Raw genomic sequence first — 133,589 nt, 5'->3', positions numbered from 1 at the left:
TGTGCGACATAATCAATTGAGGGTAATTGGCAGTTATAAAGTTACATTACACATTTGTTCTATATTTTTTTCTTCTATTTTTGAGCTCTGCATTTATTGTGCTATTTTGACAGAAGCACCTATTGGACCAACTTTATAGTGAAAAAAAATTAATTTTAGGTTAAATAAATAGGGCAAATTGGCATCACTTCCCCAAAGCCACATAAAATAAAAATAAAATTCTAGAGTACATCATTTGATTTTCATTAGTTTTGATTTTTGAGTTGTTCATCAGCGATCCAAACATTGAATTTGGAACTCTACCCAAAAAATATGATTACTTATTTCCAAGGTGCTACTACTTTAAACAATCTAGGGATAACTTTAGTGGTGAATTTCACTCATTAAGGACCTTGAATTTGGAAAAAAAAAAAAATTGCACTTTCAGGGTGGCCATGTTGCTCACACTTTATGAAAATTAGGTCCCATGCTTAGGCCAATAGTAATACACAATTATTTTTATTTTGGTGATGACTTCACAAATGTAATCTAATCTTTTCACGTGATAAATTAAATATTTTTACCTAAATTTTTGAGGCATGTCTTATTCAATGGTCACATTCACCAATCTATGGTAAAAATTTAAGTCAGGTTATCTATAAAGTACATAGACTAACAAGTGTCTCTATTCTGGAGACTTTCCAAGGAACTTTTTATCCTTCTAATCTCGGGCCTAAAATAGATTTTACTATGGACAAGTGTCATTATTCCATTAACTTTATCTAAATCTTGTTGTTCTTTAACATTTTAGCCTAAAATAGGATTTATACAAATGATTTAGGATATGTTATGGTCTTACAACACATGCCCCATTTTGAGTCAAAAAATGGGGACCCCCTAATTTGAAAATTCCCTCAGAGCAGCCATCAAGTGCCTCAGTCAATTAGGACCTTCCTCTAGGTCTAGGTCAATCCCTAGTCCCCAATTAGGCAAGATTGAGCAGTATCAATAGGGTCAAAATTAATTTTTTGGGTTCATAAGTGTAGGAAGTGTGCACATGTGCATGTGCGCTGAGTGTGCACATGCATACCCACCTCCACCCGAGGATATGGACATGCACACTTACACATGTGTGCACCCTCAAAGCTATGCGCCTTTAGAGTTGTGCACTAAGACCCCCTAGTCCTATAAGTACCCCCTCCCCCTCTTCATTCCTCACTTGTTTTCTCTCGAGCTCCCCTACACTACACCTTTGTACTCTTTGGTCCTCCCTAGCTATGAATGTTTGAAGGTCTATATCAAACATCTACATATTAGAGGTATACAACTCAACCATTTGAGATGTGAATATGTGTATGGTGGCACATGCACTCCTCCAATAGGTTGACATGGTGTGTAAACAAAATAAGCCCCCCCCTAAAAAGGACCCCTTTACATTATCACGTGCATAGTTGATCACATGCATAGGTGTGCTAAGTGCACAACTGCACACTTTTACACTCTTGAATGCCTTTAAAAAGAAAGGAGTGTACATGTACACAATGTGCACCTACACTAGGTGGATATGTGTGCATTTCAGGCATATGGGGGGATTTTACTCTATCTCTTCTATTTTTGGTTAATTGTTTGTCAGTTTGAGTCATACCTTATGATCATCATAGGTTTATGACATCAATGGTACACACATTTCTCTCTTTTTGTATAGATATAGTGGCATCATGCTCATCCTCAATTGCTGCAAACATAGCACCAAAGACAACTACTTTCAAGTATCAAGGAGTAGTGAAGAAATCTCAATTTCAAGACAAACATTCTGAGATCCGAGACACCAAATTAGTGCATATTGACTAGAACATTTTTTTGATCCTATGTAACAAACCTAAAGAGAAGTTAGCTATGGTGTCAATGTCAATCCAAAGTGGATTGGTGAACATTTCTTCTCACCCAACGTCACTTCAATCATCTGAATTGATCATGACCTTAACTCATCACTATGTATCGAAGGTGAAGGTGGTCAAGAGTGTGACCAGAGAGATAGTTTTGGATTTCAGACCTCAAAAAATTGAGAAGGTCTTCCACCTCCCATGAGTATACCAATACCTAAAAATCACTTATGATGACACAAACAGATGGTACATGGAGAACAAAATAGAGGCCAAGGAGTTGGTACAAAGAAGGTACCTGATCAACAGAACACCCTTGGGAAGAAGAAGTGGAAAGGTTGACATGACCAGAGGTTACATGATCGATGATATCGGCTTTTCAATTATTCTTTTGAGTAGAGCTATGGGCCTTCATGTAGTAAGCCTTCTAAAGACTTGGATGCTACATTTCATAGAAACCATAAAAATAGGCAAGATGTTTGTTGATTGGACTACAATACTAAGTGATAATTTCGATGAGTAGTTGATTTCAATGAAGAATGACCACCACTTCTACATGACCTCCTATATGGTATATCTTTTTGTGGCAAGAACCATAGATTATCTAGGATTGTAAATAAAAGGAAGCATGCAAGATGCAAATGCTTGGCCTTATGTAGTTTACCCACAACTGGTAAAGAAGAAACTCCCACTAAAAAGTGTTGAGTATAGTGTAGTCAATGATGGGTTCATTTTTTTCATCATTAGGCTCATTGAGGGAGACTATGTCAAGAGAATATTAGTGGAATCTGAAACACATATATCACAAGTTGGTGCATAGCTCATCTAGTTCAAGATATTCACCTATATCTAGGTAGTTGGTACCCTCTTGTGCCTAAAGAAGCTCCCACAATATCCATTGGATAGACTAATATTGTTGTAAATAGCAAAGCATCCAGCCTCTGCATATGATAGGGTGAGGAAGAAGCATAAGAAAACTTGGGTGTCGCGAATCACCATTGGGGCCTTTGAGGTAAAGATGAAGCAATATATTACCACATTTGATTAAGAATGGGATCAATATCCCCTTGAGGAAGCACCTCACCCTTATTTTGACAACATTAGGATGGTACAACAATTGGTGGGAAATAAAATCATGCCCAAAGAGGCACTCAAGGATCATTAGATGAGTGTGATAGATGACTACGATGTCCACATTAGGGACTACTGTAAAATGAGTCTACACCTAGCTAAAAAGGAGCTCAACATGGAGATACCTCTCAAAGTATGGGACAAGGATGTTCCCAAGGTATTAGATCCCTTATGAAACATGGATAAGATCTATGAAAGGCCCATAATAAATGTAGAGATTGGGTAGGAAGAGAATGATGATATCAATCACTGGGGCAGACATGTAGTTGAGATAACAAGAGAATGGATCAAGAAGCCTTTCTATATGGATCCAGTACCCCAAGCTCCAACTCTTCAAGCTACAACTCAACCTAAGAGAGGTAAAGGAGCACAAGTCACTATACTGACCCACCCTACTAAATCACTAGTAAGACCAAAAATGGTGCACCAACATGAGTGAGAGATCATGTACTTTGTGATACAAAGGGGTAAGGGAAAGAAGAGGAAGAGAGCCCCTCGAGTAAGGGAGAAAGAGGAAGAGGCTCAAGTAGAGCCAACTACCCAAGAAGAAGATGCCCAACCTGAGCTAGAAAAAGCTAAACCTAAGAAATAATATGCTTAGCCAACATAGGAAGGAGCTCCATCACCTCAAGACCCATTAATAGAAGCCTCCCCATCAGTACCCAAAAGATTTAGAATAGAGACAATGACTATAGGTGTAAAAAGGAGGAGATTGAAGAAAAAGAGAACTCCATCACCCTAAGTATTCCCAAGGTGGAAGATGAGGAGGAAGGGGAGAAAATAGAATTTGTCCCTTTAAATAAGAGGACTCGCTCAGCTATTGCCATAAAAGAAGAGATGAGAATATGTTTAACTCAAATGCCACCTTCTGTACCTTGGGAGCCTATACATGTTGAGACCTTAGAAGAGGAATGACAAAAGTGGATTGAAGAAGTGGAAGATGAGGGAGCATATGTTTTTGACATCTCATATTTTGATTTCATGTTTATGGGAACTAGGATGGTAGGAGAGAGGATACATAATACTCCTTGAAATGATCTATTAGGAGAATATTGGAATCAACTATCTCCCTTACCATAAGGGCCTTTTGATGTTCCTCCTCCACCAAGACAAGATATGCCATCAATAATGGATCAAAGATCAATGGCCCTACTTCCTCCGATGGTTGAAACTGAGACTCAAACTTTAGAGGAAGGAGAATAAGTGTGATTTCATGCTAATGAGGTATTAGAGGAAGGATAGATCATGAAATAAATGAAACAAGATCCTCTCGATATAGAGACTAGGTCCCCAACCCAACATAACATGGAAGATCACTCTAAAGTTATTCCACAACATGAGAAGACTCTAAGAGGAGTGATAAGGGAAAGGAACTTACATCAAAACCCACCTCTTCAACTCACTATATGTCACCAATGGGGACAACACCATCATGGCTCAAGAAGGAATCCCCATTTAGGAAGAAGAGATAGATGGAGTTGATAGAAGAGGAGAGCATGGAAGAATTGGTAAAAGCAATCAAGAAGCCTAAGCTATCTAAGGGTGATGCAAAAATATTGGCCTTCATAATGAAGAATCAAGATTAGGAACTTTTGGCACATATTGTCATTCCACCCCCTCATACACATACAAAGGAATTGACTCCTGAGGACTACCACATGAAGAAGGTAGTATTAGGGAAGCCCACGGTGGACACATCAAAGCTTCTAATCACTACAGGTCACAAACAATTGTTTACACATCTTAACAAAGACAAATAAGAGCTTTTGATGCTAAGGAAACATAATGAGTCATTGAGAGGGTATTTGAATGAGGTAGTGGGTCCTATAGACCCACATAATCTTGAGATCACTTTAGGAGATGTATTGGAAAGAAAGGAAATGGGACAATGATGGATTCATTTTGGATGCTTTCTAGAGATGGTGTCACAATTTTGATGAAAGAGGGGCACAAACAATACAAGGTAATTTGAATCTTCTACACAACATCCAAAGTAATGTCGACAAATTGGTTACCATTATAAATCAAGGTTTTGGGTCGATGGATGAAGTGTGTACCTGGGCCAATGATTTTCAAGCGCTAAAATCTATAAAGTGGAAGAGGTATCAAATGTTAATGGAAATGTTTTTGGCAAAGGAGTTAGACAAGTTAGATGATTGGATAGAGAATATATCTTCAAGAAATAAAGTCATGGAAGGACTATACAAGGAAATATAACAAATAAAGAATAAAGCTCAAGGGCAATTTTTGGAAGCGGAAAAATACTACAATGTCACAAGACTTGAGATTTTTGAAGATGAATCAAGAACCAAAATCTCCTTGATCTAGACAATAGTTCAACAATTTAGGGCTCCATTTGAATCAGCTTTGTCTGAAGATGACATCAAACAAGTATTCAAAACAAAGGAAACATTGTTGGAACTAGATTCTAAGCTAAAGGATTTTGTTGATACAAGGATATAAGTGAGTAACCACCAACAAATAGTTCAAAAGAAGTATGAGTCATTAGATTTGTTGAAGGCTAAGGAAGTAGCGAAAATGATTGAGAAACTCAAAAGCAAGCATCCATACATTATTTTGTTATAAAGGAGAACAAAACCAAGATGTTGGAAATAAAGTTTTGACACTTGGAAGAATTTTTGGATTTTTCGATCCTATCACCAAGGTGTTCCTTTTAAAGGTACACTTTTTGAAGGTTCACTTTTCCAAGGTGTGCCAAATCAAGAGGTGTGCTAACAATTTTGAAGAAGAAGTAGTGCGCCGACAATTAACTACCAATTGCTATTTTAGAGTATTCCATGCATCAAAAACACATTTTGACAATAGTTCAACTCCCAAAGACACCTAGAGAAAGTCAAGCTTCCATTTTTAGAGCTCGTAATGACTCCTAGATCATCCCATGGATTCTATCTTCTTATCTTCTTCTTCTTTTATTGTTTTAAGTCATGTAAAGGCTCATGCATCCATTAATTGATATAAACAAGGGTGGAGACCTACTTAGCACCATTTAGAAAGTCGGTTTGTATGTAAATAGTTTTATTTAATTAGATTTTTAGCATGAGTTTGCATTAGAAGAGCTCTCACTCCTAACAAAAAGGAAGGAGATGATTTCTTTTAAATACATGGGTGTAATATGTATTCAAGGCCAATATTTTGATGCAATAATATATGTTATTAGTGCTCTCATTTTGAGTGTAGTAAATCTTGCCAAGGTGTGTTATTTTTGTGAATGCATGTTCATGAATAATAATGGAGCTAATGGTTTTATTGCGCTTTTATAATTGTGTGATCATTAAATTTTCATGTTTTCCTTATGTTAACATATTCCATTGTTGTGACGAACTGGAGAAAGGATCACTATTGTTCTTACATAACATTTTTTCTCGTGTGAGTGCACTTTTTGTGGCCTCGTGATTTGATGAAATGTGAAACATCTTCAATTTTTATTGAAATTCCCATCGACGATTGCATCAGTGGAGTTGAGGAAGCATTTCTCCTAATTTTTTTGGTTCCCTACCATATCCTTTTGATAATTTAATTTACAGACATGTTATTACTTTGGCTTATGTCTGTTAGGAATTTCCCTTTCAGTAATTTACTTTAAATATCTTGTTACTCTATCTTTGTTATTTCTTTTTCAAACATTTGGTTAAAATAGGAATTCATATAGCTACATTGATAAACTTCATTCTTCATAAAACAAAAAATACAAAAATATATCTTTTTTTGTTGTTACATTTCAACAAAGTTGTGCAGATTGGTTGGTACCAACAAAGGACTCCTTGTGAACATTCACATTTATCTTCAATTGAGTTACCCAATAGGTTGAAAAACAACCATCTAGAACCTTAGAGTTGGTCATTGATCAACTTTTCAAGAGAGAGATTCGAAAGGATTTCTGGCATTAAGCATCATGCAAAATGACTGCTCAACATGACCATCTAACAGTTATTAAGAAAGGTTATTATATTTTGGATGATATAAAATTATGGTTTCTAGGTATTTGTACTTTTGGTCATGATTTTATGAAATAATTAAAGATTCACTAGGCTTCTACAAAATTTTAATACAACGGAAAAAAATCACCAACAAAATTTAAAAATTTCTTATATACAAATTAATTTTTTGCCCCTAAAATGTTGGATTCACTACGATTTATACATTTTTGCGTAGGGGGTTTTCTTAAAGTTATTCTTGAATCAATCTTTTTATTGTACTTGTCATATAGGCTAGTACCATTGCATTCACTTACCACAATTTGTGAATTAGTTTAAAATCAATAAACCAATCACAACAAACTATTTTTTAATTAATCAAATATTTCTAAAGTTATTATATTAATTTATTATTCTAATATTATATCTAAACCATTTATCTCAATGATAATTGGTTCATTTCATTTGGTGTTATAGGACCCCTTTTATCGGTGGTTTCCTCCATATAAAAAAAAAATCGGCTAGATCTTTGATAGTTATTAAGTTTTATTTATTTTTCAACATGATTAATACCATTTTTGAAATGATCTATAATAATTTATTTTTATAATAAAAAATGCCAACATAAACAAATAAACTCAACATGTATTATCAAATTGTTAAAAATATTAATGTCATCAATATTAATATAAGTATAGTATTCTTCATATTAATTGTTAACTACTCTTATATGCTGACAAAATAAACTATTACTATTTATTTTTTCAAAATTTGAAGAATCTGAACTTGTTGTTTTGCAACTTTTTTAAATATTATTTTGTTTTAGGCATGTGAAAATGTTGAAGTTGATGAAAGATCAACCCCACAGCTCCCAAGAATCACCTGCATGCAAACACTTGTCATAGAAATAGAGAAGCAAAAGCTATGGAGGCTACAATTTCCACATGCACAGATGAGACATTCTTGATGAATCAAAAATGAGATTTCTATAATCAAAAGTGAATTAAAATTACAAAAAGATCAATCCTTATAAAAGGAGATCAAAACCCTAATAGGTAAAACCTAGGTTGTGTGATAATAATTAATAAAATAATTAACTATAATATGCCCAAACTTTAGCTTAAGTAAACTAGAGATAATAAGTGACTTAATAATTAAATCAATATAATTTATTAATAAGAAAATAATTTATTACTCTAACACCCCCCTAAAGATAAACTTAGGGAGTAGCAAAAAACCTAGAAACTACTACTGAAAGTAAATTTGGGTCCTAACAACAAGGCCTAATGAGGTACCCAAGCACAACAAAATCTTTGAAAAGAGGAGAAATAGAGAAAATGACATGGGAAAAACACTACTCCAAAAGGAGATAGAAATAATGTTGAAAAGATCTAGTGAAGGACTGAAGAAGCCTCCAAACTAAGGAATGTCTTAGAAGATAGGAACAAAAGGTAATCATGAAGAACACTACTGAAGCATAAAGCTGCAAAAATTACCAAACTACTGATCTGAAGAACCTCCACTATATAGAACATGACCAGGTAGAGAAGGCTAAGTCTGAAGAGTAGATCAATTGAAGATGGAAGGTATATTCATGGCCTATAAAAATAGGAATGAAAGAATGTCTATATGGTAAATGATCCATCACATCGAAATGCATAGGTATCTAGCCACTATAATCGCATAGTACATAGGACCAAATACAAAATACATAGCTCAATCCATCAAACCAAGAAAGAAATAGAACAAATATAAACCCCCTATAATGCTAAGAAGTAAGACATGAACACTGAAACTAAATGCAATATCTCCTATAGAAAGAAGAACCAGGAACATTGAGAGTGCAAAAGAAGTACAAACACCTATAATGGCACGTGTCATCAATACATCATGAGGCTAATATCGTGGAAGGAACACTCACTTGACAAAGGAAAATAGTGAATATGAACAACATGAAACCCCCCAAGGCACTTTATAATGTAGTGTGAGTACAACAAAACACAAAGATGTGCAAGATCCCAAAATATAATAGAGTGACACTTTATCTCAATACATTTGCAAAAATACTACAACATGGTGTCAACAAAGATCAAAAGAGACATAAGACTAATAAAATAGATAGTGCAAGTCATGACGAATCATTTAAAGCAACGAAAATGATCCTTGAACATGAAACAACCAAGATATCCACTTGAATGCAAAAATGCAAAAGACTAAATAGAGTGTGCCTAGAGCAAAATCTAGAAAAACAACCAACATCACTAGAAAGAGCTCATAAAGACCTTGCAAACAATATGAAGAATTTCCAAATCGAAGATTAGATGCTCAAGATATGTCTCCCAGAGTGCAAAACTATACTCCTGAATTTGATAGCAGAAAATACCATTAAAAAATATCAAAATTGAAAACTAATTGTACCACTATGATAGAATTGAAACTAGTTTTCTAGTGATATCTTGTTTGCAAAAAAAAGAGTCTATATGCCTAAGATATGAGCAAAAACATGAAGGTAGGTCCAAACATAGCCTAAAAGGTGACATGAGTGTTGATGCAGTGCTAACATGACACTAGTATCAGCAAGTGACAAGCCCAAATTTAATAGTCAAACAACCATCAAGGCAAAGAAATGCTTGAAAAATGACCCCTACCAAAAAAAAATCTAGCTGCCAAAAACATGTGCCAGGCAAAGGGCATTCTGGTGGCCAATAATAAATCTCACATGTGTAACTAAAACACTATGTAGAGGAGACAAATCCACCCAACAATAAAAAAAGGCCATTTATTTGGAAGATACCTAAAGAATATGTGTAGCCTCCAAAATATCATAGACACCCAAAAAAGATAGGCACCCAATTCTCAATGAAACCCAAAAATCTTGGACCAGTCAAAAAATTCACATACTGTGTCCAAAGGTTGAGAGTGCATGACATGGAAAGAACAAAATAGTGGGATTGTCACTGGGAAATGGAGCTGTGATTGTCACCAGGAAATTGGCACAAAATGGAGAGGGGCAATGGTAGGGCATGTGATGGACTTGGAGTAGAACTCCACAAAATACAATGCAAACAACTGTAGAAAACCTCCACCACTACCAAAGAATCCAACTTAAACAAAGAAACCACTAAGTGAAAATTGAAATCCACCAAAGCAATGTCACCATTCAAAAAATGTATGCCAATAAAGGTCCATCACGTTCTCCAATAACCACACCACCCAATAATCATGGGGCTAAGTTGGGAAGACGAGCTTGTGGAATGAGCACCACTCAAGACTTGAGAAAATCCAAGTGTCCCAACAATTCTTAGGAGCATTTATTGGTTGTTGGTGAACAATCATGCCCAAATAAAGCATAAAATAATAGCACTAATCTCCAAAAAAGGCCATTGCATGCCTTAAAAAAAAATTGTAGTCTCCAAGGCACAAAAGGTTTGTTGAAGAAGGAGTGTTAAAGTGGCAAGAATGCGGAGGGACCAAAGCTTTGCATTGGTGATGAAAAATCCCTAAAATCCGCTTCTAAAACTCATTGCACAGACTTCATTAACATTCCATGTTATTAGCTCATCTCCAAAAAATACCATGCGGGTGGAAAAGTGCAAAGAAAGTCAATCACAAAGTTCCCAAAAAACATAGACCCAAATCACAATGAGACTATCCCCAAGGAGCAACATCATGGAATGCTTCCCAAGCATGAGGCTCATCCAAACAAAAAGGATGTAGATTCCCAAAAAAAATAGACCTTGCACATAAAAGGACAATGTGGCCTGTGCCAAAGGAGTTCCAAATTTTTTTATCAAACAAAGACAAACACCTCTATGTTTTATAAAAAAACATACACCATTTTCTAAACAATAGCAATTTGCTATTACTTTTAAAAAAATCTATATGCACTTATTTTTTAATTTAAAAAATTGGCCCTTCTTGATTTATGTGCCTAGGTCAAAACAACTTGGGTGCAAATTTTTTTTGCCTCATATTTCAACAACGTCTAAACTGGATGTATTTTAAAAGGAAATGGGGGTTTTTTGTTGAGCTAATAGGTGTTGCACACATTACATAATATTGTTATATTGTATTATTTTATTTTATTATGTAATGTTGCACCTATATGGATGTGCAACATGTAAAGATTCCCATAGGATATACTTGATGAGTTGTATTGTAACATTGTAATAATATTTCATGTAATTATTTAATATTGGGGAAAAGAATCAAATTTCCAATATTAGATGTGGGGTCAATGGGTTAGGTAGCACATGGTTTTAGCACATAGTTTATGTAATACCACATGGTGGTTTTGTGGGACTTGCTACTATATAAGCAACCACAAGGGTAGTTGTTGGTGTGAGAAGAAGAAGGAAAAAAGGGAAAGAGTCAAGTGGGACAAGGCTTGACAGGTTAGCCAAGGGAGCATTTATGAAGGTTGGAAGCATGGCATGGGATGTGTGGATTCATGCTTGTTCACATAGATTGCTTGGTTGTGGCTATGGCTTTAAAGGCTTCCATGGTTGTATTGCAATTGTGTATTTGTTGAATAATACATGGTGATGGATGCTTTTCGAGGCTAGGTTTTTCCCTCAATGAGGGTTTCCCTAGGTATATATTGTGTCACATTTTTATGGGTATGTTGTCTATTCTCTTGCATGTAGATTTCAATTGCATATTTATTTCAAATCTATCAAAGGTTATGTGGAAACGGTTCTATTACTTCTTGCAACTTTCCTTACATTTTTGAGCAGTTTGAGCTTAATGATGTCTATTTGTGCTCAAAGTGATCTAAAAAATAGGTCCTCCCCAAATCCAAAAAAAATCCTCTGAAAGCCACATATCTAAAAACTGATGCCAAATCTCTTAAGAATAGAATAAGGGCATGAACATCTGGAGCTTTGATACCATGTTGAAGTTGATGAAAGATCAACCCCACAGCTCCAAGAACCACTTGCATGCAAACACCTATCACAAAAAGAGAGAAACAATAGCTATGAGGTTGGAATTCCCAGATCCATAGATGAGACATTCTTGATGAGAAAAAAAATGTGATTGCTATAATCAAAAGTGAATTAAAATTACAAAGAGATCAATCCTTATAAAAGGAGATCAAATCTCTAATAGGTAAAACCTAGGTTGCATGATAATAATTAATAAAATAATTAATTATTATATGCCCAAAGTTTAGCTTAAGTAAACTAGAGATAATAAGTGACTTAATAATTAAATCAATATGATTTAATTAATAAGAAAATACTTTATTACTCTAATAGAAAATGTGATGAAAATATGTATATAATAAAATATCATGTTACTATTAATAATAGACAATAAAAAACTAATCTATCATTTGTAAAGATTTAAATTTGTCATTTTAATTTCTATAAATAAAGATATTTACTACAATATGTTAAATTGTTTGTCATATATTACTTATTTAACATTGATTTAGGCCTTTTATAAGTTTTCTACTTGAATCTTATTTATAATTATATAGTTTGCAATATACTATTTATGATTAGTGAATAAATTTTATCAATTAATTTTAACTATTTTAAGAAATTTGTTATTAATTTTTATATTTTATAAATTTTAGAATTTTTTCTTATATTTAATTGATTTATTTGATTTGGTCTTATATGAACTCTAACTAATAACTATTTAATGTATTATTTTTTTTATATATCTTTTATAAATTTATATTTTTTTTTAAATTACTATAAAAATAAGATACATTATATTGTCATAAAAGTATTAAATTTATTATTTAAATTCTAATTTCTAATTAGTGTAAAACTATGACAAAAAGTACAAGCCACTACGTGGCACTTATTTTATTTTTGGTCATATATCATCATCCATAAATACATAATTTTCTTTTACAAATGATAGGCTAGATTGTGTAAGTGGAAATGACCTATTGGCAAAGCATTATATCCAACATTTGAATTGAAATAATACTAGAGTTTGGTTAGTCTTGCCAAAGATTACCGAAGTTGAATCCCTTCACAATGCCTCAGGACTGATAGTTAACCTTCGACCTCAGCCAATTTTCACCATTGATAGTTTGGATAATCAATTTAGAGTTTTTAACGTTACAAAGTATGCTCACCCCAACATCTGTAAGCCTCCCCCATATCTAGTAGGGTTTGATATGATAGCATCCTCTACTTCGATCCACTCCAATAGGTTAAGATCTGATGCATACCCTACTAATTCATATCTGTGCCCTTATATTCCTCTGCATCATTGATCTACGGCTGAGGTTCCTGTGGATTCACCAAACCCTAGGGGACATCTAGGTTCTCAAGCAACCCCAAATACTGAAGATAATTCCATCTTTATCTCCAATGAGGAAATTGAAGACATATGGTGTGACATCAAATTTTTGGAATCTTTGCGGTATGGAGTGGCCCTAAGAAAGATTTATTCCATCTTTTAAATTGGTTAGAAGAAAATTGCAAAGAACAGGTAAGTATTTCTCACTTTTCATATAGAATCATACATTTGCATTGTATGGATGAATCTATTAAAAAATAGTTTATTTGTGTGTCTAAATGCTTTTTTAATGGCCATGCTGTTAATTTTGTAGAATGGTGTCTGAATTTTAGAGTAGAAGGGTTAGATATTATGTGTCCAACTTGGTTTAGTATTCAATCTTTACTGCCAGAGTTGATCCAAATAGAGATTCTCAAGTCGTTAGGGTTTGCTTTGGGAGAACTCATAGATATAGATTCATCCTTTCAGTACTGCAATAATGTGAAATTGCTCATTAAAACCAAGTTTAGTCAACCATTTCAAATGCATAGGAAAGTGATAAAAAATAGAGCATCATATGATTTAAATCTACAAACATTTGAGGGAAAAATATCAAAAATTATAATGTTAGATGACAACAGGAAAATTAGATTCAAAACCTTGCCTCTCACTTCAAACTTTCACAGCCCCTGTATAAGAATTCAAAAAAAGAGATTGAGACAAAGGTCCTTAGATCTAAACACTTCTACACCGTTTTATGAAAAGAATGAGATTCAAATAGATCTTCAATGTACTGAAAGGACTGTCATTGAAAGTGGTAAGAATATTTTAGAAGCTAAAGTAAGACTCAAATCAATCATAGTGGTTGATCATAAGAAGAGTCCAAAATTGACACAAGGTAAAAATTCAATAGTAAAAAAAAGATCTAAAGGAAAGCAAGAAGTTTCAAAGAGCATTTTACAACAAAGTAAATCATCACAAGAAGACAAAGATATGGAAACTAGTGTGATTAATCTACAACGTGCTCAAGAACAAGTGGCATCTAGTGAAACGGGAGTGAATTTATCTAGTTACATTGACACTAAACAATAGGAATTGAATATTCCTCTTAGTAGAGATTCTACAGATAAAAATATAAATCTCTCAAGCAAGGAAGTCCTAGACAAAATGATACCAACATCTCAACAAACCAAGGCATCATGGGATATTGGAAAAGACAATATAGAGGATATAGAGAATTCCTTATTATTTGAATCAAATTCAGATAGAGGAGAAATTCACAAAACCCTAGAGGAAGTGGTTAAAATGGAACAATGTTAGTTGCAGGTTTCAAAGGACAGAAATATAGCTCCTAATAAAGAGGTTTCTAATAGATTATGCAAGTTTTAACAGACTCCAACAGCTTCTAGTAGTTCACCATTTACTCCAGTCAACAATAAAAAAGATGTGGACTATAATGCAAAGAGAGCAGAAAGCTCCCTATTAAAAGAGTTACAGAATTTCTTAAATAAGGATATTGTTATGGATCCGGAATTGGAAATTTTGAAATCAGAAGATGAGTGTCTTGATCAATTAACTGATGAATTAGTTCAGATATTCTGCTTTGAGAATATTGATAATAGTATAAAAACTCAAAAGAAAGATTTAATTTAGAGAATTCTTAAATTAGGAGGTAACAACTACACATGTGAAGACTTAAGACGAGATCTACTAAACATTGAGGCTGAGGATAATAACAAGGGTCATATTTAGACAAGTGGATATGCAATGGTTATAGAGCAAAAAGATAAAAGGGTTGGTAAAGATAACATGGAAGGTTTAGATTTAGAAGTTGGATATCAACCGAGTATACTAAATTAGATCATAAGAGAACTCAAAACTGATGATACAAAAGGAAAGGTTGGTAATAAGATTACTGTTGCTCAGAATGCAGAAAAAGACTTAGAGCATCTAGGGATCCAGATGAATCAGGAAGGTTTGAGCTCACCCAAATATGGAAAAGTGAAAGGTAAAAGAGGTAGAATATCTTTGAAAGAACTCAGGGAAGCAGATGGTCTAAGTAGAGAATAGAAAAAGATAGATCATTTACTTAACAATGGGAAGGGGAAGTACCTTTCCAAGGAGTCATCAAGATTACTACATGGTTACTAAAACAAAATATTAAATTATTTGAGTTAGAAATCATTTTAGTATAGGAAACAAAGTTAAATAAGGCAGAAGAAATGAAATTAGATAAGATGCTAGGTCTATGGGGTTCCATATTTCAAGAGTCAGTAGGTGCTTCAAGGGGTCTAGGAATCTTTTGGGACCCTAGAAAGGTTTCCATAGATTGTCTAAAGCGTAGTAGTAATTGGATCAATGTTAGTGTCCAGAGTCTGAAATCAAATCTTCAGTTCATATTAATTAATGTATATGGTCTGATTAGTTATTTGGGGAAAAAAGTTGTTTGGGAAGCAATCAACACTTTTATGAATAACTTTAAGGATAGACCTTTCTTAGTAGGTGGAGATTTTAATACTATTTTAAATCTATCTGAAAAAGTAGGTGGTATTCAACATCTCTCACAATCATCTTTGGATTTTAAAGTATGGTGTGATAATCATAACATGATTGAAATTCCAATCAATAGTGGGAATTTCACATGAAATAATAGGAGGAAAGATTTTGCATACATTGCTGAAAAATTAGATAGGTTTTTCATTAAAGGTGATTTGCATGCTAATAATTTTAATTTTCAATCTTCCATTTTGCCAATTGTTGTGTCTGATCATTACCCAGTTTGATTTGAATTTATAGAGCCAATGCAACCTATTAGGAATCTATTTAAATGTGAAAAAATATGGTTCCTAGATGCTAATTTCATCAAGAATATAAAATAATGGTGGGTGCAAGATAATTTTGAAGGCTCCAAGATGTTTATTTTTGTTTCTAAAATGAAGATGTTGAAAGAACAGATTCTCAGATGGAATAAAGAACACTTCAACAATATCTTTAAAGAAAAAATAGATATAGAAGATAAACTAAGGGACTTAAATCTAGAAGTAATTAAGAAAGGTATGAACAATGATAACTATCTATTAGAAAAATAATTACTTGCTAAATAGGAGGATATATTATCCAAAGAGGAAATTTTTTGGAGACAAAAATCAAGAGAGAAGTGGTTAGATGAGGGGGATTAGAATACGAAATTCTTCCACAATTCTAGTTTATATAATAGATCAAAGAGTAAAATAACCAGTATTAAAAACCACTTGGGTATACGGACTGAGAAACCAAGTGAAATTGTGAATACCTTTGTAGCACACTTCCAGGAAATATTAAATAATTATGAAGGGTCCAATTGAGAGGCGCAAGCTAAATTACTCAAATTTATCCCTAAATTAATTACACCCAAGGATAATAAGGTTTTAAATAAACTTATAACTATGGAAGAGGTTATATCAGTAGTTTTTAATATGAATCTGGATAAATCTCTAGACCTGATGGTTTTGAGGCCTTCTTTTTCTAGAAATGTTGCAATATTATTGGTGAGGACCTTTGGAAATCCATTGAAGCTTCAAGGAATGGTGGAGTTTTGTTATTGTAAATCAATCGCTCCTTTCTTACTCTAATTCCCAAAAAGACTAAGCCTAAGACCGCTGGGGATTTCTAGCCTATCACTCTTTGCAACACGGTTTATAACATTTTTTCCAAGATACTAGCAAATAGGCTTAAGGGTTTCCTCCCGAAGTTAATTTCTAAGGAACAAACAGGTTTTTTCCTAGGTAGATCCATTCTTGATGGCATTCTTACTATTCAAGAAACTATTCACTCTGCTTGCAAGAGCAAAGAGGCATGCATGTTCATGAAACTAGATATTCAAAAAGCTTATGACATGGTTGATTAGCAATTCCTTTGTAAGGTTCTTGAAGCTTTCAGGTTCTCTCATCAATGGATTAATCTCATTTTTAAATTCATTTCTACTCCTAAAATTTTAGTACTTATCAATGGGATACCAGAAAGTTTTTTTGAAATATCAAGGGGTATCAGACAAGGAGATCCGTTATCTCCTTCCCACTATATCATTATGGCAGAGGCCTTTGGGAGAGTTGTGTCAGATTCCTACAACAATAAGAAAATCTCTGGTATTACTATTACTAGAAACATGCCCAATATCACGCGTCAACAATATGCAGACGATACTATTATGCCTAGAAAAAGTATAGTTACAGAGGTATTGGGTCTAAAAGCCATCATTAAATCATATATGGTTGCATTTGGTCAAAAAGTAAATTAGCTCAAATCTGAGATCTATTTCTTAAATACTAAACGAAAAGTGGAAGATCAGATTTGTAAATCATGGGCTATAAAAAAGATTAGTTTCCTTGTAAATATTTGGGCATTTCTCTAGAGAAGGGCTTGAAATCTAGCAAGGTTTGGCATAACACCTTTGAAAAATTGGACGCTAGGATCGGGAGTTAGAAAGGCAAATGGCTCTCAAAGGCTAGAAAGAGTACAAAAATAAGATCTGTTTTATCTGCCATTCCTACTTTTCCTCTTTCCCGTCTCCATCTCTCTAAGAGTTCTCTCCTAAAATTTAAAGTCAAACTTAGGAATTTTCTTTGGAAGGATTGTGAAGAAGATAAAAAATTGGCACTTATCAAATGCGAGAATATCTATAAACCTAAGGAAATGGGTGGACTTGGGATTAAGAATTTGCAATGGCAAAATGAAGCCTTAGGTGCAAAATTAATTTTGTGCCTTTTAAAGAAAGAGACCACAAGTGGGCCAAGATATTATACAATAAATATCTCATTCCAGATGATCCTCTATTGATTTTTAGAATGAAGAATCTTCCTAGAGGGTCTGAAAGTTGGAATTTCATGATAAAGTGTTGTTATTTAGTCTGCAAGTTTCTAACCTGGGATGTTGGTCTGGGTGATGAGGCCTTATTTTGGGAGGACTCCTAGGATGGACATCCTCCAATAGCCTCTAGGCCCTTCCCTAAGGATCTCAAAGAAAAATTGGTCTCTCTCTAGGGAGTTAAAGTTAGTAACTATAAGATAAGACAAAAATTACTTCGGAAGGTACTTCTAGATGGGTTTGGAAATCTTTGGAAGGGGTGGGAGTAGACTCTTTGGCTATTAAGGCATATGAAAAGATTTTGTTAGTTAGGAAAATTAAGCTATTTGAGAGGAATGATGAACTTATTTGGGCAGCATCGAATGATAGAAAGTACAACATGAGAAATGGATACAAAACTTTGTTACACTCACAAAGATGGGATAAAGTAGAAATTCCACTCAATATCTATTGGGATGCTACTTGTCTACCCAAGGTAGGATTCTTTTTATGGCTGGCATTCCAGAACAAAATCTTGATGATAGACAGGTTATGCAAACTTGGCTTTCAAGGTCCTTCTAGGTGTGTGTTATGTGAACACAACAATGAGGATTTAGATCACCTATTATATAGCTATCCATTTTCCCAAGCATGTTGGGAATGGCTTAGACTTAGGTTAGGGTGGTCATCACCTTTGTCAAAATCTTTCCTTGATCTCCTCAAAGGATGGCCCACAAATATGGTTAAGGGTATTTATAACAAACTTTGGAACATATGTCCTTCAATTGTGTCATGGGAAATCTAGAAGGAGATGAATAGACACATTTTTCAAGACTCCAAAATGAAACTAGAAGAGTTATTATTAAAAATTGAGGCTAGCATAGTGGAGGTAACTAATTCCCACCTCATAAACTCTAGGAAAGAAGAAGGATCTTTCTCTATCTGGGATTCTCTCATGAAGAAGAATTGGATCAACTTGATTAATCCTCCTCTAGTGTACTTCAAGAAAAGCAAGGAGGTCAGGGAAAGGTGCAAATGGGATCCTCCTCTGAAAGGATGGTATAAACTCAATTTTGATGGTGTAGCTAGAGGTAATCTAGTTACGACAGGAATTGGTTGTATCATTCATGGTGATACAAGCAAATGGATAGCTAAAAAAGCCATGTCTATTCTGCCTACCTCCAATAATATAGTAGAATTAGAAGCCTTGGACAAAGGTTTGCATTTATGTCATGAGTTAGGGTTGACCAGAGTCATCATAAAGGTGACTCTGAGATCATCTTAAACATGTTCAGGAAACGTGCTACCCCTAAATTGGGTCCTCAATTCTAAGCTAGGAAAAGTTCTTGATCTCCTAGACCAGTTCATTGATAGTCAGATTTGTCACATATTCTGAGAAGGTAATTAGAAGGCAAATTATTTAGAAAACAAAGGAGTTGATGGTGTTAATTTCTAGGTCTATAACGATGTATAGTTTATACATTTATCTCTGTTATTATCATTTTCCTAGGTCTCATCATTAATTCTCCTGCTTTTAAGTTTATTAAGTTTTCTACTTTGTAGGGTTTTATTTCTATCCTTTTAGCATATAGCTAATTTGATTGTCCATCTCTCGTGGAGGTGTCTTTATTTATGTTAATGCCTTTATTGATTTCCCTTCTCTTCTGCTTATCATTATGATAGGTGGTGTCATTTTCATTTTTATATATCTTTGGCCTTGTTTTTGTGGTTTTTTGGTTTTTGGCTTTTTCATTATGCCATTTATGTCCTGCCCATGTTTTGATCTGCTAGTGTCATCATTATATGAGGTCATGCCAATTTGGGCTTCTAGACTCTTTGTTTGGTTTTGTTTTATTCTTTGATGTCGTTTTCCTTGCCCATTATTTGGTCTGCTATTCTCTGCAAATGGACTCCAATATCTGTCTTCCATACAAAGGAATCTCGCACCATGGCATTTCATGACAATGTCAAACTAGAGCGTTGGAGCAGAATTATGAAATCGGTGGACGATATGACAAGGATTGCCATGAGCAGAGCTATTGGTGAAGGAGTCTTCAATTACAAATTTACATGGAGGATGAATAGCGATATAATAGGCTCCTTTATTAGATGTATGGCAAGAGCTAGGGTGGAGCTTTGGGCCATCATTCGGCTTTGTTGCAACATTTTTGACCCAACCTGGAGGAAGGGTCTCGAACAAGTTGTCTATAGCATTGACGATAAGTTGTGCATTCCTCTTCTAGAGAAATATATGGATCTTCCACTGGGGTCTCTAGATTTGGAAGTTGCCTATCGCCATCCTTCTTTGATCATTCGTGAGAACCTAGCCTTCTACAAGGAATGGCCCAAGATGAAGGCCAACATCCAATTCCTTCTCTGATGGAGGGGTATTATGGAGGAGGAGAAAAAAATATGGTTATCCAATTATCTTAATGTTTTTAATGCATATATATAGCCCAGAGTAGTTTTTGACAATCTTGAAGCCCTAAATTTCTGTACTCCAAACTCGGAGAAGACTAGTAGGGTTAAGTGTGATTTTGAATTTCCTCCTAACTTTCATGTAGAGAATCCAAATGACGTCTCTGAAGTCATTATGGTATACTAGAAATAAGTTTTTCTCAGAGGCGCAACTGGATAATATATTCTGTTTTGGTAATCGGTTAGGCTGATATGTAATTAGGTTATGCTTTTCGGATTGGTAACCATGTAACCCTGTAATGGGTTTTTGTACCGGACTTTATACTATATAGTTGTTGTTGACTATAGCAGTAATACCGTGCTCTAGTTTTTTTTGTAATACTTTTACATAGTCGTATGGAGAATTTAATAACTCCTTTATTTTGTATATAGTAATGGGCTAATTATGATGATAATAAGATCTGTTATTACATTTCCATTTGGTGGCTCTAGTTCTAGAGTTCTTCATGGCCTATGTCTTTTGCCTATTTTAATCTATTTTGCAAGTTTGATTTAACTGTAGTTGAGGTATACTAATTATGGTTGGCATTATGGAAGCCGGTTTTATGGTTTGAATTCATGTTTACACCATTTCGAGGTCCTTTGTTTTCTGTTGATATCTTGATGTTTCTTTGATAAGATTATCAGGTTTGGTTTTAGTATTTCTTGCATAATATCTCAACAAGGTTTCATAGTGAGAAAATTATAGATATCTAGATCCAATTCATGAATAGCATCTGGTTTGAGTTTTTTATGCTCTCATATGGATTGGGCACCCAGTTTCTCTATTGTTAATGGGGCCTTGTACACAATCTCATATTTTATTTATGTTTGGAGGTTGTTTCTTCATTTTTGGTTTGCTTTGAAGGTAGCACTCTATGTTGTTTGATATTATTTCCAGTTGGTCTGAGTTATGGAGTTAATAGGTATGGTAGCCGCGAATCTTTCCCTCTCTGTTTTGTGACATTCCTCTCGTTTGGTAGTTGGTTTTAATTTGTAGGATAGTTCCCTCTATTAAATGGTATTCTGTAGATATGTTTTAGTCTTCATTTATAATATTGAGCTTTGGTTTATTCTAATTTATATGAGGCTCAATCAGACAATTATATACTCTTCTATCTTTATTGATAAATCCTTTATATACACTTAGCTTACAAAGAAGTTTTTATTGTATTTTGTAGGGCCTCTCTTTGTGCTCGATAGCTTAGGATAGGCATTCAATTTTGTTGAGATGGTTTGAGTATGGATAGTTGAACATGGGTGGTGGCTATGTACCCTCCTTTTTCGAAGTTTGGTACTTCTTTTGTTTGGGAAGACTATTAAGTTATTTAGATTGATCGACTTCTGTTTGGAGTTTCAGTTGAATTTGATGGAATTTAGTAATTGAGTTTTAATTCTGTATTTAGCTCTTGTTTCTCTTTTGAATTCTATGTGAGGCAAATCAGGTATGTTTTCATATTCTTCTTTAATTTGTTGCTTAATATAGGCCTAATTTTATTAATACTAATTTTATTAATACTTCGATAAGCTTAGGAGAGTGGAAATACATCTCTTGTATTCTCTTATAGTTATATTAATTATAATGGTTCTAACAATATTAATTCGGTGTTAGAGAGTCTTTGTCTTAAGATTACCGTAATATTAATTATTAACTAGTTTGTTTGTAAGATAGCTAGATAGGGATGATCGCATTTGGCTTCCATGCATGAATGAAAAGAGAAGTATTGGAATCCTCACCAAGAGGTCTTTGGTAGCATCAAAGAGCTATGCACTTAAATATTTTCATTCAAATCAGATTTTTTCATTGTAATGTTTGAAATAAGAATATTCTGACAAAGGTATGCCCCTTTTATTTTGTAATAATAAAGGACCATGGTCCCAAGCTAGATTGGAGGTTTTCTTTCCCTGTTCTTTCCTACTAGTGCCCGTTTGAATGGAGGAACACTATTGTATTTAATTTTATTATTATTAATCAATTATCATGGCCTTGACTATTTACCAATAATAATAAAAATACTAGAGTTCACAAAAATAGTACTAACCACATTTTTTTGAGATAAAATGACTAGACAAATAAAATCCTTAATTTGAATCCATGCCTTAACTTACATATTTATTTTAAAATATTTTTAAATTTTTTTTATTAGATGAATCATGAGAATATAATATTCAAATGACTTAATGTAAATTGTAGATTGCAAACTTGGACTAGATAAGTCAAAAGATTGAGTTTTGAAAATTCCATAATTTAAAATGTGTCCATAATTCATCTATTGTTTCATTTTTTTAATTCATTTTTTCTTTACTTCGAAAAAGTCAATTTTTTATTTCTAATATTTCAATCTATTTTATTTAGAAATAAGATATTTATGTTTTTTTAAAAATATTTTTGAATAAAATAGCAGCAAGATGGTGTTGGCCTATGGAACAATCAGAGAGCTCACTAGACATAGTTAATCAACACATTAATAGCACAATAATGACTCATTAACAACACATTAACAACAACTAGTGCCACAAGATTAGATCAAACAATACTCGGATCTACCTCTGTCAAAAATAAATGTCTGGAACCGACTAAGCCACCAAACATGGTCAACATTCTCAAAGATCATCTTGGGACAAGCCCCAACAAGAGCTATAAGATTTAACCAAAAACAAAAATAACGGACCAAAGTGATCTCTTTAAAACTTCTAGCAATCACTTGGTCACAGGGAGGAAAGAAACTAAAATATATTATGATTATAGTCAAAAGAGAGGAAATTGACAACACACTGGCATCTACCCACAAAAGAAAGCTCAAAAAATCCTTTCAAGAAGGCAAGCCTGACAAAGATATTCTTGTACACAATAATAACCTGGCTGTCATTCGTAGCGCCAACTGTAGTCTCCCTTTTTACCTCAACAACAAAGGGGTCCATCTTAATAGGAACATCAAGCCAAACAAACAACCCCATGAAGAAGCCATGCAACCACCAACCACCAACCTTCTCATAGTAGAGAACCCATAAATCTCCAACAATCGAAGCCCAAGAGGGCCTGCACCTAAAAACTCAACCTCAATATGAGATATGACTGCCTCTAGCTTCACACTAGTAGTCACCACCTCAATAGGGAACTCATTGACCTCCATAGGAACTGTAAAAGAAGAAGTCATCCAAATGTACAAAACCCACTATGATTATTCCTTATTCTTCCCTATTCGAGTCTAGAGGAACCAAACAGGGGAATCAAGATGCAACAACCTTGACACCATTCGAAATATCACCATGCTCACTGCCTGTGAGGAGTGGGAACAAACCAAGGAAGAGTCAACATCAATGAACAATTGCAACCCACCCTTGCTCCAAGTTGGGCCAAGGCCAAACCAAGCCAAAAAAGGCAAGGTCATCTCGAAAAGCCTTACCATGCCACTATAACAACAAACAACAACTATGAGATACTAAGATAAGACGGGGGTTACATCCACCCATCTAGTCATTTGACTCAGTTTCCTACCCCACACACAAGTCATGAACTAAAGAACTGTCAAGACCAAAAAGAAGCGAAAAACCCCTCCAAGTATTTATGCACCATTACTTCTCTAAAAACCAACAGAGAAAAGCAATCAAACAAGCTAGATTTGGAAAAGCCCCATAGGAATAAAAAATAGTACACAACAAAAACCCAACAAAAACACAAAGCAGAGAAAAGGTCCCTCCTCTACCCAAACAAGAAGTGGGTAGCTGACATCTTCCTCAAAATCTCCTTCATTACCAATGCTCACGGGAACCCTAGTTTCACTTCTTCTCTCATTCACTCTTTCCATGCAAGCAAAGAGGAAACCATGCCTCTAACCCATAACAATGATGTCTGAAAACAAGGCCATAACCTGGTCCTCCACAAGTTGATCTAAGAGAAAGATCAACCTAATATCCACAAGGATCTGAGAGAAAACTCCCTCACCCAACATAACCTCCAAAGAAACCCTCTTCCAACCATAGAGCCCTGTAGTGCTACCAAAAGAAAACTGAGAACCACTAGCACAACTCTTTTAACCATCAACATAATCCTCAGATTCACCATCCACAGATTCTAGTGATGGAGGGTCATTGCTGAAAACCTTGGAATTCAAAATTCTTCCACCTTTGCTCTTCCCGATCGTCATTCCTTTCTAAAAATTTGTAGATAATTTTTTTTTTCATGTTTTAAATGTAAAGTCTATTTATTATTTGATATATTATAATTAAAAAAATATTACTTAATAATTAAATAAAATAATTTTACTTTCCCTCCTCCACCAAGTTCAATATATACTTTTTTATTTCAATATTATTACCTCTAAAAATCTAAAATTCTCCAATAAACAATTCTTGAATAGTAAAAAAACAAAAATATATTCATTATTTTATTCCTTTTTCCATTTTCTTTCTTCTTTTCTCTTAAAAATCCAAAATAGTCTCTTTCTATATTTTATGCTTTCTTTTTTTTCTTCTTTTTTACTGAAAAATCTAAATAGTCCACTTCAAAAATTTATGATTTGTTTATTTCTGAAAGATACTTTTAAATATTTATTTGATTTTGCATTTAGCTAATATTTTTCATCGTCTAGTTTCGAAAATTGAGAGACGGCAATGACTTTGGCTCAAAGACCTCTTGTTAAATGAATGACTTGTTTTATAAGTGATCCACATTTTGTGGATATCATCTGGCATTATAAATTACTCACTTGTAGGAGATAACTTCTCAGTCTATATTGAAATGGCTTACTTGATAGCATCATATTTTATAAATGACTTACTTGTAGTAGATAATAACTTTTTAATAAAATAATCACTTATAGTAGATAACAACTTTTTAATAAAATAATCATTTATAGTAGATAGCATCTTATCTAATAAATGATCCACTATAAGTAGATGGATATCACATTGCATTTGAATTTTTTTTGAAAATACAATCCATATTGTAATGAATATATGTAGAATTTTTAATATAACATTAGATTCTCATATATTTGACCAATTTAGATTATTATTTTTATTTCCATGTGAGCTATTTATTTAGAATTTCCAAACCTAAGATACATGAATATATAAATATTATAGAAAAATAACATGAATCTATAAATATTATATAAAATAAAAACTTGAGGGAATAAAATAAGTGTCAAGTAAAGGAGCATAGAAGAAGTCTTATAACTAACTTGATACACCCATTTTTTGTTCTTGTCTTTGTATGCAACTTTACTACTTATTACTATTCTTTGATTTTGGGGAGTAATGACATATGTTGTGGTATGTTTTATGTGCACAAGGATTAAGAAGTGGTCATTTCAACGTGTCCTTTGATAAGCGTGTGGTGCAATCAATAAGAAACTGTCAATAGTTATACACAATTGTCCCTTCTCCAAGTACCTACAAAGTTGCACAAATCTCTCTTTAATAATAGTTAAAAAATTCTCAACAACTTAAATTTATTAATAGACTTTTTGGTATAATTTTTTAATTTCTTTGAAGGTAGTAATTAGGAAGTTGACTATGACTATGTAAGAAATGAAGGATAACTGAAACATGAAGCTTTTCTTAGGGTTGGGGTTCCATGGAAAGGAGCTTCCTTAAAAATAGATTGTTGGTTTTATAAATTTTGTAGTCTAGTTAGATAAATAGAAATAATATAATTAGATTTTTTACAAATAAACTAATTTACTTAAATATTTAATTGATAATTAACAAATAAATTTCCTCCAATTTTGAAACAAAATTCATATGTTTGAAAGATAATATTTTTAAACTGCTGAGACAATCTTCGACTCCACTCCACTTCATTTTTATTCAATTTTTTTCCTTTTTTTTTTTTTTTTTTTTTCTAATTAACCTGCAAACCTCCCTTTCCTACTTGAGCGAACTCTCATGTTTTCAATCCCTGGCAGTCATTTTAACATTTCAAATAAGTTAAATGCAGAGAAAATGATCTGTGACTGGAATTCGGGAGAAAGCAATGCAATCATTAATAATAGTGAACGACTGATCATTTTTTCAAATTTTCGCTCTTTGATCTGGTCACGGGGGTTGATACGCCTACTTCTTCAACAGAATCATCCAACTGCTACATATATTCTGTGGGGGCACCCTGCAACTGCTACAATTGCACACTTTCATAAATTCAAGCTGAAGAAAGACAGATGGAAAATATTTCGGGTTACAAGGGAAACTCGAGGAGAAATGGCAAATGTGGCGCCATTAAACGGCGATTCAGAGCCGCAAGATGATTACGATAGAAACATCTCTTCCGTGGATCTGGAGGCGTCGGAGGGCACGGCTCATCTCATAAGTCGGGGTATGCTTGGCTAACTACAGCAAAGGCATTTCAATTTAATTTAAATTCGTTGGATTCTTTGAAGAAATTTGAGTTTGAATGCTTTGCAGATCTATTTTAATTTAACTTAAATTTAAATTCGTTTGATTCTTTACAGATTTGAGTCTCTGTTATGCTTAGCTACCTACAGCAAATGCATTTCAAATAAATTTTGAAATCTTTCGATTCTTTGCTGAAATTTAAGTTTTTGGAATGCTTTGCAGATCCGTGGTATCAAGTAGGGTTTGTTCTGACGACGGGAGTGAACAGCGCGTATGTGTTGGGATACTCGGGGATAATAATGGTGCCGCTCGGCTGGATTGCAGGCGCTATCGGCTTGATTGTCGCCGCTGCCCTTTCTCTGTACGCAAATGTCATCCTCGCGCGGCTCCATGAGACGGGAGGGAAGCGGCATATCCGATACCGCGATCTTGCTGGTCATATCTACGGTACTCATTTCAACCTTGTCTGCATTTCTGGAATTTCAAGATTCAATTTTTAGGGTTTGGTTTTTAATGAGATGAACTAGTATTAAATGCAGCCAAATTTTTAGTTCCGCGAATCGTTGATAAATCAGACGTATTGTCGATAAAGTACGAGTGTAGGAATAAAAATATAATAAAAGGAGAAGTTGATAGTGTTCGTTTCCAATAGCCGCTGTTCTGTACTGGCTGTCCGCGGTCCAACTCCCAGTTTTTGTCTGAAAAGAATTAGACCTTTCATGGTTTATAATGGTTTAACAGGGGAAGTCAAATTAAAGGAACAAATTGGATTTAAGGATTGTTTTGGTTCGGTGGCATGTCCCTATCTCGTTGTTTGTTGTTCATTTAGCTTATGTTCTACTAACGTCTGGAATTTGACGGTCCTTACCTGTCACATGAATTTTTTTGGTCGGTTGGAACATTTTAATGTCTTTTGTTATACGTTTTATGAAAAAAATTGATTATCAAATTATATTTTTAATTTACAAATAATTTAAATACATTTAAAAAAATTAACAATAGATTAAACTACTATGAATTTAAAATAATAATTTTTAAAAAATATTTGTAAAATTTTCAAATTTAAAATAAATTTCTAAAAATTACATATTTTATTACACTAAGTATCAAAATAATTAAGCAAATTTCTAAGTTCATAACATCCTTTATTCTATGTTAAAAATATTCTAAATTGCTATAAATAATAGAAAATGTATAAAAATAAAATAAATACACACACATATATATATATATCTATAAATCTATATATATAATGTATTGTACTTGCTTATAATAAAATATATATTTGATGGTTTCTTAGAAAATTTGAGTGTCATATTTAGTCTTACAAAAAAATTAGTCTATCATTCTATACTGTCTATCAAATTTTCACTCTGTCATATGAGTTCAAAAGTGCAAAAAATGACCATCAAATTTATTTTTAAGCTTAAATTAAATATTAAAGTGCTCTCCTGGAAATATGAAACTTTGAGAAAAGGAGAATTTAGAAGAAATTATTTAGGAATTGAAAAGTGTCATAGAAAAAAGTGGGGTTGGAAATAAATAGTGACTTCATATTGTCAAACACACTATGTTATTCTATGTATATACTTCTCTTATTTTACCATCAAATTTATTTTTAAGCTTAAATTAAATATTAAAGTGCTCTCATGGATTAAATTAAATATTAAAGTGCTCTCATGGAAATTTGAAACTTTGAGAAAAGGAGAATTTAGAAGTCATTATTTAGGAATTGAAAAGTGCCATAGAAAAAAGTGGGATTGGAAATAAATAGTGACTTCATATTGTCAAACACACTATCTCTTATTTTTAATATTTTATTTATATTTTTCTTAGATTCTTAGATGCACAAATTATTATCAGTATTTATAAGTATAGTTTTAAAAATTTCTATTAAAAAAAATCAAAAGACTACCTTCTCTACAAATATCTCTTAAAAAAATTGAGCAACTTTTCCACACCCTTAAAGTTTGCTTCTTTAGAAGTAGTTGTTTGACTTTTTTAAGGAGCAATTAATAGAGTAATAACTAGGCATGTTGTAGGATCTATTACCAATGCATGTAATGTGTGGTTATTAGATGTGGGAATGTGTGGCTATTGGATGTGGCAACTAATTGGTCTTATTTCAAAGTCATGTTTGAGTAGCCTTTTGAAATGGCCATTTCACGACTCTTGTGTCTTATTACTACTCATAGACGAGAATAAACATTCAAACAAACAAATAAATTTGTCACATGTTATATATGGAGTTATTTAAGAATATGCTTAATGATTGTATAAGAAAACTTTAGATGAACTACTAAAATTTTGGAAATTGTTAAGAAATGTCAAATTTATGCATCTTTGGCAATATGGATTAATGATTGAAAATTAGAAGACAATACAATTTTAATTTTCAATTAATTAATAAATATGGCCATCTAAATGCTTCATGTTTCCTTGATTAACTCCTTAACTAGAATTAAAGGAAATGAAAATGTATTTGTTATTGACAAAACCTATAGCTAAAGTTTGTTGTATTATTTCTATTTTAAAAAGAATAAAAAACTCATCTTGTAAAGACAAATCTTATACACAAAACTCATTGCATTTTTTAGCAAACTATGAAAACAAAGCATCTTTAAGGACAAAGCTTACACACAAAGTTCATTGTGTGTTTTCTTTATAAAACGAATAAAAGTGCATATGTTAAAGACAAAACATACAAGATAAATTTCATTGTTTTTAATTTTTTTAATATATCGTTAAAGAAAACTTACATAAGTAGTTCATGATATATTTTTAAGTGATTTTAATTTACTAATTTCAATTATGATGTGTGTGTGTGTGTGTGTGTGTGTGTGTGTGTGTGTGTGTGAGAGAGAGAGAGAGAGAGAGAGAGAGAGAGAGAGAGAGAGAGAGAGAGAGAGAGAGAGAGAGAGAGTATATTTAAGGCATCAAGCTTGAATGATTATATATATTAAAGATTATTTTGTTGTAAATTGGACATAGATAGCTGACCCATAAATAATTGAAAAAATAAAACATTGATAAAATCCATGTAGGAATGTATAAGAAAACTATGGTTTTTAACATTGCACCCTATGTGATAACATCAACAACTTCTAAATGTGATTCCTTCAAAATCAATTCCATGTTTCCATATCATATTGTTTTTTATTAAAAAGAGGCAAGATAAGGGTCTTGAACCTAGGAAACAACATTATCACTTCAATCTTAATTGCTCTGGGCCAAAAGAACAACTCCAGCCCTACTATTTAGATATTAAAATAAATAAATAACTGCCACAAGTTCATAGAGCATATAACAATATCATCCCAAACAACATTACTAGAACTATAATAACTACTAAAGCAAGATAGAGTCTTCCGACCCCAACAAGAGTAGGCATCAACATAATACAGATAAGTCTTAAGGTTGTATCTCAAAATTATGAGCTAGATCACAACAACCATGTGAAAGTAGGATAAACACATAAAACACTAACATATTAAGGAAAACACATAAAACACTAACAATTGACGTCCTTAAGCATACCTTCCTTCTTGAGTTTTCCTTTTCCTATGATAGTGCCATAGATGACCTTCCTCATCATCTCCTTATAAACCTTGCAAATGGTACATATCGCTACACCGAGCTCAAAATCAATGATAGCACTCACAAACATTTTGTTAAGGATGTCAACTTTATCATGTAGCTCTTTAATCTAGGCTTTGAAGTCTTTCTCCACATTATCAATCTTATTTTGCACAAAGGACAGAGGGTTCATTGTTTCTTTAATTTCCTCCTCTACCAAAGATATAGACAACGAGACATCCTCATGAAGCCCCAGGTCTACCTCGATATGGACCTCATGAGTGTCATGCTCGTCTTCTTCAATCTCTTCAGAATCTTTTGCTTAAAAATCCTCATATTTGGTAGCACTATTCTCCATATTTTCTAGGGTTTCCTCTAATCTAGTATCATAGACCATCTCCTCATTCTAAATGTCCTTGGTTTCCTCTTTTCTTTCCACTTTATAGCTCTTACCTTTTTGTTTCTAAGTCTTCCAAGCCTTCTCTCCCCAAAACTTGAATCAATTTTGTATCCCTGAGCCAAAGGTTTCTTTTCGCCCTCTTCACCATCTGAATTACCTTCTAAGTCCTACCTATCCACTTTAATGATCTCTTTTATAATCTTGCTCTTTTTAAAGGTTCCTGTGGGATTGGTTTTAGTAGAAGTGTTCTTATGCTTATGACCTTGGAAACCTTGGAATTTTTTCTTATTTTTACTCACATCTCCAGAGATCGGAGGGGCTTTTTGAGGTGCCTTTTTAGGCTCAATTTCTTCAATAACAATTGAGGTTCTATGATTAAGAGGGGGACTTTCATTCCCAAACAAACATCAACCCAGACTAGGTTAATGAGAGTAAACATGATACTTGAAAAAAAAAAGTCCTTGGTGGATAGGTGAATTATCCCCATTAGCTATGCTATTAATCGACGAAGAATATAGAAAAAGGGAACAATAATTTTCTCACCATGCCTTAACATGTTAAGAAAAAGAAATTGATACCCATGGCAGATGGTGAAATTCCCTTCCAAGGTATAATACTTTATAACCCACATGCAAACAATGGCAAAAGGATTGGGGAGAGAGAGGCATTCATACGCATTGTTCAACTTGACACTTAGCAACTCTTCAGTGTTCTCATAAATTGTGCTTGAATTCATTGTAGTTGCCAAAGCCCTTCCTTTCCACCTTCACCCCTTCGCAAGCAAGACTAGTGACTTCACAAATTAGTTCTAGTGTCACCACAAACTTAACACTCCCAATAGCCACCTAGCCTTTGTGCCAAGAGTTGGTAAATTTAGAGGAAAGCAGAGTATTGTGGTCTCTCATCACTTGAATGTAATTTTCCAGCCCTGACCTTTTGAAGTAATTCCAAAGTTCTTTATTTTGTATAAATTCTCTGCAACTTCTAGGTTCCATTTTTATTGATAAGGGCTTGAAGAGAAACATATTTGCCCATTTTTCAAAGAAATATATTGAATAGTAAATGTGGATTTCAAAGTTTAAGTAAGCCCAAATTCAAATATTTCCCATAGAACTGTTGATTGTTTTTTTTTCGATTGGTAAGAGGCTGAAGCCAAGATTCGTTATTATTATTATATGTTGTGATTAATTATTATTATTATTAAGTATTAATCTTGAGTAGATTCAAACCCAAGACCTCCCACATAAGAGGCTCACAATCTACCATTGTGTTGTAGGCTCTTGCCTTATATAATTGTTGATTGTTGATAGAAAAGAAGATCCCCAAAAATGTAATAAGCCAAGGAATAATGCTTAATAAAGCCTTGTCCTAGTTCCTAGGAATATTTTGTTACTACAATTCTTTATCTTCTAGGTATGTGCAAATCACATAAAAGAATATGTTGGTACAAGAGCCAATGCAAATCTTACCTTCAAGAATCTTAATCAATTTCTTTAGCTCTATTAAATTGAACCAAAAATTAAGAGATTGACAAAAAAAATGTATGCTTAATGCAAGCAATTTCACCATCCAAAAAATTATGAGATTGACAAAATAATGTATGGTTAATGTAAGCAATTTTACCATCCAACACACCGTTATCTAGTTTCAACTGATGGAAAATAAAGCTTGACCTATTACTAAATAGAAGAAGTTATTTCATCATTTAAAGATTTTATACCTTAAATAGATGCTTTTTGGGAAGGTGAATCCTATCCAAATTTATTAGTCCTTATCCCAAAGGAGTCGACATTGGAGGCTAGAAGGTCTTTTATGTTGGAAGAAGCAAAAACTGAAAACATTAATGCTCATTGGAACATCTTTTCGTGACTTTGCTATGCCATATCAATAATATGGTTGTATGTATTCAATATAGTAGTTAATAGTTGTAACTCTTTATTGTTGTATTTTTGGTGGATATTCTTGAATTCTATAATTTCACCTCCCTTTTTAATTAATAAATTGAAAATAAGTGTCAGTTACAACCAATAATTCACTTAATTAATTAATTTTTAACTTATCAAATATAAGCCTTATTAAGAATTGATCATATGATCTTTTATTGTTGAAGTCAAATTTCATAAATTTAAATGTATCAGAACTTAAAGTAGAAAAGATAGCCACCAATGTGAATCGAACTGATGCATTCACACAGATTGTGCCATGAGAGAAGTTTGAGTTTTGCAGAAATTCTCTTGACATTGTCAAGAAATAACAATAGAGGCATAATACAAAATAATCTTTGATATTGCAATTATTGGACTTCAAGTAGGATTTCTTTGGGTGTATGAAGCCCAATAGTCATCATTATTTTTTCCCCTACAACTTTTGTGTCTCTTCTATTTCAAAATATTTATTTAAGTTGATTAGTTATTGTTCATATCATTCAGTTTTCTAAGAGAAAAAACTATTTTAGTGTGTAAAAGACCACTTGATATTAATAAGAGATTTCCCATGCTAAAAGTGGATGTAGCCAAATTGGTGAACCCATTATAAATCTCAGTGTTGAACTCTTTTTGCCTCTATTTTCTTAACTAAACTCTATGTGTACAATCATCCAAGAGGAAAAAGTAGTATAGGAACCCCATGCCCACTTGTAGACCAACTTCACAACCACCACGTTCGAGAGAGATAGGCTATACAAATGCTTCTAGATCATGTAAAAATGAACTCCATAACTTCTATGCATTTAGGGTAAAAACACCACCAAATCATTATGGGTTATTTCACTGCCAGTCAAGAGCTCTAGATCAATGCCTTTTCAACATGCCCAAATGTTAGGAATAAAAACACACCACACACAACTCGAGGGTAAATCAGTTATGAGAAAATCAAAACATTAAACCATCCACAACTTGTAAATCTAAAACCTTTAAAGCAACACAAAGTAAATAAACCACAACACATGATATCAATATTTTGTTCTTGAGAAAAACTCACTTAAGGGAAAAACCCTGATGGGGATTAAACCCACAAGATGGTGTATAAAACTAAGTTAAAGGTACAATGAGGAATGCACATGTATTTAAGAACACACCTAAAGCTCATTTTTCAAAAACCCTACTTGGACAACAATCTAGTTATAATAAGGGCAACGACCAAAAGAGTGAACAACAATTCATCGTGGACAACAAGCAATTAAAATGAACTAATCAAAAGCATAAACTATGTCAATATAGTTCCCTTGAAGCACAACATTAGAGCCCATCGATACCTCTTCTCAAACAACTTTGATCATTGCTTAGATCCAAAAATCACATCAACGGATTTTCATCATGTACTCAACCTCTCATCAATACACACACTGAAATTCCAAATGAATTCGCTTAATTATACAAGTCTAAAACACATATTTGGTAATCTCAATATGAGACCTAATACTAAAATAAATCATAACAACCAATGTGATTCCATAAGTGTCGACTATTCACAGATAGAATACCTTACAAAAATAATGAACATGCTATCATCAAATATATAACTCCTCACAAGGGAACCTAAGAGGACAACATGACTATTAAGGGAAAAATGATTTTTTTGTGTTTTTATATGTTTAAGATTAATGCAAAACGCATAAATTCATATATTTTTGCTTTCAATCATTAGATTATGAAGGTTATCCTTTTAGATGTAGAAAATGTTTTAAAATATGCCACATAGCAGCTAAATGTGATTTTGAAATAATTAAGTCTAAGAAGCTCTCTTCATGGTGGAAGAGAGCCTCTCTGCAACACTATACAATGGTAAAATGCTCATCTCAAGGGGATGAAAATCCTGTAAAAGTACACAAGTCTCTTTAGGTTTGGGTAAGGTGGACGAGAATCCTAAATATGTTAGACATGACTCTTCTAGTTTGGATAAGGTGCATTCTATTTTGGATGGGGGTGAGGCTCTTGTTGATTCAGTTCTTCGTTTGGTAGAGGTTTTAGACCTTGCTAGGTTGGAACATATGATCACAATGGTGGAAGAATATGTTGGTCAAAATGTAGTGTTTGTTGGTTCTTTTCAACGAAGGTTTATTGGTTACGTGGATATTGTCACTGCTATTGTTGGCTTTGTCTAACATGATGTTGTTGTGACTACTATTGTTGGACTTGTCTAGCGAAAAATTGATGGGGCTCCTTTGATGGGGAATTATAATGTTGCTCCTTTAGTGAGTGTTTCATTTGGTTCAATTAATGATGGCTCTTGTCTTAGTTCTTCCCCGAGGTCTTTGGATTCTCAGGCTTGGCTAGATAAGGAAACTATGGTGGAGGAGGGCTCGATCTCGATTATTGGGAAACATCACAAGAAGTCTCCTCTTATTTTTGATATGATTCTACATTCCAAGAACAAGGGAGGTACATGAAAATATTAGTTTTTCTTTTTGTTTTGCAAGTTGTGGGTTCCTAAGATCAAACCCCATTGGGGCAATTTGGGCTTGTTCTCTATGTTTCTAAGATGCTATTGTATTGGGTGTCTACACTAGATTGTGATGGTGTTTTGTTTTGGGGGTTTCTTTGAATATCTTTTGGTTTTGATGTTAAAAAATGTTTCAGGTCCTTTCAAAACCTATTTTGGACTTCAATCCTAAACATTAACTCATTATAATGCATTTCATTAAAAGCAAACACAAATGTTTATCATTAACTAAACAACCAATTCCTCATAGGTTCCTCAATGTTGCTAGTAGCAATGTATAACATACATGGAAATACATCAAATCCAACATGAAACTATGCATATACTTGCATTAAGAATATATATAAATTCAATGTAACAATTGGATAGCCTAAAGATTTTATGATTGAAAATGTAAGATACACCTACTTTTCCATTTCTTCCTTTACATCATAACAAAGAATGGATACATGTCTCTATTATAATTTACAAGTAATCACTTCATCATGTTACATATGCATTTTACATCTGTCTCCTCAAGGAGTTTCTCATATAGTATGAATACATGAATGTAATAACATAGTTATGATACATCATCAAGAAGTTTCATAATAAGATACAATGAATCATAAAATCATATTGCCACATGACTATGAAATTGCAAAGTAGAGAATACAAACCCATTCATCTCTTGACCATGATCAAGGAAATAAACTCAACAGATAAAAGATTTTCTACCCAGCCATGTAGAACCTTGCAACTAACTCCGCCGAGCTAGGAGATAACTCAAAGCCCCACACCAAGTTCAATCAAAAGTAAGGCAACAATATAGAACATCTCACCCAAGAAGTGACAAAGGAATACACAAGGTAACCAACACAATGCCAAAGAGAATCACAACAACATCATATAACAAAGGCAAATCTAAAAATAAACATAAGATAACTCCTTGGATACAAACAAAAGGGTGTCATCACATGATTCCTTGCTAGGAAAATCTTGTAGCCCCTCTAGACTTGGTGCCTAGGGGGACACCAAGTGGAAATGATCACCTCATAGATCTATGGTGTCCCACTACTAGATCAATGCCCCATGAGTGACTAGGCCTTCTCAATCCATCCTCATTAAAAGAGTGCATGCATACTTTAGGCATGACTAAGGCACCATTATCTTTTACTAATGTGAAATCTCAAACCTAATTAGTTTTTGATGCAGTGAGATTTTGGATGTAACCCAAAATGAGATGATCCAGAAACCAACAAACCAACACACAATGGAAAATGAACAAGAGGAGAGAGATTCAAATCTAGAAAGAGAATATTTCTTATCTTCAAATCAATAAGCTTACATCCAACATGCCCAGCTCTAAGGCCTTCTGGGTTGCATCCATTACAAAGAAAGAACAGATCTTAGATTCAGATACAAACTTCTATCTCCAAGCTACTCTAGGCTAAGACTCCACACTGTGAAATTCTCCATCTCCTTCCTTCGCTTCTCCTCATAAGACTCTACCCAATAGCTCTTTAAATACTTTCCAAAATGGTTTACAGAAGATTCTAGAACAAGAAAGGCCACAAGTAAGCTCACAACTAATATTAAATACCCATCACAAATTAAATGCAAAGGTCGGCTCCAACTAAGAACCAAAACCCAGACAACTAAGGCTCCACGAAATACTGGCACTCGGCATCCAAATGAATGCTCGACAACAACATGAACTTGGTAATCAAAGGATCACTCGGCATCAAGAAGGAACTCAGGAACCAAAGGAATACTCAACAATAATTGGAACTCGGTAGTAATTTGAACTTGGTAGCAACTGGCACTCAGTAGCAACTGGAACTTGGTAGCAACTGGAACTCGGTAGCAACTAGCACTTGATAGCAATTGGAACTCGGTAAAAACTAGAAACTGGAACTCGGTAACAACTAGAAACTGGAACTTGGTAGCAACTAGCAGAATGAACAAAAAGTGCAGGATTGCAAGGAAACCCAGGATGCTCCTGCATCAACCTACTAGGGTAAATAGAAAAGACCTCGAATGCCCCTGCATTAGTCTTCCCAGGTAAATAGAAATATGTGTCCCACATTTTGCTTCCAAAAGAAAATTCTACACTTAGCTTCATTTTCACAAAAGTTTTCCATTCCATCACAGATAAGAGCTCAAATCTGAAAATCAACCACCTATGCTTCATGCATTCAAGAATCAGAATCTCATCCAACCAATTAACATACGAACTCAATTGAAAATCACAATGCTCCATCTACAACTTATCATCAACATTATCCATAACATAGGAATCTTTCACCAAATCAACAACAAATGAATCCATATGAGGAACATGCAACAATAACCTTATGTCACCCATAATCCTAATAGTATACATATTCATTCCTCTAGCAACATATAGATCAACAAATACATTAGTAACAACATCTATATACTTCAGCATCTCAGTAGCAACATATAAGTTTAGATCCATATCACCAACAGAAGCATCACGTAAATTTAGATCAATAACACCTTTGAAATCCTCAAGCACATTACCAACAACTAATTCCATCTTCTTTGTAACATTGAGATCAACATTATTCATAATGGGATGAACAGATAACTCCAAATCAGCAGCGACAACAACAAATAAGTCTTCAATCACATCCATTTCAACATTAATATCATCTTGAACAATAACATCCAAATCCTTACCAACATAAGTGAAACTTTCCTCTTCAACAACCTCATCATGTGCACAACAAGATGCTCTGCAATTTCCAGTTGCTACTAAGTGCCAGTTGCTACCGTGTTCTAGTTACTACTGAGTTCCAATTATTGCCGAGTATTCCTTTGGTTGTCAAGTTCCTTGTTGATGCCAAGTGATCCTTTGATTACCAAGTTCATGTTGTTGCCAAGCATTCATTTGGATGCCGAGTGCCAATATTTCATGGAGCCTTCATTTGTTGAGTTGTCTAGGTTTTGGTTCTTAGTTGGAGCTGACCTTTGCATTTAATTTGTGATGGGTATTTAATATTAGTTGTGAGCCGAGTTGTGCCCTTTCTTGTTCTAGAATCTTCTATAAGCTATTTTGGCAAGTATTTAAAGGGGTCTTGGATAGAGTCTTAGGAGGAGAAGCTGAGGAAAGAAATGGAGAATTTCAAAGTGTGGAGTCTTAGCCTGGAGTAGCTTGGAGATAGAAGTTTGTATATGAGTCTGAGATCTGTTCTTCTTTGGAAGATGTATTCTTCTTTGTAATGGCCGCGACCCGTAAGGCCTTACAACTGGGCATGTTGGATGTAAACTTATTGATTTGAAGATAAGAAATATTCTCTTTCTGGATCTAAATCTCTCTCCTCTTGTTCATTTTCCGTTGTGTGTTGGTTTATTGGTTTCTCGATCACCTCTTTTGGGGTACATCCAGAATCTCACTGCATCAGTTTGATTAAGTTACCACTTGAGTAAGAACTCTAGAATAGGACTAGCCACTTTGGACTTTGACCCCATTGCAAATCGCCCTTCACACTATGCTCCTAGCAAGACCTTCCTATGCTCCAAACTAAGATCAAAGAATAAATAAAACAAAAATCTCAAATGGAGTCATATAAAACACTCATAATCAAAGAAGCCATCTAGACTAACTTTGGAGCATAGACACAAAATTGTCAAAAGAACCCACAATGCCAACATCACAAACAGGACACCAAAATCACATAATCATTATAAGAAGAGTAGGAGCTCTCTAGATTCTAAGCATATCCATAATTCCAAATTAACCATAACATTTAAAAAAAAGTCTTGTTTTGGGTCCATTCTTGCATACTGGATACCATAAAGCATCTTAATCCATCAAAATCATAATGGATACCATAAAGCATCTTAATCCATCAAAATCATAATCAGGCTCTAGGAATGCCAATAAATTGAAATGTATTCTCAACGTATTCATGACAGTAATGTAACAAAAAGGACGACAAGAACCTCATGAGGACCTTCGTGTAATCTCAATTATACATTTAAATCTAAAACATACATATAATAAATCTCCTAAAAAAAGTAATTCAAAAAACACACAAGAATAATAAACAAAAATCCCAACTCCAAGCCTCTTGCATAAGAGGCCGGCACTAACTCGAAAAGTCCAATAATCAAAATGAAAAGATGCAAACCATAAAAGACACTAAACAACTACAATTCATATGATCACGCAACAGTAATGCAACTATTTCTCAAGACCCCCTCATCCACGCGTAAGCACATCTCCTGCTTTCCATCGTTTTTCCCTTCTTCCAGAATGGTTCATGCGATCTGTATCAAAAGAATAGTGTTTTTCTCTTAAAGCAAAACCACTACTCCTCCCTGAACATTCCCATTAAAGTCTTTTTGCAGCTTCATAAAAATGTTGCGCACCTGTCATTACATGTACGCATGCATTACCATTACAACACATTCCTTTCATCAGGCAACTTAGGCCAGCCCAATCTAGAGCAATGGAGACCCATGTCAGAAAAAGGCTGGATTCATTTGTTGGACAGGTGAAAAGTGACTTCATATTCTCCCACGTTCATCTTCTATCAATCACCCAGCCAAGCACATGGTAGTGTGCCTCTATTGGCTTCATACGCTGGATTTTCCTCCATTATCATGTTGCTTCCTCTCTACATACCCATCGCCTCCCTCATGGGTCCGTTTGGCAGCAGGAATACAACTGGAATAGGCATACGTAAATTCTTAAAATTTTGAATTCTTTGTTTGGATGTATCAAATCAGAATTGGAATAGGAAATAAAATAGGAATACGTATTTCAATTTTAACCCAAAAATGAGCTTTTGCAATTCCGTCTAAATAGGTGGAATTGGAATATGTGTTCCTATTCCTATTTTATTTATTTTAGAAAACATAAATTTTTGGGTCTATGAATTCCCCATCAAATTCTCGCTGAACCAAACAAAGAATAAGAATATGTACCCCCATTTTCTATTTCAAAATAGCTATTCCAGAATAACTATTCCTATTCCCATATTTCTATTCCCATAGCCAAATGAGCCTTAGGTATTTTTCACTAAACCACAAATCGCTTTTCAAAGAAGAAACGCCCATCATGCCCAATCATTTTCCCCTTCCAAATTTGATATTGTTTCTCCATTGAAAATCTTACCCACACTACCTTTATGAGCTGACATGGAGCATAATTTTATGTTTCCTATTTAGTCCAATGATGGATTCATAGTTCTAATTTGCCAAAAACATTAAAATAGAATACAGTCATTATAAACCCTGTATTCTATTTTTATTTAATTATGAATTTGGCACCTAATAGTTTGTATAGTTAATCAAATACTGATGTCACCAATGAAATAATAATGATTAAAAGTTTAATCTTCACTAATTCATTTGATTACTATCTTGATATAATATTAGTCGAATAGTTGTGATATTGCTATCATAATTTAACTATGTAATTTTTGAGTCAAACTCATTGACCTATGTTTCATAATAGTGGTTCACACAAATCCATCTCTCATGATAATAAATGGAACTCTTAACACTCATTGGGTCTAGGTGATGCTCACATAGATGAAGCTCCAGGACTTCTCGTGATATTGCATGTTGACTACTTGACTAGTTTTGATGTTTCTATATCTTAATGTTCTTCCACCATAACCATCAAGTCAAAATTTATTACTGTCAATTAAATAATGACTCATAATATTTGACCATATCACTCTAATAATTATTATTATGAACTAAGCATTTTACTATAGACATTATATTATCATTATCGTCAACAAAAGTATTTGGCGCACTATTAAATATCTTGTTCCATTTACTTAGTAACATCATAGTATTAATTATTATTTAACAAAGACCATCTTTCTAAAATATTAATCCTATCATAATTAGTTGAACTCAATTTTAATGAATATGATTGCATATCAAATTAATGATACTAATGATGGCCAAAATCATTATAAGATAACAATAAGTTGATATAATAGCTACTCATATTTTCTTTTTTATCATTAATGATCGATAACTTTCAATAACTCATTTATATCTATATGAAGCTTTCTTAAGTTGTTTCGTTACATTAATGATATAAAAGTGGATATAATGATTGATTGCACACATGCACACACATTCATGTTATTAATAATAAAAGTCTATATTGAATTATTTCCAATATAAATAGGGATCCTAAAACAACATGATAAGTTAAGCAATATTATTTGTTATAGTGATGTACACGCCTTTGATGTGTGCAATCAATTGCCATAGTATTAATGCCAACTCCCCAAAGGTTTCTCTGAAAATACTGAGCAACAAGAGCTCTGTGCACAGAACTTGAGTCCCTGCCTGTGCAGTTTATGAAGTTTTTTGCTTTATAATTTTTCTAATAAAGTGTTCGTATATATTATAAAATATGAATTGATGATTTGCTGATGAAGGTTCTAAATCTAGAGAGTGGAGTGCATGTGCTCAACGAATTTGTCTGGATGTGTTGATTTTCTGTTTCATTTGGGTACAATTGTTCTTTTAAAGATGAAAGTTGGGAAAGAGGACTTCAATATTTTGATGTTGTATTGGAGGATTCTGGGTCTGGGTCTAGGTCTGTGTAGCCCTCTTTCCCACCTCAACAAATTCACCTCTCTGCCTCGCTACTCATGAGGCTCCCAAGCTCAGTGGGCAAAGGAGAATACATTGGATCGTTGTCCATTATGAAGAGCACTAAGTTTCCCCAGATCTTGTGGAATGGCGCCCTAAAGATTGTTCTGAGAGAGAGTGAGCACTTGTAGCGCTTTTAAGTTTCCCAACTCACTTGGGATTTCACCACTCAGTGCTTTGTTTTCTCTAAGGCTTAGCTGTTGAAGGCTTGAAGCAAGCCTCTCAAAACCCATTGGAATTGTGGTGTTTGTATGCATGAAACACTGGAATATGAGGAGCCCTTCAAGATACTGGAGTCTGAAGATTGAAGAGGGGAAAATGGCATTCTTTTTGCAGGAAGGGTTTGGTTTGTAGCCAGAGTCAAGCCTTAAAACATGCATGTGATTGTCTGCACCAAGCTTACACTCCAATCCAGGCCATGCTCCATGAATACAAGGTTTTGGGTGGGCTAGTGGTGGAGAACTTGTACTCTTGAAAGAGAGGTCACAAGTTCAAATCCCACTGGGGGGTAGGGTATGTACGCCTTGTTTGTAGTGCCAAGTGCCTCTCAAAAAAGAGTACGAGGTAGTCCCATATCATTGTTATAATATGTAAACCCAAAAACTATGGCATAGTGTCATGGACTATAAAACCACCTTACCTTACCTTTTTTTTTCTGAAGAAATGGATTCCCTGGCTTCAAATAAGGCTTTCGTTTCTTTTGGGTCCATGTTCGGATTATAGGACATGTTTCTTGCCCCATTTCTAGGCTACTTCTGATGGGTTGGTTTCCCAAGCAATAGGAAAAATAAGAGAAAAATGTATGCTAGGGGTAATCCAGATGAATACATCAGATTTGATATCTAAGATGGGCTTGTGCAATGGTTGAATGGATTTTGATTTGCATTGGAGGAGACCTAAACTTGTTGGGGTTTCTCTTATGGCTCTAAGTGACAATGTGGGCATCTAACAGAAATATGATGGTTCAGTGCTATAATACTACTCTTAGCCTCCGTCAGTCCAGCTTGGTCAGTATTTCATGGCAATGCAAAGATTGGAACCTTCTCTGGAAAGTTTGTTAACTGTAGCAAATAAGTTTGTCCTCCAAACAGTTTAGCCTAGGATCCTAAATGGCTCTCATGACGCTTTCAAGTTGTTCCAGGCGATGTGCTACATGAGCCAAATTAGAGGTCCTGACAGCATACCCAACATTTGTAAGAAGGGTTGGCTGAAATTGTACAAGAATATGGAAGGTTGTAGAAGAAGATGGAAGGTTGTAGAAGCCAGTAACATTTATCTTCTAATATTTCTCTCATAAATATAATTTTACCCCTGGCAAATTTGGTATTAGCCAATCAAAATTTACAAATTGTTAATGAAAAATGAATTTTAAAAAAAAAGTGATTTTGAACTTTAGAAAGTAGTGAGTTTTGATTGTAAAAATTAATTGTCACCCTTAGTGAAAACATTAGTTCCATGCCTATAGATAGGTAGGGACTAATAATTCTACATAGATAATTAAAGTAATAATTGTGGTTCCTAATATATAAGAAGATATATCCACCAAACTCGTAATGACATACCTAAACCATCAACAAATAAATAATTCCCAATGATGCCACATATGAATAAATTTGAAGGGCACCAAAAATAAATCCAATATTTAATTCTCCTAGCATGAGAAAACCAAAGGTTAATACAAGAAATTATGCCTTACAGGAAGGGACATTACAAAATAGATAACACAATAATTCAAGCAACATGTTTCTTGGTTAAGTCGCTTGGAAATGAATTCCGTTTCTTTTTCCAATTAGAAAATTGACTTCCAAACCAATAATTCTCAAGAAAATCTATAAAAACATAAGAACACATGTCTCCATGAAGTATCCTGACTCACAGACTGCAATCCTACTCCACTAGAACTTTTCAACCTAACCATTGTCTAAGACAATTTACAATAAATACTAACAAAATCCATACTGTATATAAACTTTTGCAACTTCATTGAATCAACTCAAACATATGTGATGGAAAACATAGCATATAGACTCACTAAACATCATTCCATAACATTTGCAAGCATAATTAAATCAAACTCTATCTCCATTGAACATATCTCTTAACTAAAAAATAACATGTATACTCTTTGAAAAATGAATATGTTGACATCAATGACAAAACATTAGTATTAAACACAACCAACAATAATTGGTAATGTGCTGGTTACCAATTTTTTGGTTGTAAGGGTCGACCCCCTTGTTTTTGGTCATTTTTTAATTCAAAAACAATAGTTCCACTATCCAATAGCCCAATAATCATAATCTCAATTGGTAATCCAATAATTTCCCCCTTTTACATTGATGACAACATATGATGTGAAAAACCTTCAATGCACAAAGTAGCAACTCTCTCTCTCTTTAAATTATTTTTCACATGATTTCTCTATCCCCCTTTGACATCAATGATAAGATAAGATAAGATAAATTTATTAATGTCCAACAAGAGACCATCGAGGGTCTAAGAGACTGGAAACAGTACAAAGGGAAAATGCCAGTAGAGGGAGCACCAAACGATGTCCACAAAAAGAATGTGAAAGTAAAACAAACAAAAGAACCAAGAAAAAGGAATAACAATAGCTAAGAAATCCTCATAGGTGAGAAGTAGCCCAGAATGGAAAGATGGACATTAGGAAAATCAGGTACTGTGGAAGGTCGCCTCTAAGGTCTACTAGAAGGACATTGCCAAGTGTGATATCTACAAGGTCTCACAGATTTGGTGTGAATCGAGATAGTGCAGAGAGGCTGCTTCAATCCTCGAGAAGGAATTGTAGGACTAAAGATAGAGATGATGAGCTGCGTAGGGGTTGATGTCGAGCAAGGGTGGAGCTATATAGTGTGCTCGCGAAGCTGCATGGTCTCTTGAAGATAGAGTGCAAGATAGTGTTGGTCAATATATCTAAAGAATGAGGAAAGAGATCGACACTCTCTGAATAAACAATAGAATCTCCCTCAGATCTCATAGTAAATGGGACAATACAAAATAAAGTGAGATTTGGTCTCGACCTCCCTAAGGTAACAAAGTCGACAGATCTTGTCCTCCCTCCCAATCTAATGATTAGTCTAAATACATAGTCGATGAGAACCCACCCTAAAAGATCCCAAGGAGATGCGAAGAGCATGAGTCCAATGATGCGTGAGGTACTAGGGACGTAAGATGATCCCATCCTAAATATCGAAAAAGTGCTCAACATAGAAGGCCATGCATAGACGGAGCCCACTCGGGGGATTCCTCTAGGTTGTGGTAACATAGTATCTATAGATGTCAAGTCTAACATGCTCATTCAACTCCTGCTAAGGTGGAAGAAGATGGGCTGGAGCATCCAGAGAAAACTGGAAGGGGGGAAGACAATCCAAACTAATACCAGTCGAGCCCAAGAGAGCAGAGACCTAGGTGTACTTGCAGTGAGACCTATGACCAGAGTCTGAACTCACAACCTCCATAGAGGAACAATAAGCCAAGTAGGAATATCTTTAATGATCGTTAAAGGAATCAACAAGCTCTAAAGCCAATGAAGGAGCCAAACTAAATCAAAGATGGTCCCTAATCTGAAAGGGTGAGCAACAAACTCAACCAGAAAAATGCTATGTGGTGTGAACTGGTGACATCTGATAATGTGTTGAAGGAAAAGAGTTTGGACTCTCTCAACAGAGGCCCAATCAGACTCCAAGAGGGAGGGGCCCCAAACAGTAGAGCCATAGAGGATAGTCGACTTGACTAGGGAGTCAAGAAGAGACATCTTAGTCCTGGTATCCTGGAAGTGGTGTCGAAAGCACTCTCGCTAAAGAATAGCAAGGGATCCAAGCCCCTTGTTGGCTCTGGGCTGCATGGCTGGTTTCAAGCTGAATCAAGGTCTAGAAAACTTAACACCCAAGTAAGTATATGAAGATGCAATCTTGATCTTTGTACCCTAGAAGTAAAAATGGAGATGGGATCTCCTCAAACAATTGAAGACCATAACCAAAGTCTTGCCCAGATTTACAACTAGCTCACATGAGTCACAAAAAGAGGCCAAGCCATCAATGAGTCATTGAAGACCATTAGGAGAAGATGCTAGGAGAATCACATCATCAACAAATAGGAGAATAGAGATCAATACCTGATGGAAAAACAACCATCAACAAGAAGCAAGTAATCACAGAGAAAAGCCTCAAGCTCGTCAATGTAGATGCCAAAGAGAGAGGGGGAGAGAGGACAACCCTATTTCACCCTGATAGTGGTCTGGATAGGATTAGAGAAGCCTTTGGAGTCCTGAATCTACCCTCAACGTGCTTGTATAACCTCATAATAACTATAATAAGAATCTTTGTGATCCTGATGTCCCTAAGACATTGAAAGAGAGCCACTCGAGGAAAAAAGTTGAAAGCTTTGTGGAAGTCAACAAAACAACAATAAACTTTCATTGAGCGGTGGCGAGCTTTCTCAATAATGGCCCATAAGTCAAAATGTGATCAGTGGTCTAAAAATCTAAACAAAACCCAACCTAACCTCTAGCCTGACAATGTTGCTGATTAAGCTCACTGCATAGGATACGATTCAACACAGTTGCATAGAGTTTGGCGAAGGTATGCCCAACCATGATGGTCCTATAATTTTTGGGGTCAGAGGTTGGTCCAAATTTATGTATTAGATAGATAATATGTTGTAACCAAGAGTCGGGGAAGCCAACACAAACCACTTGATTAAAGAGCACTATAAGAAAGGGACCCAGAACATATATACCCAACTTGAAGAATTCATCTTGAAATTCTTCCTCATCTAGAGTTCTACTACCATTCATAACTCTAATTGCCTCACGAATGTGGGAGAAGGAGAAAAAGTGACAATGGGTGGGTGGAGGATGACATAGAGAAGTGGTTGGCTAGGAATATCATATAGTGTGGAGGTGTGGGAGGCAAGGGAGTGAAGGTCTAGAGTAGAGGGAGGGGGGGCAGGGTGGGGGGGGGGTTGGCGAGGAAATATGGTGCGCCAAAAAAGCTTTTTGGGGATTGGAAGAACATGGCACAAAGAGATTTACACTGTAGTAAAGTGAACTTCCATTTCTTATGTTGAAGAAAGCGGCGATAGTCAAGCCTCAATTGAGAGGAAGAGGAGGAAGAAGTAGTGGGTGGAGCAGAGCGAAGCATGTGATGAAAGGATTTGCAATCCTCATTGAACCATTGGTTCATAGGGCAAGATCTACAAGCAGGGTGAGGGGCAAGCGAGGTGTAGTTGGGAATGGAGAGAAAGGCGAACTCCCACAAGGCAGACACAAGTGAGTGGAACATGGAGGTGACATCCCTAGAGTCGGGGAAGGGGTCCTGGGGGAGAAGTTGTTTGAGGTGATGGATAAAGAGCTCTGTGTCACCAGCAGAGAAGCAAAAAGTAGTACAAGCATGGGGGGAGGGAAGAGGGGGGCAAGAAGAAGTGGATCGACAAGGAGGAGAAGGTGTGAGTGGTCCCCGAAGGGTGATGCTAAGGAGGGCATGATCAACCAGAGGAAAGCGAGAGATGGTAAAGCAACAAATGACAGGGATGAAGGAGGCTTTAGAGAGAACATAGTCAACAACTAACATTATCAGATTTCTACAATCCATTAAGAATGAGAGCAATGTTTCTAGATTAGATTGTGTGAGTTTTTTTAGCATCAACGTTTTGGATCACACTACATGTTCCATCATTAGGATGAGAGAATGCCAGAATAGGAATAATGTAGACCAAGAAACCTCAAGTAGTCCTAAAAGAAGGGGAAAGGAGGGGCACAGAAACCAAGAAGACCATAAATAAAGACAAAACTAAAAAGAGAATAAGAAAAGAATAAAAAACTAAGAAAGTGAATTGATATAGTGAAGGTAAAAGAAGTAATATGTTAGTTATATAACAACCATATAGTATAATGCATAAATATATAACTAATTGTCTATATATATGTGTGTACTTATGTATGTGTGTGTGTGTGTGTGTGTGTATAACAATGGTTATATATTAACGAAAACAAAAACAAATATGGAAGAGCTAGCAGGAGAAACAACGATTAGATTGTTGTTTCTTTCTCTTGCTAGCTCTTCCATATTCATTTTTGTTTTCGTTTATATATATATATATATATAGACAGTTAGTTATATATTTATGCATTATACTATATGTTTGTTTTATAACTAACATATTACTTCTTTTACCTTCACTATATCAATTCACTTTCTTAGTTTTTAATTCTTTTCTTATTCTCTTTTTAGTTTTGTCTTTATTTATGGTCTTCTTGGTTTCTATGCCCCTCCTTTCCCCTCCTTTTAGGAATGCTTGAGGTTTCTTGGTCTACATTATTCCTATTCTGGCATTCTCTCATCTTGATGATGGATCATGTAGTGTGATCCGAAATGTTGATGCAAAAAAAATCACACAATCTAATCCAAAAAAATTGCTCTCATAGTCAACAACGCTAGCAGCACCACCATGTGGCCAACAAGTGAAGAGTTCAGATCCAGGAAAGCAAGAGAATCCATTCAAGATCACTAAATCAGAAGACTCACAAAGCTGTAACAAATTATGACCATACTTGGTGAAGGACCCCTAACAATCCTTGGAGAGCTGAAGCAGACCCACAGAACTAGGATCAAAATTAGTCATATACATGGGATCAAACCTACAATCATGGAGAGGAGGTTGTAGGTCTCTGGGTCGCACGTTAAAGTCTTCCAATGAAAAAGGGCCAACCCATCCTTTTCATAGCTCAACAATACTCGATCTCTCAACTATACAATTACTCCCCCTTAGGAGAAGCTCTAAAACATATCAAGTCTAGATGTAGGATAAGTCAATTAAGACCAGCAAATTGATTTCATCTTGCATCAATTACTTCTTAAAAGGAGGGACCATCAACCCAAGCATACCTCTAAGATATTCAAAGGCATCCTTCACTAAGGGCTTTGTAAAGATGTCAACTATTTGTTCTTTAGTAGCCACATAATTCAACTTTACTTCTTTCTCGTTCACCTTATCTCTCAAAAAATTAAACTTAATTAAAATACGTACAGTCCTCAAGAATCTAATACTAGATTCTTTCAAATATTTAAATCACTTGAATTGTCACAATGATTAGTATCGAGTTCATCATAGATAATTATAATATCCTTCAACATTTGTTGAACATCCAAATAAATCGTGTACATTTAATAGAAGAGCCAACATATTCAGATCTGACAGTAGATTGTGACATACAATCTTTTCTTTCATTTGACCACAAAAATTTTCTTCCCAAGAAGAATGTTCCTCCATTAGTGCTCTTCTCATCATCAATATTACTTGCCCAATTTGCATTAGTGTATACATGAAGTGTCAAATCATCAGCTTTGTTATATCATTATCCATTGTTCTTTTTAAATATCTAAATATTCTTTTCATAGCAGTTACATTTGATTCCTTAAAATCAACTTGATATCTAGAAGTAATTTCAACTACATTATATATGTAAGGTCTTGTATGAGTTAAATATTGCAAACTTCTGATCATTGATTTATACCTAATCTGGTTAGTACTCTTAGACTCATCATCCTTTGTCAATTTACAACCTATAATCATCAGTGTTTCAACTGGCTTTGAGTCTTCCATTCCACATTTCTTTAATAGTTCCTACACAAAGTTGTTTTGTAATATGAAAATTTCAGTCTCATTTGGGTAATTTACAAACCAAGAAAGAACTTTGTCTCACCTCTGATGGACATCTCAATTTTTTTCTACATATCATTAGAAAAATATTCACTCATCTCATGATTTACACAAAAGTGATATCATCTACAAAGACTTCAACAATCAAAATGCTTTTAGAATTAACATTGAAGTATAAATTACTATTTATAGCTTTTTCATTGAATCCAAGCTTCAATAAATATTTTTTGAATCTTTCATACCAAGATCTAGGAGCTTGTTTTAATCCATATATACCTTACTTCAATCAATAAACCATATCCTTCTGATAATCAACAATAAAACCATCTAATTTGGAACATAAACTTCTTTCTCAAGATATCCATTTAGAAATGTCGATTTAACACGTGTTTGATATACCTTGAAATTCTTGCGAGTAGCATGAGCAAGAAATAATCTAGAAACTTCTATTTTAGCAACTGGTGCAAATATTTCATCAAAACGTATACTTCTCATTCATGGAAATCCTTTGCAAACTAGTTCAACTTTGTTTCTGACCACTTTACTATTTTCATTCATTTCATTCTGGAAAAATCCACTTATTCCAATAACATTTTATCTTTAGGCCTAGGAACTAAAATCCATGTGTCTTTCTTCCCAATCTTATCTATTTCTTCTTTCATAATTTTAATACAATTATCATCTTTACAAGCTTCTTTAAAAAATTAAGGCTCAAGTTGTGAAATCAAGCGAATTCTATCTCTAGCAACCTTTCCTCTAGTCATAACTCTTTGTTACTTATCGCCAATAATTTGATCTTCAGTATGATTAAGTTTTGCATACCTTGGAGTCTTTATAGCATAAAATTCTTCAACCTTAATTTCATTGTCAATCTCTTTAATCGAACCTTCCTAATCTATATTTTGATTCTATTTTTTTCTCTTTTGTGACTTGTAACTAATTATCTTCATCACCATATAAATAATTATTGTATAATCTCTCATGTATTTAAAATCTTTCATCAACTTTCACATTAGCACTCTCAACAAGTTTCTTTAATCTTTGATTATAACATCAATAGGCTTTTCTCTTAGTAGAATTACCAAGAAGTATCATCTCTTTTATGTCATCATCTCTCTTAATGTAACACTTGTATCCAAAAAACCTAAAATGCTTAACTATAGGCACATGTCTAGACCATAGTTCCTAAGGTTTCTTATCAATACCATGTCTAATTTGAACTATGTTCAATGTGTAGACTATAGTAGGAACAACTTCTCTCCAATACATCTAGGACGTTGTCCCTTTTAACACCATAGTTCTTATAGTGTCAAGGATACTCCTATTCCTTCGCTCTGCTATCCCATTTCATTAAGGGGTTCTAGTGGTCGACATTTGTCTCCTTATTCCATGTTCTTCACAATACACATTGAATTCTCTTGAAGTGAACTCTCCATCAAGATCTAATCTCAAGTATTTCAATTTTATCCAAGTCTCAGACTCAACATTGGCTTTGAATATCTTATATTATCAAAGATTCTGATATTTCCTTCAAAAAGGAAACCCACATTATTCTAGAATAGTAATCACTGAATAAAATGGAATATCTCTCAACATACTAAGTCCTCTGAACCACATAGATGTGTATGAGCTAAATTTAAATTCCTAGTAGAAGAATGACTTATTTTTTATGTAGCTATAGTGTGTTTTCCCATAGTACATTCTTTGCATAATGTGTTATTAAGTCTTTTTAACTTTAGTAAATTTCTCATGACATTAGTAGAACCGATCTCCACAATGTTATCAAAATTCACATGAGAAAATCTCTTATGCCATAACCAATTGTCATCAATCAATCTATTCTTTGATGCATTTAGATGAAATACATTAATTTTGGTATTTGTTCTAGATGCAGTCTCAATCCCTGAATCATTTGTTATAGTGCACTTTTGATCATTTAATTGTAAATTATAACTTTTGTCATCTTGTTGTCCAACACTCAAAAGCTTATGGTTTAGTCCATCAACAAATACAATATCATCAATATTATTCATGTCCTCAATAGTAATTGAACTTCTTCCTTTAATCAATGAAGGACTAGTGTCACTAAATCTAACAATACCACCATTATACTTGTCAAGCCTCACTAATTTATCCACATCACCTATGATATGATGTAGACAACTATTGTATATTATCCATTTTTCCTTCTTCTCTATTTGGGTAACAGGGGACTTCTCTTCAATCATAGGGGTTTCATCTTTTATATCAATAAAAACAATTTCTTCCTCACATTTTAAATTCATGATTAGTAGCTTCTTCACTAGCAAATAATAGCATTTCTTTTGATATCTAGGCTTAAACTTCCTTGGTTTATGTTTAGGAACTCTCTCCAGACATGTAGATGCAGAATGATCAATCTTATATTACATGAAGACAATTTAATTCATACTCACCTTTATCTCTGAGTAACATCTTAGTAATAATGACTTCTAATTTTTCTTTGTTCCTTTCTTGTCCCTCAATTTCTTCCCATGTCTTAGCATATCTACAAAATTTAGCACAACTAGAAATTGTAGAAACATCATGATCAATCTTATTCTTTCCTTTAGAAATGATAGCTTTAATTGTTGATTCTATCTTAGTCAAAGCATCTCCTAGTCTATTCAATTAAAAAAGCAAATAACTTACCAACCAATAAATGTCTCGTCACATTTTGAATAGTTCTTTTTTATCTCCTCAATAACAACAACCTTGGTGTCATAGAAAGATATGAAGAATCTAAGTATCTTTGACATAGTCTCATCTTTGATAATAGTTTCACCAACAACTCTAATTCCACATGCAACTTTTTTCATCTTCTATACATAAGTCTTACTATTCTCAACTTTGCCCATCCTCATAGATCCTAACTTTCCTTTCAAACTTTATAACCTTGTTTGTTGCATAAACTTGTCTCCTTCATAATGTGATTGCAATTTAATCCAAATCTCATAATCAATCTCACGCTCCATCACATTTCTATATTCAATATCAACTAGGGCACTGAGTAAGGCTTCCTTAGCAACCATGTTACAATAGGATTTATTTATCTAAGTTGCATTTACATTTTCAATATTTGAAATTTGATGAGCATCCTTTGTAATATTTCAATGTTCTATATCCATGCAAATCAAGTGTGTAATCATTTTTCCTTTCCAAAGTGCATAGTTAGTTCCATCAAACTTCAAACTATTATTCTTAAAGGACATTAGAGATCTTGTCAAGCAATTAAGCTTTGAAAAGAGGACCAAAGAGCTCTAATACCAATTGTCAGGAACAACAATGCACCACACAACTAAGACGAGGGTGTGAATTAGTTGTGAGCAAATCAAAACATTAAACCAACCATAACTTATTAGATCTCAAATCTTGAAAGCAATGCAAAAGAAATATTAACACAACACATAACACCAATATTTTGTTCTTGAGGAAAAATCAATTATTGGAAAACCACTAGTGGGGATTGAATCCACGTGATCATGTACTAGCATATATAAAACCTTGTTATAGGGGAATACATATGCATATAGACACTATCCTAGATCTCACCACTCCATTACAACAAGGAGAACAACCCTTTTGGTACAACAATCTACTTACAATAAGGGAAACAACCCAAAGAGTGAACGATAGCTCACTATGGAAAATAATCCATTAAAATAAACTGACCAAAAGTATCAGTTATGCCAATATAGTTCGTTTGAAGCACAATATTAGATTCCACTCGTACCTCTTCTCAAATAGTTTTGACCTAAAACTCATAGCAATAAATTTTTGTCATGTCAACCTCTCATTAGTACATATACCAAATTCACAAATGAATTCACTCACTTATACAAGTTTTTAACACATATTAGGTTGATTCAATCTGAGACCTAATACCAAAATAAATTATATTAATTAATGTAATTTCATAAGTGTCAACTAGAACACATGTAGAAGGCCTTACAATAATAATTAACACACTATCATCAACGATTAATCACAATAGTCCAAGTAACACATTTCATGATTGAGTTGGCCAGGAAATAAATTTCCTAAGTTTCCTATTCAATAAGAAAATTAACTTATGGACCTATAATCCCCAAGAAAATATGCAAAAACATAAGAATGTATGTCTTCATGGAGTATCTTGAATCATAGACTAAGATCTTTCTCCACTAATACTTTCCAAATTAAAATACCAGATCATTATCTGAGACAATTCACAGTAAATACTGACAATAACCAATATGCATTAAAACCTCTATACTTCTTTACTCTCTTAAGACACTTAGAAGCATAATGACAACATTCATTACAAGCCCAACATTTAAATATTTTTGTACCTTCAAGTTCTCTTCTCACAAGTAGGGAAATTTGTTCTTCAATCTTTTTGTCTTCCTTTGATCTTCCTTTGTTGTTGCTAGCATAATCTCCACTAGTACTCACACTCCTTGACAATGTAGGCCAAACACTCACTGCGCTGAATGTAATTTCAACTCTAGGTAAGTCTCCACTTTGTCTCAAACTTAGCTTAGCTGATTCCAATCTTCCAAAAAGAGTCTCTCTTGTGAACTTTTACGTGCAAGGTATAACTTGTTCAATCATCTGTGCTATATCCTTATATATAGGTGTCAAAGTTTTCAAGATCTTCCATACAATTTCATCCTCATTCTTCTTCCCATCACAAGCCTTAATTCCTTCAACAATCTCTTATATTATACCAAAATAACTTCTTACAAATTCATCTTCCATCATTTTAGCGTCTTGAAATAAGCATATCCAATTATGTAATCTAACCTTCTTAGCATTCTTATCACCTTCACAAGTATGTTCCAAAGCTTTCCAAATTTCATTTGCCAAAACTAAAGATTTTACCTGACTGTACTCATTTTCAAGAAGAGCTATCAAAAGTGATCTGTTCGCAAGCATATTAGACAGGAATACGTCTCTTTGTGCTTCAAAACATCCTTCAAGTTTATCTTCTTCAATTACTATTTTCACATTCTTAGTAATCAACCAATATCTTGGACCCATGCATATCAAATGTGTCTTCATCTTCTCTTTCCAACTATCATAGTTGGTTCCATCAAACTTTGGACTATCCTTTCTGAAATGACTCACCATAGATCTCCTAAAGATGTTGAGCTTTTCCTTGAAGGACCTAATGCTTTGATACCAATTGTTAGAAAGTAAAGTCCACCCCTAGATAACTGGGGGGGGGGGTGCATCAGTTATCCAATTAAAACAACTCTTATTAACCTTATTAAATCTAAAACATGTAAATAGCAAGAGCAACAACCACAAGAAGATAACCATATATAATAACACTAGATTTATTAACTAGGGAAACTCTTGATCAAAGGGAAGACCTTGGCGGAGATGGTACCCACAAAATGATGTACCAATATTTAAGTTCCTTGCAAGACGATGGGCCCTATTAGGAGTCAATGAAATCATTCAGGTAATATCAGTCCCTATTAGGAGACTTGAAATCCCCATGAGGAGATTCCAACTTTGTCCAATTGGCCTTAGTGGTATTCCTTTCAAAATAATACCAAATGGTCATTTTTCCACCAACACTCTTTGCCAAATATAATCACTTTTCTCTTTCACTATGCCTTAGTTGCATGAAAACACTTCTCTGATTTCAATACCAAATTCGCATACTTGCATCACATAAAATCCCTTAGATCACTTACTCACTTATAATTTGCAATTACTTGCCACATATTCTTTCATAATCATAAGGAAAATAACTTTCCTTTATAGAAAGTCCTCAAACTAATTATTGATTCAACCTTAAGGCTTTCCCAATTTACAATTACAATAGGTCCTCATTAAGATAATACAATACATGTTGTACATTACATCTTTTCATAATTACATAGTAGTGTTGGCTCAGATTCTTAACAAATCTTCACACATGCAACCTCAGACTTAGCACGCTCAACCACTCCATCATCGTCATGTCTTCTACCACTGTCTAACTGTGCTTAACTAGATTCTATCTCTGTTAGGAGATATAATCCAATTACTAGAAACCACTTCTTAGGAACTTTGCTAGAACTCTGTCTTCAATAAATCTTGAATAACTATCAGTTGTCTTCATATTTCTTCATGCGCTCTTAAGCCATGCTATCTTGACACTTTGTAGAATATGTCTAGAACTGCGCTCATCCTCATCTTCAATCCTCAAACCTCACAATCTCAATCTCCGTATGTTGCTTTGTTTTGATTAAGTAAAAACAAGTTTTTAAAGGACTCGAAACCTTTTACAAAGGAAAAGAAAGATATTATAATGAGGATCTTAAAACAACTATGGAAAACCACCCAACAAACTAGAGGGACACACCAGAGTTCTCAACAAGAGGGTAGACAACCCAAGAAGCCAGAATAACCAATATGTTGACATCAATGACAAACACTACCATGAATGCAACACATAATCATACTAACAATCTTCCAAATGATCCAAAAATGCTAGGATACTCCCCCATAGGAATATCATCAGCATTTACACTAACACATTTTGATAAGAAGAGAGTTGTGTTACACACAAATTCTTGGGCAACTAAGAAACCAACATAGTGGAGCCGCTATAAGAGGTGGATGGAGCACTAAACAAAAGCCTAGATATGTCCTACATTATAATGTTGGCTCCCTGACGAAGCCAAGCCAAAGCATACCTACAACCATCTAGATCTCCATCATCCTCCAAATTGCTTTCAATAAAGGAAACCCTGACACCACCACCTCTACAAATATTCTCCATCTTTTAATAATTTTATTGAAATTAATAAATTATTATTGTATCTTCTATTAAAAAAATTATTACTATTAATTTTTTCTATTATTTTAAAATAACTTTTATATATAAAAATTAGAATTTAGTTTATTATTATTTTAATAGCAGATCGTTATACTTTCCCCAACGGTCCTTAAAATGAAAACACAATTACCCATGGTCTAAACTAGAAAACAAGAGGCTTATTTCTACAAGATATAAAATACCAAAGACAATTCAAATGGATTTGATTGTTTAATATTGGTCACACCCACTGCATGCTAAAATGTAACAAGTGCTACATAGTGGCTTGTATTTGCCAAAAGTGTTGTAAGTTATAATAATTTAATCAGATAGAATAGAAAAATAATTTTTTTAAAACAATTTTTAATATAATTTAATTAATATTTTGATATTTGATTATTATTTAACCTTTTTAGATGAAACTTTGCAAAGTACACACCTATTTATATATGTGAAAAATACTATCTTTAATATAAAATATTAATAATTAAAAAACTATGATATCAATGTAATGCTACTATTATAACTAAGTTGTATCATTGATAAACTATTCTGGGTTGCGTATTTTAGTTGTTATTATTAACATCTCATTAAATAGTCTCTTAAGAAAAAGTATATGAGTTTTAAAGTTTTAATTAAGATGATTAAATTAAATTTGATTTATTAAAGGACACGTAGGGGTAGTGAGTCCTCCAAATCCTATAAGACCCCATATAAGTACCAATTAAATTGAAGTAAAATAATTTAATTGAATTTAGAAATTTAAAAAATTAACATATATACATTAAAAAATCAAAGATCAAAATTGTAAAAAATACATAGATCTAATTGATTGGTTGAAATCAAAAAGATTAGTAAGTAGTTAAGTTGAAGCGATTGACAAATACAATAACTAGTATATTAATTATCATGAAATTGCTTATTAGTTCCTACCTTTGGCAGGAAACTAATGAAATCATTAGATTCCATATTAGTTACCTAAGCCCATTATTAAAAAGGCAATTAAAAAATTTAATTTTCTCCAATAAAAATACAAATATTTTCTAACAACTCTATTAATGAATGCATTAATTACAACTTTATCTTTTCACATTTGTGACATGTGGAATAACTTTTTTTTAAAACAATCATTTTTATCTTATGTCTAATTAATATTAATTATCCCTATCTATTTAAAAGTTCAAATATAGAGTTAAATGTTTTTTATTTTTTATTTTAAATATTTTTATTATTAGTTTTACATTGATATTTATTTTTTAAATTTGTAAAATGTTATTTCTTTAAGTTTACACTATATTTTACTAGCTATCTTACCAGGTTCAAATATAGAGTTAAATGTTTTTAATTTCTTATTTTTATATATATTTCTTATTTGTTTTACATTGATGTTTATTTTTGACAATTGTAAAATATTATTTTTCAAAAGTTTACACTATGTTTTACTAGCCACTGTTTTACAATTTTGCTCAAATTTTTTAATTAAAAATTATAACTAATTTAATTTCCCTTGTTGAATTTCTTGTTGCACTTTCTCTGTGTTTCTAATGTACTGCTTCCAAATTGTCTCCTCTCGTATTGACAGGCAGAAGAATGTATTATGTTACATGGGCTCTACAGTATATCAATCTCTTTATGATCAACACGGGGTATATCATTTTGGCAGGCCAAGCTTTGAAGGTAGGTAGCCAATGTCCCTGTCACCTTAAGTTCTAGGGCCTCCGGATTTTATAGCCACTACTTAAGTGACCATCTTGACTTTTGTTTCTCCAAGATGAAAGGTCATTTCCATGCCCAATTTGCAAATATAAAGGCATTTAAAATGGATGGACCACAAGTTGAAAACACATTTGAGATACACATACATATACACCAAATGGATCAAACTGAACGACACATGCACTGTATAGCGCAGAGATACAACGTTGATTACAAAGAATCACATGTGAAATTTCAATATAGAAAAACTAAGAGGAATGGTTATCAACATATAAGCCGGTAATCATAAGATCATATTTAATGTATTCATTACATTTTGATGATCAAATATCAAGTCGCAAGTGAGTAAGCTTCAAATTGATTCTATGCAGGCAATATATACTTCATACAGTGGTGAAGGCATGTTAAAATTGCCATATTGCATCATATTTGCAGGGATTGTTTGTGGTATGTTTGCATTTGGCATTCCATACCTATCAGCTTTAAGACTCTGGCTAGGTGTTTCAACTTTCCTCAGTCTCATCTACATTTTTATCGCGTTTGGGCTATCCGTAAAAGATGGTAACTCTTGCCCTGACTTTTTTGAATTAAGTTTTGTTGAGGCATGGCCAGATGATAAACTCGCCATCCAATTGTTAGAGGATGCAAATTAATGTTTTAAATTACTGGTTACTCATATCTTTACCAAACAGCGTATCATTCCAAAGACTAGTTTTGAAAGAAAGAGTTTCACTTTATGCTGATTTTCTGATACGTTTGATATTTAGGTATCACTAGCCCAGCAAGGGATTACGGGATTCATGGCACAAAGATAACCAAAATTTTTAGTTCAATTGGAGCAGCAGCAAATCTTGTTTTTGCATATAATACAGGGATGCTTCCAGAAATACAGGTATAATAAGATAAATAGTTTTCTTATGTTAGCTATTAAAACTATCAGCATTACCTCTATATCGAACTGATAATGTTTTCAAACAATTTGGTTGTTTTTCTTATAGCTCTCGAATTCCCAATTCTTCCATCTTCCTCATAGTATTCAGACTTAAAGGATGGTTTATTCAATATTTCAGTTTTGTTCTTTACCCTCATTAAATGAGGAAAATGGTATTCTTCTGAAATTTCTGAGCCAATTTTCAAAAGTATAAATCGAAAAGTAAATTTAAAATTTAATTTATAAACTGACTTATTAAAGTGTTTGGTAAAACTAGTTGTGTTCCTGGTAGGTTAATACTCATCAGAAAACAACCGCCCAACGCATCGCAACGGCAAGAGCACTTATGATGCATACCACATTTCAGGGCTGAAAACAAGACGCCGTTTATCAAGGCCACGGTTGGATCAGCAGACCGAAATGTTAATATCCCCTCATTAGTTTCAATAGCAGAGTCGAGGTTTCAACAAATATGATAACAATGCTGAAGATGCAAATTTTATTCATATGCCTTCCCAAACCTGCTCTGTGCAATCCATCCCTCAGATTCTTGTTCCTCTGTTTCAAAGAAAATGTGACTTTTATAGCTTGTTAATTCAAGAAAATGCATTCAACTAGAACTTGTATTTGTGAGAATTCTGGTTTTTAAAAAAAATGGGAAATTAGGTTACTAGTTGTCCTTTTATGAAACATAACGATAATATTCTTCTGTTATTATGTCACTTCACCGTCCATGCATGAAGAAATTAGTCTCCGTCATCTGGTAGTTTATCTCCGGCATCATTACTGAAAGTTGAAACCTATATGCCCAAATGTCCCATGACTAAATCTCAATTGCACCACTGGTATTGTGGTAAAAGACAGCAGAGCTTTATTCAATGTGGAATATGAATGATCTCAGTATCCGAAATGTACAGGAAACACTTAACAGAATTTATCAGCTATAATCCATAAAAGAAGGCTACTATAATTAGGCCTAGTGCAGGAAAACATCTCTCACACTTATGCCCATTGTCTTCATCTCTGTAAGAAATAAAACAAAGAGGAAAGTAAATTTTAATAAGTTAGGCTGCTAATAACCTTTCAAACCATATGAGGGAATAGATTCCTTGTTTAATCTTGTGCAAACAGCGCCTAGTTTCTTTGGTTGTACCTTGTGATATATTGCCCTTAGTGACAGTGACTAGAAAGTAGGCTTGGTCAAGAAGGCTCGCATTACCATTTCCCTGCAAGTCTATATCATCGCCTATTTGAGTATAACTTCTGCAGGTGAAAATGACCACATTCTTTGACCGCATATAATTCCACTCATACCTTTTTCAACTAAAATATAACAACTTCAAAAGTTAGGGTCATCTTCATGCTCAGACTTCAATCAGAACAGAACATTAATCAAACATAAAATCTTGACAAATTGAAGTTATTGTTGATAAGTAGGAGATCATTTCCACAGTAAGTCAAATTGTGATATTACTACCTAGATTTAACTGTGTGATTTTTTAGTCAACCTCATTGACACATGTTTCATGAGTAGTGATTCAACACGAATCCATCTCTCGTGAGAATAAATGGAACACTTAGCACTCATTGGATCTAAGTGATGCTCACAAGGGTGAACCACCGGGACTTCCCGGGAGGTCACCCATCCCAGTACTACTCCAACCTAAAGCTTAAACCCAAAGCTTGCAAACCCATTTGCAAAACCTTCACCAAGTGTTGTGCCTTATGAAGTTATTGTTGTTTAATGACCCCTTGGTATGACCTTATTGACAACTGTAAGATTACAGATATGCACTAGAAAGAGGTGCTGGTTATGCAAGTCCCTAGTCCTACACGATTGTATTTCAACAGACAGGTTATTCCATATACAGAGTACTATATTTTTTACTTTTGCAAAACCTATCTTTTGACCAATAGAAAAGGTGAAGAAACTTCTGGGCAGACATTGCAACATGTGCTGAATGTATAGATGCCTCATTGGTGAATATGAAGCGGCAAATTTTGAAATATGACTCAAGTTTATTGAGATACATTTGTATTGAATTCAAATTGAAACACATGGCAATGGAACTGGGAGCCAAAAAAATTGAAGGGGTGTTCTGAACAGTGCATTGCACGGTTTCTGACATCCATTATCTTCACTTAAAAAATATTTACAGTTTACCTATGTGTTTTGATCACATCTCCCCTAATTAAGGGATGCACAAATCATCTTACCAGATTGACCGATAAGCTAATCTAAGTTGGCAGGTCCTATTTTATAATCCTAAAATTGAGGGCATTCGTTTCAATGGTGATTTCGGTCACAGATTACTTCTTGTACCAGGCCACCTTAGTACTTCGAAACAGAAGCTTAGCATTTGTTTGCTTGGAGAGTGAATATGTTGTGAGCGATCGATTGAGGGTTTCCGAGGGCTCAGTTGTTGGAGTTCAAAATTGTACTTTGCAAAGACAAATGCCTATTTTATTATTGATTCTAAACTAGGTATTTTGTAGAATTATTTATGATGACTTCAAATGGAAGATATCACTGCAAGAAGTTTTGATTTCCATAATATAGAAAACCTTCAGAAAATCAATAAATATTCATATATATGCATATTCTATTACAATGTGTCCTAATTAATTTTTTGGGTCTAATTGTTTCGTGGCAGGCTACAGTAAAACGTCCCTATATAAAAAACATGCAAAAAGCCCTAGTGTTCCAATTTACTGGAGGAATTGTCTTGTTATACGCAGTTACCTTTGCAGGGTATTGGGCCTATGGTTCGTCAACTTCATCATATCTACTGAATAGTGTACAAGGACCCAAGTGGGTTAAAACTCTAGCAAATGCCGCTGCTTTTCTGCAGACTGTGATAGCCCTGCATGTAATCAACTAAACCTTTTAGTTTACATTTTGGCAAGATGTTTTCAGAATCTAGGCATTCGGCATATACTTTTCAATAGTCATTTTCTGCTATTGAGCTGCGTCTTTACCATTTTGCCTCAAAACGCCGGAAAAGATTTAATTTCATTTATCATTCCCAAGCTTAAATTTAAGTTCAAAATAAATTTCCAAGCTTTGTGTTTTAGGTTTTGATTAAACTGGTTAACCATATTAACATTTTTTTTCATGGCAATGGTGGTTGCAGATATTTGCAAGCCCAATGTATGAATATTTGGACACAAGGCTAGGAAGAAGCAACGAAAGCATATACTCTGTATACAATTGGTCTGTAAGGTTGGGGGGAAGAGGGACATACCTGACAATCAACACACTTGTTGCAGCAATGCTTCCATTTTTAGGAGATTTTATGAATCTGACAGGTGCAATCAGTACCTTTCCCTTAACATTTGTGTTGGCAAATCACATGTACATCAGAGTGAAGGGGAAGAAGCTCAACACAATACAAAAGTCATGGCATTGGGCGAACGTTTGCATGTTCTCTGTGTTATCGGTAGCAGCAGCAGTGGCAGCAATTCGATTCATTGTCCTCGACTCAAAAACATACAATCTCTTCGCTGATCTCTAACCATAATAATTCATTTTGGATTGTTCTTTCTCTGTATTTGTCTTCTGTTGCCATAAATTAATCTGCAGGGGTCTGCAGGGAGCGAGGGAAATGGAAGCACCTCCGGATTGCTTGCAATAAGTTGTAATTGCTCTCATGCACAGTTTTTAAATTTCTAGTTTTGTATAATAAGTTTCTAGAAGTTTTTGGATGTGTCTAAACTCTTTATTTGATTCATTCCTCGTCACATAATCTGATCTTTGATTAATGAAACAAAAAGTTTAATATTACTAATACTATGGTAATATGTGTTTTCTATATATCAGATCAATTAATCGCGGAAACTAAGAGAGAGAATCTCAACTTCCCGCTTCCCATGACGAGAATTGCATTCGTTATCTTTTTCAGAAAAAGCCCACCTTTCCCTGAATGAACTCAAACTTGAACCGCATTAAATATGATAATACGATTGCTCCCTCGCATTGAATCAAGTTTTGATGTTAAACATTTCCTACATTGTAATTTTTCACAAAGAACTTAAACACTGGATGCAAGAGGGGAAAGACCATATTAACTCACACTTGTAGAAGTTATGGAATCTGCTAAGAGCGTTAAAAGAGTAGTCACAAAACTAACATTGCTACAAGCTGAAAAAACCATAAGAGGGCTCATTTTGTAAGGTACCTGGAAATCTCTTCAATCAAACGAGCTAAAACCCGTGTGATCCTCCGATTTCTCTTTTTGATCCTTCGGCTTCAGCTTTAAGGGGTGCTGCTTGACGAAACTGCTGCAATCTTATCTGTTCGGCCAAGTCCCTTCCTTATAGTTGTCCCAGTGGATGAGGAATCAGATTCAATACCCACCCAGCTATAAGGATACGTTTGATTGTTCCAATATAATCTAAATAGGAATTGAAAATTAAAATTTGTTTTTGTACAATGTGCCTTGAATTTGAATCTTTTGCAAACGATCACTGTCCTAAATTTGGTATTGTCTAAAATCAAGTTTGCATAATTACCAGTTTGTGCTTGATTGACTTTGGAATATTCTTACTAAGATTTCCACAAATATGCTCCAATGTTTTCCTTATATTCTTTCAAATATCAAGTATAATGTTTCAAAAAAAAATTATTATTGAAGATTGAATTTTAGAGTAGGTGATCATATTTTATCATTTTATTTCTTAATTTAAAGATCACAAATTTTAAATAGTCTTTCTTTTCTATGATTACTACAAGAGACTCTTTTTCAAATTTAAAATGGAGTAGATGGTGCAGACCAATAGTACTGACTCCTTATTATTGTCTTCATGTCAATGTAGTCATGGTGCAATTGTTTCAAGCCATCATGACTATAGCGTTAAACAAGGATGATTTAAACCAGTATCCACCTTCACTAGGAGCAAAATTTAGCCAAAAATAGTCAAGGAGAGAGTAACTTAGCCCACTTGCATCTCTTTTGTGAAAATGAAGATGTCTTCAATTAACTTGCTATCTTAGATTCACTTAATGTAATGTAATTTTTTTAAAGAAATTCACCCCAACAATTATCCATAATAAAAATAACTTTTTCAACCATCATCCCTAGTATCTATAGCTTGTGTAAATTCAACATATAGGAGAGATCAATGCTAAGTTCAAAAAACAAAATGGCATCTTCAAGGTCCCCCCAATTTTCCTCTCAAACTAAAATCCTTTTTATTATGCTTGTAGAAATCTTATACACTTAAGATTTAAGGACAAAAATAATTTCATTTTTTTATATCAGTTATTTGTGGAGATGGAAAATCGCCAAAACAAGGGTTTGACTATGGTGAACTCTATATAGTCATATGCACACCATTTTTTAATATCGTAAATTTTGATACAATTTCTAGTAAATTTGGTTCTAACGGAGGCAATCTTGTACATTATTATAGACCCAATTATGAAGTTTTGATCTTGGACCCAGAGAGTAGCTTGCCTAGGGTACCTAGTCCTGTGAACAATTTGGATTTTTTAGGAATCCAAAACAGATAGGTCTAGGAGCCCAAATCCAAAGTATTGTTAAACAAATCAATCTTGGGAGCTAGCCACTCTTCCCAACTGTGTCCACCTTGGAACAAATCAGTTTTCCAACATAGTTACATAGTATTATTTTCACTTTATTTCTATATCTCCTTTATGACTCTAATTTTTGTAATGATAATTTTAGATTTAATTTTAAATTCCTAGCCTTTTGATTTGTCTTATATCTCATACATAAGAAGCAACAAAATGGAAGTGCTAAGAATATTGATGTTGAATTAGTTCTTTTGGACAACGAGTTAGTTGATCATACTTATCTCTTGGTGGCTTTATCTTCTAATTTGATAAGAAAAGGGGATTCTCAATCTAGACCATCTACTCCCTTTTAATTCATCATGCTTGTTTTTTTATTATAAAAAAACAACAAGAGGGTGTTGACTCGTGCTACAAATAATAGACACTAGACACTATTAAACAACATATTAACAACACATAGTGCCAAACATCTAGTAAACACATCAACCAAAGTCCACCTCTATAAAAGACAAAGGTCCGAATAAGGAAAACCCACCAACCATGGTCCACATTGCTAAAGATCGGCATGGGACAAGTCCCCTTACTAGCTACATTCTTAAACCAAAAACAAGAACAAAGTAACTAGGTGAGCCCTTTAAAACTAACAACAAACACCCAGTCACAGGAAGAAAAGAAACAAAGAAGGGGAGACAAACTCATCCTCAGAAGGCCCAAAAGCCAACCTTAGGCAATAGGTAGCTTGTTCTTCTTTCACCCTTATAGCTATAAATCCACAACCAACAAAACCACATGTTCAGCTCAACATTCCCAAAAATCATACACCCTTTTGCACACACCCTTCTCACCTCAATAGCGAAGGGATCCACCTCAATAGAAGCAGGAGGAAAGATCACGAATCCAATGCTAGAGGAGATAAACCTCCAAACATCAATACTATCACCAATGGAAGCTTGACTACCTTCCCCTTCAATAAAGATTAACTCCACCACCAAAAACACAAGGATAAACTCCACCTCTATAGGTGCCAATCTCACTGTCAAAATCATGGAGGAAGCAACCAACAAAGTCCAAGTCTACCACTTAGAAGGAACGCCCCAAACCCACAAAATAAGAATAACAGAAACCGTCCTCCCAACATAGCTTCCTTCCACCTCAGTAAAAATGAGTCCCACCTCAATAGGGATAATGGAGAGGAAGAGAATCCCACCTTCCAAGCATTGACCATATGAGAAGGTATGTCTAGCCCACTATCAACAACACCCACACAATATATCACCACCTCAATAGATGATATATCCACCTCAATAAGAGTTGCGTGCATAATAGATAGCAGTATGAACCAATCCTCAAACCAAAAAGCTTGTTGAAAGTTCCTTTGAAACCAAAGGTGCGACTTCATATTTATAGAAATTTCTAGGAGGAAATGTAGGAGAAAACACATAGCCCACTAGATAATTAGAAAAAGAAAGCACTAGACTCTATTATGGGAAAGCACCCCAAAAAAAGATCTACACTTAACCAAACACAAAGAGCCAAAGAGGGCCCTTGAGAACTTAAGCACCAGTCCCCATTAGGGGAAGAAACTCCACCACTGAAACAAAAACAAGACTAAGTCATAGAGGGCCCTATAAAAATTTCAGCATCCTCCTGGTAGCAACCCAAAAGAACCCACGTATGAATCTAGGAACATAATAACCATAGATTCCAAATATTGAGAAAATCACAAAGAACCCCATAACAATGACAAGGTGAGACATGCCATATTTTTGTCTTCAAATAATTCAAGGTAGTCAGTCACATTAATCTCTTTAATCACTTCTTAAAAATTTACGATTATATTCATTTATTTAGTTATCACTTATTAAGAACTCTATCAAGGGATACGTCAAGACCCATTTGTGTCCCAACCCACCTTGGAGAGCCACTCCACTCTAGTACTCATACACTAAACATGATTCTCTAGTTGCAACAACAAGGCATCGAGAAAAGACATATTATAAGAATAAATCAATATGGAAAAATCTATAAAAGAATCTCAAAGTCATAAACCCTAAAACATGGTAAACTTGACTAGTTTCCAACATTAGGAGTTCAGGTCACTTGGACCTCGACATAGGAGCATAATTCAAATGCATTCCTAGATGTCATCTCATACACCATACATCCACATATCACATGCAAGATCGATCTTAAGCATTGGTAGGTGCCAACACATAGGAAAAAACAACAAGAAAGATATCTCAACTCCAAAACACTCAAGGCAAAAAACCAAGTCAAAACTAAAGAAAGTTACAACAACACATGGCTCAAACAATCACTATTCCAAGAGAATGGATTCACATGTAAGCCATAAATCATCTTGTTATAACACAAGGAAGGCACTAAATGCTCAAAAGCCACCAAAATACCCAAATTATAGCAAAATTTGACAAAATGTAAAATCAACATTTTAACATTGAAAGAGCTCTTTCGAATTGAGATGTAAAATACTCATAATTCTCTCTATTCAACCCAACCTCATGATCCTCCTCCTTGTAGCAGACGCTACTAAATTCATAATTCATTCAATCCATACATGGCAACTAATAGGTTTTGGGTGACATGCTGAATGATGCAACAAATTAAAAGCCCAAAAGTCAAACATCAAATAAATCAACAAAGTTAAAATCCATTGGTCTAAATCCACCTAACATGACATTTTTATATCTAAAATATTAGATCTAGGAACTTCATGAGAACTTGACAATATAACATTATAAAAAGCTTCAAACCCCACATGGACAAACAACAAAAAATCATGCCTATTCAACTGGGTGGAGAATAACAATAAAAATGTGAGGGAATAATAGCCCACATCCAACAAACTATTACCAATTTACTTCTATCAAAAAGACAAAGTGAATCAAAATATGTAAAGATCCCTACCTCACACAAATGATAAAAACCAAGAAAATGATTAAATAAATAAAGACTCCACTTAATTGGACAAGGCCTTCAGTGAAGTAGAGAAATTCTTACACAAATCCAATGAGTCACTCCACATACAAATCTAACACCCAAATTTTACCCAACAAGAAAATATTGATTTTCTCCAAGAATATTTGCATGATCAATATAGCATTCTAAAGAGCTTCAATATCCACATGGGAAAACCACAAAAACTCACACTCGTCCAACAGGAGGAAGAAAGAAACAAAGATGTGAGGGAACACTAAGTCTCATTCCACAAACTAATGTCAATTTACTTCAATTGAAAAGATGAAGTTAATCAAAAGATATGAAGAGCCCTACCTCATAGGGATGGTAAAAACTAAGAAAAAGATTAATTAAATAAACACTCTATTGAATTGGATGAAGCCTTTGGTGAAGTGGAGTAACTCTTACATGATTCCAATGAGTCATTTCACATACAAATCTAATACTCAAATTTCACCTAACAAGAAAAAGACCAATTTTCTCAAATAAGGTTTCGAGAAAAATCACTGAATTCTCATAACATAAAAATGATAAGTGAGAGTAACACTCACTTTTGGTATTATAATAACTTTTCCCAAAAGTGGCCTTCGAATTAGATTATTTAAGTAATTAAAACAATCTTCTTATGCTTTTCCCAAATAAAAAAAATCAATTCTAATTAGATGAAATCCAACTATGGCAAATCAGCTTGTAATTAGAATAAAACAGTTAAAATCCCCAAAAATACTTTAAATCAACATTTAAATAAAATCCTTCCATGATATCTACATGAACTCTAATGCACAAACATTAACTGGTTTGTGAAAAATGCAATATGAATCTATATTTACCAATCATGTACCAGAGGGATAATATATAATAATCAAATACATCACTCATACATGAATAACATTGGCTCCATATGCAAAGCCAATGTTACTATCTCCTAGTGCCATTGTTGGGGATATAAGTAATCACTCAATTCATGTAATTTATGATGACTACACATGGTACTTCTTTAATAAACATGCAAACATCATGTGTAGATGCTTAATATATAAATAATTAAAGCATAAAGAGACAAAAGTCACATGAAGGAGAACATGACACCGAGTAGATCTCACAAAAAAATTGAACATGGCTAGGTTCCCTCTCTATACTATCACCCACATGAAATTGATGCATGACAGTGGTACAATAAGACATGACAACATATAATCATATGATACAGAATTTAAATTAAATCATTCTATAATTATTTTATGTATATATCAATAGAAGTAAACAACTAATATACCCAACGAAATATATGGTAAAATATATAATGAAATCCTATAAAATCATCTTGATATAACATCTTTCACATTGAATGCAAAATACGCAAGATAACATAATAAAGCATCATTATATAGATATGATCAAAATACCTTTAATAACATAATATAACATATAAATCAACATTGTTATAGGAAATAGAAGAAGGTAGAATAATCAAATGAATTATATTGAGAAACCATTATCGCATCATAAGGGTACTCACATAATAACATCATGATACCATGAAAAACTAGGTAACCATTGCAACATACCTTAGTGAAACCATTAGAATAGATAATAAATTTCATAATCCAAATACAAGTCAAAGGTACAACACTCATCTCAGAAAGGACACAAGAATCAACTATATCAAGTAGATCTCACAAGGTTGTATAAAATTATAGCATAAGGATAATCATCATATCTCAAGATCAACTCAATTGATCATGTAATAAGTCTGGATCATGAAAATCACATCCATCAAGTTGGCATGTAGAATGAAAATGGGATAGTTACTACGTCATCCCCCAAAAGTCTAGGCTTACTCTTAGAAGCCTATAAGTCAGACAAAATAAATTACACCAAGTGGGGGACCAAATCTTAAATGAAAGAGAGAATAGCCAACTAGGTTCTCCATAATCTGACCAAATCATTCCATATCCATAACAACCAATACTAAAACCACTAAAAGGATAAGTCAAATATGAAGGAGTACTAAAACTCTCACTAATTACTTTATTAAGGAAATTAATGCATGCTAGGAAATACATCTACCCACAATATCTACAACAAGAAGCATAATATAAGCCACTTTACCTTAGTTTGATGCATTCAAAAGTAGAATAGTACCTACCACTTTCTCTCCAAGATCGAAGCACCACAAATTGTTAAGTAAAACTTGGGAACATGGGGAAAAATCATCCCAAATTAGTGAAATACACTATGATGCCCATCCAGAGAATTCTTAAATCCAACCAAAATATCACTAACTCACCCATAATATCTTAAAAGGATAAAGATTCTCTGCAAAAATTGTACTCTTTAGAGGGATGCTATATCCAATTCAAATGATTAAGAAGTATGAATTTACCAAGTTTTATAACCACAACCAAGATCACTCATGACACAAAGGCTCATTAGTTCACTTCTTCATTTTGAAGGGATATTTACAATACAACTTATGACTAGGGATAGGAGCAACATGATCTCTAACATAGAGCTCAATTATTATTGGGCACTAGGATCACTTAACCTGACAAGACATGGCATCACCTTTCAACAAGGTTGTAATAAATTCCATCAATGGACACAACCTTATTCAAATTTATACCAATGCAAATTATGGTAATATATTCCAAACATACCATCTCCCTATAGCCACATGCTAGGGATACTACTCTCAACCTTCCACTAAAATCCAATCTCCAACATGGAGGCTCTCCAAGAAGGGACAAGTTGATTAATACAGTATCATAACATATATAACTATAAGGATGTACAACTTTGAGAGTGTAAAGACTAGAAAGGGAGTGTCTCTACCTCCACACTATGCTAGTCCAAGAAGAGTTGGGGACACCCACAACCTCAACAACAATAAGGAACATTCACTAACAAAAATATGCAAATAGTGATGCATTCAAAACCATCAAAAATACTCTAAGAGACCCAAGCAAAAAATCAGTGGATAGTCAATAAGACTCGCAACATAGACGCAAAATCATAGGTGGACTAAGTCATACTTAATTATCTAGAATTAAAAAATGTGAATAAATGAAACCCTCAAGGTATCCAAATCACATCATGGGAGAAAAAAAAATCTCTATTTGAATGCACACAAAAAGAAAGGCATGAATTTAAGCTCAACCAATACGACACAGGATATACAAGAACATCAATTAGAAATAGCATTCAGACAAATATTCCAAATAATACACAAAAGAGGTTGTGGGATATAACTATTCATTCTTCAACAAATCCAAACACTTCATGCATTATAATCTCATTTAACATGGTTTACATTAACTCATCTATTACATAATTTAGTCATACACATCCATACCAAGGAGACTTACAATCCAATGAATTTTAAACCAATTATCACTCACAAGCACATTATTCTTTACCAACTTGATTTTCTCTTTATGTACCACACAAGATTTTCTCCTAATTGAACAAATACAAATTCTTGTTTACATCTTTAAAACTAATCAAAACCTTTCTATATAATATTCTCTCTTTCACATACTATCAAAGGTTTGTATGGAATGTGATAGAGTCACAAAACACAATTTTTGGGCAGCAATAGTGAAAATTCAGGATAGTTACCATAAAAAAGGGGGAAAAATAATATGGAGGAATCATTGATTGCAACACTAAAGCCAAAAATGCACACATTTCAAAAATGACTCCATGTGATAGTTTTCACAATGAGATAGATAAAGAATTTTTGACAACTAGTTCAAGAAAGGAAAATACCACTAATGCTAGCCCACACATCACATGGAAAGATTGGCCAAGAAAATAAATAAGACACCCATCATGAATTACATTCACAAAATATTTTAAGTGATATCAATCAACCAAAAGAGAGTAATCTCCACATAATATTGAGAAATATATCACTCTAGCCAAGTTAGAGAACACATCCATACACATCAAATAGTCAACCATCAATAATCTCAATCATATGCATAACTCTAATATTTATAAATGTAGATATATTATTTCCTAATACAATTTTCTTTATTACTTTCAATGTAGTGCTATAATTTTTATTGTGCAGGTTCTTTAGCAAATGAGGGTTGAAGGACTAACTTTAAAAATATGTTGGAAGCACCACACGAGTTCTCTGGATAAGAAACACAACAATGATGAGGGTGGCGTTCAACAAGTATAAGTACACAGGGGTAGGGGCATAAGTCTCAATCTCTTAGAGGTGTTCTCAAATCTCTTAGAGGTGTTCTCAACATGTTCATAGAAGAGGGTTTACATAATAATGGCTTAAGGAATTAATTAGTCAACAACCACAAAGGTTCTTCCCAAAATAGGGTATGCACAACTCACATCACAAGTCATTAAGTGATTATAACAATATTTAAACACCCAACCCAAAAGGCATCATATCAATCCTAATAAATTATTCACAACCATATAAATTTCCAAAAAGATTAAGAACCAAGAGATTTGAGGACATAAGTCATTGATCCAAATGACCTATTGCAAGAATTAATCACACTCATTGTTATTATACAAACACCTCTTTTCAACAATCACCATGATATATGAATATCTCTATGAGTGGAATGCATAACGATGGAAGAAATAAGATGCCACATATAGCCAAAATTAATTATTTCATTTACTTTCCCATTAAGATATAAACATAATAATACATTGTGCCAAACTCCAAAATGGAGAAAAAAAATGAGCATTCAAGGCCAAAAATGGGCGCCAATAGACAAGTCCAAATAAGGGGTTCACATACGCAATCAAGCCATACAATGTGTATCAACTCTTGAAACAATCTTAGGCCAACATATATGCATCAAATGTCAGGCTATATAAAAAGAAAACATAACCCTAATTTCCAAGGTATCCATACACATAGACCACACATGGGTCACAAAAAATCAAATCCAAGAGAAACACACCAACTATATGGCCTCAAATGCTCTAAAGAGGTTCTCATATAGGAGTATCATCCATCCTTAGAGGGTGCAAAGATCAAGGAACTATACTTCCTTCAACATATGTTACTAAGATCAATTAATCAACAATGCTTAGGAATTCCATACAATGACACCCAAGCAACATAAATACACCATCTCACAAATTTACACACACACACACCTATGTCCACAACATTTACTATGCAGATAACCAATACATAGAGATCCCAAAATTCAAATATGGCCTTTGATACCACATGTAATTCCCTCCCTAGTTTATCCTTGGAAAACAAGGATAAAGCATGCACTAAATGTATTTTTTCTTAATATAAGTTACTTAACAACAACATAGACCAAGTGCAATAATTAAACATCTAAACAAGATAAGCAATCAAGGAATGCAACTTAACTCACATGTTCACTCATTCAAGAAGATATCTTTCTAACACCTCTAATGATTCCCAAGCACTAAACCATATCCTCTAAAAAAGGAACACATGTTCAAAAGGATACTATGAGAAGATCTAGATAACATCTATGAACCCAAAGAGGAAGATATTGATCTATCTATCTTAAGCAAGATGTTCTTTTTAATCCCAAAATAAAAGTTCCTAGCATGGTTAAACATACATGTTTAATTCCCAATAACCATAACATAATGAAAATAGTAAGGATAAACCCTCAAATAGTCTTGCACAAGGCAAAGGATCAAGTTTACAATCATTCATCTTCTAGATACTGTGTTGAAGGCCAAATGTTGACTTCTAAAATTTGTTAAAGTTTGAAATTTCCTTAAAAACTTTAAAATGTAGAATATTTATCTTAAATCCTAGAGAGATAAAACTACTCTCAAACATCCTAAAAGTATATATATTAAATATCTCTTAAGGATAATAAAGAAAGAGTATGCTACTTATAAGTAAATGATGTATTTTATATATGGTCTTGTAGTTAAATTAAGATTATTAAGGCCTAAAAGGCAACCCTAAGCACCCAAGGAACCAATCCAAAAGGTCAAACACATCTCCTGTCATTTAAAATTGCATCACAATCCAAAAAATTCATAGATGATAAAATCCAACCAAAGATGATAGCTTTCCAGTGCAAAAGCCAAAAGCCAAGTAGAGATGTCAATCCATCAATGCATACACCAAACTAAGTAGACACCAAAATAGAAATCATTAAAGTCTAAAAATGACATAGTCTAGTGAGGTCATAGAAGAAAAACCTTAGGTATAGGTGCAAAACCTCTTAGATACCAAAAAGTAGATGCCAATTCACTAAAAGGCATTTGAAGTCTTGGAACTAAAGGGTCGTAGATGCCAAACTATAGGCGAAGATGTCATTATACAAAGATTGGATAAAAATGAATAGGGAAAAGGCTAAAACTAAAATGGAGTCAATTTACAACTAAAATGTAGCTACCTTCACACTGGTGAGTACTGGTTACATGCATACTGAGGTGACAACCAATAGATTACATCATAACACAAATATAAAGCATAAATATACAAGGCTACATTAATATCAATAGCTGCAATATCAATTATAGATGTATACCATCAAATATCATTTCAATAAAAAGAGAGAGCATACAAGCTCCAAATCCTATAGTTGGAGGTAGTTCGTCCTTGTTCACTAATCCCCAATAGTGATATAGTTAGCAATTCCTTGCAACCATATAACCCATAGGCCTAGCCCACTGTTCTCATGGAGATATTAACCAAGCAACAAATATAAGGCATGCAAACAAGTAGGGAGTGGTTAAAACATGCACACACCAAGAAAATACATAAACTCATAGGAAATCACAATGTCTAATATGGTATACCAAAGTAAAATGCAATCATACATAGAGAACATTAAACTTGAGATTCACTATCCAAATATAGTCAAGGACACCAAAAGTCACAATACACCAAGGGCACTACTCAGTACTAACAAAGGTTTAGTGTGGAGACATGGAAATGTAGTTGTTAGATTGTGGTGACTGATCAGGAAAGTACTGTACATACTTCATAAATAAATTTTTTTTTGGGCAGTAGCCGACATGGTAGCTGACATATTATGGTCGACATATGGCCGACATGTTATAACCCTAAAATGGTTTAATACTTGTATAAAAGGGGTTAGGGTTGGGTATTTTTCATAATGTTATGATACGAAATTGGTTCTTGCAGCGGTATTGAGCTGTAAGGGATTACGGATTGTAATCAAGTTGTAATCACTGGATTGTAATAAGATCGAACTTGCTGTTTGGTGGACGTAGCCCAGGGGTTGGGTGAACCACGTTAAATCTTGGTGCCTTGTGTTCATTTCTGTGTGTTCTATTATTTTTTCTGTTATTGGTTATATTTGCATGTAGTTTTTATTTCTGTCCATGGTTTATCCTAACAAGTGGTATCAGAGCAAGGTTGTCTTTCAGTTATCCTCTGCAGGAAAGTCTCACGGTTAAGTGGGAGTCTCACAGTTGAGTGGGAGCGATGGCAGATGAGGGTAAGTTGAGGGTTGACAGGTTTAATGGGCAGAACTTCTAGTTATGGAAGATGCAAATGGAAGACTATTTATATCAGAAGGATTTATGGAAGCCGTTGGAAGGAAAAGCCAAGAATCAGGGAACTATGTCAGAGGCTGAATGGGATCTTTTGGATAGAAAGGCACTTGGAAGCATTCGGTTATGCTTGGCACCATCGGTGGCATTTAATATTACAAAAGCAAAGATGACAGAAGATTTGATGAAAACCCTAGCGACACTATATGAAAAGCCCTCCGCTTCAAATAAGGTATTTCTCATGAAGCGTTTATTTAATATGAAAATGGCAGAAGGTGGATCTGTTGCAGATCATTTAAATGAGTTTAATACTATTACTAGTCAATTATCTTCTGTGGGTATCAATTTTGATGAAGAAATTAGGGCTCTCTTGATTTTGTGTTCTTTGCCTGAAAGCTGGAATGGCTTGGTAATGTCGGTGAGTAATTCTGTTCTTGGATCTAGTACCCTAAAATATGATGATGTGATCGGTGTTATTTTAAGTGAGGAAACTCGTAGAAAATCCTCAAGTGGATCTACATCAAGAAGTGCTTTAAATGCACAAAGCAAGGGCAGAACGACTGAAAGAGGAAGTAACTCTGGAAATCATGGGAAATCAAGAGGAAAGTCAAAGGGGAGGAGGTCTCAATCGAGAGGACCAAATGATTGCTGGTACTGTGGGAAACCAGGGCACAAAAAGAAAGATTGCTGGAATCGAAAGAAAAATGAAGGAGATAAATCAAATGGAGACAAGGAGACAAATGTGGTAAGTAACAAATCCGAAGAGGATGCTTTGCTTCTGTCTTTAGAGAGTGTTGATGATTCATGGGTTTTAGATTATGGTGCTTCATTTCATGCTACACCTGATAGAGGTTATTTCATTGATTATGTCCAAGGGGATTTTGGGCTTGTTTATTTGGGGGATAATGAACCCTGTCAGATTGTTGGAAAGGGAAAAATTAAGATTAAGTTGCAGAATGGGAATCATTGGCTACTACATGAGGTAAGACATGTTCCAAAACTAAGTAGAAATTTAACTTTAGCAGGGCAACTCGGTGATGAGGGTTGTGTAGTTACTTTTAATGATAAAAATTGGAAGGTTTCAAAAGGTTCCCTTGTAGTAGCAAAAGGTGTGAAAGTAGGCACCTTATATCTTTGTACAGGTCATATTGTTCCTTCTACTTTGATTGTTTCAGAAAAAAATGAATATTCAGGAACAATTATTGCAGTTGAGCAGGGAGAACAAATAGCTGCTGTAGATTCTGATATAGCGCTGTGGCACAATAGACTTGGGCACATGAGTGAGAAAGGTATGAAAGTACTTCATTCAAGGAAAGTTTTACAAGGTTTTGTGAAGACAGGGAAGGAAAACAAAAAGGAGAAATTAGAGCTTGTGCATACAGATGTATGGGGACCAGCCCAGGTATCTTCCCTTGGTGGCTCTCATTATTATGTTACATTTATTGATGATGCAACTAGAAAAGTATGGGTTCATTTCCTTAGACAGAAATTTAATGTATTTCAAACTTTTAAGAAATGGAAATGCTTGGTTGAAAATGAGACTAGTAAGAAATTAAAATGTCTCAGATCTGATAATGGTGGTGAGTATTGCAGTCATGAATTTGAAGATTATTGCTCCACTAATGGTATTCATAGACAAAAAACTGTTCTAAGGACTCCACAGGAAAATGGAGTGGTTGAACGCATGAACAGGACTATAATGGAGCGCGCAAGGAGCATGAGGTTGCATGCTGGGTTGCCCTTACACATGTGGGCGGATGTTGTCAATACTGCAGTATATTTGATTAATAGAGGTCCCTCTACTCCTTTGGGCTGTGGTATTCCAGAGGAAGCATGGACTGGTAAGAAGGTGAGTTATTCTTTTCTCAAGACCTTCGGTTGTGAAGCTTTTGCTCATATAGACTCTGAAAATAGAACCAAGCTAGAAGCTAAATCAAAAAAATGTGTCTTTTTTGGATATGGCATTAATGAATTTGGTTATAGGCTTTGGGATTTTGAAAATCTTAAAATTATTAGAAGTCGGGATGTCATATTCAATGAGAAAGTGTTGTACAAAGATCTGTTGCAGCAACATGAGAAGAAAGAAGATGATTATGTAGTGTTGGATGATACTCCAAAAGCTGATGTTCTAGCCATTCCTCATGATGTGCAACAACTGCAACAACAAATACCACACACACCAGTGAATGTTAGATGGTCAACAAGGAAAATTAGACCTCTAAAAAGGTTTTCTCCCTCTTTGTATTCTATTTTACTTACTGATGCTGGTGAACCTGAAAGTTATGATGAAGCTGTGCAGGTGGATACTAAGATTCAGTGGGAGTCTGCAATGAAAGATGAAATGGACTCTTTGCTGAAAAATAAGACATGGGATTTGTGCAAGTTACCTGTAGGTAAAAAGGCTTTACAAAATAAATGGGTTTACAGGTTGAAAGAAGAAGAAGGAGGTAAGAAAAGATTTAAGGCCAGGTTAGTTGTAAAAGGATTTGCACAGAAAAAGGGAATTGATTTTGATGAGATATTTTCTCCTGTTGTTAAAATGACTTCTATTCGTACTCTTTTAAGTCTAGTGGCTACTGAAGATTTGCATTTAGAGCAGATGGATGTTAAAACAACCTTCTTTCATGGTGATTTGGATGAAGAAATATATATGGCTCAGCCACAGGGTTTTGAGGTCAAAGGTAAGGAGAACTTAGTGTGCAAATTGAAGAAAAGTTTATATGGCTTAAAGCAAGCACCTCGGCAATGGTATCTGAAATTTGATAGTTTTATGCATGAGCATGGATATAATAGGTGTCATTCAGATTACTGTGTTTATTTTAAGAGGTTGGATGATGATAGCTACATTATTCTATGTTTATATGTTGATGGTATGCTTGTAGCTGGGTCTAACATGGATCATATTAAGGGGCTAAAACGCCAATTAGCACATGCATTTGCTATGAAGGATTTGGGGGCAGCAAAACAAATCCTTGGTATGAAGATTTGCAGAGATAGGAAGAATAGAACATTGACGCTATCTCAAGCTGATTATGTTGAGAAGGTGTTGCAACGTTTCTCTATGGCGAATGCTAAAGCTGTCAGCACACCTTTACCTGGTCATTTGAAATTGACTAAGGAGATGTGTCCCAAGACACAGGAAGAGGAGGATAAGATGTCCAAGGTACCCTATGCTTCAGCTATAGGAAGTTTGATGTATGCTATAGTATGCACTAGGCCAGATATTGCACATGCAGTGGGAGTCGTTAGCAGGTATATGAGTCATCCAGGATTTGAGCATTGGAATGCTGTCAAGTGGATTCTCAGATATTTGAGAGGAACATCCAATAAGTGTTTACACTTTGGGGGCTCTACTACTGATTTATACGGCTATGTTGACTCATATTTGGCTGGGGATATTGATACCAGGGGGAGTACTACAGGTTATGTCTTTACTGTTGGTGGGGCAGCCGTGAGCTGGGTTTCTATGTTACAGAAGATTAATGCTCTCTCCACTATAGAGGCAGAGTATGTTGCTGCTACAGAGGCAACCAAAGAGATGATATGGCTTCAGTTCTTCTTGGAAGAATTGGGACATCCTCAGAAAGATAATTATTTGTTCACAGATAGTCAGAGTGCCATTCATCTTGCTAAGAATTCAGCTCTGCATTCTAAGACCAAACACATACAGTTGCGGTACCATTTCATTCAGTCAGTTTTGGAGGATGGACAGTTAAAGCTGGAGAAGATACATACCAATGACAATCCAGCAGATATGTTGACAAAGGTTGTAACAAGGTAGAAGCTGAACTCCTCTTCAGCTTCGGTTGGTCTTTTAGACTGAACATGAATAACAGAACAGTAAAGTCCAGGATGGTTTGATCCAGTGGGAGCCCCATGTGGTAGTGGTATTGCTATAGGATCAGTCTCCAAGTGGGAGATTGTTAGATTGTGGTGACTGATCAAGAAAGTACTGTACATACTTCATAAATAGTGGGGTTCGGGGCATCGCCCCGAAAAAAATATTTTTGGGCAGTAGCCGACATGGTAGCTGACATATTATGGCTGACATATGGCTGACATGTTATAACCCTAAAATGGTTTAATACTTGTATAAAAGGGCTTAGGGTTGGGAATTTTTCATAATGTTGTGATACAAAATTGGTTCTTGCGGCAGTATTGAGCTGTAAGGGATTATGGATTGTAATCAGGTTGTAATCACTGGATTGTAATAAGATCGGACTTGCTGTTTGGTGGACGTAGCCCAGGGGTTGGGTGAACCACGTTAAATCTTGGTGCCTTGTGTTCATTTCTGTGTGTTCTATCATTTTTTCTATTATTGGTTATATTTGCATGTAGTTTTTATTTTTGTCCGTGGTTTATCCTAACAGTAGTGTCACTACACAACTCATAAAGCATGCACCATATTGAACTACCCTTCTCTCATTAATGATACTTCACAGAGTCATGTCAAAATTCATAGATAACTAGATTATAGTTTACCATATTAATGTCCTCAAATGACAAAAAGTTATGTCTCTATATCAAAATCATCAATAATTCCAAGGAAACAAATACTGGATATCTACATCCTCAAACAATGAAAAGGTATATAGTCACATAAATATCTTTAGTAACTTTTTAACATTTTAAGATCTCATTCATTTATTTAGTAATCACTTATTAAGGACTCTTCCAAGGGGTTACTTGGGACCCTTTGTGTCCTAACTCACCTTGGTGAGCCACTCCACTCCACTACTTGGAAACTAAACAAGTACCTCTCATTGCAAACATGAGGCACCAAGTAAATTTATACATAAGAATAAATCAATATGGATAAAGGCACAAAAGACTCAAAAAGTCATAAACCATAAAACATGGTAAACTTAATTGGTCTTAAATACCAAGGGTTTGGGTCACTTAGACCTTGACATAGGAGCATAGCTCAAATACATGTAGAGGTGTGGTCTCATACAACATAAATCCACATATCACATGTTAAATCAATGTCAGGCATGGTATGTACCAACACATCAGCAAAAAACAACAAGTAGGATATATCAACTTCAAAACACTCAAGAAAAACAATCAAATGAGAACTAAAGAAAGACATGACAACACATGGCTTGATTGGTTTATTAGAATTATTTAGAATAACTGAGAGGGGGGGTGAATCATTTATCCAAGGTCCAATGATGTCCAATACGACTTTTTCTTTTAATCCTTAAGGGCACATAACTGAAATTATCATGCGTGCAATTGAACATTAAACAATCATGAAAAGTAAACATGCATCACACCATAACACTAAGGATTTTGATGACCCAGAAACCCTCCAGGAATAAGAAGGTAAAACTGGGGTGGGGATGATACCCACTAAATAACTATGTAATTGATTTCAACCACTTTTGATGTTCTGCCCTGTTAAAGGCCTGCCCTATTAAAGGCTACAACACACTGTTAGATTTGACCCTGTTAAAGGATTTCTACACCTTGTTAGGAGTGTGCCCTATTAGAGGACTTAAGAACATTCAACTTGGAATGTCACCCTATTAAAGAATTTACATAGAGCTATTACGCTCACCCAAGTCCATGGGATTTATAGTCACCTTCTTAAAAGAGTCTTTCATCCCTCTCTAAGGATCTCCTATCCTCCTCTTAAGGATCTCTTATCCTTCTCCTAAGGATCTCTTTATCCTTTTCCTGAGGATCTCTTTATCCTTCTCCTGGGGATCTCTTTATCCTTTTCCTGAGGCTTATCCAGCTAGTTGTTAAGCTAACCTAGCAATGTAGGATTTCAATATCTAATACAATGGTAAGAGAGTATTAGAAGGGTTTTGACCTGATATAGATTGCAACCCTAACTATACAGATTTTAGATCACTCTTAAGTTATTTTCTTTGCTTGGGTTTGCTCCCTTGCAATGTTGACAGCTTGTTCACCCTTCAAGATCTATCTCCTTGGGTTCTTCCACTCATTATGCCAAAGCGCTCTATGGTCACTTTATCAACTTAGAGTCATGATGCTCTGTTCTTACTCCTTTTGGATCCTTCACATGACCATACTTTATGACCAACTCCCTCTCATATATGCGTACTTGATTTATGACCTGTAGCTCCTTATAAAGATGTTCTATTCTTGATTTGTGGCTCAAATCTTAATTTTCTCTTGAGAAAATGATATTTTTCCCCCTCCAAATTGTTTCTTCTAGAAACTTCATGATAAATCCATTAGCATTCGCCTTGAAAATGGTTTGCATGGATTACATAGAATTCTGTGACATCTACTTATCATCCTTATCATCCAACTAATTCACAAAATTTGATGTAAAAAACTTATCGCTGCTGATCTGGCAAATCTTTGACTTAACAAATAATGCAACAACTCAACATCATTAGTTTACTGATGCTCGGCTCCTTTGATGTTTCTAGGATTCTATTGTTATTTTACTAGTGCTCAACACCTAAAGAAATTCTGTGTTACTTGACACCTGATCTTCACTCGGCACTTGAAGAAATTCTGTGTTACTCGGCACCTAAAGGCTGCTCGGGACCTAAAGATCACTCGGCACACACTAAGTTGAATTTTTTTGGCTTCAACTAAGAATATTTTCAGCACTAACTAGCTAGCTCAGCTCTCTCCAATGAACTTAGTTAATCCTTACACCTTTGATGTGTCTCAGTGTGTCCATTCTCTGTGTCTTAGAGTATGTCATCAACACACTATTTCATCAATGGCTTAGCTAATCCTTATACTTCATTACATCATCATAACATCAACCTTTCTCTAGGTACTCTAGTTACATCTTATTGATTGCCACCTCCTTGTCAATCAACCAATTGATAGTATTTGGATCATTAAAGCAATTGTCATTCCTGCAAGTAGCAAGTTTGACATCAATGAAAAAAAAATGATTGAAAGCATTCTTTACGAGTTCCATTATTCTTCATTCATGATCTTTTCAATCATTTTCAACAATCTCCCTCTTTGGCATTGATGGCAAACCAAACTAATCAATTGATCAACTTAGTTACCACCAAAATTACATACATTTTCTATTTGGTATATAACTCCTTTTGCTGATACAAATTGAATCCTTTGTTCTACTTCTCCTTCTGGACTACTGCATCCTTACTCTTTTGAATCTCCCTCTTTCATATACATCTCTCATATATATATCTCCCTCTTACTTTGTATTGATCAGTTTCTCATATATCTCCCTCTATGACATAAATGCCAAAGATGTAGCATCTTCAACATGCTAAATAGAGGCTTTGCATCTTTATGTTTTCTCCCTTTGTCACCATGCTTGTGACTAATCTGGAATTTCTATACCTGTTGTCATCCTCTGCATCATTCTTTTGATATTTCAATGATCTACTCATGTTGATGCAGGGCAGCTTCTTTTTTGCTTTAGATTGCTTGAGTTAGGGGCATTACCCCCAACTTGCCTCTAAGATATTCATAAGCATCCTTGGGCAATGGTTTGGTGAAGATATCTATAGTTTGTTCCTTTGTGTGAATGTACTCCATCTTCACTTGTCTGTCTTCCACCAATTCTCTAACATAGTGATACTTGATTGCAATATGCTTGGTTTTTGCATGCATTACTGGATTCTTGGATATGTTTATAGCACTTGTATTATCACAATATAGTATCACAGGTTTGGTTACCTCTTATTTCATTCCTTTCAATAGATATTTAAGCCACACAATGTTTGTGCAATTGATTGCTGCTACCACATATTCTACTTTTGCAGTGGACTGAGATGTGCATGTTTGTTTCTTGCTAGTCCAAGTAACTAGCCTTTTACCTAAAAATAGTGCTCCTCCACTTGTGCTTTTGTTGCCATCAATGTTGCCTCCCCAATCTATGTCTGTGTATGCATTGAGCTCAAACTTCTCATTCTTTTTGTAATATAGGCTGAAATCATCAGTTCCTTTGAGATACCTCATTATCCTTTTTACTGCCATGAGATGATTTTCTCTAGGATTAGTAGAGAATCTAGCCACTATTCTAACTGTTAGTGCTATGTCTGGTCTGCTATGTACAACATATTGTAGTTTTCCAATCATGGATCTGTATATTGTTCGATTGACTTCAGCTGATTCATCATTTTTAGATAGCTTATGTCCTATTGCCATTGGTGTGCTGACTGGTTTGGAATCTTCTAATCCAAACTTCTTGAGTATCTCCTTGATGTACTTTGATTGTGTCACAAATATGCCATGTTTTAGTTGATGTACTTGCAATCCTACAAAGAACTTGATTTCTCCAAACATTAACATCTCAAACTCATGTTTCATTTTGTCAGCAAAACTTTTGCAAAGTACTTCCTTTCCTCCAAAAACTATGTCATCCACAAATATTTCAGATACAAGAATATCCTTACCTTCTTCTAATTTGATGTACATGTTGTTGTTATCATCAGTTCTTTCAAATCCTATTTGCACTAGATACTTGCGAAGTCTCTCATACCAAGCTCTAGGGGCTTGCTTTAATCCATATAGAGCCTTATGCAATTTGCATACCTTATTTTTGTTCTTTTCATCAACAAAACCTTCTGGTTGCTCTATGTAGACTTCCTCTTCAAGTATACCATTCAAAAATGTGGACTTAACATCCATCTGATAGACTTTAAATCCTTTGAAGGCTGCATATGCCAGTAAGGTCCTTACTCCTTCCATTCTGGCAACTGGAGAAAAAGTTTCTCCATAGTCCAGTCCTTCTTCTTGTGCATACCCTAGTCTTGCTTTTTTCCTTGTGATTTGACCATTCTCATCTAACTTGTTTCTGAAAACCCACTTGGTTCCAATTACATTCTTGTCAGTTGGTCTTGAGACTAAGGTCCATGTCTTGTTCTTCTTAGTTTGTTCTATTTCTTCTGTCATAGCATTGTACCAGTCATCATTTTTTATGGCTTCACTTACTATTTTTGGTTCCATTTTGCTAAGAATACATGTTTCACTTCTTAGTCTATTCCTTGCAATTGGTCCTGCCTCTTTGTTTCCAATAATTTGATCTGCAGGATGATTTCTTCTTACATACTTTGCCAATACTGGTTCTTTCCTTGTTTGCATGTTGTCTCTTTCAGAATCTGAATCTTCATGTATATTTTCATCAGGTATTTGTTCATTTTCTTCTTGTTGGCTATTCTTAGAATTTGCATGAACATTTTCTATATTCTGCAGCTTGGCTTCTGAATGTGTCTGTTGCTCGGCATTCATTGTCTGTGATTCGGCAGATACTGAATTTTGTTGTTGATTGTCAGTCTGAGTTGCAACTTCACCATTATAAGGTATACCTTCATAAAATTATACAAAGGTCTTGTAGTCTTCTTCTTTCTTGGTTTTCTCAACACTTTGAACTTCTACAAGCTCATCAAATTTCACATTTGTGCTTTCTACTACTTTGTTAGTATTAAAATTCAAGCACTTATAAGCTTTGCTTCTAGTAGAATAACCAAGAAATGTGCCTTCCTCACTTTTTGCATCAAACTTTCCATTTCTAGACTCTTTATATATATAGCATTTGCATCCAAATATTTTGAAATGTTTTATTAGGAGAATTCCCATACCATAATTCAAAAGTTGTTGCATTTGTACATTTCTTGACTTGAACTCTGTTGAGTGTGTAGACTGTAGTAATTACAGCTTCTCTCTAGTACTTACTTGTGTAACATTTTTCTCCATCATTAAGGTTCTGGCATAGTAAAAAATTGATCTATTCCTTCTCTCTACTATACCATTCTGAGGTGGAGTTCTAGGTGCTGATGTTTGCCTTTTGATTCCTCTTTCATTGCATAACTCTTCAAATTCTCTTGATGTGAATTCACCTCCTCTATCAAATCTGGGACATTTTAGGCTCTTTCTAGTCTCTTTCTCTACTCTGGCCAAGTACCATTTGAACATTTGGAATGTATTTGATTTTAGTTTTAGGAACATGACTATCATCATCCTTGAATAGTCATCTACAAATAGCATTATGTATCTGTCACCTTTGTAGCTTTGTACTTCAATAGGACCACACAAGTCAGTATGAACTAGCTCTAATACTTCATTAGAAGTATAAGTCTTGCTTTTGAAAGTTGACTTGGTCATCTTCCCTAGTTGGCATTGTTTGCACATGGTGTTATCAGGCTTCTTCAACTTTGGTAGACCTCTGACTTTCTTCATCTTGATGATGCTTATCAGATTGTCAAAATTTACATGACATAGCCTCTTGTGCCATAACCATGCATCATCAGTTTGAACAATGAGACAAGAAGCATCTTCCATGTCTAGGTAAAATAAATTACCTCTAGTCTGATTACCTTTTCCTATTAAACTTCCTTGAGAATCATAGATTTTGGCAATTCCATTTCCAAATTCAATCTTGTATCCTATGTTGCCTAACAGTGAGACACTTAACAAGTTATAATTGAAGCCTTCAACATAGTATGGATTATCACATGATATCTTTTCAGTAAGCTTGATACTACCTTTCCCTTTGATCTAACATGGTGCATTGTTACCAAATCTAACAATATTTCCTTCATATTGAGTAAAGGTAATGAACTTACTTTTTTCTCTAGTCATGTGATGAGAGCATCCACTGTCTATGAATCATTTTTCATTTTTGTTCATGCAAGTTACCAGGGTAGTTGCTTTATCTTCATCTGATTCATCTTTCATAGCCACATAGACTACTTCATCATCATTCTCGTTAGAGTCTTCTTAAAAAATGTAGCATCTTTTGCCTTTACCTTTGTAGTCCTTGTTGTCCTCTTTCTTGTTCTTGAAGTTGCCTCCATCCTTGTAATTTTTCTTTTTTGTGCATCTGGCTACAATGTGACCAACTTCATTACAATTAAAACAAATGATTCGTAGCTTACCTTTGAATTTGCCTCTTCCTCTATGAAATCTTCCTGCTATTGGTCCACATCACCTTCATCAGTGCTGCTATCACTAGATACATACTTTCATTTTCCACTCTTTTTCTTTGTTTGCATCTCCTCGTTGTCTTTTAATGTCATCTTGGCTTTGAATGCAGATTCAAAGTTTTCTGGCTTGTAGTTATCAAAGTTGGATAGCTCAAAGGCAGTGAGTCTTCCAATTATTCCTTCAAATGATAATGTGTTGCTTGGTACACACCTTAGTTCTTGGATAGCTGATACTCTTATAGCATAGATGGGAAGCAAAGTTCTCAAGTATTTTCTACATACTGTTTCTTCTGCTAGCTATCCTCCTAGGCTTCTAATGGCACTAACTACTTCCTTCATCCTTGCACCGAATTGAGTAGCATTCTCTCCTTCTTCCATTTTCATGTCATCAAAATTTCCTCTTAGGCTCTTTCTTTTGGCTCTCTTGACATTATCATCTCCTCCATAGATTCTTGACAATGTTTCCCACATTTGATGTACAGTATCACAACCTTTGATGTCATCATACTCAGCATAGCTTAGTGCTAAAGTAATATCTAACATTGCTTGATTGTGCTCCTTCTTCTTGCTCATGTCATCTGCAGTGAGGGGTCCTGCAGGGTCTACATGATCAACTGTGATTGAGTTCTATGCATAGTCGCCTATTGATCTGAGGTGTAGCTTCATCAGACTTTTCCATGCAACAAAGTTGTCTTTGTTTAGCTTGGAAACTTCTCTCTTGGACATCTTGATCTTCCTGCTGCTAGTACCTTGAAACAAATCAACAGTTTGCTCTGATACCAATTATTAGAATTATTTAGAATAACTGAGAGGGGGTGTGAATTAGTTATCCAAGGTCCAATGATGTCCAATACAACTTTTTCTTTTAATCCTTAAGGGCACATAACTGAAATTATCATGCATGCAATTGAACATTAAACAATCATGAAAAGTAAACATGCATCACACCATAACACTAAGGATTTTGATAACCCAGAAACCCTCCAAGAATAAGAAGGTAAAACTAGGGTGGGGATGATACCCATTGAATAACTGCACAATTGATGTCAACCACTTCTGATTGTCTGCCATGTTAAAGGCCTGCCCTATTAAAGGCTACAACACACTTTTAGATGTGACCTTGTTAAAGGATTTCTACACCCTGGTAGGAGTGTGCCCTGTTAGAGGACTTAAGAACATTCAACTTAGAATGTCACCCTATTAAAGGATTTACATAGAGTTGTTAGGCTTATCCAAGTCCATGGGATTTACAATCACCTTCTTAAAAGAATCTTTCATCCCTCTCTAAGGATCTCCTATCCTCCTCTTAAGGATCTCTTATCCTTCTCCTAAGGATATCTTTATCCTTTTCCTGAGGATCTCTTTATCCTTCTCCTGGGGATCTCTTTATCCTTTTCCTGAGGCTTATCCAGCTAGCTATTAAGGTAACCTAGCAATGTAGGATTTCAATATCTAATACAATGGTAAGAGAGTATTAGAAGGGTTTTGACTTGATATAGATTGCAACTCTAACTGTGTAGATTTTAGATCACTCTTCAGTTCTTTTCTTTGCTTGGTTTTTCTCCCTTGTAGTGCTGACAACTTGTTCACCCTTCAAGATCTGTCTCATTGGGTTCTTCCACTCGTTATGCCAAAGAACTCTATGGTCACTTTATCAACTTAGAGTCATGATGCTCTGTTCTTACTCCTCTTGGCTCCTTCACATGACCATACTTTATGACCAACTCCCTCTCATACATGCGTACTTGATTTCTGACCTGTAGCTCCTTATAAAGAAGTTCTGTTCTTGATTTCCCAATCAAATCTTAATTTTCTCTTGAGAAAATGATATTATTTTCCCTCAAAATTGTTTCTTCTAGAAACTTCATGATAAATCCATTAGCATTCACCTTGAAAATGGTTTGCATGGATTAAATAGAATTCTGTGACATCTACTCATCATCCTTATCATCCAACTAATTCACAAAATTTGATGTAACAAACTTATCACTGCTGATCTAGTAAATCTTTGACTTAACAAATAATGCAGCAACTTGACATCATTGTTTTACTGATGCTTGGCCCCTTTTGTGTTTCTAGGCTTCTATTGTTATTTTATTGGCACTCGGCACCTAAAGAAATTTTGTGTTACTCGGCACCTGATCTTCATTCGGCACCTGATCTTCACTCGGCACCTGAAGATCACTCAGCACACACTAAGTTGAACTTGTTTGACTTCAACTAAGAATCTATTCGGCACTAACTAGCTAGCTTGGCTCTCTCCAATGAACTTAGTTAATCCTTACATCTTTGATGTGTCTCAGTGTGTCCATCCTCTATGTCTTAGAGTATGTCATCAATACACTATTTCATCAATGGCTTAGCTGATCCTTATAATTCATTACATCATCATAACTTCAACCTTTCTCTAGGTACTCTAGTTACATCTTATGGATTGCCATTTCCTTGTCAATCAACCAATTGATAGTATTTAAATAACTAAAGCAATTGTCATTCTTGCAAGTAGCAAGTTTGACATCAATGACAAAAAAATGATTGAAAACATTCTTTACCAGTTCCATTATTCTTCATTCATGATCTTTTCAGTCATTTTCAACATGGTTCCCATGAACTAAATAAATAATCTTGCTAGAACATGAAGAGGCACTAAATGCCCAAAAGTCACCAATAAAATAATCATAATATACTCCAACCATTCCAACCATATGATCCTAATCCTTGTAGCAAAGATACTATAATTCAATAAAGATAAACATGGCGAGTGAAAAGTTTTGGGTGGCACACAAAAATGATGTAGTAAATAAAAATCCCAAAAATAAAACATCAAATGAAGCAATGAAATTATAACCCATTGGTCCAAATCCACCCAGAATCACATTCTTCAAATAAAACCTTGGTTCCATGTAGTTCACAAAAATCCAACAACATAACATTATAAAGAGATTCAAACCCCATATGGGAAAATAACAAAAACTTACACCCATCTAACCGAGTGGAGGAAAGCAACACAAATGTGAGTGAGCACCAGTTCTCATCCCACAAACTAATAGTTATACAAATAAAATCAAAAGGCATGAACAACCCTAACTCACAAAAATGATAAAAACCAAGAAAAGATGAAATAAATAAAGACTCCACTGAATCAGACAGAGCTTTTGGTGAAGCAACACAATTTTGACATGAATCCAATGAGCCTCTCCATGCACAAATCTAGCATCGAGATTTCACCCAACAAGAAAAATATTAATTTCTCAAAGAAGGTTTGTAGAAAAATCACCAAATTCTCATAACATAAAATGAGAAGTCAGAATAAAACTCATTTTTGGCATTATAAGCACTTTTGCCAAAAGTGACTTCAAAATAGATTATTTAAATAATTAAATAATATATTTGAGATTTTCCCAAGGAAAATAAATCAATTCTAATTAGATGGAATCCAAATATGGAAAATTAGTTGGTAATTAAAATAAAGCAATTAAAATTCCTAAAATACATTAAACCAATATCTTGAAAAAAATCCTTTCATGATAACTGTGGGAACTTTAATGCACAAAAGTTCATTGGTCTATTAAAAATACAATATGAAAATAGATTTACCAATCATGTACGATAGGGATAATATACAAGAATTAGATATGCCATCAACACATGAACTATATTGGCTTAGTATGTAATGCCAAAGTTCCTCTCTTGATGCCACTGCCAGAGATATAGGTATTCAATCAATTCTTACAATTCAAAATGAATGTACGCAATTCCTATTTAGTAAAGATGCAAACATCAAGTGTAGATGATTAATATAAATAGTCAAAGAATAAATGGAAAAGGTCATATGAAGGAGAACAAGACATTGTGTAGATCTTGTAAGCAAGTGACTACAACTTTGTTCCCTCTTCATACTAGCACCCATAGGAATTCAATGTATAGTAGTGGTGCAACACAACATAACAACATATAATGATATGATAAAGCATTTAAATAAAATAATTTAATTAATTATCTTATAATTATTCTATGCATATATCAATAGAAGTAAGCAACTAAAATACCCAACAATGTAATCTAGCAACATTGTTATAGGAGCTAGAAGAATGTGAAATAATCAAATGTATCAAATAGAAAACAAATATTGATCACATCATAAGGGTACTAATGTAATAACATCATGATACCATCCAAAAATAGGTAACCACTTGTTGACCCCACATGCATCTTTGGTATGAAGAATGAAAGAGATATTATGTGCTTTTATTGATGGCCAAAATTATCCGATTGAAAAAATGTGTGACAACTAATCAAATGAAGAAGGAAAAGGAAGCCTATGACTACTAGTCATGAGACACATCGACATACATTCTGGCACATCCACTTTGGCATAGGAAGTTAGATATGGACAATAGTTGATCCAATTCATTAACAAGATGATTCACCACTGATGTGACAAAAATTAAAAGAAAAATGACACAAGAATGCAAGAATGACGAGCTTCCATTGGTTCACAAAAATATTGGCAAGACTACGAGTCTAGATCATAAGCATAGGGTTCATAGGTCTTTTGTGAATAAAGAAAGCACAGAATTCAAAATTTGAACCCAAGAATGAGTGGGATAATTTAGTCATGGGTAACCTTTCCATAACATCTAGACAAGAATATAAGAAACAAGCTAGTAGAAGCAAGCAAGAAGAGAGAGGTGTTGAGAGATTCACTACTGTAGAAGAAGGAGATAACAGAGAGTAGAAAGTTAAGGAAGAGGAATATAAAAAAAGAAAGTGTAGTAGAGTAAGGAGAGAACAACAATAGGTTATTGCAGGAAACCAAGGGAGAGGTGAGAACAAATCACTCACCTAGAAAATTGAAAGATTAGTGCATCTTCAAGGAAAAGGAACATAGATCTATACAACAAGATAATGCTATGCTTAAAGGTCAAAATACTTCCATATAGGGATAGCTTCATTAATAATATTATTATACAAATCCTTTAGCAAGGTGTCTCTCATAAGGAGACTTGTAAATCCTCTAGCCAGGTAGCTTTCACAGGCTTTTGTAACTCTAATAGGTTGCAATCATTGCTAATAGGATGTACTTCCAAAAGAAGCACTTGTAGCTCCTAATAGGGTACCCCTTTACACTCATTATAAGGGCTAGTGGGTATATTATCCCCACCGTGGTTTTCATCCTCAAATTGATGATTTCCATGTATAAAACACATGTGTCAGGTGGATGAATACTTTTGTGTATGAGTTTATTTTCTTTTATGTCACTACATTTATCATGGTATTAACTTTTAAGTGTGTAGTAACAAGGTTAGTTGATAAGGTTAGAGGTATAACTAGTTTAGTGGATGGTAATAATTTTCTCTCATCCCCCTTTCACTACCTGTTGGGACTAGTAATTAGTATCAAAGAAGAGACCCCTATTGCAACAAGTATAACAACTTGAGAGAAAATCAAATGCCATAACTGTAAAGACCATTAGAGGAAGCCTTGAAAACCATTAAGAACTTGAGGAAAAAGCTAAGAAATGTTGAGCTAAGAGGAAGAAACTCATGTTGAAGCTTAGCAAAAGTCAAGAAGTCATTGAAAAAAAATACAATGGCTCTGAAGAGTTAGAGGAAGTCATATTTGATTTAATGGTTGAAATAGAAAAGATGAAGGAAACCATCGCTCAACTAAGCAAGGAGAAATATGATCTAACAAGAGAAGTTTCCAAAGCTCAGGATGAACAAGATGCTTCTATCCTATCAAGAGATGAAGCCATTTCAATATCAAGGAGAGAGGTTGAGATGAAGACTAAGGAAAGTAGTCACCCCAATATGGAATAGCTCATGGAACTGACCAAGCAAGTGCTTAAGCTTACTAGGGAGCCAAGAAGCAAAAATGAATGAAATGAAAAGTTTAGGAGATTCAATGAGAGCTCCAAGAAAATTGATGAGAAAATAAAGGCTCAAAGAAGAACCAAAAGCATAGTCAGTATTTGTAACCAAGGTGACATCAAGACTAAGAAAGGAGAGACTTCCTGAGTGAAGAACCTTAACAATGAAAGATTAGGAAGCACATCTCCAAAAGGTAAGGGTGTTGCTAAACTAACTTGTAGTTTTTTTGGTAAGAAAGGACATACATCTGGTGTGTGCTGGTTCAAGAAGATCACACATATTCAATAGTGTACCCATGGAGGGTACTACAACAATTACCATCTCTATAAACATATAACATAACAATGTATTTATCACTTTAATGAGAAAATAATAGATGGACATTTACATTATTGCAACAAGTATGGGCATAGAGAAGAAGGCTAGAAAGAAATATCCCAAGACAATCAAAGGTATCCAAAAGCAATGAGTCCTATTGGAAGGGATAGGTTTCTCATACCACTCTGTATGACCTATGGAAATGAAGTTCATCCTACAACTCAATGCAAACTAAGGATGAACTCAAGTAACAACATCAAACCATGGAAAGGTATTGGGACCTATTATATCTGTCACAAACTAGGTCATCTCACAAGGGACTACAAATGCAGTAGAAGATAAGGGAGTAAGTCCCCAATTAGAAAGAAGAAGATCATGACTGTGGAGTAGATGGAAAAGGAATTCGCCACCAAGTGGATGAGGAAAAAAAAGTGGCTGAAAAATAAAGCGAGATGAGTTTGAAAACTCACCAGTTAGTGGTGAGAGTTCAAAAACTAACTAATCTTAAAAAGCTTAAAGGGATTTGGAGATAAATGGAACCATAAGAAATGGCTCCCCTAGTTTAAAATTGGTAGTCATACACATGAAGAGAAGGAGTATTAACACTGAAAGAAAGTTTAAGCTATTGATGGAAGAGAAAGATAGTGAGAATTATATGTTACAGAATGACTCAAATTATTAATGATGCATGTCCCTTAGTATGTAAAACATCTTTCCAATTATTGTAACTTTGACGTTATAGTTTTGTGAAATACATACATAGATCAAGCATAATTGAACACTTTGCATCTTGAAATCACTTGTGCCCTCATATTGAAAAACCCTAAGAGATTATAAGAAAATATTGAAAGAATATCATCTGCAAGAAGAATCACACACAATGATCAACAAAGAATCTTGAATCAAGAAAAAAACAATGGAAAAAGATATCAACAAGGTGAACTTGATTGACAATAGGCAAAGTAGTCACCCAAAGTATCAAGGAATCATAGAAAAAGGAAAGGATGTTGAAGATGAAATGATACTATCATATCTACATGACAATGTACTACTCATAGAAGATGTAAGTGCATACCTAGAAGTCAAGACATAAGATACTAGCAAAAAAAAAGATAAGAGATTTGTATGATACATTCTACATAGGAGGAGCTCTAAAAGAGGAGCACAAAGATTTGTTGGGCTCTAAATTATGAATAATGGTGGATATACCCAATTTCTTCCACGAGGAATGGGTAAGGTTTTTTCTTTGTAGAATTTAAAAATAGTATGTATGGCTAGACAAACTACACAAGATCATTAAGGCCCTAATTAAGAGGGTAACTGGGTATAATGCATCTAGTTGATCTATCAATGAACATTTTCTTAGTGAGGAAAGAAACAAGATGGATTGGGTTACACTATAGATGTAATTGTAAGCCCTAAATTGAGATTCATAACTATGGTGTTGGGTTATAAGATGTACCACACCAATAAGAAGAGCTACCTTCTAGGAAACATTACTTGTAGAGCAATTCAGATCATCCACAATAAATCAAGGGTTGATCGATGTGGATATTTTCACAACAAGATAATGGAAAAATTTGAGAAAATAATGAACAATCATTAGAATCAAACTCTATGTTTTGGATCCATACTTGTATTTATCTTTTTCTACCTAAGAGGAGGATTCCTTGGATCACCAAGCATGAAGTGGAGAAAAGACCAAATAGTCATGGATTAGGTAGGATAACTATATAGGAGATTGGAAGTAAAAGGAAATGCTATTCTATAAGATTACTTCAAGGGTTTCTAATAGGAAATTAACCAGAGAGAAAAAATACCCACAAGTTTGGTGGAAGGCTACAAGGACAAAGTCTTCTTTCTAGTAAGCACAAACAAGTGCATTTTGTTCTTAGCTCAATCAAGAGCTTTATGGTTGACATGTTTTGAAAATGAGGTAAGAGATGAGGAGGCTAGGCCCTATATAGAAAATTTATTAGCTTCAAAGGAAATCTCTATCCTACCAAGGTTTGGTACCTACATAGAGATAAGGAACATGCTATTTTAGGAACAAAAGGAATAAGAAAATTCCACTCCATAGAGAGCAACCAAGGTTTAGGAACCCAAGCCATTCAAAGTAGTTTCATCCAAGATAATGTGTCCTAAGGAGATAAAAGAAGAACTAGGAAAAATCCCCCCTCGCACAACACAAGCATCGGAGAGGAGAGAACCATCCTTGGATCATCCTCAGGTCAAGGAAATAGAATCTAAAGATGATGCAATCAGAGTAGCTATGATCCTAGAAGCCATTAAGGAAGAGAAAGTAGAAGCATCATCATCATCTAAGAAAAGTAAGAAGAATTCTAAACCGATTCTCATTAGTGAGATTGTGAATACCATTATAAGGAGTCACGATTATACTATTCTTAAGAATAGATTTACAAAATTATCAAAGGTAAACAAGACAAAAGCAATAAGCTGTTGTGTTAACTAGTTTAAGGATAATATAGAGAAGGACATATGATATTGGATTTTAATTACCCAAAGATTGGAGAAAGACATTAAATGATAAATGGAGCACCAAAGTAAAATACTATGAGAAACTAATGAAAGATATCTCAATCAAGATGAGACTAAAGATGAATGAGTCTTAAAAGAAAGCACTAATAGAGGTTTACAAAGGAAGATAAAATAGAACAAGAGGTATAATAGACCTCATAAATATTTGAATGAACCAGGCGAGAGCAAGCATTTGTCAACATCTAAAAGAGTTTCTTCCAAATATTGATGCCTACTTGAAGAGAAATCAACTACAATAAAGTGGAATGAAATTAATGAGTCCAAAGATTACATGAGCATACAAGTCTAATCCATCAAAGGAAAAAGCCAACACAATAGCTAAATCAAAAGGAAAAGAAGAAGAAAAGAGGTAGGAAAGTCCTAGTCTTAAAAGGGAGGAAGATGTATCAAAAGTAGAGGAACCAAAAATGATCAACGTGACTAAAGAGGAGTCAACTGTACCCAAGGAAATTGATGCATGAAAATATGTAACTGAAGTAAAGAAAGATGATCAATCAGTAGTTGCCCCAATTTTTCTACAAGATGATTATAAAATAAAAAAGGAGTGAGTCTAGTCACCAAAAGGTATGACTGAATAGAAGATAGGCTAGATAATCAAGACTACAACCATATCTATTGAATCATCACCACAGAAGGAGGATGATAATAAAAGTGAATTGTCTATCATAGAATAAATACTTGATGATGAAATTCCAAAAGAAAAGTCCCTAGAAATAGAAGAGGATGTAGAAACACCATCCAAGAAAGGAAAAGAAGAAGAAGAACCATAGAAAGAAGGACAAGGTGTAACAACTAGTCCCATGTCATATAGATCAAGAGTTTTTGAGAGTAAGACACATAAATAGAAATGTAGAAAGAGAGCACCAAGCGTGTCTAGAACAACATGACGAGAACAAGTGAGAAAGAGGAGAATTTTAACCAGATACATGATGACATCATTATCCTCATTATTGTCATCATCTTCTAGCTTAGAAGATGAAGGAGAATTTTATGAAAAGGATGTTAAAGCATTGAAAGGCAAGGAAGAACTCAATACATTCATAGTTGAAAAGAAAGAAATGAAAAAAGACATGGATCTAGAAGATATCAATGAGTATAAGAAGTAGTTGAAGAGGAAACAGGAGCTCAAAAAGAGACAATGGGCTAGCACCCTGGTAACTACCAAAGAAATAATTGTAGAAATAGCCTTAGATATCAAATATGATCCTAATATAGATCTCATCAAAAAACTCTCCACATTGGTTGACAAGGTGAAATATTACAAAGGAAGTGTACAGGAACTAGTTGGGAAGAATCTTAAGGTCAAGTGAGTGAACACATTATAGAGTTTATTCAGACAAAACCAGGCCACACTATTGGAAGCTAAATAGAAACTAAAAGAGAGATTACATGCATCACCACCTGTCATGAAGAAGTCATAAAATCCACATACACTCACACTTGATTAGGAACAAATTTTTTGCAAGCTCAACAAGAGCTACATCATCTAAAAGATAATTATAATGTAGCTGCTAAGTCAACAAATCACTATCTATCCAAATCTAAAAGGACACTATATCTCATACATCAAATCAAGGATGAATAGGAAAAGAAGGCTATCATACTGATAGAAGTACAGTGCAAACTATCCTCGATGACAAGCATCATCCAAAGACACATTGGAAATACTAACATAGTGGTCAACAAACTCTCAGAAAACACCATAAGTGAATTAGAAACAATTTTGGGTGAACTAAAGAGGGATATCATTTCTCTCACATATATGGAGGTGTCTTGGACCCAACTTGCTACCATATAGGGTCAATACCAAGACATATTCAACAACCTATAATCGTCCCACTCTACCCTTTCTCATTGATGACAAAAAGGGGGAGAATATCAAGAAGAGAAAATACAAAAAGGGGAGATATCTGTTAGTTTCTTATTAATTAAATCATATTGATTTAATAATTAAATCACTTATTATCTCTAGTTTACTTAAGCTAAATTTTAGGCATATAATAATTAATTCTTTTATTAATTATTATCATGCAACCTAGGTTAGATTCCTATTAGGGTTTTGATCACCTTTTATAAGGATTGATCTCTTTTTAATTTGATTTATTCACTTCTGATAATAACAATTTCTCTTTTTTCTCATCAAGAATATCTCATCTATGGATCTAGGAATTCTAGCCTTCATAGCTTTTGCTTCTCTCTTTCTGTGATAAGGGTTTGCATGCAGGTGATTCTAGGGAGTTGTGGGGTTGATCTTTCATCAACATCAATGTGGTATCAGAGCTCCAGATCTTCATGCCCCTATTCTATTTATGAGAAGTTTGGCTTGGCTTTCAAATCTATAATTTTTTTTCAAAGGGTTTCATTTTATAGAGTTTTTTTTTTTAGTTCAATCTAGGGGGTAACTAATATTCAGTGCACTTTTGGCCCAAACAAACATCACCGTTGAGCTCAAAGCACCAAAAAACCCCTATTTTCATATAAAATTTGTTGAATTTGGACATAGTGGGAATCTAAGGCAAAAGATATTGCTCCCAAGATTAGGCACATCTCCTAAGACAACGATTTTCTAAATTTTTGGTACATTTCCTAAAGTAGCAATTTATCAAATTTTTGTCATGCAAATTGAGATTTTTTGTTTCAAAAATTGAGATTTTTGGCATGTTTCTCAAGGAGAAATTTTTCTAAATTTTGATACACAAAACAAGAGTTGGCATGTTTCCCAAGGCAACAATTTTGTGATTTTTTGTACACAAATCAAGATTTTTTGGGCACACAAATCGAGATAGTTTTGATACGAAACTTGCATGTCTCCCAAGATAATTTCTCTTACTGATGAGCACACTTTTTGATGCATTTTAGTACAGATCTCAAGGCAGAAATTGTTTTTCTTTTCCAACACTTTTTTTGGACCTACATGTGGTTTTTTGGCCATAACTTGTTCATTCAAACTTCGTTTTTGTCAAAAAAGATATTGTCAAAAAGTTAATTCTAAGTCCATTGTGATGGTGTAAATTATTTGGATTTTTTGATGCTATTTGGTAGCCTATTTTGACTATTAAAGTCAAAAGTTCTATTTTTCACTTTGAGAGACATATTTTGAGACATTTTATTTTCCAAATTCTACTCTAGGCACATCCCATTCAAATTTTTACTTTTATGCATTCTAATGGATATCTTGGTTGTTTCAGATCTTGGGGTCAATTTTTTGTTTCAAATGATTTTTCATGGGTTATACTATCTTGTATTAGCCTTACATCTCTTTTGATCTTTATTGACATCCATTTGTAGTATTTTTTCAAATGCACTAAGATAAAGTGCCACTCTATTGCATTCTGGGATCTTGCACATCTTTGTGTTTTGTTGTATTTGCACTACATTATAAAGTGCCTTGGGTGGTTTCATGTTGGCCATATTTTCCATCTTCCTTTGTAGAGTGAGTGTTTCTTGCATGACATTAACCCCATGATGTGTCAATGACATGTGCCATTATAGGTGTTTGTACTTCTTTTGTGCTCTTGATGTTCTTCTTTATGTAGGAGATATTGCATTTAGTTTTAGTGTTCATGTCTTACCTCTCAACATTATGGGGGGATTATTTTGGTTCTATTTCTTTCTTGGTTTGATGGAGTGAGCTATGTATTTAGTATTTGATCCTATGTATTAGGCGATTGCAGTGGCTAGATACCTATGCATTTCGGTGATATGGATCATTTACCATATAGACATTATTTCATTCATTTTTTTGGAGGCCATGAAGATACCTTCCATCTTTGATTGATCATCTCTTCATACTTAGTCTCTCTACTTGTTCATGTTCTATACAGTGGAGGTCTTTCAGATCAACAGTTTGGTAGTGTTATAGCTTCATGCTGTAGTGGTGTTCTTCATGATCATCTTTTGTTCCTATCTTCTGGAACATTATTTCCATCTCTTTTTGGAGTAGGATTTTTTCCATGTGGTTTTCTCTATTTCTCCTCTTTATAGAGATTTGGTCATTCTTGAGTACCTCATCAGGCCTTGTTGCCAGTAACCAATTTCCTTTCAGCAATAGTTTCTAGGTTTTTAGCTACTCCCTAAGTTTATCTTAAGGGGGGGTGTTAGAGTAATAAAGCATTTTCTTATTGATTTAATTATTAAGTCACTTATTATCTCTACTTTACTTAAGCTAAACTTTAGGCATGTAATAATTAGTTCTTTTATTAATTATTATCATGCAACCTAGGTTAGATTCCTATTAAGGTTTTGATCTCCTTTTATAATGATTGATCTCTTTATAATTTGATTCATTCACTTTTGATAATAGAAATTTCTCTTTTTGCTCATCAAGAATGTCTCATATGTGGATCTGGGAATTCCAATCTCCATAGCTTTTGCTTCTCTCTTTCTATGATAGATGTTTGCATGTAGGTGATTCTTGGGAGCTATGGGGTTGATCTTTCATCAACTTCAACAATATCAAGAGGAGAAAATACAAAAGGGGAGATATCAAGAGGGGAAAATAAATAAGGGAAGATATACAAAAGAGAGGAGAATATATGTGACCCAAAGGGAGATAATATCAAATGGGGAGAACATCAAAGGAGCAGATCTACTAGAAAGGGGGTAATATCAACAAGGAAGAATACAAATATAAAAAAGCATACAAACAATAAAAGAAGGGAACATAAACAAAAGTTATATGAAGAGAGATAGAAACAATGTTAGGGGAGCTTCTAATTTTTTTTTTCCAAGTCCATTTACTGAAACCATCCACCAGTACAATTGAAGGTATTGTAAAGGAACTTTGAAAAGAAGAATGGGGGAGTATGGTTATAAACAATGTATTGCCATCAATAATAAAGGGGGAGATTATTGACCTCACATGCATCTTTGCCATGAATAATGAAAGAAATATTATGTGATGTCATCAATGGCCAAATTTATTTGATTGAAAAAATGTGGGAGAATGGTCATAGGAAGAAGAAGGAAACCAGAACCTATAGTTATTGATCATGAGACATACTGACATACACTCTAGCAAACCCACATTGGCATAGGAAATTAGATATGGACAATAATTGATCCAAGTCATCAAAATGATGACTCACCATCAATGTAATATAAAGTAAAAGAAGAATGATGCAAGTAGGCAAGGATGAAAATCCACCATTGGTTCACAAAAAGACTCGAAAAGCTATGAGTCTAGACCCTAGGCATAGGGTTCACGAGTCTTCTTTGAAAAAGGAAAACATGAAATTCAAAAATTTGAATTAAATAATGAGATGGATAATTTAGTCATGGGTAATCATGCATTGATATCTACAAAAGGATATATGAAACAAAATCAAACAATAGAAGGGGGGGAGAAAAGAGACCTATCGAGAGTCATTACTACAAACTAAGAAGAGAACAAAAGAGAAAAAGGTCAAGGAAGAGGAATATAATAGAGGAAAGTGTAGTACAACAAGGAGAGAACAACTATAGGTTGTTGTAGGAAATCAAGGAAGAGGTGAGAATAACTCACTCACAAAGCAAGAAAGCGAAAAGATTAGTGTATCTTCAAGGAAAAGGAACAAAGATCTATATGGAAATATAGTACTATTCTTAAAGGTGAAAACACTTAGAATGATTTCTTATCATTGCATCTATTTGTAAACTCCTAACAGGGCTAGCTTCATTATCAACTTACTGTACAAATCCTTTAATAAGTTGTCTCATAGAAGGAGACTTCTAAATCCTCTAACTGAGTAGCTTTTATAGGGTTTTATAACTCTAACACATTGTAGGAATTCCTAATAATATGTGCCTCTAAAAGAAACATGTGCAGCTCCCAATAGGGAACCCCTTTACAAGCATTATAAGGGCTAGTGCATATATTATCCCCACCATGGTTTTCATCCTCACATTGAGGGTTTCCATGTAAAAAAACCCTTGTTAGCTAGATTAATGCTTTTGTTTATGAGTTTATTTTCTTTTATATCATTGCATTTATCATGTTATTTGTTGTAAAGTGTGTAGTAACAAGGTTAGTTAATAAGGTTAGAAGTATAACAGGTTTAGTGGATGGTACTTATTCACACCCCCCCCCTCCCCCTCCCCCCCCCCCCCCCCCCCCCCTTCTTAGTACTTGTTGGGACCAACACCATTGACATATACCTCAATGAAATCATTAGAATGTATCATAAATGTCATAGGCCAAATACCAATCAAAACCACAATAATCATCTTAGAAAGGACATACAAATCAACTATATAGGTTGCATCTCACAAGGTCCCATAAAATCATAGCATAGGGATAACCATTGCATCAAAGATTAGCTCAATTGATCACACAATAAGAAATCACATTCATTAGGATGACATGAACAATGCAAACAAGAGTGGCACTATATAGTTGCTAAGTAGAAAATCGTATTATTAGAATGTGTATTTGATTTATGTGAACTAACATTGACATGCAAAGCATTGAGCCACCTTAGTTAGGGTTTAAAAAAATTTAAAAATGATTTGCATGTTATCATTATTTAGTACCATTAGTTGATTGCTAAACAAACAAAAAATATCATTTGACTCACTATTTTTCTAACAAACAAACAAGTTAACTACCAAGTGTATATTGACATTAACAACCATTAGTAACCTCATGGAATTGTAAATTTCTAATAACACAATTTCTCAATGTATTTGACTTTAAAGGCCATTAATGATCTTCATGGAAAATTTAACATATAAGAAAATAACATACTTGTTGGTTGTTTCTTAGCATTAATGAATTTCCTTTTCAATTGAATACAAATTTCCCACCTTCTTGACATCTCAAGGGTCTTATAGACTAAATACTAATTTAAATCAAAGTTTATGTTATGAAAGATTCTTAATTTTTGTTTCAAAAAAATTATTTAGGCTATTCAATAACTATAAAGGATGATTATCAAAACTGATTTGATATCATATGACCATTAAAAAAAGATGTATGCAAAATAATAAAGAGTCTTCTTTCAAGTGATATGAAATTCATGAATGTTGTCATAATTGGATCAACTAATACTTTATATTATTTCATTTATTGTGGTATAGATGGATTGAATTGAATTTAGTTTCTAGAGATTGTCATTATTACGTTCTATTATAATTTTATATATTCCTCTAAGACTATGTGGTGTAGGGGCACCAATAGATGAACGAATTTGTTTAAATTTCATGAGTATAGTGTTATAATGTTGAAGCTGATGTCAATGTTTATATTTAGTAAAATTGTGCAAAATTAATAATTTTTCAATAAATGTGAAATATAATAGGGAATCTTGAGGAGTTGAAGAGTCATTGTAACTGAATCATTTGTAACCACTCAAAATTATTATAAAGCATAATAATGTAGGAAGATTGAGAAAAATAAAGAAGGGGATAATTATAGTTTTAACTTAATTCTCTAACTATCCTATTAGGAGCATGTCCACAATTTCGAACTATATGCATATTTGTGTTGGGTTTAATAGAGTTTACTTGTTTTGATTTTTTGTGGAAGAGATTGATTTATATTTATTTTTGTTTCAATGTATTGAAGATATTCAAATTTTATTGAAGGATTAAGAAGTTTCCAAGAAATCTGCATTAGATTGGTGTCAGAGCTTGAAGATCTTGAGTGTGTGGGTAAATCATCAAAGGAGGCAATCTACACTAGGTCCATGGAGATTTGGTTTTGTTTTTTGTTAATGAGTCTAGTAGTATGTATAGGTTCACTCAACTACAAGTGGGAAGACATATAGGTATGTCAAGGAGGGCTAGAGGAGATGGTCCATTGAGTGTCACCAAAAGACTAGGGAGAGAGGACGAGACAAGACTCCTAAGTGAGGGATAAAAGGTGGTTGCATAGAAGCATTAGAGGGGTAAACTTCAAATGAGAGAAACATCTTGGATGAAGCCAACACAACTCCATCAATAGGAGTCACAAATGTAAAGAAAGAGTAGCAAATGCATCAAGGAAAGATGAAGACAAAGAGGCAAAAGTTTTTTTTTGTAGGACATTGTAAGGAAACTTGAAACAAAGAATATAACTATTTTCACATAACCTATAATAGATCAAAAAAAAATATTCAATTAAAATCCACATGCAAGAGAATAGACAACATACCCACAAAAATGTGACACAAGATATGCCTTGGGAAACCCTCATTGAGAGAAAAACCTAGCCTCCAAAAGTATCCATTGCCATGTATTATTTAGCAAAAAAAACCATTGCAATACAACCATGGAAGCCTTCAAATACATAGCCATAACCAAGCAAACTATGTGAACAAGCATGAATCCACACATCCCATGCCATGCTTCCAACCTTCACAAATGCTCCCTTGGCTAACTTGTCAAGCCTTGTCCCGCTCAACTCTTACCTTTTGTCTTCTCCTTTTCACACCAACAACTACACTTGTGGCTACTTATATAGTAGCAAGTCCCACAAAACCACCAAATGGTATTACATAAACCATGTGCTACCTAACCCACTAACCCCACATTTAATATTGGAAATTTAATTCTTTTTCCCAATATTAAATAATTAAATTAAATATTATCACAATGTTACAATACAACTCATCAAGTATATCGCATGAGAATCTTTACATGTTGCACATCCATCTAGGTGCAACATTATATAATAAAATAAAATAATTAAATATAACAATATTATGTAATGTGGGCAACACCTATAATCTCAACAATCTCCCACTTGTTGCATATATTGCATAGGGTCAATCTATAGCCACATAAATGAACTAGGGAACAATCCCTCCTAGTACATCTACCATCATGGATCAAAGTACACCATGTGCTCCATCTTAGTACCCATAAAAAAATCAAAGTATCCAACATCTCAAATATGAATGATCTCACCTCCTATTATGCCATTGCCAGTAGACATACATAGAAGCCATCCAAAGAGAAAGCCACGCAACCTATTGCATTAGAAGATCATAAAATCTTGTACCAACTAAAATTCCAAGCACAAAAACTTGATCCAAAGGTAATCACATGTATCCATAATTGTCAAAATATCCATAGCTGAAATAGCACCCGCAACAAGTGTCAAATCCATCCAACTAAAATACCTCCAAAGGTACACAAAGTGAATCTCACATCATCAACATATCCAATCTGTAATGTACAATCACAAGCCTCAAGAATAATGCCTAACACATATATACCAAGAAGCTCCCACTACAAAAGAGAATGTCAAATCTATAACCAATCCACTCACAACATCTCAAAGAATTGAATCCATGTAGTGCCAAGGACATCCACAATACATAAACTAATAATTTGCAAGAACAACTCTCATAAAAAATCTCCAATAGTCTCCCAAGCTCTCCACAACCAATAAAGGAAAGAGATTAAGGAATAAAATGTCATCTCTCACATGACATACATGAGCACAAACTAGTGATCACAATCTCCAACTAATCTCAAATCCAATGTAAGTGAAATCGAACATCCAAGAAGATAACCAAGACAAGAGATAAACCATGCAAATCATAACCTTTATCATGTCCTTCTACACACACCTCCAAATATAAACTGTACAAGTATGATCTCCTCCATAAAACCCCAACAAGAAGCTTCAACAACACCCAAACCATACCATATAACTAATCATGGATGTAAGCCTCTCACAAGAAGATCAAACTCATAAAACATTCCTAAACTAAAAAATAACCATTCCTAATCCAAAGAATATGCTCAATATAAAACCATTTCCCAAACTCAACCATCATAACAACATATGCAAATGGAGATAAACAATGCTAAACCATCTCTCAAATGAACCCTCCAGAACTAACTCATGAACTATAGCTCAAGATCCATATCTATGAAATACAAGCATAAATATAATGCAATTGGGAGAAATAATGGGCTATACCTCTCAAGTAGCAAAATGCTAAGTGGACCAAGAGTGAGGAATGAGAATGCTCATCAAGATATCCAAGTATCCAACCAAGACTCATCTAAGAAAAATCTCCTCTCAAGTCCATATTAGGTAACTGCCCTTCAGACTTCCTACTGAAACTATCAACCATCCCAACAAATACTTCCCTAATCCAAGAGTAATCAACATCACCACTATCTCTAAGTATCCATGAATCTATAACCAATAAATCCATGCCAACTCCAAATGAAACATAGCAATATCATGAAGTATTTAGCTTATGATTAGTGTACACAATACCAAGAAACTAAGCCAAGATCATTGTCAAAGTTCCAACCATGGCCTCAAGAGCATAAACATGACAACATGATCTAACCATCTCAAAAAGAGATAACATGCTCCATATGAACATACTATAACATGTCACAACTCTAAACATGTATCAAGAGTATATCATGACATAATAAAGAAACCATCCTCAAACCAAGGATAACATGCCAAATGAAAGCATAAACCACACCTTTACCAAGAACCCTATAAGTCCTCAAGATGCAACCATCTCAATACACCATGAAGGTAACCAATAACTCCATGAGTCCTCAAGATCTAACCATCTTCACACACCATGAATATAAAAAGTTCACAATGCTATTGTCAAAGGCGCTTCTACAGAAACAAGATCTAAGACAAGCCTCCAACATCTACAAATACTCAATAAATATATCAATGCCAAAAAAATCCCACTCAACCATGGTACCATGTCACTTATGGCATCATAAACTCCATCTCCTACATGGAGATCCTCTAGGTCTACACTCACACAACCAAGGTGTCAATACCAAGTGAAACCAAGATCTCAAAGCCTAGAAGATACAAACCAAACTAGGAACTAATCCTATACCATCACCCAATCATTGTCGCAAGCTCCCACTAACCTTTGTATCCAAGCTATCCATGACATATGATGAAAAACTATCCTCTAACCATGAGAATCAAATAAGGAATCAAATCATCAAAGAACTCAAAGTGTACATCATGAGCTCCTCAAAAGAAACCAAATAACGATGATCCTCAACCAAGAATATATACCACCATAACCTAATTGGTAATCCAAACTAATGAACATCAAGTATGTACCTATATATATCCAATCATGTCATGCCAACATTCATGGCACCATGATCATATCTAGGAATCGAGCAACTAACACTCAAAGTGTCCAACCTGTCAGCATAAAATAGTCAACCACAATCCTCCACCATGACTATACCTGGTAACAACATCTCATCCCTTTTACATGAAGAAAAATTAGAAAATGTGTGACTTAGGGCATAGACAACACAAATCTAAGCAACCGATCTAAATATGCATCAATAATGAAAGATCAATGGGCAAAGACAACCCATTACCAAGCTATAAATGCAACCTATAAGTATAGACTGCTTACAACATTGCACAACTTGTAGACCCAACAAGTCATCATACACATCCAAACCAAACATTGATAACCACATCATCATGAGACCAATCTAAAATATGAACTGAGTATACAATGGCATCAAATCTTATATCTCTAAACATACAATGTCATAAACTCATAATGCTACCATAGTCAATATATACCATAAATTGTTTAGATTAACATATCATCAAATAAATTATGCCAAACCTACACCAAATCTAAACCAATATTTATAGTTCTCCAATAGTTTTTTGTTGACTATTCGATGTCCAAAATTTGACTCTGTATGCCCAAGTTATACCCTAATTTATTCTCAAAATAAAAAAATCTGACTTTTAGGCTCTTAAAACCTAACAAAATGTCAAAATCATAGAACTAAACCTACACCAAGTTGTAGCACTCTGAATTAGCTTTCCAATAGCTATAAGAAGTCTAAAATCTAATATCTTGAGAGAAAGTTATGGTCATTTTACCAAGATAGTCTTTTTACCATTTTCATTACCATTTTTTTTTGACAAAAATTTTGAGGGGATTAAATTTGATAGTCATCATGGGCTGAAACTAAAAAACTCTTTCATTTCTTTTGAACATGGCCAAACTAGGGCATATTATATATCAAAATTTATGGAAACATTGACCCAGATCCGATGGTGAGGTTTGTTTTTACCTAGGAGGTCATTTGTGCAAACACCCCCTAAAACCTCATTTAAATGAAACATCTAAAAAACCCTTTTGTCCAATAGTTTCACATTTCCAAAATCTACCAACATCCCATCATAAAAAAAAACCCAAAACCCTTAGATTTGCAATAAACAACTCATATATCTTGCCCTTTCTTTATCCTCTCATGCATTCTCATGGATTCAATCTAGGGTTACAATAATAAAACTAGGCTCTAATACCACTTGTAAGGAAACTTGCAACAAAGAATATAACTATTTTCATATAACCCATAATATATCACAAATAAATATGCAATTAAAATCCACATGCAAGAGAATAGACAACATACCCACAAAAATGTGACACAATATATACCCTGGGAAACAAAATCTTAGCCTCCAAAAGCATCCATCACCACATATTATTCATCAAAAAAAACCATTGCAATACAATCATGAAAGCCTTCAAAGCCATAGCCACAACCAAGCAAACTATGTGAACAAGCATGAATCCACACATCCCATGTCATGCTTCCAACCTTCACAAATGCTCCCTTGGCTAACCTGTCAAGCCTTGTCCCACTCAGCTCTTATCTTTTGTCTTCTCCTTGTCACACCAACAACTACCCTTGTGCCTACTTATATAGTAGCAAGTCCTACAAAACCACCAGGTGCTATTACATAAACCATGTGCTATAACCATGTGCTACCTAGTCTACTGACCCCACATTTAATATTGAAAATTTAATTCTTTTCCTCAATATTAAATAATTACATGAAATATCATCCCAATGTTACAATACAACTCATCAAGTATATCCCATGGGAATCTTTACATGTTGCATGTCCATCTAGGTGCAACATTACATAATAAAATAATATAATATAATATAACAATATTATGCAATGTGTGCAACACCCATAATCTCAATAGACATTTCCAGGGGCACTAATAGGTTAATGAAGCGGTTTAAATTTCATAATGTCTAGTGTTATAATGTTGAAGCTCACATCAATGTTTATATTTTAAAAGTTGTGCAAAATCATTAATTTTTCAATATATGTAAAATTTAATAGGGAATCTTGAGGAGTTGAAGAGTCATTGTACTTGACTCATTTGTAACTGCTTATTGTAAAGCATAGGGATGTGAGAAGATTGAGAGTAGCATAGAAGGCAATACTATAGTTTTTAATTTAATTCTCTGAGTATCTGTACTAGGAATGAGAGTCCACAATTTCAATCTATAGGCATATTAGTGTTTGGTTTAATAGAGTTTTCTTCTTTTAATTTTGTTTGTAAGAAATCAATTTACATATCATTTTTTTCAATGTATTGAAGATATTCAAATTTGATTAAAGGATTAAGAAATTTTCATATGCTTTACATCACACTGTCTTGATATTTCCTATTGAGATCAAGACATATACACCAACATGTATTCTAATAATAATAATGAATATATAAGTATCATAGTCCATGAACTATTCCTTACAGTAGATAAGTAATGTAGTTTGATGCATGAACACAATTTACTGTTTATTAATTCAAATAATTAAAAAGAAATGTGGGTTGACGCTTTAATGTAAATATTATAAATTGAATAGATGAGTCAAAATATAATATGATAAAGACATCCCAAACTCTGGAATCTAGATTATTAATTATTAATTGAATAAGAATTAACATTGATTCATATAGATGAGAATGAATAACAACAAGATTGATCCTCAATGATGAATCTCAAACATTCTCATAGTATTGTTATAATATTCAATGATCATTTTCTTTGTGGTAGCTTGGCAATACTAATTATGTTGATAGACATTTATTTGTAAGAGACCATAAATAAATAGGATGCTTAATTTATGATGTGTTATATATTAATATCAGTTATTAAATAATTTATTTCTTGATTATAATGTTTGTGCTCAAGATTGTGAGTTACCAACTTGGCATCCTCCATTATCTTGATGTAAGAATGAAAATGTCAATTTGAGTTCAATTTGTTTATTTATAAATTCAAATGCTTGAGCTTGATTGATGCTATATTGTGAGTGCATTAATATTTATATGTATATGTATATGTGTATGTACACACACACACACACACACATATATGTATACATATATATGTATGTATGTATATATATATATATATGTATATATGTATGTATATATATATATACATATATATATACATACATATATATATGTATATACATGTATATATATATATGTATGTATATATATATGTATATATATATATATATATACATATATATACATACATATATACATACATATATATATATATACATGTATATACATATATATATACATATATATATATATATATATATGTATATATATATATATGTATATATATATATATATATATATATACATGTATATATATATATGTATATATCTATGTCTATGTATATGCATGCATGTATGTATGTATCAAACTTACTATTTTATAAATATATGCGTGAGTACATATATATGTGCATATATTGATTTGTTGAATAACAATGGAATAATCGATATAAATTGAAGATAGAAGTTTTCCACAATGCATAAAATGTGTTGTTATTCTTTTGTGCAAGATTGTGAATAGATATTTAGCATCCATGTTTTGAATCATACTTCATGATCTATGATTAGGATGAGAGGATTCAAGAATGCAAAATAGTTTAGAATCCAAGCCAAGATACTATAAAAATAAGAGAGAAGTTGGATAAATGACATCTCTATCAGAGGTATTTTTGTAAAACCTTTTAGTTGAGATGACATGATTACAGATCAAATATTTTTTCATTCATACAAATAATGTCATCACATTTATCTTATTCCCTCTCATTTGATTCATTGACATAAAGGACCTCCTCTATAATCATGTCATCTCAACTAAAAGGTTCTACGAAAATACCAAATAAATATATCAAAACATGATGATATGATGACAAAATAACTTCCATCATGTTATCATAGTAACTCTCGAATCCCAAGATCCTATAGATCAAGTCTTAATTGTGAAAGGAATAAAAAAAGTTAGACAAGGTGGTGACTGAATTTATAATAAGGTAGGTAGAGATAAGTGATTCTTTGCATTCATTGGATTCCTTTAAAGGGTCACTTGAACTAGGTTGGATGAATGTCATAGGATGGAACCAAAGGGAGGTTGCAAAAAGAAAATAATAGAAAGTAAAGAGCATACATAGTTAGAAATTTAAGATCTACCTATAGTCTACTTGTGCACTGTTACTATCAACAATACATGCTTGGATGGTATGACAACTTAAATACATGCTTGATCAATCAATCTAACATTACTAGGTCTTGTAAATGAAATAACACCAAAGTAAACAATATCATTTATATTTATCGAAGCCAAGAAAGATAACATTAAGAAAATAGAAAGATCTCACTGCCTTCAAAGATAGATGAATCCCATAGAAAGAACTCCAGGATTCCTGTACTCTAATAATAGCTTAAAAATACTAGTAAGCACTAGGTTGTACAATGCTTCAAGGAAACCATATTGCAAAAGAAAAGGGTAGTACTACTCTCATTCATAAAAATAGTATTACAGTGAAATGAAAGATAAAATCATCGATTTTACTGATCATGGAATAATTATCAATCTTCTTATTTATAGGCCACTATCTACAAATTTAGGTGGGAAACTAACTTATTACCCTAATTAATTCACCCACCATCTTTATTTTTGAGATTTACAAAATCTAATTCTATCTTCACATAGAAATGACTATGATAGAGGAAATTACACTTGAAAATCCATGAAAGGAGGATAGAAAGAAGTGGGGAATAAGGAAAGGGATTTCCTAAGAAAAATATGATCTTTATATTATTTTTCTGTCAGTTATCTCCTCGAGGCACCCCTGAGTTGATAAGAGTACTCCACTTCTCTAACAACCTTAAATACATCAAGTATGTAGAGAAACATGCACTTTGATAAAAAAAGATTCTTTATTTTCCATTATTAACTGTCCACCTTATCATTAATGAGTTTTTCATCCATATCAATGGTGGAAGGCCAAATTCAAACGGAATCTAAGTACATTCATCTATGTGCTAGAAGGACTGTAGTTCCAAAAACCTTTGAGCATGGAACACTAATTTCCAACCAACATGCAATGCAAGCTCACTCGACCAAGTCATGAGGAAAAGAAATCCTCATACTCAAATTTGTATTCTGGAGAGTTGTGGTGCTTCCAAAAACAAGTAAAACTCCTACTAGAAGGGTTAGAAGTGGAAGAGGAAGCCTCATTGACCCCAAAAGATAAATGTTTTGGATCTGATCATGCGAAGTGTCAATCATGTGAGTGCCCTTCCATTTTCTAACTCAATTCTTCCAGGTCTTCTATATTTGGTAAGCCTCACCTCCTATGTTAACAATTAATCCTTCCATCATTTAGATGTTGTGACCTAGCTAAGCTAGACCCATCGGAGAATTATCTTCCCATCTTTGTTTGGAGATACCCTTTTTGTCAAGTGGCCTCCTTTGGAATTCACATCAATCTTTGTCTAGCCATGATGCCCGAACAATTTTGTTAGTCCTCCAAAGCTAATGCCTATTAATACCCTTGGAGATAGGACATTTTTTATTTGCATGATAGTCTTTTCAACAATAATCTTATCAAATTTTATATTTCTGGGATTTATGGGTTCCATGCCTTCCCATCCTTACAAAGGATAAATATGCCACATAGGGAAGGAATGCAAAACTCAAAATCCCAAATAGAAATATCAACTGACAAAAGAAAAAACAATAGTACACTGAAAGCCATACCTTGGGAGCATAAAAACTATCTCTCACCCCATAATGGGGTGAAGAATCCTCAAATCTCGTGAACCTATGGTTTGAAACTTCATGAGTGCAAGAATAGATAGCTTCAAGCTTAAAATTACATTATTGATTCTATACCAGAGACCCAAAAATGTGTCACCCAAACAAAACTTTCAACCTTGTGGCTTATGACACTAAATTGTCCTTATATAATTGACAAGACCATTATTCTACATCCACTCACATGACCCATGGGATCAATAAATATGAGGTACCTTTGATGTGATAATCATTTAAAGTTGACATACTAGTAAACATATTATGAATGATGCAATGCACCAATGCACTTAGCTTGAGGGAGGATGTTGCATCCAAGTAGACAAAGAAAGTGGAAAACCACCACTCACCATCACCAAAAATTTCATGGAGCTGATGGCACAACTCTAAAAAATCCACTGTTCATCCCACCAAGACTGAGATTGCATGTGTGCATGCAATAATAACAACATACCCATACTTTTCATCTTTCAGAGCCAAACACCACCACCAAATGCTCATGGAGGCATGCCTATAGCTTCTTTGATGGAGAAAAAAAAGTTTCCCAATGATATCCTACGTCATGCCAAAACCATGATCAAAATAGGGTACCAAAGAGGACCTAGATGGAAAAGATCACTTCTTGACAGGGAAAGTGAACTAGAAAAACCAAAAGAAATAAAACTTGGACCACTAGACCAAATAAAAAAAAGGAACTAACCATGCCTTTTTTTAATGAGATGTGTTTTCCAATATGAATTTTAGGCACCCTATACAAGAACCCAAATTCCAAACTACCTAAAACATCTTGTTAAAGGAACACAAAATCAACTTGAAGACACACGTGAAAGGGTGAAGCTAGAGTGGTTCCACCCATTAAAGAATGACTAAATGATAAAAACACACATGTGAACTTGACCAAAGGAGGTGGTGCATATGCACTAAAAGCACACCAAGGCAACATAAAAATACAAAACATAAAGACGAGAAAAATGAAAGAAGGAAATGGAGCTTGCAAAAACTAGGAGACACCACTTATAAATAAAAAGAAATATAAAAAAGGGAGAAAAAAGAAACCAACCAAGAGCACTGGGGTAGGGGAGTATCATAATGTAAGAAACCATCCTCATCTACACACAAACTAGAAAAAATCCAACTTTGAGAAAATCACCCATGCAGACTTGCGAAATGAACACTGACAAGTAGGGTGATGACCCAAGTGACAAATTTTCTTGCAGAGCACGATTATTATTATTGAACAAAGTGAAAATTAATCCCTTTTTTTATCCTAAATAACACATTGATCATGACATCTAAAAGGTTCATTAATTATAGTTACCTTCATTAATGAACATTGCCACTTGTCTAGCTTCAGGATCATATACATCTTCTCCCATTGTTGAAGACATGTGAAATCAAATTCCCACTTGATTTGAAAGTATCTTTTATGAAGACCAAGTAACTCCTACCCCAAGGCAAGGAATCCTCACTTCCTTCCTCCACACACAAGGGTCCCATATCCTAGACAGGAATACAAAAACTTAAAGACCAAAAACCAAAACCAAATAAAGGAACTTACCCCAAACAAGGTAAGTCAAAATCAAAAATAGGGGACCAAATTTTTTTTATCAAAATAGGTAGGGATGTATACACAAGGCATACCACCTCCTTTAGGATCAATAACATTGATAGTTTTGGTTGGACCATAGGTGTTTTTCTCTACCTTTACTGTAATCTATGAATCACACCTCTTATGGGTTAAGCTAGGTATCTTCTAGCTTACTTCCATCAAATTTTCCAATTTGGTTGTGCATATATGTCTAAAGTTCATACATGAGTGGACTATCTAGATGGTCCAAGCTATCCATAAGTACCTTGCACGGATTTAACCTTGGTCACTTTTGGGAAATTCCCTTGGAAAAATGTTTGATTTCTTGCATATCAAGAATACAAGGTTAAGGAAATGAGTTTGATTTTTATGAATTCTTCAAGTGTTCAACCCTTTAGTGAGGCTCAAATTGCCTCCATCTCTTCCCCTTATTTTTCAAGTTCTCAGGAGAATTTTATGCCACATTCTAAGCCTCTGCAATCACCTAAGGTCACACAACCTGCATGTCCACTATGGATAAAGGAAATTGCATTATGTGGTCCTATCCTAAGGTGCATATGTCTCCCACTATCATAATAATCTTGGATATTCCTCACCCTACCCTCTATGGTTACGAAAATAATCCCTATAAGATCACATCATCCCCCTTGGCACCTACAGTTAGCATGAAAAGGCACTTTCTATTCTTCCAATTTCCCACAAGGAAATAAGAGGAAGCTTTCTCATGACTAATCTTGCCATGCCTCAATCATTAGCATCACCTCCTACTCTATATTTGGGAATTATTTAGTGTTGGAAACAATAACATTGACCTCTCCTATGGATCAAGATAGCATGGATCCTCTACAACTCTCTCAACAAGGCCCATATCTATGCTAGAATCAACTTGTGTACAAGCATAAGAAACATCGGTGAGAGAGACCTAGTTTTTGAGGCCATTGTAAAAAAGAATAATGAATCTTCAAGGCCTAAATTTTCACCTATATCAACACCAACATCTATCTATGCTCTATACTATATGACCCCTCAACCTTCTTGCACCTTTTTCATACATCCCCTTACACCAAGAGTGACTATTGAGCCTCACACCAAGTAAGTCCAAGTATTCACCTCTCCATTTTAAGAGTCACCTCTCATCATCTCCTTTTCTAATTTCTCTCTATTTTTTGGACTTGTGATTATATTGCATACATAGGTTTTCATGAGAAAATTCATACCTACTCCACTTATTGTAAATATCCTACTCATTATACTATCTTCTCTAACATTTGGAAGTGAACTATAGTGGATTGGAGGCCTAATCCTCCATCTTACAAGAGAAAGCTTAAGAATAACCCATTTATGGAGTTCAGACATTACAAGTGTGCTTTGGTGGACCCTTTTTCTAAATCTTTCCTTGTAGTGGAATAAGCTTTTCTCTTCTTCTGAGTTCATCTCTTCCTCATTTGTAGAGGTCAATAGGGATGCTTCTTCATCAATAATCTCTACCTAGGCCACTTGAAAGAATTATTTTGTTTATTTTTGACTCACTAGAGGAGAATCCATCTTTAACTATGATTTTCATAAGACCCCTCTCACTTCTCATGTTGAATCTCTTGGATGAGGACCACTTGAATTATTCATCCTTATCCCTAGATATTGATGGGGCATCTAGGACTACTTTATTCACCTGGTCATTGAAATTTTGACCTCCCTCCCCATATAATCAAAATTGGGAGGACAATAATCTATTAATGGATGACCTATGAGGGTCAAAATCATTTCTACATTTGTAGATTAGAAAATGATTGTACATATTCCCCCATTCTTGTCTATGATTATTTTTCCCTCTCTAAAGACCCTTGTACTCTATTGTTACCTAGAAATAATAGGATTTATTATTTTCACTACTTCTCTTTGTAATCTTGGATTTTCAAATTTGGGGGTAGTACAAACTATTAGGGGCATTTTGAAACTCCTACTATGTTGACCAACAATTTAATTTTTCTTCTCACTTGTCTTTCTATAAGTTTGTGCAAGGATGGAAGTGATGAAATATCCCATAAGAGTGGACATATGTCTATTATTATGGGTTATTATTCAAATCTAATTAGACCCCCCATGTTTGCATCATATATTGCATAAATAGGTGTCACCTATTAGGAAGTGAGAATCTGTGGCAACATATCATATATTTTCATTCCACTTCATCTTTTTCCTTCAGCGGAATGGTTTATGCTTCTCTTTGAGAGACGTCATCCATACTAAGGGTGGGATGTGTTATGTTCATGTATGTGATCTTGTTTCTTTTCTTATCCAACAATGTCTCTATAACAAGGTTTTTCTATAAAAAGAAAAAAAATACCATTTTTCTTCATGGGGGAAAACCTATAAATAAATATCTTGGTCTTTCCCTATCATATTACAAAATATTATTCATATTATTAATAATCCTAAGTTTCCCAATTATACCTTTATCTACCTTAATGCTATGCATGTTGGTGCATTGTGTCTAAGCTTCCCTATCACATTCCTATACAATTCAACCCTACATATTTTGGTGCACCATAAAATCCACCCTCTATTTTCCAACCTAGCTTATAAAAATGCATGTTAAGCACCATCAAAGTCTCCCTATCACATGCCTTTGTAGTATTTTCTATTTTTATGGAAGCTTATCCAAAATTATCCTATCATATGACTTGATATAACACAACTCTCCATCTATATTGGTTTATGATCAATGATATATATCCTAGGTTGCCTTCATCATCTAACATACTCATTTGTAACATGTATGTTAGATCCATCTGAGGGTCAAATTAGGCATTCTTATTTGGGGGAAACCTCATGCAACAAAATTCTCACAAGTAAGTTTGATAATATCCTCTGTACTTTAGCTTCATAATTCTGCTTACAGATAATATGCTCACTAAAGTCAAAGAAAATTTTCATTTCATAAATGTTACACCCTTGTGTAGAATGACATTTTTGAAAATTTTCCACTTTAGTATAAGACACAAAAACCTTTATCCCACTATCTTTGTCATTTTCTAGCTCACCATTTGACTTATTTACCACTTAATGAAGAACTAACAATAAAGATATTTTTGATGGACATCCATATGCTTACTTATATTAGGAAGTCATATTGTTGTGTCACATGGGACACATTGTATGTTAGAGGCAATAATTAGATATGCTTTCTTAATTCATCTAGAGACCATGAAAAGCATACCCAATTTGGGCTAGTGAGGAGTTCATTTTTTTCTATGCAAATGAAGGAGATACTTGATCGGATGAAAAAAAGAACATGCACATATGATTGATTTGAATATCCCTAATTGGGGTTTACAAGAGTACAAACATGTGCAAAATTTAAGTGATTCTTATTGCCATGGAGGTCACATGATACTTCTACTTGGGGTGAAATAGTTATATCCCATACAATGTAGGTAGAGTTTCAAGGATTAAGGCTATTTAGGTGAACATGAAGGTCATATTTGATAGATGTGGGCACTACACCTCATTATGAAACATGAAAGGAAATTCATAGAGGATTAAGGCTATTTAGGTGGACATGAAGGTCATATTTGATAGATGTGGGAACTAGACCTCATTATGAAACATTGAAGGAAATTCATAGGATTCTTTTTTATAGATACCATAATATCAATTATAGGATTTATTATATAAAGGCATCAACAGGGTGAGAGATCTAGGTGTGGAGATGGTGGTGGAGGAGGTGGGGGACAAGGAAAATGACATGAATCATACATGGTAAAGAAACAAGGGGATGAGGAGGATAACCTTAGTTATTCAAGAGAGTGCAAGCTCACAAAGATGATGACTCAATATAGGGAGTGGGAGGGGGTGATGAGGATGGAGGTGGGTAGTTGGATAGTAGCAATACTGGGTCCTCCACCTATTTTAACTTAGGTAAACATACTAGTAGTAGTTACAATAATGGAGATGATGTTGATGAGGGTGTGGATGATGTAGTTTCCATGGATCTTCTAGAGGTAGATGAGTGTTGTGGGGGTAAAGAAAATACTAATTTGTTTAGGTGTTGAGAGATTAGATAATAGATATATTTTGTAGGCTCTATGTGGTAGAGATTAGGGTTGCATAAAAAGAGTATGAGGATGCAAACATATAGTGCATTGTAATCATGGTTAAGAAAAGAGAGAGAAAGAAACTTTATTAGACACAAGGGAATCCCTTGATAGTGTTGAGGATTCATCACATTAGGATACCTTGGATATGATATGGAGATCTAGGTGAGAGACACAAAAGGAGATAGAGTACTAGTGGAAACATTATGAGTTTGTTGTTCCATAAGAGAAATGAGCTCCTAGTTACATCACATCATAGAGGACTAGAAGATCACAGAGATATGAGGCTACTAGAGCAGTTATAGAGTCAACTAGAGAATAAACAATAGATGTAGATGCACTGGGACATCCATCAAACATGTCAAGTGGAACCATATAAGATAAGAACCTCTATGCCACCTCCTATAAATGAGGATAAAGGTAGAACCATGTGACACATATTTAATTTTATTGTATCATTTTGTCATATATATTTTATTACATTTTAAATAAGCTTTCAAGACCCTTCTTGTCCTCAAACACATTGATTTATATATATATATATATATATATGTGTGTGTGTGTGTGTGTGTGTGTGTGTGTGTGTGTGTGTGTGTGTGTGTGTGTGTGTGTGTGTGTGTGTGATACATACTTTTAGCAATATTATTTTATTTTTCTTATGTGTGTACTTTTTATAATGATATGTATGTGATTCATGATATGTACTTCCATGTGATTATTATATTTTATGGTGACTTGTGCATTTATGTCTATGCAATGACATGATACACTTATGGATATTTTATGATGATTCCTATATACATCTAATTATATGATTTCTATATGTAATAATTATGTGATGTCCTTATGAATTCTTTAGGAAATGTATGATTCTGATATGATGATCTAATGCACTTCTATTTTTTTTGTACTTCTTATGCAAGATAGATTAATCATGTAGACAATATCTAGTATAATATGTATGGGTACTATTAAAATACTGACTTTCTTAGTTAGAGTAAAATTAGGAAGATTAATGACTTAGTAGGAAGAATTAGTTATAATAATTAATGAACTTGTGCTATTAGGATAGATGAAGTGCTAATTTGCTCTTGAATATTTTCACCAACTTCATCATCATGTCACATTTTCAAAATAAAGAGATATGAATGCACCTAGATACTAACCATCTAGATACTATTATGATATCTATTAAAACAAGAAGATATCAAATAGGTATTCTTTCAAATAAATTATAATATTTATACTCTTGAGGTTAAGGTATGTGTGATGTATCATAATCAAATTTATCTGATGAAATATGCATCATAATGAGATACTTGATAGCTATGTGAAGGATCTTAACATAGACATCCAAAGCATAGTTTCAAAAAGGTTATATCAAAAGACTCAAAAAAAAGAAGGATCATGGTCCATCATAGCTACTCTCACTACTTAGTAGTATCCTTGAATATAAACACAATCATAAAAGATAAATCAATAATAAACTGATATGAATAAATTTTCCAACCATAATATTGATCATTGATTGGATTGGTTTTGTTTGATTTGGATATGGATGTATTTGGTTTTACAATTGGAGGACTTGTATACGACTAGTTTTTATAGTTTTGAGTGTTCATTGTATGAGATAATTGATTAATTCATTAATTTGATCGATTGATGAAAGATTGGATTGTTGATAATGATATATCTTATTAGTCCATTGATGATTTATAAATATAATCATTTTGATACAAGATTTTAAGTTTGATCATCACTTTCATATTGTAATAATAGAGATGATTTTACTAAAAGAATTTTTGACATATTTTTAAATTATTTTTTTTACCCATTTTGGGATTTGTATGTTTGAGATGGAGGTATGTGCAACATATCACATAAGTAAAGGACCTTATCATAGACACCCCTAACATTTTTTTTCCTTACTGAATATTTTTTGACTTTTTGGATTACTTCATAGGATCATTCTTGTAGATATTATTGGGTTATTTATCTAGACCTTGTGTGAATTTTTCAAGACCTTATTTGAATGTTTTTGGAAATTTTTTTAGGAATTTGTTCAGGATACTTTCTTGATGCTTTTTTATTTTTAAGGATGTTTTTGAGTTTTTTTAGGATGTTGTATGAGACCATCTTTACTCATGTGAACTAATACAAGTCAAATATAGGCATAATTGCTTAGAAGGTTATGCATTTTTTCCCCCTTGGTGTGCTCAAGGATGCGTGCTAGAGATTACAAGCTAATCTTTAGAGTTTGTTGATGGTGAAGTGGGATTCAACATTTGGTGCTTAATTGATAGGTTTTCACCAAAGGGTGATTTTTTTTCTCTTTATTTATTTATTTTATTTTAACTTTTTTATTATTACCAAAGCACATATTTCACAAGTTATCACCAAGGTAATTTTTTAATATTTTATGTATTTTTCTAAGATCTTTTAAAGATGTATACCTCACCTTTGGATATCATATATAAAAATTGTGAGGTTCATTTTGTTGATGTTTCAAAGGAGATAATATCATTCTTTTGTAGACAATTTATATACCCTATTATCAAAGGATCCAATAATGGCATAAGATCCTAACTAGTTGGGTTCAAACATGCCTAGTCATTCTTGATCTACAATATTTCTATTATTTTCCTTTATAACTAAATCAATTATATCAAATATTCTTGGTCTAAATATCTTGTTACAACTTTGATGAAGGTGCTTTTAATATTATTGAAAGTGATTCATGCAACTTTGGTGCTTGTCATCTAACAAGTCATCCCACATAATGTGACTACCCTATAGTCTTCATGTGTTCTAAATTTCTTCAAGGAAATTATGAGGGATGGGAGTTCAACCTAGGTGGGTAGGATAGAGAGAATGAATTGCCCTCAATTATATTTTAGACATTGGTTGATATTCTCACAAGGAAGGACCAAGTTGAATATGCAAGTCTCGACTAGTTTCATTGAAAAAACTCTTTATAATTTAAAGAATAGATTTTTCCCTTGACTTGGTAATTTCCTTGTGTCTATTAAAAGGATGATAAGCTTGGTTTGATCTAAAGATTATCACAAAGGTCTTGGAGATTTATGTTTTAAAAGGGAAATCCATGGTTAGTGAGTTTAGTCTAAGGGATTTCATATCACTAGCTGATGTTGTTATGGATGAACATGGAGTCTACTTACTAGCTACATATGTTAGAGAAATAATTTATGCTCACTTGGTAAACTGCTTAGTTGTTATACCACTTGTATTTGTGACCATTAAAGAGATGGGCATCATGTTACTCTCCCCACCATGAAAAGGGTCATGGTGAAGTAAGGGGTTGTATCTCTTGAGATGGTGAATGGATAGAGTTTCCATTAATATGGCCTTATCAACATCTATATCCATATGTGCGATCATATTCCTCCATTATTGCATAATAATATCTTATTATAAGAAGCTTCTTTGCTAAGTTATTACCATGCAAATGATCGCCAGAAACAATTCCATTAGTCTCATGAAAGGCTCCCTATAATTTTTTGGAATTAAGAAACCTTAAGATAATATATTTACATCTTTCCTATACATAGTATCAACAAGGAATGGTTTTTCTAGAAGATTATCTTGTCAGGAGTTTTTTTTTGTTTTTAGACAAGTTAGGTGAAACATGTTTTTATTTAAGGTAGGTTTAAACACATTTGTACCAAAGTGACTTGTGACAATCAAGGATACAAAATAATTATGACATGGCTACATCATAAGTTGGTATCAACAACTATTCTACCAACAACTCAAATATGATTTTACTACCTATAATATTTATGAGAGATATAATAGTAGCTATCATTTCTAAAGTATTACTTTGATATCTTGGAACTTGTTAAAAAATGTATTGGAAAGAAGTGCATGATTAATCCATCAATGGTATTTATGGGATCAATTTCTCACCTTTAGTAATGTATTTTTTATTGACTTGATTAATAACTAGTTAGGAATCACCATTGAATTAGTTTTCAATCCAGTAATGAGATACTCATATTTTTCTATGTTGTTAGTATATAGAAAAATGAGTTGGTAAGGCTTAGGAATTGCATTCCCTTGAGAAGTAATGTAAGATAACTCTTTCCTTGCACTATTATTGGTATAAGATTGATAAAAATATAACTTTCATATGTTTATTTGTAATGCTTCTATGTTGAGGACTTATTCATTAGGGAAATTTGACACAATAGGTTGGTGATTAGGTATGGTCTCTTGTTCTAGTTAATCTATAGTGACCTTTCCTTTGATATATTTTTAGTTGACATATTCTATGTGAAACTTTCTTAGGATTATGATCTATTTAATGAGTCTTCAATTCAATTTTGATTTTGTTAACAAGAATTTTAGTAGATCTATGTATTCAATGAGCTTGGTTCAATGACTTATCATATAATGTCTCATCTTTTTTAAAGAAAAGATTACTATAAGGCATGACTTTTCTATGGTTAAACAATTGAGATCATATCCAACTAAGGTTCAACTTATATAATAGATGGGCATCTCTTTTCCTTTACCATCATGTTATGATAAGAGAACTCCTAGTATTAAATTAGTTTTTGAGATGTATAATAGAAGTGGTTTCATAGAGTTGGTGATAATAGGACAAAAGAGCTCTAAATATATTCTTTGAAAAACTTGAAGGCTTTTTGACACTTATCTACCCATATGGAAGTTACACCTTTGTGTGGGCTTTTTTTTTTTGAGATGGATGAAACTTATTAGCTAGTTGTGATATTAACCTTCTGATGGATTGTATCCTTCTCTATAAACTTCCAAGTTTAGGTTTATGAGAGGAGGCATGTCTATTATTTCCATAAATTTTTAGGGCTCCACTTTTATTCTTTTATTTGATACCATGAAACCTAGGTGTTTTACAAAAGTAACTCTAAAAGAATTACACTTTTTTGGATTAGTTGAAAATTTTATTCTTCTAGGCTATAAAAATTAGGACCCAACACCTACATATGTGTTTCACTTAGCTTGGATTTTGTAGTATATAATCAACATATTCTTCCATAGTTTTGTAGATCATGTAATCGATTATTTTGATCATTTCTCTCTGACCTAGATAGCACTTTCACCTTTCAAACCAAATATCATCACATTTTTAAAATATTTACCCTAATCATATGTGATTGTTTTCATGTATTGGTTTTCAAGGACCTCGTTGTATCAAAATTTGAATCAAAAATCCATCTATTAAAGATAAAATATGTTATTGTTTTGTTAGATCTATTATCATTTCTATGTTGGGTAATAGGAAGTCATCCTTGGGAAAATATTTGTTCAAGTACCTCAAATGTTTTCATGTGTAGATATCATTGGAATATTTTGTGATTAGTGTCACATTAGGGATCCATTCTACATTAATGATTGATTTTATAAAGCTGACATCCAAGAGTTTCTTCAACTCATCTTTTACATGAAAGAAAATATGTGGACACATTTTATTCAAAAATTTTACTATATTTATATTTGGAAATGATGTTAGATCATGTAATACTAGCTCTAAATCCTAACTCCACATGTATACATATGATTGTGCCAACTTGAAATGTTTTTCCTTGAGGAAAATGATAAGTCATTATCTTTCTTTAGGTGAGAGATATTTTTCTATGTAAATATTCTCGGGGTATTTTGCATCCCCTAATTCATCTTCAACTATGTCTTCTACTAGTAATGTTGATTTCTCTTCATCTAAGTGAAGGGGTGCAAACTTTCTATCTTCTTGCACCTCACAAAAGTTATCACTAGAAGATATATCTTTCATTTATATTTTCCATGACCAAAAGTTCCTCTTTGTTTTCACTTGGTGACATTTCCTTCTATTTATTTATTTTCATTTTTCATTAATTAGAAAGAGGTGTAGTCTCCCTATAGTATGAATACCCATCAAGATCAATAGATAATCTTTCCTTCTCAAACCATAGAAATTCAATAATGGGTTCATGATGATATTTCTTCTCAAAGCCATAGAAATTCAATAATGGGTTCTTTATTTTAAAAGATATCTATGTGTGGACATCGTTCTTGGTCCCATTCAATTAATTTAGGATGAAATAGGAATGTGCCAGTGGTAGGTTGAAATTATATATTGGAAAATGGAATTGGAGTAATAGTTTTGACAAACTAGGAGTGAGAACTGGGTTAAGCATCTAACTAGTGTACATAAACATGTTTGTTGATGCAAAATTCATCTTCTAGGTTCATTTGGTCAAATATCTCATTTATGACCATGTTATTGGTAGTACAAGGGGAATGTCACTGGGTTTCTAACTCAAACTCATGAGAATTAATCATGCAAGAATACTCATAAGGGTAAAAGAGAAGATTTGTGTTACCTTTTAGGACCTCTAAACTTGTTTTGGTCAACTCCCATTTGTAGTTCCTCTCATGTTTGCAGTGTGTACCTTGTTATATTTTGATCCAAGAGATACTTTTACTCATGTTATGTTACCTTCGAGATGAAGTAAGTGTAAGATGTTATACTTTGATTTCTAGTATCATAGATGTTAGATTACTATGTTGTTTAGTTGGTCATATTTGCATGATGATGCCATTTTGAGATGACACTAGGTTTTATGATGATATTTGGTTATCTAATATTTGGACATATCTCTAATTACATTAGATGTGGATTTAATACTATGGTGATTTACTTCATTCTTTTTTAAATATGTTTTATGTGAACATGAGTGATGTAAATGGATTATTTCAATGTAATTGAATCAATGGTTAAATTAGGTATTTAATGCATTTAATGCTTTGGCTCTGTTATTATATGCAATTAAAATTGATCATGTGTTTTAGTGTGGATGATTTATGTCCATAGCAGTGGCACACGTAGTTAGTGATTCAAATATTCATATCTTACCAACATCATCCCTATATGGTCAATGTATCTTATTTAATGTTTAAATTAAACCTTCTAGTGATTTGATAAACCTGAACTCATTTTCATTATGTGATTAGACCTGTCAATGCATCTGTGCATTTAAAGGTTTACATTATTAATAAATTGCTAAGCAGTTTTGTGATTTTAGTTTTTGGTTTTTGGGATTCCAATTACTTGGAATAAGCTATTTTTGTTTGGGTTGATTCAAAGTTTAGCTAGTCTTCCTGGTTATTCACTCTAATCAATTATTTACTCGAAAAGTGAATGAGTATCCAAAGAGGAAATTTATTCCTCATTTCTCACTTTTGGAAATTAAGAGTTTGAGAGCTTTTTCTAAAATCCTCCTTTAGAGGATTATGTTTCTATTCATTGTGAGAGCTATAGGCTTGGGATCTTCGTAAGGTTGGTCTTGTTGGATCCAACTTGGGGAGACCTTGGTTTGTCATAATTTTTTATAGTATCTATGGGTTATTTATTTTATGTAGTTGACTTCCGTTTTAGCCCTTTTGGCTATCAGGTAGGGCTCTACCATTTTTGTATTTCAACTATGTTTTTACTTCCATTTTTTGTAGCTATATGTTAGAAGGCCGAGAACTAGTGTTCCCCTTAGTTTTTGATTGCTAGTTCTGCCTAGTTGGATGGGTATGAACATTTTCCCTATTTTTGGGATGAGGGTTTGAGGTTTCATACCATTATGTTGGCCATTTTTGCATATGGTGTCTGAACCTAAATTTTATTGGATTTTCATGGCTTTTGTGCCCTAAGACCACATGGGTTTTATTTTTGAAGGTTTTGAGTTTTGGGGTTTTTACCTCAAATTGTGTGTCACCTAGTTTTCTCAAGTTTTATTGGCATGATGTTGGTCATGGATCTAGATCATCCATAGGATGCTAGTTAGACCATTGTTGCACTTTTATTTTGCATTGGGATGCATGCCACATCTGTCCTCCTGAGCTTGTATTTGATTGAGGGTTATTTTCTACTTGTGTTCTCATCCAACCCTTGTGTTATGATCTTCATGATGATGGTGAGCATACATAAGGATGTGCACGTTCATTTATTAGGTAACTTGCAAGGCCCAATCTCCCATTTTTATTTCTATTAAATTGTGTTCATTGGGGTTGGTTTGGGATTATGCATGCCTACAGGAACTTATCATTGTGATGAGTATGGGTATGTAGGGTTGCATGGAGGGGCTTCTCTTCCAACCTTGGTGACTATTTCCTAGATGGTTCATGTAAATAAGTTTTATTTAAGTGATAACTAAATAAATTAATTGGGTAATAAATGAAAGATAATTAAATTTTAAGTGAGAACTTGATTTAGTTTGAGGACACTTGTTATGTGAGCACTTGGTTAAGTTCGAGGATACAAAATCATGTGCCTTCCGTTAGGAAGATGTTGTTAAGATTGTCCACCTTCTATTGGGAAGTTGATGCTACCACCACTAGCTTGTGCCAAGTTACTTACCCTCTAGTGAGCCCCTTTATAGTGATCCATATAGTGTTTGACCAAGATCTGATGCACTTGTATTTTCTCATGATCTTGGTTGTAGTTCTCTTTACCATCTAGTTTGAGTGTTAGCCATGGACATTTTCTTTATGTATGTTTGTGGTTGGACCATTATCTCCATTAGAATGATCAGATTGGACCTATGGGTCTCACATGGTTGGGAGGAGTAGCTACCTATACCACTGCTAGGGATCAGTGGACAGGGATAATCTATATATTATCCAATGCGACTAATGCTTGATATTCACTTGGTATATTTGAGATTTCAAAGTATGCTTCCTTGTGATTTATGCTTTCATTGGAATGCTTGGATATCTTGTTTAGATGATGTTAGTTATTTTATGCATTCCCTTATTATGATGTTTAACATATTATTTTATAATGTGATTTACTTAGTTGTAGTATCTATTTCTTATTGGATTAGCATGTTAGATTTCATGTTCTTATGATGTTATTAAATTTTATAGTGATGTCCTCATAAGATAGCTCTGACTATCTAATTGGTAGTTTTGGATGTTATGCATGGGGAATGACTAGGGCCTTTATGGTCTCATGATGCTATTATGGTTGGGAGGAATTGAACATGAGTTTTGTTATGTTTGTTCATTGCGATGTTGGTTTTAGTACATTTCCTTTATTGCTACGTTTCAGATGGTTAGATGTAGTTTTCATCTTTCTATTTTTGTGTTCGAGTGTTTAAGCCTCAATTTATGGATTTGATACTCCATGGTGTGAAGGAATTGTTTTCCCTACCTTTTTATCTACTTGTCTTGTGTTTTTTTTTGTTTACTATTGTGAAGCCTCATGCGAGATTGAACTCTGTCCTATGTGAGATTGTACACTATCTTACATGAGACTTAGCATTTCCTCACATGACTTGTTGCATTTCTTTATGAGATTCCTAGTACTTCTTCGCATGAACCTTGGAATTAGTGCTATATATTTTGGCTACTAGGCCAAGTATTTCTTTGCATGAGAGGGAAATTTCTTGTGTGGGATGTTGTACTTCCTTGTATGAAATTGTTAGTTGTGTTTTCTCATGCATAAAAAAGGGACATCTCCATTGTTTTCCAGAGAACACTTTTTGGCATTTTGAGTGCCTTTTGGGATTGCTTGATTTTTTTTGCTTTCATAGATCTAAGATTTTAGGTTCTATTTTCATCTTTGGTTTTCAATTTCAATTTTAGAGTGTTAGTTTGGTAGTGGCGTTTGGAGATTTTTTGGATGTCAAGATTGTTGGTCAAGACTTTCATTGTGATCTTTGTGAACCTTGTAAGTTGATTTTTGTGTACATCCATACTGGTTTAAAAAATATATATCTTGGCTTGTATTAGATCCTTGTTCTAAGGATCTCTAGGCAGGGCATTACAATTGGTATTAAAGCCCATATTGCAACATTGGGATCTTTGTGTTTGCTTTCACTATGTTTTGTTGTAGTCTATGTATTATTATCTTATGTTTATTATTTTTATATCTCATTGTGGTTTATGCTGGTGACTCTTATGCTTTTGATGTGTGTTTCTAACCTTACATTTTTTCTCCATAGAGATGCCTCTTACACATAGACCTAGTGGTCTGGGTGGTAACTGATGAGTTGCTAATGAAGAAGAACACCATGAGGAGGAATGATAAGATGGAGAAGGAGAATAGGGTAAAAAAAATTAGGGTGGAATTAGGGAATTGATGTCGATGTTGTAAGAGATTGTTTGTTGGTTGGGGCCTTATGTAGAAGAGAACCAACATGACCATGGTTGGGAAGAGGGATCTCATCATGGAGATTCCCACATGTCTAAGCATAGAGATGAGGAGTGTGAATGTTTTCGTACACCATTGGATGGCTGAAGGAATCATTAGGATGGTAGGAATCATGATGATTAGGGTTCCATCCATTTGGACATCATGAAGGCTCTTCAGCAATCTAGACCACCATTCTATGATGGCAAGGGAGGTGGTCTCAGGGTAGAGACTTGGTTATTGGACATAGAGTTTTATTTTACCATGTATCCATATGCAACCAATCTAAAGGCTAATTGTGAAATTAAGCAACTAAGGGACCACACATCCATTTGTTATAATATAGAGGGACAAAAGCTCTAGATCAACATCACAGATTTCACCTAGGAGATCTTTGAGGAGAGGTTCTGAGAGATATTCTTATCACCTCAGTTCAGAGAGGCTTGTGTTGATGAGTTCCATGAGATCAGACAAGGGAACATGATAGTGGACTAGTATGAGATTATATTTTTTGAGCTTAGGCACTACTCATGCTATAATCATGATGAGATACTCCTTACTTAGCATTTTGTTAGAGGTCTGAAGGACTCCCTTATTGGAGAGGTTTGTATGCATCAACCTAGGGCACTTATCCTTGTGACAGAGAAGGCTCAAATTGTAGAGAGTAACTTGGCTAGAGGGTTTAGTAGTAAATTAGGTTCTTAGAACCATGGTGCTAGGACTTCAAGGTAGGATGCACTGGTTAACTAGTCCTCTAGAAAAGGGCAAGCCCAATCAACACCCTCACAAGGTCGTGGTAATCATTGTGGATATCAAAAAAATGGAAATTGGTCTAAAGGTGGACATAATTGTGGTGCCTCGAGGAAGAAATGAGATGACTAGAGTTGTGGTTAGAAGCCTCAATAGAATCATCCTTCTTAGAGAAACTAACAAAACTCTAGCAAGGGTAGTGCACCTTATTCTAGTGCTGCCCAGCATGGTCATGAGAACGGTTCCAACTTTCTAGGAGATTTTTTCTCTTGTGGTTTGCTTGGCCATAAAGCATGGAAATATCCTATTAAGCCATCTACAGGACCTAGTATAGGTGTAGCTAGATCAGAGCCTATTGTAGGATATGTTGGTTGGAACTATCAAGTATTTGTGGTAGTTGATAGCTGTCAAGTTGAAAACTAGGGTACAATAGTCGAGGCTACAATTACATTACATGGTATTTCATCTTCAGTATTATTTGATTCAGGTGCTTCAAATTATTTTATTTCACCATCTCCTATTCAATGATGTATGCTAGTGGCAGCACATTAGGTCAATAGGTGGCAGGTTGAGTTAGCCATAGGATCTAAAGTGGTTATAGACTTCTTAGTATGTGGTTGGAGTTTGAGCTTTGGTATCTTCACCACCATAGTGGATCTTCACATCCTACTACTAGGATCATATGACATTGTGTTGGGCATGGATTGGTTAGCTGTTCATCAGGCTAATATAGATTGTTGACATAAGTCGGTATAATGTTTTGATGACACATGTGGGCAAGTGGAACTTTTAGGGGTTTAGAGATGAGTCTCAGCTTGGATGGTCTTAGCTAACCAGCTAAAGTAGAGTATGTAGAAGGGATGTCAAATGTTCATAGTCTTTGTTAGTGATATTGAGGAGGACGAGAGCCATACAGTGATACTTGATGATCACCCACTCCTTCGTGAGTGTGCAAATGTGTTTCCTAATGAAATACTAGGCATGCCATTGTAGCATGAAATTGATTTTTGGATTGATCTCATACTAGTAGTAGAGCTGATTTCACAAGCTCCTTACCACATGACTACTTAGGAGTTGAGTAAGCTCAGATTATAGTTGGAGGAATCGTTGGCCAAGGGCCATATTCATCCTAATGTATCCTCATGGGGTGCACCAGTCATATTTATGAAGAAGAAAGATGGATCATTGCATTTATGTATTTACTACTAGCAATTGAATAAGGTGATAGTGAAGAACTAGTACCCTTCATGATTGTTCTCAAAGATTGATCTTAAGTCAAGATACCATTAGCTTCATATTTAGGAGGCTGACATTCATTGGACAATTTTTTGTACACGATATGGGCATTATGAGTTCACAATTGTACCCTTTGGGTTGACTAATGCACCATTAGTGTTTATGAGTCTGATGAATGGAGTATTTAACATGTATTTGTATCGGTGTGTTATTGTATAATTGGATGATATATTGATCTATTTGTAGATTGTAGAGGAACATGAGGTCCATTTATGCTAGTTATTACAATGCTTGAGAGATCATCAGTTGTACAAAAACTTGGATAAATATAGATTCTTCCAGTCAAAGGTGAAGTATTTGAGGCATATCATCATTGGAGATGGTATTGTAGTGGATCCAAGGAAAATCTAAGCTATCATGAATTGGGTAGTACCCACTAATATCTCAGAGGTTCATAGTTTCATGGGATTGGTGGGTTATTAGTGTCACTTTGTGAAGGATTTCTCACATGTAGCTCATCCCATCACTCCCTTCAGTGGAAGGGAAGAAGTATGTTTGGTCAAACTAGTGTGAGGCAACATTCATTGTTCTTAAGGAGTGTTTGACTAGTGCACTAGTCCTTGTAGTGCCTAATCCTATAGGCAATTTTATGGTTTGCATGGATGCTTCATTGGAAGGTGTGGGTGCGGTGTTGATGTAGGATGGTCAAGTGATTGTATACAAGTCTCTAAAAATCAAGGACCATGAGCTTAACTACCCCACTCATAATTTGGAACTTTCAGCCATAGTGCATGCCATTGTTCATTGTAGGCAATTTCCTTTTGGGACATAGGTTTGAGTTGCATAGCAACCATAGGAGCTTGCAGTTAATCTTTACTCAACGAAACTTGAATGCACAATGTCAATGGATGGAGTTCCTATGTGAATATGACTTTGATGTTCACTACATTAAAGGGAAAGAAAATGTCATTATGGATTTCATGAGTAGGAGATGACATGAGATATTTGTTTCATCAGTAGGAGTGGATTTTCAAGGCTGTATCTTGGAGACTTTCTGTAGTGACACATGGTATCAAGAGGTGAGAGAGGAGATCCAGTATAGATGTACCCTTTAGGGGAGATTTATAGGTTATTTTCTTGAGTCCAATGGAGTACTGTGACACTTGGGGCGTATCTATGTATCAATGTTTGGTGATCTTCATACCTTTGTTTTGTCAAAAGCACATAGTGTAACACATTCTGTACATCCCTACATCAAGAATATACATGTTGACCTTAAACATTTGTACTTTTGGGCAAGGATGATGCACGATGTTGCTGATTTTGTTGCTAGATGTCTTGAGTTCTGGAGAGCAAAGGCAAACCATAAACATATGATGGGTCTTTTACAACCGCATCCCATTCCAAAGTAGAAATGGGATACGATATCTATTGATTTTATCATGGGGTTTCCTATGTCATCACAATGATAAGATTGTATTATGGTGATAGTGGACAAATTTTTCAAGGTAGCACATTTTTCACCCATGAGAACATCCTACACAAGTTCTTTTGTAGCACATGTTTTCTTGGAGGATATTATTTGATTGCATGGGATCCCTTATTGGATTATTTTGGACAAAGATCCAATGTTTAATTCAGGAATGTGGATGACTCTCTAGCATGCTTTGGGCACTTAGCTCAATTTTAGTTTGGCTTACCATCTTGAGACTAATAGTCAAATAGAGAGAGTGAACCAGGTTCTGGAAGATATGCCTTGCATGTATGTTATGGGAAAGAAGATGATGTGGGATGATTATTTATACCTTTTTGATTTTGCATACAACAATTACTATCATAGTTCTCTTGGCATGTTACCTTTCTAGGCCTTGAACAGTAGACCATGTTGTACCCGTTTGAGTTGGGATCGTTTAGAGGACCGTATACTTTTAGGTTCAAAGATGCTTTAGGATATGGAGTAGTAGGTTGCTCATATTAGAGAGCATTTGGTTACTACTCAAGACAGGCATAAGAAGTATGCAAATGCCCATAGGTTGGATTGTCACTTTTCTGTTGGTGATAGGGTGTTTTTGAGAGTGCATTTAAGGAAGAGCCCCATCCATTATGGGAAAGGCTCTAAGTTGGTGCTACATTTTGTCAGACCATTTTAGATCTTCGAGAGGATTGGTCCTATTGCTTATCAACTAGAATTTTCACCTAGCCTATTGTGTATCTATGATGTTTTCCATGTTTTTATTTTGAGATAGTATATTCCTGATGTGACCCATGTTCTTGATTGGGATGCTTTGCAAATGGAGGATAGAAAAATTCATTGGAACCCATTTGTATCCTTTAGCATTAGAGACTAACTTTGAGAGGTCAAGACATAGAGCAAGTAAAATTCTAGTGGGACCCAAGTGATGAGATTTTTGCTACTTGGGAAGATGCTACATATTTGAGAGATTTGTACCCCTATCTTTTTGTAGGCTTCTAGGAGCAAGCCTATACCTAGTGGGGGAGCATGTAGTGCCTCTCATGTTTGTAATCTGTACCTTATTATATTTTGATCTAAGAGATACTTTAACTAATATTATGTTATATTTGAGATGACCTAAGGGTCAGATGTTATCCTTTGATTTCTAATATCATAGATGTTAGATTATTATGTTGATTGGTTGATCATATTTGCATGATGATGCCATTTTGATATGACAATAGGTTTTACAATAATATCTAGTTATCTAGTATTTGGACATATCTTTGATTATGTTAGATATGGATTTAATACTATGGTGATTTACTTCATTCTTGTTCTGATATACTTTATGCGAATGTAAGTGATGTAAATGGATTATTTCAGTATAATTGAATAAATAGTGTTAAATTAGGCATTTGATGCATTTATTGCTTTAGCTATGTTATAATATGCAATTGCACTTGATCATGTGTTTTAGTGTGAATGATATATATACTTGGCAATGGCACATGGAGTTAGTGATTTAGTTATTCATAGCTTACCAATGTCCTCCCCACATCATCGACGTATCTTATTTAAATGTTTAAATTAAACCTTCTGGTGATTTGATAAATTTAGACTCATTTGCATTATGTGATTAGACTTGTGAATGTGTCTATGCATTTAGAGGTTTGCATTGTCGCAAAATTGTTAAGGAGTTCTATGATTTTGGTTTTGGGTTTTTGGGATTTAATTTTAATTAATTTTAATTTCTAGCAACTTTTCCATATATGAATTCCAGTTACTTGGAATAGCCTATTTTCATTTGGTTTATTTAGGGTTTAGCTAGTCTTCCTACTTATTCACCTTAACTGATTATTCACTCAAAAAGTGAATAAGTATCGAAAGAGGAAATTAATTCTTCACTTTTTACTTTTTGAAATTAATAATTTGAGAGCTTTTTCCAAAATCTTCTTTTGGAGGATTACGTTTTTGTTCCTTGTGAGAGCTATGAGGATGGGATCTTCGTGAGGTAGTGTCGTTGGATCCAGCTAGAGGAGACCTTTCTTTGCTACAATTTTCAGCAATATCTATGAGTTATTTATTTTATCTAGTTGACTTCTATTTTAGCCCTTTTGGCTATCAAGTAGGGCTATCCCATTTTTGTATTTCAGCTCCACTTTTATTTTATTTTTCTAGTAGTTGTATGTTAGGAGTCTCAAAACTAGTGTTCCCCTCCATTTTGATTTCTAGTTCTACTTGGTTGGAGGGGTATGAACATTTTCTCTATTTTCAAGATGAGGGTTTTGGGTTTCACATCCTTATGTTGGTCATTTTTGCATATGATGTCTGAACCTAAATTTTGCTATATTTTCATTACTTTTCTTCCCTAAGAAAAAATGGGTTTTAATTTTTGAAGTTTTTGAGTTTTGGGATTTTTACCCCGACTTGTGTGCCACCTATTTTTCTCAGGTTTTCTTGGCATGATGTTGGTTGTGGACCTAGATCATCCATAGGAAGTTAGTTAGACCATTGCTACACTTTTATGTTGCATTGGGATGCCTGTCACATCCATCCTCTCAAGCTTGTAGTTAATTGACTATTATTTTTAAATTGTGTTCTCATCTAGTACTTGTGTGATGATCTTTATGATGGTGGTGTGCCACACACAAGCTTGTGTGTGTGAATTTATCAGCTGACTTGCAAGACCTAATCTCTCATTTGTAATTTGGTCGAGTTATGTTTATTTGGTTTGGGTTGGGAATATGCATGCCT

General features: G+C 34.1%; 1 protein-coding gene across 1 annotated transcript; it reads left to right on the top strand.

Moving 5' to 3' along the window:
• The first annotated feature begins 26,458 nt into the window (after positions 1-26,458).
• LOC149543167 (putative proline transporter 2) lies at positions 26,459-62,712 on the top strand. The gene is made up of 7 exons (XM_089798054.1): positions 26,459-26,768; positions 27,011-27,235; positions 57,917-58,011; positions 58,422-58,611; positions 58,818-58,942; positions 61,636-61,851; positions 62,116-62,712. Exons 1-7 carry the CDS (start codon positions 26,654-26,656, stop codon positions 62,494-62,496), a joined length of 1,347 nt encoding a protein of 448 aa, XP_089654180.1. The 5' UTR covers positions 26,459-26,653; the 3' UTR covers positions 62,497-62,712.
• The last annotated feature ends 70,877 nt before the right edge of the window (positions 62,713-133,589 follow it).

The sequence above is a fragment of the Cupressus sempervirens genome, chromosome 8, assembly GCF_028749045.1.
Source record: "Cupressus sempervirens isolate cs-2001-9-10 chromosome 8, ASM2874904v1, whole genome shotgun sequence".
In the NCBI taxonomy this organism is placed as follows: Eukaryota; Viridiplantae; Streptophyta; class Pinopsida; order Cupressales; family Cupressaceae; genus Cupressus; species Cupressus sempervirens.
The sequence above is the reverse complement of the archived record's forward strand: the minus strand, read 5'-3'. Positions and strand labels throughout refer to the sequence as shown.

Excerpts from the sequence above, each read along its gene's own strand:
- LOC149543167 (XM_089798054.1), top strand. The coding sequence starts at position 26,654 with ATGGCAAATGTGGCGCCATTAAACGGCGATTCAGAGCCGCAAGATGAT. Across the intron at positions 26,769-27,010 it reads GGCTCATCTCATAAGTCGGG|ATCCGTGGTATCAAGTAGGG; the intron begins GTATGCTTGGCT and ends AATGCTTTGCAG. Across the intron at positions 58,943-61,635 it reads GGATGCTTCCAGAAATACAG|GCTACAGTAAAACGTCCCTA; the intron begins GTATAATAAGAT and ends GTTTCGTGGCAG.